The sequence below is a fragment of the Pristiophorus japonicus genome, chromosome 1 (genome assembly GCF_044704955.1).
Source record: "Pristiophorus japonicus isolate sPriJap1 chromosome 1, sPriJap1.hap1, whole genome shotgun sequence".
NCBI lineage: Eukaryota > Metazoa > Chordata > Chondrichthyes > Pristiophoridae > Pristiophorus > Pristiophorus japonicus.
Window position 1 is genome coordinate 545,993,164 of NC_091977.1, and position 142,191 is coordinate 546,135,354.

A 142,191-nucleotide genomic window follows, 5' to 3' on the forward strand; every position below is an offset into this window, starting at 1 on the left:
AGTCTTGCAACCCTGAGTCCCTCACATGGGGCAAACCGGATGGCCCCGTGCTGGCGCTGTGGAGAAAACCACAGGGCCCACCAGTGCCGACACTATACCTGCAAAGGCTGCAAAGAGAAAGGGCACCTTCAGAGAATGTGCAGAAAAGGCTGTACTCACCGTGTCTCTGATGAGTTGGCTGATCACCGGGGCTCCGACACAGATGAAGATGAAGCTGCTCTAACCCTGGGAGAAAAGTATGGAATCTTTACCTGCTCCACCGGAAGTTCTCCGTGGATGATGGAAGTGGACATCGACGGGGTCCCAGTCTCCATGGAGATTGACACAGGGGCGAGCCAGTCTGTGATGAGCCAAAAGACCTTTGAAAAAATTTGGAAGAATCCTGCCACTCGACCAAAACTGTCTCCTGTCCAGGCAAAGCTGCTCACCTTTACCAAAGGTAAAATCCAAATCGTTGGCAGCGTCGAAGTCCAGGTCTCCCAGGGCGGCCTCTCCCTTTGGATTGTAGCCGGCGATGGTCTCACGCTGCTGGGCAGGAATTGGATGAACCGGGTCCACATCAGGCGAAGTGGTGCTGTGGAAGAAAGGAGCACCACAGCCTGCCTGTAGCAAGACCACAAAATGGCTGCAGCACCACAAGCATGTGGAAGAAAGGAGCACCACAAAATGGCTGCTGCTTGGTGAGCAGCAAACCTGCATTCAAAATGCGAGTCAACATGGAGGAGCATCATGTGACATCAAGCGGCCAATCGGATTTGAAAGCTCCCTTAAAGGAGACCGGTAACCAAAAAAATTTAAAGCGGAAGTTCCAACTATTTGAGTACGTGGACTTTAAAGCTAAAGATGCAATTAAAGGGTGCAAGTATGAAAATGTATGCAATGTAACCATGAATTGTGATGCTGGTTTAACTAATGTGACTAATGAGATGAATGCAGGTGTCAGTAAGGTTAAGAACAAGTTTATTATGCTTAACATAATGATTAAGATAGTGAAATGCCTAATGTAACCATGTCTGTTGAAACCAGGACACCCAAAAGTGATGCAAATGCGAGAATGTATAATGCAGGCTCGACTATGTGTGATCAGAGCCAAGGTGCCATGTATACCGGTAGGACACTGCCAAAGGACATTGGGTCCTACAGGGACCATGCTGATGCCAATGGAATCCCCCTGTGGGAGATCCCCAGGTCCAGCAGGCTACCTGACCATGTAGCCTGGACCTTTGGAACGAATGTGATGCCCCTTGCAGGACACACACACAGGCAGTGGGAGCAGACCCACTACAGGGACAGTGGTCAATGGGCAGCCCAGCCACCACCAATGGCAACTGGCACCAGACCAGCCCTACAGCCCCTGGCCACCAGGGCCAACACCAGGAGCATGAGGCCAATACCCTCCAGCTTCCCTGGCAAATCCTGGGATGACCTGACCCTCATCCCCATTTTCTATGTTTCTATGTTTCTATGTATACACTGTGATGTGGGTAGTTGTAGGGTGGTGGGCAGGGAAGTGGAGCTGAGTCCGTGATCAGATCAGCCATGATCGTATTAAATGGCGGAGCAGGCTCGAGGGGCCATATGGCCAACTCCTGCTCCTATTTCTTATGTTCCTATGTAAGAGCCAGAAGTCGTGGTCCATGTTGGAACCAACTACATAGGGAGGGAGGGTTGAGATCCTGCAGTCAGAGTTTGAGGAGTGAGGGAGGAAGTTAAAAAGCAGGACCTCAAAGACAGCAATATGGATTACTCCCAGGGCCACGCGCTGGTGCGACTGGAGATAGGAGGATATGGCAGGTTGATGCATGGCTAGAGACATGGTGCAGGAGGGAGGGCTTCAGATTCCTGGGACATTGAGACCAGTTCTGGGACAGGAGGGACCTATTCAAGATGGACAGGTACAGAGCTGGGATCAATATCCTCGCGGGCAGGTTAATGAGTGCTGTGGGGGAGGCTTTAAACTAATTCGGCCGGGGGTGATCACCAGGATGTAGTATTAAAAAGCAGGATTGGGAGAGACGGTTAGAGTTAGAAATAATACAGAATTAGGTGGGTTATAGGAAATACAAAGCGGTCTAAGTTAGGTTCGGAGTGTGCGTGTGTAAATGCACATGAGCTGCAGATGCAAATAGCCAACTGGGAATCTGATGTGTTGGCGATAATGGAGACCTGGCTCAAAAAAGAGGATTGGATGCTAAATATTCCTGGGTACAAGTTATTCGGGAAAGATAGGGAAGGGAACGTAGGAGGAGGGGTAGCAGTTTTGATTAAGGAAAATACGACAGAGCTAGAGAGAGAGAATGTCCTTGAGGGATCAAAGATGGAGTGTATTTGTTTGGATTTGAGAAATGATGAAGGAATTATTACATTACTTGGTGTGTTTTATAGGCCATCACATTGATGGAGGGAGATAGAGCAGCAAATTTGTAAAGAAATTACTGAGAGATGCAAGAACAATAAAGTAGTGATAATGGGAGACTTTAACTACCCCAATATTGACTGGGGCAGTGATTGTGTTACAGGCAGAGAGGGGGAGGAATTTCTGAAGTATGTTCAGGAGTATTTTCTCCATCAGTATGTTTCCGGCCCAATGAGGGAGGAGGCATTGCTGAATCTGGGTCTGGGGAATGAGGTGGGTCATAGGAGCAAGGCTCAGTAGGGGAATATTTAGGGAACAGTGATCATAGTATCACAAGGTTTAGCCTAGCTATGGAAAAGGACAGGGAGCAATCCCGAGTAAAAATACTCAATTGGAGGAAGACAAATTTCAGTGGGATGAGAACGGATTGGGACCGGGTAAATTGGAATCAAAGATTGGCAGCAAAACTGTGGTGGAACAATGGGCTGCCTTTAGAGGGGATAGCTCAGGTCCAGTCTGGGTATATACCCACTGGGGGGAAAGGTAGGGCAGCTAAAGTCAGGGCTCCCTGGATGATGAAAGAGATAGAGAGTAAGATGAAGCAGTAAAAGAGCACGTATGACGGATGTCAGGTTGGGAATACAAGTGAGAATCGGCGGAATATAGAAAGTTCAGAGGGGAGGTGAAACAGGAAATAAGAGGGGCAAAGAGAGAGTGTGAGAATAGACTGGCAGCCAACATAAAAGGGAATCTAAAAGTCTTCTCTAGGCAAATAAATAGTAAATGGGCAGTAAGGGGGGAGGGGGGGGCTGATTAGGGACCAAAATGGAGACCTACACATGGAGGCAGGGGCCATGGCTGAGGTACTAAATGAATACTTTGCACCAGTGTTTACCGAAGAAGAAGAGTGTTCCAAAACTATGGTAAATGAGGAGGTTGCTGGGTTGTTGACTGAGATAAAGTAGATAAAGAGGAGGTACTCGACAGCCCAGTTAATTAACGAGGATAAGTCCCCAGGACCAGATGGGATGCTTTCGAGGATTCTGAGGGAAGTAAGGGTAGAAATTGCAGAGGCACTGGCCATAATCTTCCAATCCTCCTTGGATTCGGGGCTGGTGCCAGAGGACTGGAGAATTGCAAATGTTACATCATTGTTCAAAAAAAGAGTGCAAGGATAAACCCAGCAACTACAGGCCGGTCAATTTAACCTCGGTTGTGGAGAGCTTTTAGAAATAGTGATCAGGGACATAATTAACGGTCACTTGGACAAGTGTGGATTAATTAAAGAAAGCCAGCACGGATTGTTAAAGGCAAATCGTGTTCAACCAACTTGATTGAGTTTTTTGATGAGGTAAACACGATTTGCCATTCCTGACCACCACTGGATGAAATTATCGCTCCCCATGTGGCTGGCCGAGGTCACCGGCCGAGGTCACCGGCCGCCTCCTGCTACCTCTGTTGACGCCTGGCGATGTTGCAGGGGGCGGGAGCGAATATTGCATCCGGGGTGGTAATGGGGCGCTGTGCACCGGACCACGTCACAGTCTAGAGGCCTTGCCTTCCGTGGCTTCACTCCTTCTCTTGAGTTGGACGTGAGAAACTGCCTTCCTCCTCTCCACCGAACGCCGACTATCACCGAAGGCCGACCATCACCGAAGGCCGACTATCACCGAAGGCCGACCATCACCGAAGGCCGACCATCACCGAAGGCCGACCATCACCGAAGGCCGACCATCACCGAACGCCGACTATCACCGAAGGCCGACCATCACCGAAGGCCGACCATCACCGAACGCTGACCATCACCGAAGGCCGACCATCACCGAAGGCCGACTATCACCGAACGCTGACCATCACCGAAGGCCGACCATCACCGAAGGCCGACTATCACCGAACGCCGACCATCACCGAAGGCCGACTATCACCGAACGCCGACTATCACCGAAGGCCGACCATCACCGAAGGCCGACCATCACCGAACGCTGACCATCACCGAAGGCCGACTATCACCGAACGCCGACCATCACCGAAGGCCGACCATCACCGAACGCCGACCATCACCGAACGCCGACCATCACCGAAGGCCAACCATCACCGAAGGCCGACCATCACCGAACGCCGACCATCACCGAACGCCGACCATCACCGAAGGCCGACCATCACCGAACGCCGACCATCACCGAATACCTACACTCCTTCAGCGATCCACGCCCATTGCCACTTACCCAGCGCTGTCTCCATCTCTGTGCACAACAGACCCGTCCAGATTACCCTCGGCACCCACATATTCCAGGGGGAGTGCCAGGGGCACCATAAACATCTCCGACTGCACCCAAACATATCGAACCCCCGACATTACCGACCCCCGACATTACCGACCCCCAACATTAACCAAACCCCCACATTAACCGAACCCCCACATTAACCGAACCCCCACATTAACCGAACCCCCACATTAACCGAACCCTGTACGATTCACTGCATTCAGCAAGCGCTGGGGTGAAGCCTTCCCATGCGGAGCGGCGAGCGGGATGGAGCATCAGTGAATGGGCCTCCGGACTCTGACATTATCCAGAGAAATGGGGCAGGAGGAGAGGAGAGCCCAGGGGAGGGGTAGCGGGGATCGGGACGGAGACCCCCAGGAGAGGGGCCGGAGGGTAGGGAGACCCTCAGGAGAGGGGCCGGAGGATGGAGAGACCCCCAGGAGAGCAGATGGAGGGGGAGACCCCCATAGAGGGGGCGGAGGGAGACCCCCAGGAGAGGGGGCCGAGGGGGACCCCCAGGAGAGGGGGCGGAGGGGGACCCCCAGAGAGTCAGCGGGGGTTGGGGGAGAGCCCTAGGAGAGGGGGCAGAGACCCCCAGGAGAGGGGGCACACTGAGAGGCCCCGCAGGAGAGGTGCCGGAGGGGGCAGACCTGCAGGGGAGGGGGCATTGTAGGTCTGTCAGGGTAATTATGGGATGCTGCGGGAAGTTGCCATGGTGACCCCAGCGGTTGGGGACTCTCAGTCCTGTCAGACGTTTATCAACTCTCCATCCTTCTTATCCTGACCACCTCATTCCCGCCTCATCCTTCCCAGTGCATGTTATCAGCCCGAGCCTGAATGTCGTCCAGGTCTTGCTGCATGTGGTCACGGACTGCTCCATTATCTGAGGAACTGAACATTGTGCAGTGATCAGCGACCATCCCCACTTCTGACCTTATGACAGAACGAAGCTGGTGGATGATCGAGTGGATAGGAAGGACCCATTTCCCTTAGCAGAGGGGTCAACAACCAGGGGGCAGAGATTTGAAGTAAGTGTTAGGAGATTTAGAGGGGATTTGAGGGGAAATGTCTTCACCCAGAGGATGGTGGGGGTCTGGAACTCACGGCCTGAAAGGGTGGTAGAGGCAGAAACCCTCACCACATTTAAACAGTACCTGGATGTACACCTGAAGTGCCGGAACCTGCAGGGCTACGGACCGAGAGCTGGAAAGTGGGATTAGGCTGGGTAGCTCTTGGTCGGCCTGCATGGACACGATGGGCCGAATGGCCTCCTTCCGTGCTGTAAATTTCTGAGATTCTATTCTATGAAGCAGCTGAAGATGGTTGGGCCAAGGACACTGCCCTGAGGAACTCCTGCAGCGATGTCCTGGGGCTGTGAGGATTGACCTCCAACCACCACAACCATCTTCCTTTGTGCTGGGTATGACTCCAGCCAGTGGGGAGTTTCCCCCTGATTCCCATTGACCAGTTTTATTAGGGCTCCTTGATGCCTCACTCCTTGATGTGAAGGGCAGTCACTCTCACCTCACCTCTGGAATCCAGCTCTGTAGTCTACACCCTCTCCAGTGCCTCTATATCCTTTTTATAAGATGGTGATTAGAATTGTGCGCAGTTCTCCAAGTGTGGTCCAACCAAGGTTCGATACAGGCTTAGCATAACTTCCTTACTTTTCAATTCTATATCTCTAGAAATAAACCCGAGAGCTTGGTTTGCTTTTTTATGGTCTTGCTAACCTGTGTTTGGACCAAGGCTGTAATGGGGTCTGGAGCGAATAGTCCTGGCAGAACCCAAACTGGGCATCGGTGAGCAGGTTATCGGCCCCCATTAATGAGAGTCAGTGTGTGAATCCCATTAACCCTGTGATTGCTGAGGCCCTGGTTACTGAGTGCGATGGATGAGCAGCTCTGAAGTTTACTGATCTTTTTTTTTTTGAAATTCGTAGCCAATTGTTCCAATTCTTTGTCAAATCACAAACGCCAGAGGTCACCCCGCACACGCCAAGGATCACTCTGCGCCAATGCTCCCAGCCAAAAGGCCCAGAGCCACCGCACCGCTCCTGGAAGTACCGCAACACCAGGTTCGTGCCATGGAGGTGGATGGGTCAGGTCCCCCACACACCTCCGTGGAGGTGGATGGGTCAACCCTCCCCACCCACCTCCTGTTTCCAAAAATGCAAGCATATACCTTCCTGACCAGGGAGAAACCACCCGGAGGTCATGGTGGCTGGTCAGAAACGGTACTACACTTGATCTTAGCCAAAAGGCCGAGAAGCGATTGCTTCTTGTGCCAGTGTCTAACACTCCCACAGCAATGGTTCCTTATTTCAAGGGTTATAAACCGGTTCATTCTCAACCAACAACCACACAGAATGAGCGGCCCCATTAACAGGGGCGAAGGGAGCGGCCCCATTAACAGGAGCGAGGGGGATTGTCCCTTTAACAGGAAGGGGGGATTGCCCCATTAACAAGAGTGAGGGGAGCTGGCCCTTTAACAGGGGCAAGGGGAGCTGGCCCTTTAACAGGTAGGGGGGAGCGGCCCCATTAACAGAAGCGAGGGGAGAGGTCCCATTAATAGGAGCGAGGGAGTGGCCCCATTAACAGAAGCGAGGGGAGAGGCCCCATTAATAGGGGCGAGGGGGCAGCCTCTGTATCTGCCCGCTGATTCCTTGATCCACAGAGAGGATGTCAGGAGTGCGATTGTTGGTCTTCGGTGAGGGAATGAAACTCAGGCAATGATACAATGGGGGAGTTGGGGCAGCTCTCTGAACCCCTGGGCTGGGGGGTGGGGACGGGGGGCTCCTCATCACTAACCAGAGGGAGGGGAAGAGTTCATTGAGGATGTCAAGGCCTTGGAGAGGTTAACACCGGATTACACGGGATATACGGCCCAGAAACAGGCCATTCGGCCCAACCAGTCCAGGCCGGTGTTTATGCTCCACTCGAGCCTCCTCCCGTCTTTCCTCATCTAAATCTATCAGCATAACCCTCTATTCCCTTCTCCCCCATATACTTGTCCAGCCTCCCCTTAAATACATCGATACTGTCATGTATTCAACTGTCATTGTAACCCATGTATAAACTGACTAGTTGTACATTGTGAGAACACTGACCACTAGGTGGTGAACTTGTGGGAGACACTCCTAACCTGGTCTCTCAGGTATAAAAGGGGAAGCTCCACCCACCTTCTCCACTTCAGTGCAGGAATAAAGGTTACTGGTCACAGACTGACCTCTCTCCTATGGGCCTCGTGTGCATTTATACTGTATAGTAAGGACATATCATTGGCGACGAGAAACTGGGATTTAAACAATGTGAGCATGGCCACTAGCAGCACAGAAGAGAGGTACTGTGTTGGTGATGATTGGGACGACTTTATTGAGAGACAACAGCATCCATGTGGACTACGCAGGTCCTTTCATGGGGAAAATGTTTTTGGTTGTAGTGGATGCCTACTCCAAATGGATCGAGTGTGACATTTTAAATTCAAGCACATCCTCTGCCACGGTAGAAAGTCTACGGGCAATGTTCGCCGCCCATGGTCTACCGGACATCTTGGTCAGCGACAACGGCCCGTGCTTCACAAGCACTGAATTCCAGGACTTCATGGCAGGTAATGGAATTAACGATGTCAGAACGGCACCGTTCAAGCCGGCCTCAAACGGCCAGGCAGAACGAGCAGTGCAGATAATCAAACAGGGGATGCTCAGATTCCAAGGGGGTTCCCTACAAACCCGCTTATCACGCCTCCTGTTGGCCTATAGATCCCGACCACACTCGCTCACAGGGGTTCCACCCGCAGAGCTACGAATGACAAGGATGCTCAAAACCAGGTTATCCCTTATACACCTCACCATGAAAGAAATTGTTGAGAGCAGGCGCCAGTCACAATGTGACTTTCATGACAGGAATGCGAGGGCGCGATGTATTATTGTAAATGATCCTGTTTTTGTCCTCAACTACGCTGCAGGGCCCAAATGGCTCGCAGGCACTGTGGTTGACAAAGAGGGGAATAGGATTCTGGTCGTTAAACTTACCAATGGACAAATCTGCCGCAAACATGTGGATCAAACAAAAAGGAGGTTCAGCAACCCCATAGAAGAAGCAGAGGAAGAACACGATATAGAGTTCACTCCACCACAGGTGACCGAACACCGGAACCAAAGGGAGGAGAGCCCAGTCACTGTGGGCAGTCCGGACAGGCCTGAGGCACTGCAAACAGCAGACACTCAGGCCAGCGCCCAACAACCGGAGCCCCAACTCATGCGCTCTACAAGGGAGTGCAAACCACCAGAGAGACTCAACCTGTGATCCCAATAAGACTTTGGGGGGGGGAGGTGATGTCATGTATTCAACCAGTATTGTAACCCATGTATAAACTGATCTAAGTTGTACACCGTGAGAACACTGACCACTAGGTGGGAGACACTCCTAACCTGGACCTTCAGGTATAAAAGGGGAAGCTCCACCCACCTTCATCACTTCAGTGCTGGAATAAAGGTCACTGGTCACAGAGTGACCTTCTCTCTTGTATGGGCCTCATGTGCATTTGTACTGTATAGTAAAGACATATTAGATACTATTCACTTCAACCCCTCCCTGTGGCAGCGAGTTCCACATTCTCACCACTCTCTGGGTAAAGAAGTTTCTCCTGAATTCCCCACTGGATTTCTGGGTGACTATCTTATATTGATGGCCTCTAGTTCTGCTCTTCCCACAAGGGGGAACATTCTCTCTGTATCCACTCTACCAAAACCTTCCATCATTTTAAAGACCTCTATTAGCTCACCCCTCAGCCTTTTTTAAGAGAAAGTGACCTCCCTATTCTTCCTACCAAAATGTAATACCTCACATTTATCTGTGTTAATTATATACCCATTCTGCAAGTTTATTCCTGTAATGTGTCGCAGTCCTCCTCAGTATTGACTCACCCCAATTTGGTGTCATCCACAAATTGTGTTTTTGATTCCAAAGTCTAAATCGTTAATGTAAATTGTGTAGTCCCAGCACTGAACCTGGTGGAACTTCTGCCCCTGTGAATAGCTGCCCTTTACCCCAACTCTCTGCTTTCTGTCCTGAAGCCAGCTAGCGATCCATTCTGCTACTTGTCCCTGACTCTGCATTCTCTGACCTTATTCGTAAGAACATAAGAACATAAGAAATAGGAGCAGGAGTAGGCCACCTGGCCCCTTGAGCCTGCTCCACAATTGAATAAAATCATGGCTGATCTGATCATGGACTCAGCTCCACTTCCCCGCCCGCTCCCCATAATCCCTTATCCTCTTATCGTTTAAGAAACTGTCTATTTCTGTCTTAAATTTATTCAATGACCCAGTTTCCACAGCTCTCTGGGGCAGAGAATTCCACAGATTTACAACCCTCTGAGAGAAGAAATTCATCATCTCAGTTTTAAATGGGTGGCTCCTTATTCTAAGACCATGCCCCCTAGTTCTACTCTCCCCCATCAGTGGAAACATCCTCTCTGCATCCACCTTGTCAAGCCCCCTCATAATCTTATACGTTTCGATAAGATCACCTCTCATTCTTCTGAATTCCAATGAGTAGAGGCCCAACCTCCTCAACCTTTCCTCATAAGTCAACCCCTCATCTCTGGAATCAGCTGAGTGAACCTTCTCTGAACTGTGTCCAAAGCAAGTATATCCTTTCGTAAATATGGAAACCAAAACTGCACGCAGTATTCCAGGTGTGACCTCACCAATACCCTGTATAACTGTAGCAAGACTTCCCTGCTTTTATATTCCATCCCCTTTGCAATAAAGGCCAAGATTCCATTGGCCTTCCTGATCACTTGCTGTACCTGCATACTATCCTTTTGTGTGCTCTATTATGGGGTACTTATCGAAGGTCTTTTGAAAATCTAGATAAATTACATCTACTGTATTACCCTTGTCTACTCTCTCTGTTCACTCTTGAGAAATTCAATGAGGTTGGTCAAGCAAGACTTTCCCTTTCAAATCCACGTTGACTATTCATTATTAAATTTGTGGTTTCTAGATGTTCACCTATTCTCTCCTTTAGTAGTGATTCCATTATTTTTCCGACCACCGATGTTAAACTGACTGATCTATAATTCCCTGGACATGTTCTATGAATAGAAACATAGGAGTAGGCCATTCGGCCCTTCGAGCCTGCACCACCATTCAATATGATCATGGCTGATCATTCCCTCAGTACCCCTTTCCTGCTTTCTCTCCATACCCCTTGATCCCTTTAGCCGTAAGGGCTAAATATCGGTATTATGTTAACTCTCCGCCAGTCCTCTGGCAGTACACCTTTTTCTAGTGAATTATTAAATATGTGTAGTACAGCCTCTGCTATCTCTTCCCTAGATTCTTGTAAAATGCGTGGATGCAATCCAACCGGACCAGGGGTTTTATCCTCTTTGAGTTTGATTAGTTTATTTATTATATCCCCTCTTTTTATTTTAAATGCCGTTATCTCATTACTCATCTCATCATCCAATGTCCTGTCTAGGGTGCAGAGAGATTTACGAGAATAGTTCCAGGGATGAGAACTTCAGTGACGGGGATAGACTGGAGAAGCTGGGGTTGTTCTCCTTGGAGCAGAGAAGGTTGAGAGGAGATTTGATCGAGGTGTTCACAATCATGAGGGGTCTGGACAGAGTAGATCAGGAGAGACTGTATCCAGCGGCAGGAGCAGTGGTAACCAGAGGCAATCGGCAAAGGACCCAGAGGGAGATGAGATTTTTTGTATGCAGCGAGTTGTTGTGATCGGGAACGCGCTGCCTGAAAGGGCGATGGGAGCAGATTCAATAGTGACCGGGAATTGGATCAATACCTGAAGGGAAACATGTGCCGGGCTGTGGGGGAAGGGCAGGAAGTGGGACTGAGGGGATCACTCTGTCACAGAGCGGGGAGTGGGACTGAGGGGATCACTCTGTCACAGAGCGGGGAGTGGGATTGAGGGGATCACTCTGTCACAGAGCGGGGATTGGGACTGAGGGGATCACTCTGTCACAGAGCGGGGAGTGGGACTGAGGGGATCACTCTGTCACAGAGCGGGGAGTGGGACTGAGGGGATCACTCTGTCACAGAGCGGGGAGTGGGACTGAGGGGATCACTCTGTCACAGAGCGGGGAGTGGGACTGAGGGATCACTCTGTCACAGAGCGGGGAGTGGGACTGAGGGGATCACTCTGTCACAGAGCGGGGAGTGGGACTGAGGGGATCACTCTGTCACAGAGCGGGGAGTGGGACTGAGGGGATCACTCTGTCACAGAGCGGGGAGTGGGACTGAGGGGATCACTCTGTCACAGAGCGGGGAGTGGGACTGAGGGGATCACTCTGTCACAGAGCCGGCACAGGCTCGATGGGCCCAATGGCCTCCTCCTGTACTGTATCATTCTCTGATTGTATAATTTCCTATCTCTCCGAGTCTGGGGCTGAGAATATTCCCTCTCGCATGGACTGGAGCAGTCAGCGGTTCTATACCCGGTGTGGTGACTGGTGTTGACTCGTTCTATACCGGGTGTGGTGACTGGTGTTGACTAGTTCTATACCGGGTGTGGGTCACCAGTGTTGACTCGTTCTATACCGGGTGTGGTGACTGGTGTTGACTAGTTCTATACCGGGTCTGGGTGACCAGTGTTGGCTAGCTCTATACCAGGTGTGGTGACTGGTGTTGACCAGTTCTATACCGGGTGTGGTGACTGGTGTTGATTAGTTCTATATTGGGTGTGGATGACCAGTGTTGACTAGATTTTTACCCGGTGTGGTGACTGGTGTTGACTAATTCTATACCTGGTGTGGGTGACTGGTGTTGACTAGTTCCATACGCGGTGTGGTGACTGGTGTTGACTAGTTCGATACCAGGTGTGGGTGACCAGTGTTGACTAGCTCTATACCAAGTGTGGTGACTGGTGTTGACTAGTTCTATACCGGGTGTGGTGACTAGTGTTGACTCGTCTATACCGGGTGTGGTGACTGGTGTTGACTAGTTATCTACCGGGTGTGGGTGACCAGTGTTGACTAGCTCTATACCAGGTGTGGTGACTGGTGTTGACCAGTTCTATACCGGGTGTCGTGACTGGTGTTGATTAGTTCTATACCGGGTGTGGGTGACCAGAGTTGATTAGTTCTATACCGGGTGTGGGTGACCAGAGTTGATTAGTTCTATACCGAGTGTCGGTGACCAGTGTTGACCAGTTCTATACCGGGTGTGGGTGACCAGAGTTGACCAGTTCTATACCGGGTGTGGGTGAACAGAGTTGATTAGTTCTATAACGGGTGTGGGTGACCAGAGTTGACCAGTTCTATACCGGGTGTGGGTGACCAAAGTTGATTAGTTCTATACCGGGTGTGGGTGACAAGTGTTGACCAGTTCTATACCGGGTGTGGGTGACCAGAGTTGATTAGTTCTATACCGAGTGTCGGTGACAAGTGTTGACCAGTTCTATACCGGGAGTGGGTGACCAGAGTTGATTAGTTCTATACCGGGTGTGGGTGACCAGAGTTGACCAGTTCTATACCGGGTGTGGGTGACAAGTGTTGACCATTTTTATACCGGGTGTCGGTGACCAGAGTTGACTAGTTCTATACCGGGTGTCGGTGACAAGTGTTGACCAGTTCTATACCGGGTGTGGGTGACCAGAGTTTATTAGTTCTATACCGGGTGTGGGTGACCAGAGTTGATTAGTTCTATACCGGGTGTCGGTGACCAGAGTTGACCAGTTCTATACCGGGTGTGGGTGACCAGAGTTGACCAGTTCTATACCAGGTGTCGGTGACCAGAGTTGATTAGTTCTATACCGGGTGTGGGTGACCAGAGTTGACCAGTTCTATACCGGGTGTGGGTGACCAGAGTTGATTAGTTCTATACCGGGTGTGGGTGACCAGTGTTGACCAGTTCTATACCGGGTGTGGGTGACCAGAGTTGATTAGTTCTATACCGGGTGTGGGTGACCAGTTCTATACCAGGTGTGGGTGACCAGTGTTGACCAGTTCTATACCAGGTGTGGGTGACCAGTGTTGACCAGTTCTATACCGGGTGTGGGTGACCAGAGTTGACCAGTTCTATACCGGGTGTGGGTGACCAGAGTTGACCAGTTCTATACCGGGTGTGGGTGACCAGTGTTACCAGGCTCTGTGCACACACACTGAGGTCTCAGTCAGATAAATAGGTGCCATTATAAGTGAACGATGTGTTGGACACGCAGTGTCCAGGGGCGGATGGAGTCCATCTCTGGATCTTCACTCTGGAGAAGGATTCATCCTCTGGACGGACGATCACCACACCCCTCGAGGCAACCGAGGGATCTTCCGGGAAAAAGTTGAATGGGCGCAGGAAGAATCCGACGGCGTTGCCGGGAGTGCTTGTGTTTGGCACATCTTCTGAATGTGGAATGTGCAAGAAGCCAACCGTTACCCAAGCAACCAGATCCTGAAATAAACAGAAACACAAACCCAATCATTGACTGAATCTCCGAGTGAGGGCAGCAAACGCCCAATAACTCTACCTGGGACCAGCAGCCTTTAGCAGGGCTGTGGCTCGGTGTTTGGGACCCCCAAACAGACCGATACTGGGGGTCTGGTGTGTGTATCCCATTACTGGGGGTCCGGTGTGTGGGTCCCATTACTGGGGGTCCGGTGTGTGTGGGCCCCATTACTGGGGGTCCAGTGTGTGGGCCCCATTACTGGGGGTCCAGTGTGTGGGCCCCATTACTGGGGGTCTGGTGTGTGTGGGCCCCATTACTGGGGGTCCGGTGTGTGTGGGCCCCATTACTGGGGGTCCAGTGTGTGGGTCCCATTACTGGGGATCCGGTGTGTGTGGGCCCCATTACTGGGGGTCCGGTGTGTGTGGGTCCCATTACTGGGGGTCCGGTGTGTGTGTGGGTCCCATTACTGGGGATCCGGTGTGTGTGGGCCCCATTACTGGGGATCCGGTGTGTGTGGGCCCCATTACTGGGGGTCCGGTGTGTGTGGGCCCCATTACTGGGGGTCAAGTGTGTGTGTCCCATTACTGGGGGTCTGGTGTGTGTGGGCCCCATTACTGGGGGTCCGGTGTGTGTGGGCCCCATTACTGGGGGTCCAGTGTGTGGGTCCCATTACTGGGGATCCGGTGTGTGTGGGCCCCATTACTGGGGGTCCGGTGTGTGTGGGTCCCATTACTGGGGGTCCGGTGTGTGTGTGGGTCCCATTACTGGGGATCCGGTGTGTGTGGGCCCCATTACTGGGGATCCGGTGTGTGTGGGCCCCATTACTGGGGGTCCGGTGTGTGTGGGCCCCATTACTGGGGGTCAAGTGTGTGTGTCCCATTACTGGGGGTCTGGTGTGTGTGGGCCCCATTACTGGGGGTCCGGTGTGTGTGTGCCCCATTACTGGGGGTCCAGTGTGTGTATCCCATTACTGGGGGTCCGGTGTGTGGGTCCCATTACTGGGGGTCCGGTGTGTGTGTCCCATTACTGGGGGTCCAGTGTGTGTGGGTCCCATTACTGGGGGTCCGCTGTGTGTGGGTCCCATTACTGGGGGTGCAGTGTGTGGTCCCATTACTGAGGGTCCAGTGTGTGGGTCCCATTACTGGGGGTCCGGTGTGTGTGTGGGTCCCATTACTGGGGGTCCGGTGTGTGTGGACCCCATTACTGGGGGTCCGGTGTGTGTGGGCCCCATTACTGGGAGTCCAGTGTGTGGGTCCCATTACTGGGGGTCCGGTGTGTGTGGGCCCCATTACTGGGGATCCGGTGTGTGTGGACCCCATTACTGGGGGTCAAGTGTGTGGTGGGCCCCATTACTGGGGGTCCGGTGTGTGTGTGTCCCATTACTGGGGGTCCAGTGTGTGTATCCCATTACTGGGGGTCCGGTGTGTGGGTCCCATTACTGGGGGTCTGGTGTGTGTGGGCCCCATTACTGGGGGTCCAGTGTGTGTATCCCATTACTGGGGGTCCGGTATGTGTATCCCATTACTGGGGGTCCGGTGTGTGTGTCCCATTACTGGGGGTCCTGTGTGTGGGTCCCATTACTGGGGGTCCAGTGTGTGAGGGAGACCCTCGTACCTGATTGCTGATGTTCTCGTTGTTGCGGATAAAGTTCTCGAAGCTGACGGTTGGGTCCCACGGATCGTTCTGAAGATACAGACTGCTGCTGCTCTCCTCCTTCTCCCGGAAACGGGTCACGGCCAACTGGTACCTGACAGTATACACAGAATGGTCAGAGGGAGCGAGGGATGGCCAGAGGGACAGAGTGACAAACAGATAGACAGAGTGAGAGAGACAGAGGGAGGCAAAGAAAGGGGGAGAGAGACCAAGAGAGACTGAGGGAGGTAGGCAGAGAGAGTCGACCATTTAAAACTGAGATGAGGAGGAATTTCTTCTCTCAGAGGGTTGTAAATCTGTGGAATTCTCTGCCCCAGAGAGCTGTGGAGGCTGGGTCATTGAATATATTTAAGGTGGAGATAGACAGATTTTTGAATGATAAGGGAGTCAAGGGTTATGGGGAGCGGGCGGGGAAGTGGAGCTGAGTCCATGATCAGATCAGCCATGATCTTATTGAATGGCGGAGCAGGCTCGAGGGGCCGAATGGCCGACTCCTGTTCCTATTTCTTATGTTCCTATGTTCACACCTGGGACTGAATGGCCTGCGAAGTTGGGAAAGGATTGATTGAACCCTGCCAAAGCTGGTTGATTGGCGATTGGTTGGTGGGGGAATTGGCTTGTTCGGATTGGCTGTCAATTGAGGATTGGTTGGTGAGGGATTGACAGCTGGGATTGTCTGGCGGGGAATTGTCTGGCGGGGGATTGGCTGGCGGGGGATTGGCTGGCGGGGGATTGGCTGGCGGGGGATTGGCTGGCGGGGAATTGTCTGGCGGGGGATTGTCTGGCAGGGGATTGGCTGGCGGGGGATTGGCTGGCGGGGGATTGTCTGGCGGGGGATTGTCTGGCGGGGGATTGGCTGGCGGGGGATTGGCTGGCGGGGGATTGTCTGGCGGGGGATTGTCTGGCGGGGGATTGGCTGGCGGGGGATTGGCTGGCGGGGGATTGGCTGGCAGGGGATTGGCTGGCGGGGGATTGGCTGGCGGGGGATTGAGTGTGGATTGGACAGTGACCCTACCTGCCCCAGGTGATTGCCTTCTCCTCCTTCCAATTCCGTGGCAGCACGCGGTCAGCGTGTGAGTTGATCTGGATGCGATAGGCCCGTTGGTTTTGCCACTTGTTCTGTTGGTTGGGGTTATAAAAGACCAAGTATCTGGGCAGTGTTTTCCTGAAGGGGAAGGCCGCAGAACGCTCAGTATTTCTGTGCACCCTCTCCAGCCTCGGCTGTACAATGTGATCTCCCGGGCTCCAGGGGTTACTGATGTTTTCAAACTTCAGTCCAACTGTTTCAAAACTGTTCTCCCTTCCTACATCAAAATATTAAATTCAACAACTGAAAGTTGGTTCCCAATAAAACAGCTCCTGCTTTAGCCCTCTCAGCCCATGCTTGGGATAATTATTCACCCAACACACCCAGGGCCGTCCTTCACAAGACATTAAAAGCTCCAGCTCATGGAGAAAGCCATAAAAGTGTTAAAAAAACGCTGGATTTTATGGTCAGAGATATTAAACACTGAGATGCAATGGGGAAACAATGAAAGTATAACTCTCTTTTAGACTGACTTTCAGATTGGTTTAATTGGCAGCGAACTACTAAGTAGCTGTTTGGTGTTTAAGTAAATTTTAGTAAGTAAATTAATTTAAGGGTTAAGTCATGGCAGGAGAGCTCGGACCCGTGTCATGCTCCTCCTGTGCTGTGTGGGAAATCACGGACACTTCCAGTGTCCCTGACTACTATGTGTGCGGGAAGTGTGTCCAGCTGCAGCTCCTGACAGATCGCATGACGGCACTGGAGCTGCGGATGGACTCACTCTGGAGCTTGCGCGATGCTGAGAATGTTGTGGATAGCACATTTAGTGAGTTGGTCACACCGCAGGTAAGGGTTAGGACAGATAGTGAATGGGTGACCAAGAGACAAGAGCAGGAAGGTAATGCAGGAGTCCCCTGCGGTCATCTCCCTCCAAAACAGATATACCGTTTTGGATACTGTTGGAGAGATGATTTACCAGGGGAAGGCACCAGCAGCCAGGTTCATAGCACCGTGGGTGGCTCTGCTGCACAGAAGGGCGGGAAAAAGAGTGTGAGAGCTATAGTGATAGGGGACTCTATTATAAGGGGAATAGATAGGAGTTTCTGCGGCCGCAACCGAGACTCCAGGATGGTATGTTGCCTCCCTGGTGCAAGGGTCAAGGATGTCTCGGAGCGGTTGCAGAGCATTCTGGAGAGGGAGGGTGAACAGCCAGTTGTCGTGGTACATGTAGGTACCAACGATATAGGTAAGAAGCGGGAAGAGGTCCTACAAGCTGAATTTAGGGAGCTAGGAGTTAAATTAAAAAGTATGACCTCAAAGGTAGTAATCTCTGGATTGCTACCAGTGCCACTTGCTAATCAGAGTAGAGGGAGCAGGATAGTTAGAATAAATACGTGGCTTGAGCAGTGGTGCAAGAGGGAGGGATTCAAATTCCTGGGACATTGGAACCAGTTCTGGGGATAGTGGGACCTGTACAAAAGGGACGGTCTGCACTTGGGCAGGACTGGAACTGATGTCCTGGGGGTTACATTTGCTAATGCAGTTCGGGAGTGTTTAAACTAATATGGCAGGGGGATGGGAACCTATGCAATGAGACAGGGAGAAGTAAGATGGAGTCAGAAACAGATGGTAGAAAGGTAAAAAGCAATAGTGGAAGGCCGAGTAAACAAAGGCAAGAAACAAAAAGGGCCACACTACATCATAATTCGAAAAGCTTCTGAAAGCTTTGTGTCTTAATGCAAGGAGTATCCGTAATAAGGTGGATTAATTAACTGTGCAAATAGATGTTAACAGATATGATGTGATTGGGTGACAGAGACATGGCTCCAGGATGATCAGGGCTGGGAACTCAACATCCAGGGGTATTCAACATTCAGGAAGGATAGAATAAAAGGAAAAGGAGGTGGGGTAGCATTGCTGGTTAAAGAGGAGATTAATGCAATAGTTAGGAAGGACATTAGCTTGGATGATGTGCAATCTATATGGGTAGAGCTGCAGAACACCAAAGGGCAAAAAACATTAGTGGGAGTTGTGTACAGACCTCCAAACAGTAGTAGTGATGTTGGGGAGGGCATCAAACAGGAAATTAGGGGTGCATGCAATAAAGGTGCAACAGTTATCATGGGTGACTTTAATATGCAGAGAGATTGGGCTAACCAAACTGGAAGCAATACGGTGGAGGAGAATTTCCTGGAGTGCATAAGGGATGGTTTTCTAGACCAATATGTCGAGGAACCAACTAGGGGGGAGGCCATCCTAGACTGGGTGTTGTGTAATGAGAGAGGATGAATTAGCAACCTCGTTGTATGAGGCCCCTTGGGGAAGAGTGACCATAATATGGTGGAATTCTGCATTAGGATGGAGAATGAAACAGTTAATTCAGAGACCATGGTCCAGAACTTAAAGAAGGGTAACTTTGAAGGTATGAGGCGTGAATTGGCTAGGATAGATTGGCGAATGGTACTCAAGGGGTGACTGTGGATGGGCAATGGCAGACATTTAGAGACCGCATGGATGAACTACAACAATTGTACATCCCTGTCTGGTGTAAAAATAAAAAAGGGAAGGTGGCTTAACCATGACTATCAAGGGAAATCAGGGATAGTATTAAAGCCAAGGAAGTGGCATACAAATTGGCCAGAAATAGCAGCGAACCCGGGGACTGGGAGAAATTTAGAACTCAGCAGAGGAAGACAAAGGGTTTGATTAGGGCAGGGAAAATAGAGTACGAGAGGAAGCTTACAGGGAACATTAAGACGGATTGCAAACGTTTCTATAGATATGTAAAGAGAAAAAGGTTAGTAAAGACAAATGCAGGTCCCCTGCAGTCAGAATCAGGGGAAGTCATAACGGGGAACAAAGAAATGGCAGACCAATTGAACAAGTACTTTGGTTCGGTATTTACTAAGGAGGACACAAACAACCTTCCGGATATAAAAGGGGTCAGAGGGTTCAGTAAGAAGGAGGAACTGAGGAAATCCTTATTAGTCGGGAAATTGTGTTGGGGAAATTGATGGGATTGAAGGCCAATAAATCCCCAGGGCCTGATGGACTGCATCCCAAAGTTCTTAAGGAGGTGGCCTTGGAAATAGCAGATGCATTGACAGTCATTTTCCAACATTCCATTGACTCTGGATCAGTTCCTATGGAGTGGAGGGTAGCCAATGTAACCCCACTTTTTAAAAAAGGAGGGAGAGAGAAAACAGCGAATTATCGACTGGTCAGCCTGACCTCAGTAGTGGGTAAAATGATGGAATCAATTATTAAGGATGTCATAGCAGCGCATTTGGAAAGAGGTGACATGATAGGTCCAAGTCAGCATGGATTTGTGAAAGGGAAATCATGCTTGACAAATCTTCTGGAATTTTTTGAGGATGTTCCCAGTAGAGTGGACAAGGGAAAACCAGTTGATGTGGTGTATTTGGACTTTCAGAAGGCTTTCGACAAGGTCCCACACAAGAGATTAATGTGCAAAGTTAAAGCACATGGGATTGGGGGTAGTGTGCTGACATGGATTGAGAACTGGTTGTCAGACAGGAAGCAAAGAGTAGGAGTAAATGGGTACTTTTCAGAATGGCAGGCAGTGACTAGTGGGGTACCGCAAGGTTCTGTGCTGGGGCCCCAGCTGTTTACATTGTACATTAATGATTTAGACGAGGGGATTAAAGGTAGTATCTCTAAATTTGCAGATGCCACTAAGTTGGGTGGCAGTGTGAGCTGTGAGGAGGATGCTGTGAGGCTGCAGAGTGACTTGGATAGGTTAGGTGAGTGGGCAAATGCATGGCAGACGAAGTATAATGTGGATAAATGTGAGGTTATCCACTTTGGTGGTAAAAACAGAGAGACAGACTATTATCTGAATGGTGACAGATTAGGAAAAGGGGAGGTGCAATGAGATCTGGGTGTCATGGTATGTCAGCCATTGAAGGTTAGCATGCAGGTACAGCAGGCAGTTAAGAAAGCAAATGGCATGTTGGCCTTCATAGCGAGGGGATTTGAGTACAGGGGCAGGGAGGTGTTACTACAGTTGTGCAGGGCCTTGGTGAGGCCACACGTGGAGTATTGTGTACAGTTTTGGTCTCCTAACTTGAGGAAGGACATTCTTCCTATTGAGGGAGTGCAGCGAATGTTCACCAGACTGATTCCCGGGATGGCGGGACTGACCTATCAAGAAAAACTGGATCAACTGGGCTTGTATTCACTGGAGTTCAGAAGAATGAGAGGGGACCTCATAGAAACGTTTAAAATTCTGACGGGTTGAGACAGGGTAGATGCAGGAGGAATGTTCCCAATGTTGGGGAAGTCCAGAACCAGGGGTCACAGTCTAAGGATAAGGGGTAAGCCATTTAGGACCGAGATGAGGAGAAACTTCTTCACCCAGAGAGTGGTGAACCTGTGGAATTCTCTCCCACAGAAAGTTGTTGAGGCCAATTCACTAAATATATTCAAAAAGAGTTAGATGTGGTCCTTACGACTAGGGGGATCAAGGGTTATGACGAGAAAGAAGGAAGGGGGTACTGAAGTTGCATGTTCAGCCATGAACTCATTGAATGGCGGTTAGGCTCGAAGGGCCGAATGGCCTACTCCTGCACCTATTTTCTATGTTTCTATAACCTCAGGAAGACTGTGTGCCGTTGGAGTGAGATACGTCAGTTTGACACAATACACAGCACTGGCTCCTCTGAGTCTGAAAGTCTTGGGTTAAAATCCCACTCCAGAGAATGCACTGTCGGAGGAGCAGTACTGAGGGAGTGCCGCACTGTCAGAGGAGCAGTACTGAGGGAGTGCCGCACTGTCAGAGGAGCAATAATGAGGGAGTGCCGCACTGTCGGAGAGGCAGTATTGAGGGAGTGCCGCACTGTCGGAGGGGCAGTACTGAGGGAGCGCTGCACTGTCGGAGGGGCAGTACTGAGGGAGTGCTGCACTGTCGGAGGGGCAGTATTGAGGGAGTGCCGCACTGTCGGAGGGGCAGTACTGAGGGAGCGCTGCACTGTCGGAGGACAGTACTGAGGGAGCGCTGCACTGTCGGAGGGGCAGTAATGAGGGAGCGCTGCACTGTCGGAGGGGCAGTACTGAGGGAGCACCGCACTGTCGGAGGGGCAGTATTGAGGGAGTGCCGCACTGTCGGAGGGGCAGTACTGAGGGAGCGCCGCACTGTCGGAGGGACAGTACTGAGGGTGTGCTGCACTGTGGGAGGGTCAGTACTGAGGGAGAGCCGCACTGTCGGAGGAGCAGTATTGAGGGAGTGCCGCACTGTCGGAGGGGCAGTACTCTGGGAGTGCCGCACTGTCGGAGGGGCAGTACTGAGGGAGCGCTGCACTGTCGGCGGGGCAGTACTGAGGGAGTGCCGCACTGTCGGAGGGGCAGTACTGTGGGAGTGCCGCACTGTCGGAGGGGCAGTACTGAGGGAGCGCTGCACTGTCGGAGGGGCAGTACTGAGGGAACGCCGCACTGTCGGAGGGGCAGTACTGAGGGTGTGCTGCACTGTGGGAGGGTCAGTACTGAGGGAGAGCCGCACTGTCGGAGGGGCAGTACTGAGGGAGGGCTGCAGTGTTGGAGGGGCAGTACTAAGGGAGCACCGCACTGTCGGAGGGGCAGGACTGAGGGAGCACTTCACTGTCGGAGGGGCAGTACTGAGGGAGGGCTGCACTGTTGGAGGGGCAGTATTGAGGGAGTGCTGCAATGTCGGAGGGGCAGTACTGAGCGAGTGCCACACTGTCGGAGGGGCAGTACTGAGGGAGTGCAACACTGTCGGAGGGGCAGTACTGAGGGAGTGCCGCACTGTCGGAGGGGCAGTACTGATGGAGTGCCGCACTGTCGGAGGGGCAGTACTGATGGAGTGCCGCACTGTCGGAGGGGCAGTACTGAGGGAGTGCCGCACTGTCGGAGGGGCAGTACTGAGGGAGTGCCGCACTGTCGGAGGGGCAGTACTGAGGGAGCGCTGCACTGTCGTTGGGACCGTCTTTCTGATCAGACTTTAGACTGAGGCCCCGTCTGCCCCCTCAAATGTATGTAAAAGCAGCAAGGGCACTATTGCGAAGGGCAGGGAACTTCTCCCAGGTGTCCTGGGACAATCTTCATCCCTCAACCAATATCACTGAAACATTCTCTGGTCATTATCACGTTGATATTTGCGGGAGCTTGCTGTGCACCAATTGGCTGTGCACGTTTCCCACATTACAACAGTGAACTGCACTGTAATTGGCTGTGAAGCATTTTGGGACGTCCTGAGATCATGACTGATGCTATAAAAATGCAAGTTTTACTTTGTTTTAATGTAATGGGGAATCTGCATAAAACTTCAGTCTGACCGAGAGGGGAGTTGGTGAGATGGAGAGGGAGATGGGAGCAAGAGGGGAGGGTAGGAGAGAGGGAGGGAGGGAAGAGGTAGATGAATGGTGAAGGAGGGAGAAGGGCAATGGGAGGGTGAGGGAGAGGGAGAGAGGGAGGAGAGAGTAGGAAGGGGAGGGAGAGGGAGAGGGGAGGGGAGGGAGAGGAAAGGAGTGTAATATATAGCTCCACCTAATGGACTACTGTGGCAATGCAGCCATTGCTGTTTACAACAATAAAGAGGGAACAAGTCAGGGGACTGGGTTCCTAAAGTTATCAGCCTGTGTGTTTGTGATGTCGTACTGAAAATATAACATTTGGCGATGAGAATGGGATAATCGGATAAAAAAGCTGAAATATTTTTTGGTGGATAATTCAGCCAACCGACAGAGAGACTTTGAGAGCTTCTCTGTTTTGATTAACAGTTACAAATCCAAGGTAAATTACAAGCACACTTGGCTGAACTGCCAGAGTCCAGGTGGCCACGCCTATGGGAATAATAGGGCGCTTGGGGGAGTTTCAATGCGACCATGAAAGTTTTGGGGCATATGTGGAGCAGTTATAAATGTTTTTCACCGCAAATAATATCATCGATGTCCCCAATGATGAAAACTATAACTGGGTGGTGTTGGAAAAATAACGGGCTATTTTCTTAACTGAAGCAGGGACCGAGGTGTATGAAACCCTGAAAAATGTGCTTGTGCCTGTCAAGCCAAAGGACACATCACTTAAGCAGAACTTAGAACAGCACTACAGCCCTGAGACCATGGAAATTGCTGAAAGTTATCGTTTCGGAATACGAGATCAGTTAACCGATGAAAGTATTAGTGAGTACATTGTAGCATTAAAAAAACTAACTTTCAGGGTCGAGCATTACGTGACCACTTTGTTTGTGGGATGAAAAATGATGTGATCAGAAGAAAGTTATTGACAATGCCTAACTTGACTTGATGTAGCTTGTCAGACAGCTATGTTCATGGACATGGCTGACCAATATTCCTGAGAATTTCATACCATTTCCAGTCGTCAGATAACCGAGGTGAATCACTTGCAGGTTAAAAGTAAAAGGCAGTTGGGCCGCAAGGTCTCAGCGAGTGGCCAAGGTAACAGAGCATCGAAGTCCTGCTATCGGTGCCTGGGACAACACATTGCTCAAAGTTGTTCATATGTGAAGGCAGAGTGTTTCATCTGCAGGAAAACTGGGCATCCTGCGAAGGCATGCCGACTAAAGAGTAAACCAACTTTCAAAGCTATGAGTAGAAATCCCCAGAGACTACATAGCATGGAAGAACAACAACAGGACGAGGAGGTTTTCGAGCTACACATCATCAGGAGCACGAGGGTATCTAACAGTGATTCGAAAAATATCATCATCCAGGTAGATGTTGCAGGAACCAAGATACCCGTGGAAATCGACACTGGTGCATCCGTGAGTGTAGTACCGGAGTCACTGTGTCTCGACAAATTGCATGATTTCCCATTGGAGAAATCCAGGATAGCGCTGCGAGGCTACTCGGGAGAGAAAATTCCTGTGGTAGGTCGTATCACCGTACTGGTGAAATACAAGGATCACTTTCAGAACTTGCCTCTATTAGTAGTGGCAGGAGACAAGCCTGCCTTACTAGGAAAAAATTGGTTGAGATCACTGAAGCTGGATTGGAGTGAGATTTTTCGTGTTGAATCAAGATTTGCATCAACGGATGAGGTTATCAAGAGTTATCCGAAGGTGTTCTGCGAAACGGGCAGTCCGAAGTCCGATCCAAGGCTTCAAGGCCAGTGTCAGGGTACAGAAGGACGCTAGATCGGTTTACTACAAGCCACGTTCCGTACCATATGCACTCAAGGAGAAAGTTGAGCAAGAACTCAAAAGACTAGAGACTGAGAACATTATCTCTAATATAGATCGATGTAATTGGGCTACACCCATTGTTATTGTACCAAAGTCCGATGGTAAGGTAAGGCTGTGTGATGATTATAAAGTAACCGTAAACCAGGTTCTAGAGGGTAATGTCCCCAATACGTTGCCGAATATAGATTTGTTCACAACACTGACAGGGGGTCAAATCTTCTCAAAGTTGGATCTTACAAATGCCTACTTACAGCTTGAACTAGATGAGGAGTCCTCGTCATGTTTGACTATAAATACTCATCCAGGCCTATATCAATTTAATAGGCTACCGTTTGGAGTGTCTTCCGCCCCTGCCATATTCCAAGGGGTGATGACCCAGATTTTGCAAGGTATTGAAGGGGTAGTATGTTATTTGGATGACATACTAATTTCAGCACCAAATAGACAAATTCACAATAACATATTGAATGAAGTCCTCAAACGGCTAGAGAAGCACAGAGTACGAGTGTCTGCTCGTAAGTGTGAGTTATTTCAAAACTCAGTGGAGTACTTAGGGTACAGAGTTGACAAAGATGGTTTACATCCAATCAAGGGAAAGCTGGATTTAATCAGAAATGCACCCACTCCCAAGAATGTCACTGATCTTCAATCATTCTTGGGCTTTTGAACTATTATGGGAAGTTCCTACCAAATTTGGCTACAGTATTACATCCACTGAATGAACTTATGAAAAAACAGGTCCATTGGAAGTGGTCAGAAGAATGTGACACAGTATTCAAGGAGTGTAAACGCCAGTTAGTAGAGAACACCATGTGAGTTCACGATGACATGTCTAAGGAGATCAAGCTAGCATGTGATGCCTCTCCGTATGGAGTTGGGGCAGTGAGCTCTCATGTATCACGTAGTGGGGAGGAGAGACCAATTGCTTTTGCTTCACGCACTCTCAGTGCCAGTGAGCGGAATTATGCTTAGATCGAAAGGGAAGCTTTGGCATTGATTTTGGGGGTCAAGAAGTTTCACAAATACTTGTAAATTTACCATCGTTACTGACCATAAGCCGCTAACAGCAATCCTCCATCCAAAGTCCCCAGTTCCAACATTAGCTGCAGCCCGAATGCTGAGATGGGCTTTGATTTTGTCAGCATATACATATGATATTGAATACAGATGATCAGCTGATCACAGCAATGCTGATGCAATGTCTAGATTGCCTGCCCCATCACAAGTTACACCCGATAGGGAAGAAGTGTTTTATTTTTCATACATTGATGAACTGCCAGTCACGTCAAAGGTGTATGAGTATATTGCAATTGGATGGCCAAACCAGGTAACAGACAAAGATACACATCCATTCTTCATTTGTAGGAATGAACTATCAGTCGATAAAGATTGTATCATGTGGGGTGCAAGAGTGGTTATACCAAATAAATTCAGGTCCAAATTATTAGGAGACCTCCATGACCAGCACCTGGGAATGTGCTTGACCAAGAGTTTTGCACGCAGTTATTTATGGTGGCCAGGTCAAGATAAAGATATAGAGTACATCGTGAGTCAGTGTACGACATGTCAATCGGTGAGCATGCAACCTCCACCAGTACCATTACAGCCATGGAAATGGCCTCCCAGGGTATGGCAAAGACTACATGTAGATTTTGCTGAGCTAGAAGGACAGCAATAGCCATTCGAAGTGGGTCGAGGTGTTTCCAATGCTGAAAATAACAAATAAAACATTAGAAACTTTGCAAAGATTATTTTTTTCATTTGGCCTCCCAGAAGAAATTGTTTCTGATAATGGACCACAATTTTGTTCAGAAGAATTTTCACAGTTCACGAGCATAAATGGTGTGAAACATATGAAGGTTCCAATGTACCAGTTGAAATGGTGCAGCAGAGCGCACTGTACAAATTATAAAACGTGGCATCATGAAACAAATGTTGGATCCAAATCCAAAGAAACGACACGTTGTCATTGGACCACAAATTGGCTAATTTTCTAATTACAGCCATGAACCAGATTCTCGTTGATAAAACCAAACTTGGCACAGTCCGTAGAAGAGAAATAATGAAGACAGAAAGAGATAAGAGGTCGAGTAAAAGAGAGAAGTGTAAAATGTTAGAGTAAAGAACCATCACCATAGCTAGTTAAAGTGGTTACCAGGAAGAGTGGTGAAGATATGTGGTCCTCGCACATATTTGGTAAAGATGTTTGATAATGGACAAGTTAGGTTTGTTCATAATGATCATATGTTACCTACTGATGTGGAAGGAGTTGAAGGTGGGAATGATTCAATTATTTCTGACTCATCAGATAGTTTTGATACAAGTAGAAGACCAGTAGCAAATCCTGCATCCAATGTACTGGAAACAAGTCCAAGAGAAAGTCAGAATTTAAGTCTGAGTCCGAGTCAGGCAGACAAACGGTCCGAAGTTGTAGAGAGTTCAAATGTAAATCAAGGGATCCCTTGGAGGAAAACTTTCCTCAGGATCAGCCTAGAATGAGTCTAAATTCGACACCATGTTTGGAAAAATAGAAACATAGAAAATAGGTGCAGTAGTAGGCCATCCGTCCCTTCGAGCCTGCACCACCATTCAATGCGATCATGGCTGATCATTCCTTCATGTAAGGGGAATAGATAGGTGTTTCTGTGGCCGCAACCGAGACTCCAGGATGGTATGTTGCCTCCCTGGTGCAAGAGTCAAGGATGTCTCGGAGCGGGTGCAGGACATTCTGAAAAGGGAGGGTGAATAGCCAGTTGTCGTGGTGCACATTAGTACCAACGATATAGGTAAAAAAAGGGATGAGGTCCTACGAGACGAATTTAAGGAGCTAGGAGCTAAATTAAAAAGTAGGATCTCAAAAGTAGTAATCTCAGGATTGCTACCAGTGGCACGTGCTAGTCAGAGTAGAAATCGCAGGATAGCTCAGATGAATACGTGGCTTGAGCAGTGATGCAGCAAGGAGGGATTCAAATTCCTGGGGCATTGGAACCGGTTCTGGGGGAGGTGGGACCAGTACAAACCGGACAGTCTGCACCTGGGCAGGACTGGAACCAATGTCCGAGGGGGAGTGTTTGCTAGTGCTGTTGGGGAGGGGTTAAACTAATATGGCAGGGGGATGGGAACCAATGCAGGGAGACAGAGGGAAACAAAATGGAGACAGAAGCAAAAGACAGAAAGGAGATGAGTAAAAGTGGAGGGCAGAGAAACCCAAGGCAAAAAACAAAAAGGGCCACTGTACAGCAAAATTCTAAAGGGTCAAAGTGTAATAAAAGGGCAAGCATGAAAGCTCGGTGCCTCAAGACGAGGAGTATTCGGAACACAGGAGAGGGCACACATCTAGTTAGAGTGGGTGAGAGCTCAGATGAAAAGGACCCCAAGAAAGAATGCAAAAGGCAGGAGGCAACAGAGCAGAGTAGCACTGGGGTAAGTGTAAACCACAAGGTGACAGGAAGGGACAAGATGTATAAATATAAAGGGGCTGCAGGAGGGGTCAAATCTAAAAAATCATGGTTTAAAAACTAGTATTAAAACACTCTACCTAAACGCACGCAGCATTCGAAATAAAGTAAATGAGTTGACGGCACAAATCATTACAAATGGGTATGATTTGGTGGCCATTACAGAAACGTGCTTGCAGGGTGGCCAAAACTGAGAATTAAACATACAGGGGTATCTGACAATTTGGAAGGATAGACAAGAAGGGAAAGGAGGTGGGGTAGCTCTGTTAATAAAGGATGATATCAGGGCAGTTGTGAGAGATGATATTGGCTCTAATGAACAAAATGTTAAATCATTGTGGGTGGAGATTAGAGATAGTAAGGGGAAAAAGTCACTGGTGGGCGTAGTTTATAGGTTCCCAAATAATAACTTCATGGTGAGGCGGGCAATAATCAAGGAAATAATGGAGGCATGTGAAAAAGGAACGGCAGTAATCATGGGGGATTTTAACCTACATATTGATTGGTCAAATCAAATCACACGGGGTAGCCTGGAGGAGGAATTCATAGAATGCATATGGGATTAGTTCTTAGAACAGTATGTTACAGAACCTACAAGGGAGCAAGCCATCTGAGATCTGGTCCTGTGTAATGAGACAGGAATAATAAACGATCTCCTCGTAAAAGATCCTCTCGGAATGAGTGATCACAGTATGGTTGAATTTGTAATACAGATTGAGGGTGAGGAAGTCGTGTCTCAAACGAGCGTACTATGCTTAAACAAAGGGGACTACAGTGGGATGAGGGCAGAGTTGGCTAAAGTAGACTGGAAACACAGACTAAACGGTGGCACAATTGAGGAACAGTGGGGGACTTTTAAGGAGCTCTTTCATAGTGCTCAACAAAAATATATTCCAGTGAAAAAGGGCGGTAAGAGAAGGGATAACCAGCCGTGGATAACCAAGGAAATAAAGGAGAGTATCAAATTAAGACCAATGCGTATAAGGTGGCCAAGGTTAGTGGGAAACTAGAAGATTGGGAAAATTTTAAACGACAGCAAAGAATGACGAAGAAAGCAATAAAGAAAGGAAAGATAGATTACGAAGGTAAACTTACGCAAAACATAAAAACAGATAGTAAAAGCTTTTACCGATATATAAAACGGAAAAGAGTGACTAAAGTAAATGTTGGTCCCTTAGAAGATGAGAAGGGGGATTTAATAATGAGAAATGTGGAAATGGCTGAGACCTTAAACAATTATTTTGCTTCGGTCTTCACAGTGGAAGACACAAAAACCATGCCAAAAATTGCTGGTCACAGGAATGTGGGAAGGGAGGACCTTGAGACAATCACTATCACTAGGCGGGTAGTGCTGGACAGGCTAATGGGACTCAAGGTAGACAAGTCCCCTGGTCCTGATGAAATGCATCCCAGGGTATTAAAAGAGATGGCAGAAGTTATAGCAGATGCATTCGTTATAATCTACCAAAATTCTCTGGACTCTGGGGAGGTACCAGCGGATTGGAAAGCAGCTAATGTAACGCCTCTGTTTAAAAAAGGGGGCAGACAAAAGGCAGGTAACTATAGGCCGGTTAGTTTAACATCTGTAGTGGGGAAAATGCTTGAAGCTATCATTAAGGAAAAAATAGCGGGACATCTGGATAGGAATAGTGCAATCAAGCAGACGCAACATGGATTCATGAAGGGGAAATCATGTTTAACTAATTTACTGGAATTCTTTGAGGATATAACGAGCATGGTGGATAGAGGTGTCCCGGTGGATGTGGTGTATTTAGATTTCCAAAAGGCATTCGATAAGGTGCCACACAAAAGGTTACTGCAGAAGATAGAGGTACGCGGAGTCAGTGGAAATGTATTAGCATGGATAGAAAATTGGCTGGCTAACAGAAAGCAGAGTCAGGATAAATGGGTCCTTTTCGGGTTGGAAATCGGTGGTTAGTGGTGTGCCACAGGGATCGGTGCTGGGACCACAACTGTTTACAATATACAGAGATGACCTGGAAGAGGGGACAGAGTGTAATGTTACAAAATTTGCAGATGACACAAAGATTAGTGGGAAAGCGGGTTGTGTAAAGGACACAGAGAAGCTGCAAAGTGATTTAGATAGGTTAAGCGAATGGGCTAAGGTTTGGCAGATGGAATACAATGTCGGAAAATGTGAGGTCATCCACCTTGGGAAAAAAAACAGTAAAAGGGAATATTATTTGAATGGGGAGAAATTACAACATGCTGAGGTGCAGAGGAACCTGGGGGTCCTTGTGCATGAATCCCAAAAAGTTAGTTTGCAGTTGCAGCAGGTAATCAGGAAGGCGAATGGAATGTTGGCCTTCATTGCGAGAGGGATGGAGTACAAAAGCAGAGAGGTCCTTCTGCAACTGTATAGGGTATTGGTGAGGCTGCACCTGGAATACTGCGTGCAGTTTTGGTCACCTTACTTAAGGAAGGATATACTAGCTTTGGAGCGGATACAGAGACGATTCACTAGGCTGATTCCGGAGATGAGGGAGTTACCTTATGATGATAGATTGAGCAGACTGTGTCTTTACTCGTTGGAGTTCAGAAGGATGAGGGGTGATCTTATTGAAACATTTAAAATATGAAAGGGATAGACAAGATAGAGGCAGGGAGGTTGTTTCCACTGGTCGGGGAGACTAGAACTAGGGGGCACAGCCTCAAAATACGGGGGAGCCAATTTAAAACCGAATTGAGAAGGAATTGTTTCTCCCAGAGGGTTGTGAATCTGTGGAATTCTCTGCCCAAGGAAGCAGTTGAGGCTAGCTCAATGAATGTATTCAAATCACAGACAGATAGAATTTTAACCAATAAGGGAATTAAGGGTTACGGGGAGCGGACGGGTAAGTGGAGCCGAGTCCACGGCCAGATCAGCCATGATCTTGTTGAATGGCGGAGCAGGCTCGAGGGGCTCGATGGCCTTCTCCTGTTCCTAATTCTTATGTTATGTTCTTATGTTCTTCAGTACCCCATTCCTGCTTTCTCTCCAGACCCCTTGATGCCTTTAGCCATAAGGGCCATATCTAACTCCCTCTTGAATATATCCAATGAACTGGCCTCAACAACTCTCTGTGGTAGGGAATTCCACAGGTTAACAACTCTCTGTGAAGAAGTTTCTCCTCATCTCAGTTCTAAATGGCTTACCCCTTATCCTAAGACTATGTCCCCTGGGTCTGGACTTCCCCAACATCGGTAACAGTCTTCCTGCATCTAACCTGTCCAGTCCCGTCAGCATTTTATATGTTTCTAGGAGATCCCCTCTCATCCTTCTAAACTCCAGTGAATAAAGGCCCAGTCGATCCAGTCTCTCCTCATATGTCAGTCCTGCCATCCCAGGAATCAGTCTGGTGAACCTTCGCTGCACTCCCTCAATAGCAAAAACATCCTTCCTCAGATTAGGAGAACAAAACTGAACACAATATTCCAGGTGGGGCCTCACCAAGTCCCTGTACAACTGCAGTAAGACCTCCCTGCTCCTATACTCAAATCCCCTAGCTATGAAGGCCAACATACCATTTGCCTTCTTCACCTCCTGCTGTACCTGCATGCCAACTTTCAATGACTGATGAATCATGACATCCAGGTCTCGTTGCACCTCCCCTTTTCCTAATCTTCCGCCATTCAGATAATATTCTGCCTTCGTGTTTTTGCCACCAAAGTGGATAACCTCACATTTATCCACATTATACTGCATCTGCCATGCATTTGCCCACTCACCTAACCTGTCCAATTTATCTTGCAGCCTCTTAGCAACCTCCTCACAGCTCACACCACCACCCAGTTTAGTGTCATCTGCAAACTTGGAGATATTACACTCAGTTCCTTCATCCAAATCATTAATGTATATTGTAAATAGCTGGGGTCCCAGCACTGAGCCCTGCGACACTCCATTCGTCACTGCCTGCCATTCTGAAAAGGACCCGTTTATCCCGACTCTCTGCTTCCTGTCTGCCAACCAGTTCTCTATCCACGTCAGTACATTACCCCCAATACCATGTGCTTTAATTTTGCACACCAATCTCTTGTGTGGGACCTTGTCAAAAGCTTTTTGAATGTCCAAATACACCACATCCACTGGTTCTCCCTTGTCCACTCTACTAGTTACATCCTCAAAAAATTCCAGAAGATTTGTCAAGCATGATTTCCCCTTCATAAATCCATGCTGACTTGGACCAATCCTATCACTGCTTTCCAATGTGCTGCTATTTCATCCTTAATGATTGATTCCAACATTTTCCCCACGACTGATGTCAGGCTAACCGATCTATAATACCCATTTTCTCTCCTTCCTTTTTTAAAAAGTGGTGTTACATTAGCTACCCTCCAGTCCATTGGAACTGATCCAGAGTTGACAGACTGTTGGAAACTGATCACCAATGCATCCACTATTTCTAGGGCCAGTTCCTTAAGTATTCTGGCATGTAGGCTATCAGGCCCTGGGGATTTATCGGCCTTCAATTCCGTCAATTCCCCGAACACAATTTCCCGCCTGATAAGGATATCCTTCAGTTCCTCCTTCTCACTTGACCTTCGGACTTCGAGTACATCGGGAAGGTTATTTGTGTCTTCCTTCGTGAAGACAGAACCAAAGTATTTGTTCAATTGGTCTGCCATTTCTTTGTTCCCCATTATAAATTCACCCGAATCCGACTGCAAGGGACCTACGCTTGTCTTCACTCATCTTTTTCTCTTCACATATCTTTCGAAGCTTTTTCAGTCATTTTTTATGTTCCCGGCAAGCTTCCTCTCATAATCTATTTTCCCCCTCTTAATTAAACCCTTTGTCCTCCTCTGCAGAATTCTAAATTTCTCCCAGTTCTCCGGTTTGCTACTTTATCGATGCCTCTTCCTTGGATTTAACACTATCCTTAATTTCCCTCGTTAGCCACGGTTGAGCCACCTTCCCCGTTTTATTTTTACTCCAGACAGGGATGCACAATTGTTGAAGTTCGTCCATGTGATCTGTAAAGGTTTGCCATTGCCTATCCACCGTTAACTCTTTAAGTTTCATTTGCCAGTCTATTCTAGCCAATTCACGCCTCATACCATCAAAGTTATCTTTCCTTAAGTTCAGGATCCTAGTTTCTGAATTAACTTTGACACTCTCCATCATAATAAGAAATTCTACCATATTATGGTCACTCTTCCCCAAGGGGCCTCGCACAACAAGATTGCTAATTAGTCCCTTCTCATTACACATCACCCAGTCTAGGATGGCCAGCTCTCTAGTTGGTTCTTCGACATATTGGTCTCGAAAACCATCCCTAATACACTCCAGGAAATCATCCTCCATCGTATTACTACCAGTTTGGTTAGCCCAATCTATATGTAGATTAAAGTCGCCCATGATAACTGCTGTACCCTTATTTCTTGTTTGATGCTGTCCCCAACCTCACTACTACTGTTTGGTGGTCTGTACACAACTCCCACTAGCGTTTTCTGCCCTTTGGTCTTCCGTAGCTCCACCCATACCGATTCCACATCCAAGCTAATGTCCTTTCTTACTATTGCATTAATTTCCTCTTTAACCACCAACGCCACCCTGCCTCCTTTTCCTTTCTGTCTATCCTTCCTAAATGTTGAATACCCCTGGATGTTGAGTTCCCAGCCTTGGTCACGCTGGAGCCATGTCTCTGTGATGCCAATCACATCGTATCCGTTAACTGCTATCTGCGCAGTTAATTCGTCCACCTTATTCCGAATACTCCTCGCATTGAGGCACAGAGCCTTCAGGCTTGTCTTTTTAACACACTTTGACCCTTTAGAATTCTGCTGTAAAGTGGCCATTTTTGTTTTTTGCCTTGGGTTTCTCTGCCCTCCACTTTTACTATTCTCCTTTCTATCTTTTGCTTCTGTCTCTATTTTATTCCTCTCTGTCTCCCTGCATTGGTTCCCATCCCACTGCCATATTATTTTAACTCCTCCCCAACAGCACAAGAAAACACTCCCCCTACGACATTGGTTCCGGTCCTGCCCAGGTGCAGACCGTCCGGTTTGTACTGGTCCCACCTCCCCCAGAACCGGTTCCAATGTCCCAGGAATTTGAATCCCTCCCTTCTGCACCACTCCTCAAGCCACGTATTCATCTGAGCTATCCTGTGATTCCTACTCTGACTAGCACGTGCCACTGGTAGCAATCCTGAGATTACTACTTTTGAGGTCCTACTTTTTAATTTAATTCCTAGCTCCCTAAATTTGTCTCGTAGGACCTCATCCTGTTTTTATCTATATCGTTGGTACCAATGTGCACCACGACAACTGGCTGTTCACCCTCCCTTTTCAGAATGTCCTGCACCCGCTCCGAGACATCCTTGACCCTTGCACCAGGGAGGCAACATACCATCCTGGAGTCTCGGTTGCGGCCGCAGAAATACTATCTATTCCCCTTACAATCGAATCCCCTATCACTATCGCTCTCCCACTCTTTTTTCTGCCCTCCTGTGCAGCAGGTTCTGTTCGAGAGCGAAGGCATCCTCTTCAAAACAGAAAACAAGTAGTTAAGCTTGATTTGTAAATATGGCAAAATAAGTCCATATCTTTTGTTATGTATAAACATGCAAGTTATATATGATTGTTTTTTATAATTACTTCTTCATTAAGGAGGGAGAAATGTAATATTTATAGCTCCACCCAGTGGACTAATGTGGCACTGCAGCCATTGCTGTTTGCAACAATAAAGAGGGAACAAGTCAGGTGACTGGCTTCCTAAAGTTATCATCCATCTTAGCGACTGTGTGTCTGTGATGTCGTACTGAAAATATAACAAGGAGAGGGGATGGAGGGAGAGCGGAGGGAGAGGGAAGGAAGAGGGAAGGAAAGGAGGAGAGGGGAGGGAGTCGGGTGGAGGCTGGAGGAAGAGGAGGGATGTGTGGAAATTTGAAGGCTAGTGGAATGAGCTGAAGGACTGAAGTGTGGAGGGAGGGGTCTGAGGGAAGGGGTGGGGTTCAGGAGGAAGGGGAGGGGGAAGGGAAGGGGTTCAGGAGGAAGGGGAAGGGTCTGAGGGAAGGAATGGGATTCAGGAGGAAGGAGAGGGAGGGAGGGAGAGAAGGGAAGGGGTTCAGGAGAAAGGAGAGGAGGAAGGGAGGGGGTGGGGTACAAGCAGGAAAGGGAAAGTGGGGGAGGGAGGGAGGGTGAGGGTGTGAGTTGAGGGGTGCGGAGACAATTAATTAAGGGCAAAGAAGCTAAAACAGAGTAATGTTGGGAAGGAGTGTGGCCATCGCCCCCTGTGCCCAGGGCTCAGTCCTGTCGCACCTCCCTGTATGGACATCCCTGTCTCTGTGGGACCAGCTCGGGATGACTCACCTGCCACATCCAGATCCACTTTATAATGTACGAGGTGTGTGTGGAGATTGCCCAGGACATGGCCATACACCTTGTTGCCATAGTTCGCACCCTCAGGGGTGAAGAAGGTTGCGTGTATGTAGCCTGTGGCATGGACTTTAACCTCCATCACCCCATTCTGGTAGAAGATGAAGTCCCAGATATAGTCATAGTTATAGACAGTGGACGTGGTCCTGATCACAAGCACGTGATTCTCGAAACCCCCGTAGAAGTTGTAACCTCCTTTGAAGTTGCTGTTGAAATGCCTCCTGAGGGGGAGAGCCTTGGAGTATTCGAAGATGCACAAAGCATTCTTGTAGCGGACGGGCAGGTCAGTGTCCATGAAATGGTACACATCTCTGTATGTGGCCATCTCTGGGCAGTCAATCCCTTTGGCTAGCTCGTAGTTCATCACTCCCATGCCCCAAGCGGTGTCGATGTACTTGGTCTGCATTGCTGCCGGGCTATGCCCAGCGTAGAACGCAATGGCTTCCTGAAGGCTGACCTCGTACGCGATTGGCTCGTCGTTGAACCTGATGTCGAAAAGTTGGATCCCAGCGGACGAGCGCATTCTGAAGGCCAAGCTCCAACCGGTGTAGACGACCGAATTCCCAGTCACTGTGTACCTCTTTCCCTGAGGCTGCCAGGGCTTGGGCCCAGTCGTGTCGGTCGGCGTTTTGAAGTGGCCTCTGGGTATGTAGGTGGAGTACAGGTCATCACTGCTGAATTCAGGCAGCTTGATCTTAGGCACCAGTCCCCTGTTGTACTTGTCCACCAGCTCCCCCACACTATCGAAGAATTGCCCGTTGTACCAAACCTTCTCCACCGCCCAGTGCCTGGGGTCCAGGGCCTTGTGGTTCAGCAGCAACTCAAAGCCGATTGGATGAATGAAAGAGCCTTCCACAGCACGCTGCAGTATGAACCACGACTTCCTGTCCCCTGACCTCTGACCCCTGGGTGCGATGTCGGCAAAGGTCAGGCAGCGGTTGGTGCAGTTGTGGTACCAGAATCCACTGGACTCTCTCAGTAGTGGGGTCGCGACCTGCGTGACCTCAGCCAGCTTCTGGTGAATGAGCATGTACTCCACAGAGGTCGTAGGTCGGGAGGTGAACTTTATGAGCCGGTTGCCGTGCAGTATTATGGGATGGTAATACTTGGGCATGGGCAAGGGCCCCACGATGTATTCAGTGACATTGGGCATCGGTTCGGCGCCGAAAAAGATCACCACCTTGGCATTGCGCTTGGGGGTGCAGGCGAGCCCGTTGAGGAAGTTCTGCACGTGCTGTTTCTTGGGGATTTGGAGCTCGATGAGGAAGATGTAGTTTTTGTCGAGTGTCTGTGTTTTGGCAGCCGACAGGTTGAGGATCTTCTGGGACATGAGGAAGGCCCTCACTTCCCGCATCTCCGTGGGGCTGAGGTCAGCAAACACGGAAGCCTTGAACCGGTACCGTTCGGTGCTTTGGGGGTGTGCAGAACTGGCTGCACAACACATCATCGTCGCCCAAACACCGGCCCACCAGATCCTCCCCACGCCTTTCATACCTCCACCTGCAAGGGAAGGGAGTATGGATACTATAACATCATCGGGGCTCAGAAATCACAGCGACTCAGAGAAAGAGCTCGGTGCTGTTGAAAGAACATCATAATGGAATATCACTGTAGAATCATTACCTCACTCATGCCCAAAGCACCACAGGCAACACATCAGAACATAGAAACATAGAAACATAGAAAATAGGTGCAGGAGTAGGCCATTCGGTCCTTCGAGCCTGCACCGCCATTCAATATGATCATTCAATATCTCCCTCTTAAATATATTCAGTGACTCGGCCTCCACAGCCTTCTGTGGTAGAGAATTCCACAGATTCACCTCTCTCTGAGTGAAAACATTTCTCCTCATCTCGGTCCTAAATTCCCTGCCCCGTATCCTGAGACTGTGACCCCTTGTTCTAGACTTCCCAGCCCGGGGAAACATCCTCCCCGCATCCAGTCTGTCCAACCCAGTCAGAATTTTATACCTTTCAATGAGATCCCCTCTCATTCTTCTAAACTCCAGTGAATACAGGCCCAGTCGACCCAATCTCTCCTCATACCGACAGTCCTGCCATCCCAGGAATCAGTCTGGTGAACCTTCGCTGCACTCCCTCTGTGACAAGTATATCCTTCCTTAGGTAAGGAGACCGACACTGCACACAATACTCCAGGTGTGGTCTCACCAAGGCCCTGTGTAACTGGAGTAAGACATCCTTGCTCCTGTACTCAAACCCTCTTGCAATGAAGGCCAACATACCATTTGCCCCTAACTGCTTGCTGCACCATGTTTACTTTGAATGACTGGTGTACAAGGACACCCAGGTCCCTCTGTACATCCACACTTCCCAAGCCATCACCATTTAAATAATACTTTGTCCTTATGTTTTTCCTACCAAAGTGGATAACTTCACATTTATCCACGTTATACTGCATCTGCCATGTGTTTGCCCACTCACTCAACCGATCTAAATCACCTTGCAGTGTCTTTGCATCCTCCTCACAACTCAATCCCACCTAGCTTTCTGTCGTCAGCAAACTTGAAAATATTACATTTGGTTCCCTCATCCAAATCATTTATATATATTGTGAATAGCTGGGGCCCCAGCACTGATCCCTGTGGTACCCCACTAGTCACTGCCCGCCACCCCAAAAAAGACCTGTTTATTCCTACTCTCTGTTTCCTGTCAGTTAAGCAATTTTCAAACCATGCCAATTATCCCCAATCCTATGTGCTTTAATTTTGCACACTAACCTCTTGTGAGACTTTATCAAAGGCCTTCTGAAAATCCAAATACACTATATCTACTGGTTCTCCCTTATCTATTCTATCAGTTACATCCTCAAAAAACTCCAGTAGGTTTGTCAAACATGATTTTCCTTTCATAAATCCATGTTGACCTTGTTTAATCACATTGATATTATCCAAGTGTGCCATTATCATTTTAACGTTAAGATTGTGTCCAACCTTTGCCCGTCATCCAGTGCATGTTGTTCAGTTACATAGGAACATAAGAACATAAGAAATAGGAACAGGAGTAGGCCATACGGCCCCTCGAGCCTGCTCCGCCATTCAATAAGATCATGGCTGATCCGATCATGGACTCAGCTCCACTTCCCCGCCCGCTCTCCATAACCCCTTATTCCCTTATCGTTTAAGAAACTGTCTATTTCTGTCTTAAATTTATTCAATGTCCCAGCTTCCACAGCTCTCTGAGGCAGTGAATTCCACAGATTTACAATCCTCTGAGAGAAGAAATTCCTCCTCATCTCAGTTTTAAATGGGCAGCCCCTTATTCTAAGACCATGCCCCCTAGTTCTAGTCTCCCCCATCAGTGGAAACATCCTCTCTGCATCCACCTTGTCAAGCCCCCTCATAATCTTATATGTTTCGATAAGATCACCTCTTATTCTTCTGAATTCCAATGAGTAGAGGCCCAACCTACTCAACCTTTCCTCATATTTCAACCCCCTCATCCCCGGAATCAACCGAGTGAACCTTCTCTGAACTGCCTCCAAAGCAAGTATATCCTTTCGTAAATATGGAAACCAAAACTACACGCAGTACTCCAGGTGTGGCCTCACCAATACCCTGTATAACTGCAGCAAGACTTCCCTGCTTTTATACTCCATCCCCTTTGCAATAAAGGCCAAGATACCACTGGCCTTCCTGATCACTTGCTGTACCTGCATACTATCCTTTTGTGTTTCATGCACCAGTCCCCCCAGGTCCCGCTGTACTGCAGCATTTTGTAATTCATTGGACTCGGGCCATATCCTGGAGAACAGGAGAATAGCAACTGAAACTCCCACCTTCAAAATAGTGGCGAGGGATGAACCAACGAATTACAGACCTGTTAGCCTTCATTCCACTGTGGAGAAAGTGTTTGAAAGTATTCTGAGGGATAATATACTGAGACAGCTAGCATGGTTTTAGCAGTGCGAGGTCATGCTTGGCGAATTTATTGAGTTTCTACGAGGAGATGATTGGTCCCGTGGATAGAAGAGAGACGGGGTGGGGGGTGTTAGCTATATGGATTTCCGAGGATATTTCCCGCACAATAGGCTCCTGTGTAAGGTTGAAGCCCGGTGGAAGGATGGGAATGTACTAAAGTGGATTGGTAACTGTGTGGGTGAGAGACACAATGGGGAGTGGTACATGGGCAGCTATCTGGTGAGGAGCCAGTTACACGTGGATACTGCAAGTTTCAGTGTTGGGGGTGCTGTTGTTTAGAATGTTTATAAATGATTTAGAGAAAGGAATTGTGTCCAAATTTGCATGAGATAGCAAACTGGGAGTGGTGGCAAAGGGTGTATATCGATGGGCATCAAATCAAGCTCGGCCCGTGGGCAGAGAAATGGCAGATACTGTTTAATACAGAGAAATGTACGGTCTTGCAGAGGGAGCTTGATACGGATGATGTACTAAGTGGGAAAGTACTTGAGAGATTGGAGTGGGAGAGAGATCTTGGGGCTATAGTGGGCAGGTCACTAAATCCATCAGCACAATTTTCCCAGGCTGTTAAGAAAACAGAATGTTGGGATTCATGGCAAAGGACAAAAGATATAAATCCAGAGAAGTCATTTTAAATTAGCATCTGGCTCTGGGAAGACCACATTTATTTCAAAAAGGATATTCAGCTATTGGAGAGGTACAGAGAATGATTTTCAGTTATTGGGGTACAGAGAAGGGTATTAAGTTCCCCTCCCAGTCACACACCATCCTGACTTGTAAATATATCGGCCGTTCCTTCATCGTCGCTGGGTCACAATCCTGGAACTCCCTCCCTAACAGCACTGTGGGAGCACCTTCACCACACGGACTGCAGCGGTTCAAGAAGGTGGCTCTCTCTCACCTTCTCAAGGGGCAATTAGGGATGGGCAATAAATGCCGGCCTTGCCAGCGACGCCCACATCCCAGGAGCTAATTTTAAAAAAATTAACCCCTTAATGAACCTCCGGGGGCCGTTTATAGTGCATGCTTCAATAGCTTCACCGGGGTAAAACACGGGCTAAACACGGGATAAATGCACGATAAACGTGGGCTGAACACGGGCTAAACCCGGGCTAAACATGAGCTAAACACGGGCTAAACATCGGCTAAATGCAGGCTAACCACGGGCTAAATGCGGCTGAACGACCGATCTTGGCCACCACAAAGGCTCTTTAGTGCGTAAGGTATTTGGTGAAAGTCCTATCTCGAGGGCCATATTAAGGTCAGGAAGAGGAAATGTAAGAGGATCATTGGATCAGCCAGACAGTGTGGGAGTGTGACTGGAGTCACATGTAGCACAGACCGGGTCAGGTTCCCGTCCTCGAAGACTGTCACTGACCAAGTTGGGTTTTACGACATTCCGGTCTTAATGGTCACTTTTGCCGGTGTCACAGGTGAGCAGATTTATTGAATTCACTGTCACAGCTTGTGCTGGTGAGATTTGAGCTCATGGCCTGGAGATGGCATCTCCAGAACCCGGATATAATGGGTCTGTCGGCTAGCTGGACAACGGGCTTACTGCTGTCACACCTCAGAGGCATGGTATCCAATGGGGTCACATCACAACTCAGCTTCCAGGCAGTGAGACACAGAAAGTCCTACTACTGGTGGCTGAACCGGTACTGTCTGTACACCCCGCCCTCAGTCTCACTGACCCACAGAACCAGCACTGTCTGTACACCCCTCCCTCAGTCTCACTGACCCACAGAACCAGTACTGTCTGTACACCCCTCCCTCAGTCTCACTGACCCACAGAACCAGCACTGCCTGTACACCCCTCCCTCAGTCTCACTGACCCACAGAACCAGCACTGTCTGTACACCCCTCCCTCAGTCTCACTGACCCACAGAACCAGCACTGTCTGTACACCCCTCCCTCAGTCTCACTGACCCACAGAACCAGTACTGTCTGTACACCCCTCCCTCAGTCTCACTGACCCACAGAACCAGCACTGTCTGTACACCCCTCCCTCAGTCTCACTGACCCACAGAACCAGCACTGTCTGTACACCCCTCCCTCAGTCTCACTGACCCACAGAACCAGCACTGTCTGTACACCCCTCCCTCAGTCTCACTGACCCACAGAACCAGCAATGTCTGTACACCCCTCCCTCAGTCTCACTGACCCACAGAACCAGCACTGTCTGTACACCCCGCCCTCAGTCTCACTGACCCACAGAACCAGCACTGTCTGTACACCCCTCCCTCAGTCTCACTGACCCACAGAACCAGCACTGCCTGTACACCCCTCCCTCAGTCTCACTGACCCACAGAACCAGCACTGTCTGTACACCCCTTCCCAGTCTCACTGACCCACAGAACCAGCACTGTCTGTACACCCCTCCCTCAGTCTCACTGACCCACAGAACCAGCACTGTCTGTACACCCCTTCCCAGTCTCACTGACCCACAGAACCAGCACTGTCTGTACACCCCTCCCTCAGTCTCACTGACCCACAGAACCAGCACTGTCTGTACACCCCTCCCTCAGTCTCACTGACCCACAGAACCAGTACTGCCTGTACACCCCTCCCTCAGTCTCACTGACCCACAGAACCAGCACTGTCTGTACACCCCTTCCCAGTCTCACTGACCCACAGAACCAGCACTGTCTGTACACCCCTCCCTCAGTCTCACTGACCCACAGAACCAGCACTGTCTGTACACCCCTTCCCAGTCTCACTGACCCACAGAACCAGCACTGTCTGTACACCCCTCCCTCAGTCTCACTGACCCACAGAACCAGCACTGTCTGTACACCCCTCCCTCAGTCTCACTGACCCACAGAACCAGCACTGTCTGTACACCCCTCCCTCAGTCTCACTGACCCACAGAACCAGCACTGTCTGTACACCCCTCCCTCAGTCTCACTGACCCACAGAACCGGCACTGTCTGTACACCCCTCCCTCAGTCTCACTGACCCACAGAACCAGCACTGTCTGTACACCCCTTCCTCAGTCTCACTGACCCACAGAACCAGCACTGCCTGTACACCCCTCCCTCAGTCTCACTGACCCACAGAACCAGCACTGCCTGTACACCCCTCCCTCAGTCTCACTGACCCACAGAACCAGCACTGTCTGTACACCCCTCCCTCAGTCTCACTGACCCACAGAACCAGCACTGTCTGTACACCCCTCCCTCAGTCTCACTGACCCACAGAACCGGCACTGTCTGTACACCCCTCCCTCAGTCTCACTGACCCACAGAACCAGCACTGTCTGTACACCCCTCCCTCAGTCTCACTGACCCACAGAACCAGCACTGTCTGTACACCCCTCCCTCAGTCCCAATGACCCACAGAACCAGCACTGCCTGTACACCCCTCCCTCAGTCTCACTGACCCACAGAACCAGCACTGTCTGTACACCCCTCCCTCAGTCTCACTGACCCACAGAACCAGCACTGTCTGTACACCCCTCCTCAGTCTCACTGACCCACAGAACCAGCACTGTCTGTACACCCCTCCCTCAGTCTCACTGACCCACAGAACCAGCACTGTCTGTACACCCCTCCCTCAGTCTCACTGACCCACAGAACCAGCACTGTCTGTACACCCCTCCCTCAGTCTCACTGACCCACAGAACCAGCACTGTCTGTACACCCCTCCCTCAGTCTCACTGACCCACAGAACCAGCACTGTCTGTACACCCCTCCTCAGTCTCACTGACCCACAGAACCAGCACTGTCTGTACACCCCTCCTCAGTCTCACTGACCCATGGCTCCACCTTCTCAACCCGTTTAGTTATCGGCGAATCGAATCTCACAGCACAAATGCTTCCCACTGAATATGCTCACCCTCATTCCCAGAACCAGTCCCAGCACAACTTCCATCCTCGTTGGCCTGGAAACACAGACACGTTCCCTTCAACACGTTGAGAAATTCCTCTCCCTGTCTGCCCTTTACACGGTGACTGTCCAGGCTGTATTTGGGGAATTGAAGTTCCCCCTTGGCACGACTCGAAACTTTCGGCCTCTCTGCAATCTCAATGCAAACTTCTTCCCCTTTTCTACACTCAGCCTTGCTTCCCTCACCTCGGGGTCAGAAGCTCGTGGGATCAAGAACCACTCCAGAGACTTGAGCACAAAAATCCAGGCTGACACACCCGGTGCAGTACTGAGGGAGAGCCGCACTGTCGGAGGGGCAGTACTGAGGGAGCCCCGCACTGTCAGAGGGGCAGCACTGAGGGAGTGCCGCACTGTCGGAGGGGCAGTACTGAGGGAGCGCCGCACTGTCGGAGGGGCAGGACTGAGGGAGTGCCGCACTGTCGGAGGGGCAGTACTGAGGGAGCCCCGCACTGTCAGAGGGGCAGCACTGAGGGAGTGCCGCACTGTCGGAGGGGCAGTACTGAGGGAGCGCCGCACTGTCGGAGGGGCAGTACTGAGGGAGCGCTGCACTGTCGGAGGAGAAGTACTGAGGGAGTGCTGCACTGTTGGAGGGGCAGTGCTGAGGGAGCGCCACCCCAGTGAGCGTCAGTGTGTGTGGGACCCGTACCCCAGTGAGAGTCAGTGTGTGAGGGACCCGTACCCCAGATAGTCAGTGTGTGTGGAACCCGTACCCCAGTGAGAGTCAGTGCGTGGGGGACTGTACCCCAGTGAGAGTCAGTGTGTGTGACCCATACCCCAGTGAGAGTCAGTGTGTGTGGGACCCGTTCCCCAGTTAGAGTCAGTGTGTGTGGGACTGTACCCCAGTGAGAGTCAGTGTGTGGGACTGTACCCCAGTGAGAGTCAGTGTGTTTGGGACCCGTACCCCAGTGAGAGTCAGTGTGTGTGGGACCCGTACCCCAGTGAGAGTCAGTGTGTGTGTGACCCATAGCCCAGTGAGAGTCAGTGTGTGTGGGACCCGTACCCCTGTGAGAGTCAGTGTGTGTGGGACCCGTACCCCAGTGAGAGTCAGTGTGTGTGGGACCCGTACCCCAGTGAGAGTCAATGTGTGTGGGACTGCACCCCAGTGAGAGTCAGTGTGTGTGGGACCCGTACCCCAGTGAGAGTCAGTGTGTGTGACCCATACCCCAGTGAGAGTCAGTATGTGTGGGACCTGTACCCCAGTTAGAGTCAGTGTGTGTGGGACTGTACCCCAGTGAGAGTCAGTGTGTGTGGGACCCATATCCCAGTGAGAGTCAGTTTGTGTGGGACCCGTACCCTAGTGAGAGTCAGTGTGTGTGGGACCCGTACCCCAGTGAGAGTCAGTGTGTGTGGGACCCGTACCCCAGTGAGAGTCAGTGTGTGTGGGACCCGTACCCCAGTGAGAGTCAGTGTGTGTGGGACCCGTACCCCAGTGAGAGTCAATGTGTGTGGGACTGTACCCCAGTGAGAGTCAGTGTGTGTGGGACTGTACCCCAGTGAGAGTCAGTGTGTGTGGGACCCGTACCCCAGTGAGAGTCAGTGTGTGGGACTGTACCCCAGTGAGAGTCAGTGTGTTTGGGACCCGTACCCAAGTGAGAGTCTGTGTATGTGGGACTGTACCCCAGTGAGAGACAGTGTGTGTGGGACCCGTACCCCAGTGAGAGTCAGTGTGTGTGGGACCCATACCCCAGTGAGAGTCAGTGTGTGTGGGACCCGTACCCCTGTGAGAGTCAGTGTGTGTGGGACCCGTACCCCAGTGAGAGTCAGTGTGTGTGGGACCCGTACCCCAGTGAGAGTCAATGTGTGTGGGACTGTACCCCAGTGAGAGTCAGTGTGTGTGGGACCCATACCCCAGTGAGAGTCAGTGTGTGGGCGACTGTACCCCAGTGAGAGTCAGTGTGTGTGGGACCCGTACCCCAGTGAGAGTCAGTGTGTGTGGGACCTGTACCCCAGTGAGAGTCAGTGTGTGTGAGACCCGTACCCCAGTGAGAGTCAGTGTGTGTGGGACCCGTACCCCAATGAGAGTCAGTGTGTGTGGGACCCGTACCCCAGTGAGAGTCAGTGTGTGTGGGACTGTACCCCAGTGAGAGTCAGTGTGTGTGGGACCCGTACCCCAGTGAGAGTCAGTGTGTGGGACTGTACCCCAGTGAGAGTCAGTGTGTGTGGGACCCGTACCCAAGTGAGAGTCAGTGTATGTGGGACTGTACCCCAGTGAGAGTCAGTGTGTGTGGGACCCGTACCCCAATGAGAGTCAGTGTGTGTGGGACCCGTAACCCAGTGAGAGTCAGTGTGTGTGGGACCCGTACCCCAGTGAGAGTCAGTGTGTGTGGGACCCGTACCCCAGTGAGAGTCAGTGTGTGTGGGACCCGTACCCCAGTGAGAGTCAGTGTGTGTGGGACCCGTACCCCAGTGAGAGCCAGCATGTGTGGGACTCATACCCCAGTGAGAGTCAGTTTGTGTGGGACCCGTACCCTAGATAGTCAGTGTGTGTGGAACCCGTACCCCAGTGAGAGTCAGTGTGTGGGGGACTGTACCCCAGTGAGAGGCAGTGTGTGTGACCCATACCCCAGTGAGAGTCAGTGTGTGTGGGACCCATACCCCAGTGAGAGTCAGTGTGTGTGGGACCCTACCCCTGTGAGAGTCAGTGTGTGTGGGACCCGTACCCCAGTGAGAGTCAGTGTGTGTGGGACCCGTACCCCAGTGAGAGTCAATGTGTGTGGGACTGTACCCCAGTGAGAGTCAGTGTGTGTGGGACCCGTACCCCAGTGAGAGTCAGTGTGTGGGCGACTGTACCCCAGTGAGAGTCAGTGTGTGTGGGACCCGTACCCCAGTGAGAGTCAGTGTGTGTGACCCATACCCCAGTGAGAGTCAGTGTGTGTGGGACCCGTACCCCAGTTAGAGTCAGTGTGTGTGGGACTGTACCCCAGTGAGAGTCAGTGTGTGGGACTGTACCCCAGTGAGAGTCAGTGTGTGGGACTGTACCCCAGTGAGAGTCAGTGTGTGTGGGACCCATATCCCAGTGAGAGTCAGTTTGTGTGGGACCCGTACCCCAGTGAGAGTCAGTGTGTGTGGGACCCGTACCCCAGTGAGAGTCAGTGTGTGTGGGACCCGTACCCCAGTGAGAGTCAGTGTGTGTGGGACCCGTACCCGAGTGAGAGTCAGTGTGTGTGGGACCCGTACCCCAGTGAGAGTCAATGTGTGTGGGACTGCACCCCAGTGAGAGTCAGTGTGTGTGGGACTGTACCCCAGTGAGAGTCAGTGTGTGTGGGACCCGTACCCCAGTGAGAGTCAGTGTGTGTGGGACCCGTACCCCAGTGAGAGTCAGTGTGTGGGACTGTACCCCAGTGAGAGTCAGTGTGTTTGGGACCCGTACCCAAGTGAGAGTCTGTATATGTGGGACTGTACCCCAGTGAGAGTCAGTGTGTGTGGGACCCGTACCCCAGTGAGAGTCAGTGTGTGTGGGACCCATACCCCAGTGAGAGTCAGTGTGTGTGGGACCCGTACCCCTGTGAGAGTCAGTGTGTGTGGGACCCGTACCCCAGTGAGAGTCAGTGTGTGTGGGACCCGTACCCCAGTGAGAGTCAATGTGTGTGGGACTGTACCCCAGTGAGAGTCAGTGTGTGTGGGACCCGTACCCCAGTGAGAGTCAGTGTGTGGGCGACTGTTCCCCAGTGAGAGTCAGTGTGTGTGGGACCCGTACCCCAGTGAGAGTCAGTGTGTGGGACCTGTACCCCAGTGAGAGTCAGTGTGTGTGAGACCCGTACCCCAGTGAGAGTCAGTGTGTGTGGGACCCGTACCCCAATGAGAGTCAGTGTGTGTGGGACCCGTACCCCAGTGAGAGTCAGTGTGTGTGGGACTGTACCCCAGTGAGAGTCAGTGTGTGTGGGACCCGTACCCCAGTGAGAGTCAGTGTGTGTGGGACCCGTATCCCAGTGAGAGTCAGTGTGTGTGGGACCCGTAACCCAGTGAGAGTCAGTGTGTGTTGGACCCGTACCCCAGTGAGAGTCAGTGTGTGTGGGACCCGTACCCCAGTGAGAGTCAGTGTGTGTGGGACCCGTACCCCAGTGAGAGCCAGCATGTGTGGGACTCATACCCCAGTGAGAGTCAGTTTGTGTGGGACCCGTACCCCAGATAGTCAGTGTGTGTGGAACCCGTACCCCAGTGAGAGTCAGTGTGTGGGGGACTGTACCCCAGTGAGAGTCAGTGTGTGTGACCCATACCCCAGTGAGAGTCAGTGTGTGTGGGACCCATACCCCAGTGAGAGTCAATGTGTGTGGGACCCGTACCCCTGTGAGAGTCAGTGTGTGTGGGACCCGTACCCCAGTGAGAGTCAGTGTGTGTGGGACCCGTACCCCAGTGAGAGTCAATGTGTGTGGGACTGTACCCCAGTGAGAGTCAGTGTGTGTGGGACCCGTACCCCAGTGAGAGTCAGTGTGTGGGCGACTGTACCCCAGTGAGAGTCAGTGTGTGTGGGACCCGTACCCCAGTGAGAGTCAGTGTGTGTGACCCATACCCCAGTGAGAGTCAGTGTGTGTGGGACCCGTACCCCAGTTAGAGTCAGTGTGTGTGGGACTGTACCCCAGTGAGAGTCAGTGTGTGGGACTGTACCCCAGTGTGAGTCAGTGTGTGGGACTGTACCCCAGTGAGAGTCAGTGTGTGTGGGACCCATATCCCAGTGGGAGTCAGTTTGTGTGGGACCCGTACCCCAGTGAGAGTCAGTGTGTGTGGGACCCGTACCCCAGTGAGAGTCAGTGTGTGTGGGACCCGTACCCCAGTGAGAGTCAGTGTGTGTGGGACCCGTACCCCAGTGAGAGTCAGTGTGTGTGGGACCCGTACCCCAGTGAGAGTCAGTGTGTGTGCGACCCGTACCCCAGTGAGAGTCAATGTGTGTGGGACTGTACCCCAGTGAGAGTCAGTGTGTGTGGGACTGTACCCCAGTGAGAGTCAGTGTGTGTGGGACCCGTACCCCAGTGAGAGTCAGTGTGTGTGGGACCCGTACCCCAGTGAGAGTCAGTGTGTGGGACTGTACCCCAGTGAGAGTCAGTGTGTTTGGGACCAGTACCCAAGTGAGAGTCTGTGTATGTGGGACTGTACCCCAGTGAGAGTCAGTGTGTGTGGGACCCGTACCCCAGTGAGAGTCAGTGTGTGTGGGACCCATACCCCAGTGAGAGTCAGTGTGTGTGGGACCCGTACCCCTGTGAGAGTCAGTGTGTGTGGGACCCGTACCCCAGTGAGAGTCAGTGTGTGTGGGACCCGTACCCCAGTGAGAGTCAATGTGTGTGGGACTGTACCCCAGTGAGAGTCATTGTGTGTGGGACCCGTACCCCAGTGAGAGTCAGTGTGTGGGCGACTGTACCCCAGTGAGAGTCAGTGTGTGTGGGACCCGTACCCCAGTGAGAGTCAGTGTGTGTGGGACCTGTACCCCAGTGAGAGTCAGTGTGTGTGAGACCCGTACCCCAGTGAGAGTCAGTGTGTGTGGGACCCGTACCCCAGTGAGAGTCAGTGTGTGTGGGACCCGTACCCCAGTGAGAGTCAGTGTGTGTGGGACCCGTACCCCAGTGAGAGTCAGTGTGTGTGGGACTGTACCCCAGTGAGAGTCAGTGTGTGTGGGACCCGTACCCCAGTGAGAGTCAGTGTGTGGGACTGTACCCCAGTGAGAGTCAATGTGTGTGGGACCCGTACCCAAGTGAGAGTCAGTGTATGTGGGACTGTACGCCAGTGAGAGTCAGTGTGTGTGGGACCCGTACCCCAGTGAGAGTCAGTGTGTGTGGGACCCGTAACCCAGTGAGAGTCAGTGTGTGTGGGACCGGTACCCCAGTGAGAGTCAGTGTGTGTGGGACCCGTACCCCAGTGAGAGTCAGTGTGTGTGGGACCCGTACCCCAGTGAGAGCCAGCATGTGTGGGACTCATACCCCAGTGAGAGTCAGTTTGTGTGGGACCCGTACCCCATATAGTCAGTGTGTGTGGAACCCGTACCCCAGTGAGAGTCAGTGTGTGGGGGACTGTACCCCAGTGAGAGTCAGTGTGTGTGACCCATACCCCAGTGAGAGTCAGTGTGTGTGGGACCCATACCCCAGTGAGAGTCAGTGTGTGGGGGACCCGTACCCCAGTGAGAGTCAATGTGTGTGGGACTGTACACCAGTGAGAGTCAGTGTGTGTGGGACCCGTACCCCAGTGAGAGTCAGTGTGTGGGCGACTGTACCCCAGTGAGAGTCAGTGTGTGTGGGACCCGTACCCCAGTGAGAGTCAGTGTGTGTGACCCATACCCCAGTGAGAGTCAGTGTGTGTGGGACTCGTACCCCAGTTAGAGTCAGTGTGTGTGGGACTGTACCCCAGTGAGAGTCAGTGTGTGGGACTGTACCCCAGTGAGAGTCAGTGTGTGTGGGACCCATATCCCAGTGAGAGTCAGTTTGTGTGGGACCCGTACCCCAGTGAGAGTCAGTGTGTGTGGGACCCGTACCCCAGTGAGAGTCAGTGTGTGTGGGACCCGTACCCCAGTGAGAGTCAGTGTGTGTGGGACCCGTACCCCAGTGAGAGTCAGTGTGTGTGGGACCCGTACCCCAGTGAGAGTCAATGTGTGTGGGACTGTACCCCAGTGAGAGTCAGTGTGTGTGGGACTGTACCCCAGTGAGAGTCAGTGTGTGTGGGACCCGTACCCCAGTGAGAGTCAGTGTGTGTGGGACCCGTACCCCAGTGAGAGTCAGTGTGTGGGACTGTACCCCAGTGAGAGTCAGTGTGTTTGGGACCCGTACCCAAGTGAGAGTCTGTGTATGTGGGACTGTACCCCAGTGAGAGTCAGTGTGTGTGGGACCCGTACCCCAGTGAGAGTCAGTGTGTGTGGGACCCGTACCCCAGTGAGAGTCAGTGTGTGTGGGACCCGTACCCCTGTGAGAGTCAGTGTGTGTGGGACCCGTACCCCAGTGAGAGTCAGTGTGTGTGGGACCCGTACCCCAGTGAGAGTCAATGTGTGTGGGACTGTACCCCAGTGAGAGTCAGTGTGTGTGGGACCCGTACCCCAGTGAGAGTCAGTGTGTGTGACCCATACCCCAGTGAGAGTCAGTGTGTGTGGGACCCGTACCCCAGTTAGAGTCAGTGTGTGTGGGACTGTACCCCAGTGAGAGTCAGTGTGTGGGACTGTACCCCAGTGAGAGTCAGTGTGTGGGACTGTACCCCAGTGAGAGTCAGTGTGTGTGGGACCCATATCCCAGTGAGAGTCAGTTTGTGTGGGACCCGTACCCCAGTGAGAGTCAGTGTGTGTGGGACCCGTACCCCAGTGAGAGTCAGTGTGTGTGGGACCCGTACCCCAGTGAGAGTCAGTGTGTGTGGGACCCGTACCCCAGTGAGAGTCAGTGTGTGTGGGAGCCGTACCCCAGTGAGAGTCAATGTGTGTGGGACTGTACCCCAGTGAGAGTCAGTGTGTGTGGGACTGTACCCCAGTGAGAGTCAGTGTGTGTGGGACCCGTACCCCAGTGAGAGTCAGTGTGTATGGGACCCGTACCCCAGTGAGAGTCAGTGTGTGGGACTGTACCCCAGTGAGAGTCAGTGTGTTTGGGACCCGTACCCAAGTGAGAGTCTGTGTATGTGGGACTGTACCCCAGTGAGAGTCAGTGTGTGTGGGACCCGTAGCCCAGTGAGGGTCAGTGTGTGTGGGACCCATACCCCAGTGAGAGTCAGTGTGTGTGGGACCCGTACCCCTGTGAGAGTCAGTGTGTGTGGGACCCGTACCCCAGTGAGAGTCAGTGTGTGTGGGACCCGTACCCCAGTGAGAGTCAATGTGTGTGGGACTGTACCCCAGTGAGAGTCAGTGTGTGTGGGACCCGTACCCCAGTGAGAGTCAGTGTGTGGGCGACTGTACCCCAGTGAGAGTCAGTGTGTGTGGGACCCGTACCCCAGTGAGAGTCAGTGTGTGTGGGACCTGTACCCCAGTGAGAGTCAGTGTGTGTGGGACCCGTACCCCAATGAGAGTCAGTGTGTGTGGGACCCGTACCCCAGTGAGAGTCAGTGTGTGTGGGACTGTACCCCAGTGAGAGTCAGTGTGTGTGGGACCCGTACCCCAGTGAGAGTCAGTGTGTGGGACTGTACCCCAGTGAGAGTCAGTGTGTGTGGGACCCGTACCCAAGTGTGAGTCAGTGCATGTGGGACTGTACCCCAGTGAGAGTCAGTGTGTGTGGGACCCGTACCCCAGTGAGAGTCAGTGTGTGTGGGACCCGTACCCCAGTGAGAGTCAGTGTGTGTGGGACCCGTACCCCAGTGAGAGCCAGCATGTGTGGGACTCATACCCCAGTGAGAGTCAGTTTATGTGGGACGCGTACCCCAGATAGTCAGTGTGTGTGGAACCCGTACCCCAGTGAGAGTCAGTGTGTGGGGGACTGTACCCCAGTGAGAGTCTGTGTGTGGGACCCATACCCAGTGAGAGTCAGTGCGTGTGGGACCCATATCCAGTGAGAGTCAGTGTGTGTGGGAATGTACCCCAGTGAGAGTCAGTGTGTGTGGGACCCGTACCCCAGTGAGAGTCAGTGTGTGGGCGACTGTACCCCAGTGAGAGTCAGTGTGTGTGGGACCCGTACCCCAGTGAGAGTCAGTGTCTGTGGGACCCGTACCCCAGTGAGAGTCAGTGTGTGGGACTGTACCCCAGTGAGAGTCAGTGTGTGCGGGACCCATATTCCAGTGAGAGTCAGTGTGTGCGGGACCCGTACCCCAGTGACAGTCAGTGTGTGTGTGACCCGTACCCCAGTGAGAGTCAGTGTGTGTCGGACCCGTACCCCAGTGAGAGTCAGTGTGTGTGGGACCCGTACCCCAGTGAGAGTCAGTGTGTGTGGGACCCGGACCCAAGTGAGTGTCAGTGTTTGTGGGACCTGTACCCCCGTGAGAGTCAGTGTGTGTGGGACCCGTACCCCAGTGAGAGTCAGTGTGTGTGGGAACCGTACCCCAGTGAGAGTCAATGTGTGTGGGACTGTACCCCAGTGAGAGTCAGTGTGTGTGGGACCCGTACCCCAGTGAGAGTCAGTATGTGTGGGACCCGTACCCCAGTGAGAGCCAGCATGTGTGGGACTCATACCCCAGTGAGAGTCAGTTTGTGTGGGACCCGTACCCCAGATAGTCAGTGTGTGTGGAACCCGTACCCCAGTGAGAGTCAGTGTGTGGGGGACTGTACCCCAGTGAGAGTCAGTGTGTGTGGGACCCGTACCCCAGTGAGAGTCAGTGTGTGTGGGACCCGTACCCCAGTGTGAGTCAGTGTGTGTGGGACCCGTACCCCAGTGAGAGTCAGTGTGTGTGGGTCCCATACCCCAGTGAGAGTCAGTGTGTGTGGGACCCGTACCCCAGTGAGAGTCAGTGTGTGTGGGACCCGTACCCCAGTGAGAGTCAGTGTGTGTGGGACCCGTACCCCAGTGAGAGTCAATGTGTGTGGGAATGTACCCCAGTGAGAGTCAGTGTGTGTGGGACCCGTACCCCAGTGAGAGTCAATGTGTGTGGGAGCCGTACTCCAGTGAGAGTCAGTGTGTGTGGGACTCGTACCCGAGTGAGAGTCAGTGTCTGTGGGACCCGTACCCCAGTGAGAGTCAGTGTGTGGGACTGTACCCCAGTGAGAGTCAGTGTGTGTGGGACCCGTACCCCAGTGAGAGTCAGTGTGTGTGGGACCCGTACCCCAGTGAGAGCCAGCATGTGTGGGACTCATACCCCAGTGAGAGTCAGTTTGTGTGGGACCCGTACCCCAGATAGTCAGTGTGTGTGGAACCCGTACCCCAGTGAGAGTCAGTGTGTGGGGGAATGTACCCCAGTGAGAGTCTGTGTGTGGGACCCATACCCAGTGAGAGTCAGTGCGTGTGGGACCCATATCCAGTGAGAGTCAGTGTGTGTGGGAATGTACCCCAGTGAGAGTCAGTGTGTGTGGGACCCGTACCCCAGTGAGAGTCAGTGTGTGGGCGACTGTACCACAGTGAGAGTCAGTGTGTGTGGGACCCGTACCCCAGTGAGAGTCAGTGTCTGTGGGACCCGTACCCCAGTGAGAGTCAGTGTGTGGGACTGTACCCCAGTGAGAGTCAGTGTGTGCGGGACCCATATTCCAGTGAGAGTCAGTGTGTGTGGGACCCGTACCCCAGTGACAGTCAGTGTGTGTGTGACCCGTACCCCAGTGAGAGTCAGTGTGTGTCGGACCCGTACCCCAGTGAGAGTCAGTGTGTGTGGGACCGGTACCCCAGTGAGAGTCAGTGTGTGTGGGACCCGGACCCAAAGTGAGTGTCAGTGTTTGTGGGACTATACCCCAGTGAGAGTCAGTGTGTGTGGGACCCGTACCCCAGTGAGAGTCAGTGTGTGTGGGACCTGTACCCCCGTGAGAGTCAGTGTGTGTGGGACCCGTACCCCAGTGAGAGTCAGTGTGTGTGGGAACCGTACCCCAGTGAGAGTCAATGTGTGCGGGACTGTACCCCAGTGAGAGTCAGTGTGTGTGGGACCCGTACCCCAGTGAGAGTCAGTATGTGTGGGACCCGTACCCCAGTGAGAGCCAGCATGTGTGGGACTCACACCCCAGTGAGAGTCAGTTTGTGTGGGACCCGTACCCCAGATAGTCAGTGTGTGTGGAACCCGTACCCCAGTGAGAGTCAGTGTGTGGGGGACTGTACCCCAGTGAGAGTCAGTGTGTGTGGGACCCGTACCCCAGTGAGAGTCAGTGTGTGTGGGACCCATACCCCAGTGTGAGTCAGTGTGTGTGGGACCCGTACCCCAGTGAGAGTCAGTGTGTGTGGGACCCATACCCCAGTGAGAGTCAGTGTGTGTGGGACCCGGACCCCAGTGAGAGTCAGTGTGTGTGGGACCCGTACCCCAGTGAGAGTCAGTGTGTGTGGGACCCATACCCCAGTGAGAGTCAATGTGTGTGGGAATGTACCCCAGTGAGAGTCAGTGTGTGTGGGACCCGTACCCAAGTGAGAGTCAATGTGTGTGGGAGCCGTACTCCAGTGAGAGTCAGTGTGTGTGGGACTCGTACCCGAGTGAGAGTCAGTGTCTGTGGGACCCGTACCCCAGTGAGAGTCAGTGTGTGGGACTGTACCCCAGTGAGAGTCAGTGTGTGTCGGACCCGTACCCCAGTGAGAGTCAGTGTGTGTGGGACCCGTACCCCAGTGAGAGTCAGTGTGTGTGGGACTGTACCCCAGTGAGAGTCAGTGTGTGTGGGACCCGTACCCCAGTGAGAGTCAGTGTGTGGGACTGTACCCCAGTGAGAGTCAGTGTGTGTGGGACCCGTACCCAAGTGAGAGTCAGTGTGTGTGGGACCTGTACCCCAGTGAGAGTCAGTGTGTGTGAGACCCGTACCCCAGTGAGAGTCAGTGTGTGTGGGACCCGTACCCCAATGAGAGTCAGTGTGTGTGGGACCCATACCCCAATGAGAGTCAGTGTGTGTGGGACCCGTACCCCAGTGAGAGTCAGTGTGTGTGGGACTGTACCCCAGTGAGAGTCAGTGTGTGTGGGACCCGTACCCCAGTGAGAGTCAGTGTCTGTGGGACCCGTACCCCAGTGAGAGTCAGTGTGTGGGACTGTACCCCAGTGAGAGTCAGTGTGTGCGGGACCCATATTCCAGTGAGAGTCAGTGTGTGTGGGACCCGTACCCCAGTGACAGTCAGTGTGTGTGTGACCCGTACCCCAGTGAGAGTCAGTGTGTGTCGGACCCGTACCCCAGTGAGAGTCAGTGTGTGTGGGACCCGTACCCCAGTGAGAGTCAGTGTGTGTGGGACCCGGACCCAAGTGAGTGTCAGTGTTTGTGGGACTATACCCCAGTGAGAGTCAGTGTGTGTGGGACCCGTACCCCAGTGAGAGTCAGTGTGTGTGGGACCTGTGCCCCCGTGAGAGTCAGTGTGTGTGGGACCCGTACCCCTGTGAGAGTCAGTGTGTGTGGGACCCGTACCCCAGTGAGAGTCAGTGTGTGTGGGACCCGTACCCCAGTGAGAGTCAATGTGTGTGGGACTGTACCCCAGTGAGAGTCAGTGTGTGTGGGACCCGTACCCCAGTGAGAGTCAGTGTGTGGGCGACTGTACCCCAGTGAGAGTCAGTGTGTGTGGGACCCGTACCCCAGTGAGAGTCAGTGTGTGTGGGACCTGTACCCCAGTGAGAGTCAGTGTGTGTGGGACCCGTACCCCAATGAGAGTCAGTGTGTGTGGGACCCGTACCCCAGTGAGAGTCAGTGTGTGTGGGACTGTACCCCAGTGAGAGTCAGTGTGTGTGGGACCCGTACCCCAGTGAGAGTCAGTGTGTGGGACTGTACCCCAGTGAGAGTCAGTGTGTGTGGGACCCGTACCCAAGTGAGAGTCAGTGCATGTGGGACTGTACCCCAGTGAGAGTCAGTGTGTGTGGGACCCGTACCCCAGTGAGAGTCAGTGTGTGTGGGACCCGTACCCCAGTGAGAGTCAGTGTGTGTGGGACCCGTACCCCAGTGAGAGCCAGCATGTGTGGGACTCATACCCCAGTGAGAGTCAGTTTATGTGGGACGCGTACCCCAGATAGTCAGTGTGTGTGGAACCCGTACCCCAGTGAGAGTCAGTGTGTGGGGGACTGTACCCCAGTGAGAGTCTGTGTGTGGGACCCATACCCAGTGAGAGTCAGTGCGTGTGGGACCCATATCCAGTGAGAGTCAGTGTGTGTGGGAATGTACCCCAGTGAGAGTCAGTGTGTGTGGGACCCGTACCCCAGTGAGAGTCAGTGTGTGGGCGACTGTACCCCAGTGAGAGTCAGTGTGTGTGGGACCCGTACCCCAGTGAGAGTCAGTGTCTGTGGGACCCGTACCCCAGTGAGAGTCAGTGTGTGGGACTGTACCCCAGTGAGAGTCAGTGTGTGCGGGACCCATATTCCAGTGAGAGTCAGTGTGTGCGGGACCCGTACCCCAGTGACAGTCAGTGTGTGTGTGACCCGTACCCCAGTGAGAGTCAGTGTGTGTCGGACCCGTACCCCAGTGAGAGTCAGTGTGTGTGGGACCCGTACCCCAGTGAGAGTCAGTGTGTGTGGGACCCGGACCCAAGTGAGTGTCAGTGTTTGTGGGACCTGTACCCCCGTGAGAGTCAGTGTGTGTGGGACCCGTACCCCAGTGAGAGTCAGTGTGTGTGGGAACCGTACCCCAGTGAGAGTCAATGTGTGTGGGACTGTACCCCAGTGAGAGTCAGTGTGTGTGGGACCCGTACCCCAGTGAGAGTCAGTATGTGTGGGACCCGTACCCCAGTGAGAGCCAGCATGTGTGGAACTCATACCCCAGTGAGAGTCAGTTTGTGTGGGACCCGTACCCCAGATAGTCAGTGTGTGTGGAACCCGTACCCCAGTGAGAGTCAGTGTGTGGGGGACTGTACCCCAGTGAGAGTCAGTGTGTGTGGGACCCGTACCCCAGTGAGAGTCAGTGTGTGTGGGACCCGTACCCCAGTGTGAGTCAGTGTGTGTGGGACCCGTACCCCAGTGAGAGTCAGTGTGTGTGGGTCCCATACCCCAGTGAGAGTCAGTGTGTGTGGGACCCGTACCCCAGTGAGAGTCAGTGTGTGTGGGACCCGTACCCCAGTGAGAGTCAGTGTGTGTGGGACCCGTACCCCAGTGAGAGTCAATGTGTGTGGGAATGTACCCCAGTGAGAGTCAGTGTGTGTGGGACCCGTACCCCAGTGAGAGTCAATGTGTGTGGGAGCCGTACTCCAGAGAGAGTCAGTGTGTGTGGGACTCGTACCCGAGTGAGAGTCAGTGTCTGTGGGACCCGTACCCCAGTGAGAGTCAGTGTGTGGGACTGTACCCCAGTGAGAGTCAGTGTGTGTGGGACCCGTACCCCAGTGAGAGTCAGTGTGTGTGGGACCCGTACCCCAGTGAGAGCCAGCATGTGTGGGACTCATACCCCAGTGAGAGTCAGTTTGTGTGGGACCCGTACCCCAGATAGTCAGTGTGTGTGGAACCCGTACCCCAGTGAGAGTCAGTGTGTGGGGGAATGTACCCCAGTGAGAGTCTGTGTGTGGGACCCATACCCAGTGAGAGTCAGTGCGTGTGGGACCCATATCCAGTGAGAGTCAGTGTGTGTGGGAATGTACCCCAGTGAGAGTCAGTGTGTGTGGGACCCGTACCCCAGTGAGAGTCAGTGTGTGGGCGACTGTACCACAGTGAGAGTCAGTGTGTGTGGGACCCGTACCCCAGTGAGAGTCAGTGTCTGTGGGACCCGTACCCCAGTGAGAGTCAGTGTGTGGGACTGTACCCCAGTGAGAGTCAGTGTGTGCGGGACCCATATTCCAGTGAGAGTCAGTGTGTGTGGGACCCGTACCCCAGTGACAGTCAGTGTGTGTGTGACCCGTACCCCAGTGAGAGTCAGTGTGTGTCGGACCCGTACCCCAGTGAGAGTCAGTGTGTGTGGGACCCATACCCCAGTGAGAGTCAGTGTGTGTGGGACCCGGACCCAAAGTGAGTGTCAGTGTTTGTGGGACTATACCCCAGTGAGAGTCAGTGTGTGTGGGACCCGTACCCCAGTGAGAGTCAGTGTGTGTGGGACCTGTACCCCCGTGAGAGTCAGTGTGTGTGGGACCCGTACCCCAGTGAGAGTCAGTGTGTGTGGGAACCGTACCCCAGTGAGAGTCAATGTGTGCGGGACTGTACCCCAGTGAGAGTCAGTGTGTGTGGGACCCGTACCCCAGTGAGAGTCAGTATGTGTGGGACCCGTACCCCAGTGAGAGCCAGCATGTGTGGGACTCACACCCCAGTGAGAGTCAGTTTGTGTGGGACCCGTACCCCAGATAGTCAGTGTGTGTGGAACCCGTACCCCAGTGAGAGTCAGTGTGTGGGGGACTGTACCCCAGTGAGAGTCAGTGTGTGTGGGACCCGTACCCCAGTGAGAGTCAGTGTGTGTGGGACCCATACCCCAGTGTGAGTCAGTGTGTGTGGGACCCGTACCCCAGTGAGAGTCAGTGTGTGTGGGACCCATACCCCAGTGAGAGTCAGTGTGTGTGGGACCCGGACCCCAGTGAGAGTCAGTGTGTGTGGGACCCGTACCCCAGTGAGAGTCAGTGTGTGTGGGACCCATACCCCAGTGAGAGTCAATGTGTGTGGGAATGTACCCCAGTGAGAGTCAGTGTGTGTGGGACCCGTACCCAAGTGAGAGTCAATGTGTGTGGGAGCCGTACTCCAGTGAGAGTCAGTGTGTGTGGGACTCGTACCCGAGTGAGAGTCAGTGTCTGTGGGACCCGTACCCCAGTGAGAGTCAGTGTGTGGGACTGTACCCCAGTGAGAGTCAGTGTGTGTCGGACCCGTACCCCAGTGAGAGTCAGTGTGTGTGGGACCCGTACCCCAGTGAGAGTCAGTGTGTGTGGGACTGTACCCCAGTGAGAGTCAGTGTGTGTGGGACCCGTACCCCAGTGAGAGTCAGTGTGTGGGACTGTACCCCAGTGAGAGTCAGTGTGTGTGGGACCCGTACCCAAGTGAGAGTCAGTGTGTGTGGGACCTGTACCCCAGTGAGAGTCAGTGTGTGTGAGACCCGTACCCCAGTGAGAGTCAGTGTGTGTGGGACCCGTACCCCAATGAGAGTCAGTGTGTGTGGGACCCGTACCCCAATGAGAGTCAGTGTGTGTGGGACCCGTACCCCAGTGAGAGTCAGTGTGTGTGGGACTGTACCCCAGTGAGAGTCAGTGTGTGTGGGACCCGTACCCCAGTGAGAGTCAGTGTCTGTGGGACCCGTACCCCAGTGAGAGTCAGTGTGTGGGACTGTACCCCAGTGAGAGTCAGTGCGTGCGGGACCCATATTCCAGTGAGAGTCAGTGTGTGTGGGACCCGTACCCCAGTGACAGTCAGCGTGTGTGTGACCCGTACCCCAGTGAGAGTCAGTGTGTGTCGGACCCGTACCCCAGTGAGAGTCAGTGTGTGTGGGACCCGTACCCCAGTGAGAGTCAGTGTGTGTGGGACCCGGACCCAAGTGAGTGTCAGTGTTTGTGGGACTATACCCCAGTGAGAGTCAGTGTGTGTGGGACCCGTACCCCAGTGAGAGTCAGTGTGTGTGGGACCTGTGCCCCCGTGAGAGTCAGTGTGTGTGGGACCCGTACCCCAATGAGAGTCAATGTGTGGGACCCGTACTGCAGTGAGAGTCAGTGTGTGTGGGACCCGTACTCCAGTGAGAGTCAGTGTGTGTGTGACCCGTACCCCAGTGAGAGTCAGTGTGTGTGGGACTCGTACCCCAGTGAGAGTCAGTGTGTGTGGGACCCGTACCCCAGTGAGAGTCAGTGTGTGTGGGACCCATACCCAGTGAGAGTCAGTGTGTGTGGGAATGTACCCCAGTGAGAGTCAGTGTGTGTGGGACCCGTACCCCAGTGAGAGTCAGTTTGTGTGGGACCCGTACCCCAGATAGTCAGTGTGTGTGGAACCCGTACCCCAGTGAGAGTCAGTGTGTGGGGGACTGTACCCCAGTGAGAGTCAGTGTGTGTGGGACCCGTACCCCAGTGAGAGTCAGTGTGTGTGGGACCCGTACCCCAGTGTGAGTCAGTGTGTGTGGGACCCGTACCCCAGTGAGAGTCAGTGTGTGTGGGACCCATACCTCAGTGAGAGTCAGTGTGTGTGGGACCCGTACCCCAGTGAGAGTCAGTGTGTGTGGGACCCGTACCCCAGTGAGAGTCAGTGTGTGTGGGACCCGTACCCCAGTGAGAGTCAATGTGTGTGGGAATGTACCCCAGTGAGAGTCAGTGTGTGTGGGACCCGTACCCCAGTGAGAGTCAATGTGTGTGGGAGCCGTACTCCAGTGAGAGTCAGTGTGTGTGGGACTCGTACCCGAGTGAGAGTCAGTGTCTGTGGAACCGTACCCCAGTGAGAGTCAGTGTGTGGGACTGTACCCCAGTGAGAGTCAGTGTGTGTGGGACCCATATCCCAGTGAGAGTCAGTGTGTGTGGGACTCGTATACCAGTGAGAGTCAGTGTGTGTGGGACCCGTACCCCAGTGAGAGGCAGTGTGTGTGGGACCCATACCCAGTGAGAGTCAGTGTGTGTGGGGCCCATACCCCAGTGAGAGTCAGCGTGTGTGGGACCCGTACCCCAGTGAGAGTCAGTGTGTGTGGGACCCGTACCCCAGTGAGAGTCAGTGTGTGTGGGACTGTACCCCAGTGAGAGTCAGTGTGTGTGGGACCCGTACCCCAGTTAGAGTCAGTGTGTGTGGGACCCGTACCCCAGTGAGAGTCAGTGTGTGTGGGACCCGCACCACAGTGAGAGTCAATGTGTGTGGGACTGTACCCCAGTGAGAGTCAGTGTGTGTGGGACCCGTACCCCAGTGAGAGTCAATGTGTGTGCGACCCGTACTCCAGTGAGAGTCAGTGTGTGTGGGACCCGTACCCCAGTGAGAGTCAGTGTCTGTGGGACCCGTACCCCAGTGAGAGTCAGTGTGTGGGACTGTACCCCAGTGAGAGTCAGTGTGTGCGGGACCCATATTCCAGTGAGAGTCAGTGTGTGTGGGACCCGTACCCCAGTGACAGTCAGTGTGTGTGTGACCCGTACCTCAGTGAGAGTCAGTGTGTGTCGGACCCGTACCCCAGTGAGAGTCAGTGTGTGTGAGACCCGTACCACAGTGAGAGTCAGTGTGTATGGGACTGTACCCCAGTGAGAGTCAGTGTGTGTGGGACTGTACCCTAGTGAGAGTCAGTGTGTGTGGGACCCGTACCCCAGTGAGAGTCAGTGTGTGGGACTGTACCCCAGTGAGAGTCAGTGTGTGTGGGACCCGTACCCAAGTGAGAGTCAGTGTATGTGGGACTGTACCCCAGTGAGAGTCAGTGTGTGTGGGACCCGTACCCCAGTGAGAGTCAGTGTGTGTGGGACCCGTACCCCAGTGAGAGTCAGCGTGTGTGGGACCCGTACCCCAGTGAGAGTCAGTACGTGTGGGACCCGTAACCCAGTCAGATTCAGTGTGTGTGGGACCCGTACCCCAGTGAGAGTCAGTGTGTGGGGGACTGTACCCCAGTGAGAGTCTGTGTGTGGGACCCATAGCCAGTGAGAGTCAGTGCGTGTGGGACCCATATCCAGTGAGAGTCAGTGTGTGTGGGAATGTACCCCAGTGAGAGTCAGTGTGTGTGGGACCCATACCCCTGTGAGAGTCAGTGTGTGTGGGACCTGTACCCCAGTAAGAGTCAGTGTGTGTGGGACTCGTACCCCAGTGAGAGTCAGTGTGTTTGGGACCCGTACCCAAGTGAGAGTCAGTGTATGTGGGACTGTACCCCAGTGAGAGTCAGTGTGTGTGGGACCCGTAACCCAGTGAGAGTCAGTGTGTGTGGGACCCTTACCCCAGTGAGAGTCAGTGTGTGTGGGACCCGTACCCCAGTGAGAGTCAATGTGTGTGGGACCTGTACCCCAGTGAGAGTCAGTGTCTGTGGGACCCGTACCCCAGTGTGAGTCAGTGTGTGGGACTGCACCCCAGTGAGTGTCAGTGTGTGCGGGACCCATATTCCAGTGAGAGTCAGTGTGTGTGGGACCCGTACCCCAGTGACAGTCAGTGTGTGTGGGACCCGTACCCCAGTGAGAGTCAGTGTGTGTCGGACCCGTACCCCAGTGAGAGTCAGTGTGTGTGGGACCCGTACCCCAGTGAGAGTCAGTGTGTATGGGACTGTACCCCAGTGAGAGTCAGTGTGTGTGGGTTCGTACCCAAGTGAGAGTCAGTGTATGTGGGACTGTACCCCAGTGAGAGTCAGTGTGTGTGGGACCCGTACCCCAGTGAGAGTCAGTGTGTGTGGGACCCGTACCCCAGTGAGAGTCAGTGTGCGTGGGACAGTACCCCAGTGAGAGTCAGTGTGTGTGGGACCCGTACCCCAGTGAGAGTCAGTGTGTGTCTGACGCGTACCCCCGTGAGAGTCAGTGTGTGTGGGACCCGTACCCCAGTGAGAGTCAGTGTGTGTGGGACCCGTACCCCAGTGAGAGTCAATGTGTGTGGGACTGTACCCCAGTGAGAGTCAGTGTGTATGTGACCCGTACCCCAGTGAGAGTCAATGTGTGTGGGACCCGTACTCCAGTGAGAGTCAGTGTGTGTGGGACCCGTACCCCAGTGAGAGTCAGTGTGTGGGACTGTACCCCAGTGAGAGTCAGTGTGTGTGGGACCCATATCCAGTGAGAGTCAGTGTGTGTGGGAATGTACCCCAGTGAGAGTCAGTGTGTGTGGGACCCATACTCCAGTGAGAGTCAGTGTGGATGGGACCTGTACCCCAGTGAGAGTCAGTGTGTGTGGGACTGTTCCCAGTGAGAGTCAGTGTGTGTCGGACCCGTACCCCAGTGAGAGTCAGTGTGTGTGGGACCTGTACCCCAGTGAGAGTCAGTGTGTGTGAGACCCGTACCCCAGTGAGAGTCAGTGTGTGTGGGACCCGTACCCCAGTGAGAGTCAGTGTGTGTGGGACCCGTACCCCAGTGAGAGTCAGTGTGTGTGGGACCCGTACCCCAGTGAGAGTCAGTGTGTGTGGGACCCGTACCCCAGTGAGAGTCAGTGTGTGTGGGACTGTACCCCAGTGAGAGTCAGTGTGTGTGGGACCCGTACCCCAGTGAGAGTCAGTGTGTGTGGGACCCGTACCCCAGTGAGAGCCAGCATGTGTGGGACTCATACCCCAGTGAGAGCCAGAATGTGTGGGAATCATACCCCAGTGAGAGTCAGTGTGTGGGGGACTGTACCCCAGTGAGAGTCAGTGTGTGTGGGACTGTTCCCAGTGAGAGACAGTGTGTGTGGGACCCGTACCCCAGTGAGAGTCAGTGTGTGTGGGACCCGTACCCCAGTGAGAGTCAATGTGTGTGGGACCCGTACTCCAGTGAGAGTCAGTGTGTGTGGGACCCGTACCCCAGTGAGAGTCAGTGTGTGTGTGACCCGTACCCCAATGAGAGCCAGCATGTGTGGGACTCATACCCCAGTGAGAGTCTGTGTGTGGGACCCATACCCAGTGAGAGTCAGTGCATGTGGGACCCATATCCAGTGAGAGTCAGTGTATGTGGGAATGTACCCCAGTAAGAGTCAGTGTGTGTGGGACTCGTACCCCAGTGAGAGTCAGTGTGTGTGGGACCCGTACCCAAGTGAGAGTCAGTGTATGTGGGACTGTACCCCAGTGAGAGTCAGTGTGTGTGGGACCCGTACCCCAGTGAGAGTCAGTGTGTGGGCGACTGTACCCCAGTGAGAGTCAGTGTGTGTGGGACCCGCACCCCAGTGAGAGTCAGTGTGTGTGGGACCTGTACCCCAGTGAGAGTCAGTGTGTGTGAGACCCGTACCCCAGTGAGAGTCAGTGTGTGTGGGACCCGTACCCCAATGAGAGTCAGTGTGTGTGGGACCCGTACCCCAGTGAGAGTCAGTGTGTGTGGGACTGTACCCCAGTGAGAGTCAGTGTGTGTGGGACCCGTACCCCAGTGAGATCAGTGTGTGGGACTGTACCCCAGTGAGAGTCAGTGTGTGTGGGACCCGTACCCCAATGAGAGTCAGTGTGTGTGGGACCCGTACCCCAGTGAGAGTCAGTGTGTGTGGGACTGTACCCCAGTGAGAGTCAGTGTGTGTGGGACCCGTACCCCAGTGAGAGTCAGTGTGTGGGACTGTACCCTAGTGAGAGTCAATGTGTGTGGGACTGTACCCCAGTGAGAGTCAGTGTGTGTGGGACCCGTACCCCAGTGAGAGTCAATGTGTGTGCGACCCGTACTCCAGTGAGAGTCAGTGTGTGTGGGACCTGTACCCCAGTGAGAGTCAGTGTCTGTGGGACCCGTACCCCAGTGAGAGTCAGTGTGTGGGACTGTACCCCGGGGAGAGTCAGTGTGTGCGGGACCCATATTCCAGTGAGAGTCAGTGTGTGTGGGACCCGTACCCCAGTGACAGTCAGTGTGTGTGCGACCCGTACCCCAGTGAGAGTCAGTGTGTGTCGGACCCGTACCCCAGTGAGAGTCAGTGTGTGTGGGACCCGTACCCCAGTGAGAGTCAGTGTGTGTGGGACCCGTACCCAAGTGAGAGTCAGTGTATGTGGGACAATACCCCAGTGAGATTCAGTGTGTGTGGGACCCGTACCCCAGTGAGAGTCAGTGTGTGTGGGACCTGTACCCCCGTGAGAGTCAGTGTGTGTGGGACCCGTACCCCAGTGAGAGTCAGTGTGTGTGGGACTGTACCCGAGTGAGAGTCAGTGTGTGTGGGACCCGTACCCCAGTGAGAGTCAGTGTGTGTGGGACCCGTACCCCAGTGAGGGCCAGCATGTGTGGGACTCATACCCCAGTGAGAGTCAGTTTGTGTGGGACCCGTACCCCAGATAGTCAGTGTGTGTGGAACCCGTACCCCAGTGAGAGTCAGTGTGTGGGGGACTGTACCCCAGTGAGAGTCAGTGTGTGTGGGACCCGTACCCCAGTGAGAGTCAGTGTGTGTGGGACCCGTACCCCAGTGAGAGTCAGTGTGTGTGGGACCCATACCCCAGTGAGAGTCAGTGTGTGTGGGACCCGTACCCCAGTGAGAGTCAGTGTGTGTGGGACCCGTACCCCAGTGAGAGTCAGTGTGTGTGGGACCCGTACCCCAGTGAGAGTCAATGTGTGTGGGAATGTACCCCAGTGAGAGTCAGTGTGTGTGGGACCCGTACCCCAGTGAGAGTCAATGTGTGTGGGAGCCATATCCCAGTGAGAGTCAGTGTGTGTGGGACTCGTACACCAGTGAGAGTCAGTGTGTGTGGGACCCGTACCCCAGTGAGAGTCAGTGTGTGTGGGACCCATACCCAGTGAGAGTCAGTGTGTGTGGGACCCATACCCCAGTGAGAGTCAGCGTGTGTGGGACCCGTACCCCAGTGAGAGTCAGTGTGTGTGGGACCCGTACCCCAGTGAGAGTCAGTGTGTGTGGGACTGTACCCCAGTGAGAGTCAGTGTGTGTTGGACCCGTACCCCAGTGAGAGTCAGTGTGTGTGTGACCCGTACCCCAGTGAGAGTCAGTGTGTGTGTGACCCGTACCCCAGTGAGAGCCAGCATGTGTGGGACTCATACCCCAGTGAGAGTCAGTGTGTGTGGAACCCGTACCCCAGTGAGAGTCAGTGTGTGTGGGACCCGCACCCCAGTGAGAGTCAGTGTGTGTGGGACTCATACCCCAGTGAGAGTCAGTGTGTGTGGGACCCGTACCCCAGTGAGAGTCAGTGTGTGTGGGACCCGTACTCCAGTGAGAGTCAGTGTGTGTGGGACCCGCACCCCAGTGAGAGTCAGTGTGTGTGGGACCTGTACCCCCGTGAGAGTCAGTGTGTGTGGGACCCGTACCCCAGTGAGAGTCAGTGTGTGTGGGACCCATATCCATTGAGAGTCAGTGTGTGTGGGAATGTACCCCAGTGAGAGTCAGTGTGTGTGGGATCCATACCCCAGTGAGAGTCAGTGTGTGTGGGACCCGTACCCCAGTTAGAGACAGTGTGTGTGGGACCCGTAACCCAGTGAGAGTCAATGTGTGTGGGACTGTACCCCAGTGAGAGTCAGTGTGTGTGGGACTGTACCCCAGTGAGAGTCAGTGTGTGTGGGACCCGCACCCCAGTGAGAGTCAATGTGTGTGGGACTGTACACAAGTGAGAGTCAGTGTGTGTGGGACCCGTACCCCAGTGAGAGTCAATGTGTGTGCGACCCGTACTCCAGTGAGAGTCAGTGTGTGTGGGACCCGTACCCCAGTGAGAGTCAGTGTCTGTGGGACCCGTACCCCAGTCAGAGTCAGTGAGTGGGACTGTACCCCAGTGAGAGTCAGTGTGTGCGGGACCCATATTCCAGTGAGAGTCAGTGTGTGTCGGACCCGTACCCCAGTGAGAGTCAGTGTGTGTGGGACCCGTACCCCAGTGATAGTCAGTGTGTATGGGACTGTACCCCAGTGAGAGTCAGTGTGTGTGGGACTGTACCCCAGTGAGAGTCAGTGTGTGTGCGACCCATACCCCAGTGAGAATCAGAGTGTGGGACTGTACCCCAGTGAGAGTCAGTGTGTGTGGGACCCGTACCCAAGTGAGAGTCAGTGTATGTGGGACTGTACCCCAGTGAGAGTCAGTGTGTGTGGGACCCGTACCCCAGTGAGAGTCAGTGTGCGTGGGACCCGTACCCCAGTGAGAGTCAGCGTGTGTGGGACCCGTACCCCAGTGAGAGTCAGTGCGTGTGGGACCCGTACCCCAGTCAGAGTCAGTGTGTGTGGGACCCGTACCCCAGTGAGAGTCAGTGTGTGGGGGACTGTACCCCAGTGAGAGTCTGTGTGTGGGACCCATACCCAGTGAGAGTCAGTGCGTGTGGGACCCATATCCAGTGAGAGTCAGTGTGTGTGGGAATGTACCCCAGTGAGAGACAGTGTGTGTGGGACCCATACCCCAGTGAGAGTCAGTGTGTGTGGGACCTGTACCCCAGTAAGAGTCAGTGTGTGTGGGACCCGTACCCCAGTGAGAGTCAGTGTGTTTGGGACCCGTACCCAAGTCAGAGTCAGTGTTTGTGGGACTGTACCCCAGTGAGAGTCAGTGTGTGTGGGACCCGTACCCCAGTGAGAGTCAGTGTGTGTGGGACCCGTACCCCAGTGAGAGTCAATGTGTGTGCGACCCGTACTCCAGTGAGAGTCAGTGTGTGTGGGACCTGTACCCCAGTGAGAGTCAGTGTCTGTGGGACCCGTACCCCAGTGTGAGTCAGTGTGTGGGACTGTACCCCAGTGAGTGTCAGTGTGTGCGGGACCCATATTCCAGTGAGAGTCAGTGTGTGTGTGACCCGTACCCCAGTGAGAGTCAGTGTGTGTCGGACCCATACCCCAGTGAGAGTCAGTGTGTGTGGGACCCGTACCCCAGTGAGAGTCAGTGTGTATGGGACTGTACCCCAGTGAGAGTCAGTGTGTGTGGGACTGTACCCCAGTGAGAGTCAGTGTGTGTGGGACCCATACCCCAGTGAGAGTCAGTGTGTGGGACCCGTACCCCTGTGAGAGTCAGTGTGTGTGGGACCCGTACCCCAGTGAGAGTCAGTGTGCGTGGGACAGTACCCCAGTGAGAGTCAGTGTGTGTGGGACCCGTACCCCATTGAGAGTCAGTGTGTGTCTGACGCGTACCCCCGTGAGAGTCAGTGTGTGTGGGACCCGTACCCCAGTGAGAGTCAGTGTGTGTGGGACCCGTACCCCAGTGAGAGTCAATGTGTGTGGGACTGTACCCCAGTGAGAGTCAGTGTGTGTGGGACCCGTACCCCAGTGAGAGTCAATGTGTGTGGGACCCGTACTCCAGTGAGAGTCAGTGTGTGTGGGACCCGTACCCCAGTGAGAGTCAGTGTGTGGGACTGTACCCCAGTGAGAGTCAGTGTGTGTGGGACCCATATCCCAGTGAGAGTCAGTGTGTGTGTGACCCGTACCCCAGTGAGAGTCAGTGTGTGTGGGACTCGTACCCCAGTGAGAGTCAGTGTGTGTGGGACCCATATCCAGTGAGAGTCAGTGTGTGTGGGAATGTACCCCAGTGAGAGTCAGTGTGTGTGGGACCCATACCCCAGTGAGAGTCAGTGTGTATGGGACCTGTACCCCAGTGAGAGTCAGTGTGTGTGGGACTGTTCCCAGTGAGAGTCAGTGTGTGTCGGACCCGTACCCCAGTGAGAGTCAGTGTGTGTGGGACCTGTACCCCAGTGAGAGTCAGTGTGTGTGAGACCCGTACCCCAGTGAGAGTCAGTGTGTGTGGGACCCGTACCCCAGTGAGAGTCAGTGTGTGTGGGACCCGTACCCCAGTGAGAGTCAGTGTGTGTGGGACCCGTACCCCAGTGAGAGTCAGTGTGTGTGGGACCCGTACCCTAGTGAGAGCCAGCATGTGTGGGACTCATACCCCAGTAAGAGTCAGTTTGTGTGGGACCCGTACCCCAGATAGTCTGTGTGTGTGGGACCCGCACCCCAGTGAGAGTCAGTGTGTGGGGGACTGTACCCCAGTGAGAGTCAGTGTGTGTGGGACCTGTACCCCAGTGAGAGTCAGTGTGTGTGTGACCCGTACCCCAGTGAGAGCCAGCATGTGTGGGAATCATACCCCAGTGAGAGTCAGTGTGTGGGGGACTGTACCCCAGTGAGAGTCAGTGTGTGTGGGACTGTACCCCAGTGAGAGTCAGTGTGTGTGGGACACTTACCCCAGTGAGAGTCAGTGTGTATGGGACTGTACCCCAGTGAGAGTCAGTGTGTGTGGGACTGTACCCCAGTGAGAGTCAGTGTGAGTGGGACCCGTACCCCAGTAAGAGTCAGTGTGTGTGGGACCCGTACCCAAGTGAGAGTCAGAGTATGTGGGACTGTACCCCAGTGAGAGTCAGTGTGTGGGACCCGTACCCCAGTGAGAGTCAGTGTGCGTGGGACAGTACCCCAGTGAGAGTCAGTGTGTGTGGGACCCGTACCCCAGTGAGAGTCAGTGTGTGTCTGACGCGTACCCCCGTGAGAGTCAGTGTGTGTGGGACCCGTACCCCAGTGAGAGTCAGTGTGTGTGGGACCCGTACCCCAGTGAGAGTCAATGTGTGTGGGACTGTACCCCAGTGAGAGTCAGTGTGTGTGGGACCCGTACCCCAGTGAGAGTCAATGTGTGTGGGACCCGTACTCCAGTGAGAGTCAGTGTGTGTGGGACCCGTACCCCAGTGAGAGTCAGTGTGTGGGACTGTACCCCAGTGAGAGTCAGTGTGTGTGGGACCCATATCCCAGTGAGAGTCAGTGTGTGTGTGACCCGTACCCCAGTGAGAGTCAGTGTGTGTGGGACTCGTACCCCAGTGAGAATCAGTGTGTGTGGGACCCATATCCAGTGAGAGTCAGTGTGTGTGGGAATGTACCCCAGTGAGAGTCAGTGTGTGTGGGACCCATACCCCAGTGAGAGTCAGTGTGTATGGGACCTGTACCCCAGTGAGAGTCAGTGTGTGTGGGACTGTTCCCAGTGAGAGTCAGTGTGTGTCGGACCCGTACCCCAGTGAGAGTCAGTGTGTGTGGGACCTGTACCCCAGTGAGAGTCAGTGTGTGTGAGACCCGTACCCCAGTGAGAGTCAGTGTGTGTGGGACCCGTACCCCAGTGAGAGTCAGTGTGTGTGGGACCCGTACCCCAGTGAGAGTCAGTGTGTGTGGGACCCGTACCCCAGTGAGAGTCAGTGTGTGTGGGACTGTACCCCAGTGAGAGTCAGTGTGTGTGGGACCCGTACCCCAGTGAGAGTCAGAGTGTGGGACTGTACCCCAGTGAGAGTCAGTGTGTGTGGGACCCGTACCCAAGTGAGAGTCAGTGTATGTGGGACCCGTACCCCAGTGAGAGTCAGTGTGTGTGGGACTGTACCCCAGTGAGAGTCAGTGTATGTGGGACTGTACCCCAGTGAGAGTCAGTGTGTGTGGGACCCGTACCCCAGTGAGAGTCAGTGTGCGTGGGACCCGTACCCCAGTGAGAGTCAGCGTGTGTGGGACGCGTACCCCAGTGAGAGTCAGTGCGTGTGGGACCCGTACCCCAGTCAGAGTCAGTGTGTGTGGGACCCGTACCCCAGTGAGAGTCAGTGTGTGGGGGACTGTACCCCAGTGAGAGTCTGTGTGTGGGACCCATACCCAGTGAGAGTCAGTGCGTGTGGGACCCATATCCAGTGAGAGTCAGTGTGTGTGGGAATGTACCCCAGTGAGAGTCAGTGTGTGTGGGACCCATACCCCAGTGAGAGTCAGTGTGTGTGGGACCTGTACCCCATTAAGAGTCAGTGTGTGTGGGACTCGTACCCCAGTGAGAGTCAGTGTGTTTGGGACACGTACCCAAGTCAGAGTCAGTGTATGTGGGACTGTACCCCAGTGAGAGTCAGTGTGTGTGGGACCCGTACCCCAGTGAGAGTCAGTGTGTGTGGGACCCGTACCCCAGTGAGAGTCAATGTGTGTGCGACCCGTACTCCAGTGAGAGTCAGTGTGTGTGGGACCTGTACCCCAGTGAGAGTCAGTGTCTGTGGGACCCGTACCCCAGTGTGAGTCAGTGTGTGGGACTGTACCCCAGTGAGTGTCAGTGTGTGCGGGACCCATATTCCAGTGAGAGTCAGTGTGTTTGGGACCCGTACCCCAGTGACAGTCAGTGTGTGTGTGACCCGTACCCCAGTGAGAGTCAGTGTGTGTCGGACCCGTACCCCAGTGAGAGTCAGTGTGTGTGGGACCCGTACCCCAGTGAGAGTCAGTGTGTATGGGACTGTACCCCAGTGAGAGTCAGTGTGTGTGGGACTGTACCCCAGTGAGAGTCAGTGTGTGTGGGACCCGTACCCCAGTGAGAGTCAGTGAGTGGGACCCGTACCCCAGTGAGAGTCAGTGTGTGTGGGACCCGTACCCCAGTGAGAGTCAGTGTGCGTGGGACAGTACCCCAGTGAGAGTCAGTGTGTGTGGGACCCGTACCCCATTGAGAGTCAGTGTGTGTCTGACGCGTACCCCCGTGAGAGTCAGTGTGTGTGGGACCCGTACCCCAGTGAGAGTCAGTGTGTGTGGGACCCGTACCCCAGTGAGAGTCAATGTGTGTGGGACTGTACCCCAGTGAGAGTCAGTGTGTGTGGGACCCGTACCCCAGTGAGAGTCAATGTGTGTGGGACCCGTACCCCAGTGAGAGTCAGTGTGTGTGGGACCCATATCCCAGTGAGAGTCAGTGTGTGTGTGATCCGTACCCCAGTGAGAGTCAGTGTGTGTGGGACTCGTACCCCAGTGAGAGTCAGTGTGTGTGGGACCCATATCCAGTGAGAGTCAGTGTGTGTGGGAATGTACCCCAGTGAGAGTCAGTGTGTGTGGGACCCATACCCCAGTGAGAGCCAATGTGTATGGGACCTGTACCCCAGTGAGAGTCAGTGTGTGTGGGACTGTTCCCAGTGAGAGTCAGTGTGTGTCGGACCCGTACCCCAGTGAGAGTCAGTGTGTGTGGGACCTGTACCCCAGTGAGAGTCAGTGTGTGTGAGACCCGTACCCCAGTGAGAGTCAGTGTGTGTGGGACCCGTACCCCAGTGAGAGTCAGTGTGTGTGGGACCCGTACCCCAGTGAGAGTCAGTGTGTGTGGGACCCGTACCCCAGTGAGAGTCAGTGTGTGTGGGACCCGTACCCCAGTGAGAGCCAGCATGTGTGGGACTCATACCCCAGTGAGAGTCAGTTTGTGTGGGACCCGTACCCCAGATAGTCAGTGTGTGTGGGACCCGTACCCCAGTGAGAGTCAGTGTGTGGGGGACTGTACCCCAGTGAGAGTCAGTGTGTGTGGGACCTGTACCCCAGTGAGAGTCAGTGTGTGTGGGACTGTACCCCAGTGAGAGTCAGTGTGTGTGGGACCCGTACCCCAGTGAGAGTCAGTGTGTGTGGGACCCGTACCCAAGTGAGAGTCAGAGTATGTGGGACTGTACCCCAGTGAGAGTCAGTGTGTGTGGGACCCGTACCCCAGTGAGAGTCAGTGTGTGTGGGACCCGTACCCCAGTGAGAGTCAGTGTGCGTGGGACAGTACCCCAGTGAGAGTCAGTGTGTGTGGGACCCGTACCCCAGTGAGAGTCAGTGTGTGTCTGACGCGTACCGCCGTGAGAGTCAGTGTGTGTGGGACCCGTACCCCAGTGAGAGTCAGTGTGTGTGGGACCCGTACCCCAGTGAGAGTCAATGTGTGTGGGACTGTACCCCAGTGAGAGTCAGTGTGTGTGGGACCCGTACCCCAGTGAGAGTCAATGTGTGTGGGACCCGTACTCCAGTGAGAGTCAGTGTGTGTGGGACCCGTACCCCAGTGAGAGTCAGTGTGTGGGACTGTACCCCAGTGAGAGTCAGTGTGTGTGGGACCCATATCCCAGTGAGAGTCAGTGTGTGTGTGACCCGTACCCCAGTGAGAGTCAGTGTGTGTGGGACCCATATCCAGTGAGAGTCAGTGTGTGTGGGAATGTACCCCAGTGAGAGTCAGTGTGTGTGGGACCCATACCCCAGTGAGAGTCAGTGTGTATGGGACCTGTACCCCAGTGAGAGTCAGTGTGTGTGGGACTGTTCCCAGTGAGAGTCAGTGTGTGTCGGACCCGTACCCCAGTGAGAGTCAGTGTGTGTGGGACCTGTACCCCAGTGAGAGTCAGTGTGTGTGAGACCCGTACCCCAGTGAGAGTCAGTGTGTGTGGGACCCGTACCCCAGTGAGAGTCAGTGTGTGTGGGACCCGTACCCCAGTGAGAGTCAGTGTGTGTGGGACCCGTACCCCAGTGAGAGTCAGTGTGTGTGGGACCCGTACCCCAGTGAGAGTCAGTGTGTGTGGGACCCGTACCCCAGTGAGAGCCAGCATGTGTGGGACTCATACCCCAGTGAGAGTCAGTTTGTGTGGGACCCGTACCCCAGATAGTCAGTGTTTGTGGGAACCGTACCCCAGTGAGAGTCAGTGTGTGGGGGACTGCACCCCAGTGAGAGTCAGTGTGTGTGGGACCTGTACCCCAGTGAGAGTCAGTGTGTGTGTGACCCGTACCCCAGTGAGAGCCAGCATGTGTGGGAATCATACCCCAGTGAGAGTCAGTGTGTGGGGGACTGTACCCCAGTGAGAGTCAGTGTGTGTGGGACTGTTCCCAGTGAGAGTCAGTGTGTGTGGGACCCTTACCCCAGTGAGAGTCAGTGTGTGTGCGACCTGTACCCCAGTGAGAGTCAATGTGTGTGGGACCCGTACTCCAGTGAGAGTCAGTGTGTGTGGGACCCGTACCCCAGTGAGAGTCAGTGTGTGTGGGACTGTACCCCAGTGAGAGTCAGTGTGTGTGGGACCCGTACCCCAGTGAGAGTCAGTGTGTGTGTGACCCGTACCCCAATGAGAGCCAGCATGTGTGGGAATCATACCCCAGTGAGAGTCAGTTTATGTGGGACACGTACCCCAGATAGTCAGTGTGTGTGGAACCCGTACCCCAGTGAGAGTCAGTGTGTGGGGGACTGTACCCCAGTGAGAGTCAGTGTGTGTGGGACCCGTACCCCAGTGAGAGTCAGTGTGTGTGGGACCCGTACCCCAGTGAGAGTCAGTGTGTATGGGACTGTACCCCAGTGAGAGTCAGTGTGTGTGGGACTGTACCCCAGTGAGAGTCAGTGTGTATGGGACCCTTACCCCAGTGAGAGTCAGTGTGTATGGGACTGTACCCCAGTGAGAGTCAGTGTGTGTGGGACTGTACCCCAGTGAGAGTCAGAGTGAGTGGGACCCGTACCCCAGTGAGAGTCAGTGTGTGTGGGACCCGTACCCCAGTCAGAGTCAGTGTGTGTGGGACCCATACCCCAGTGAGAGTCAGTGTGTATGGGACTGTACCCCAGTAAGAGTCAGTGTGTATGGGACTGTACCCCAGTGAGAGTCAGTGTGTGTGGGACCCATACCCCAGTGAGAGTCAGTGTGTGTGGGACCCGTACCCCAGTGAGAGTCAGTGTGTATGGGACTGTACGCCAGTGAGAGTCAGTGTGTGTGGGACTGTACCCCAGTGAGAGTCAGTGTGTGTGGGACGTGTACCCCAGTGAGAGTCAGTGTGTGGGACTGTTCCCCAGTGAGAGTCAGTGTGTGTGGGACCCGTACCCAAGTGAGAATCAGTGTATGTGGGACTGTACCCGAGTGAGAGTCAGTGTGTGTGGGACCCGTACCCCAGTGAGAGTTAGTGTGTGTGGGATCCGTACCCCAGTGAGAGTCAGTGTGTGTCTGAACCGTACCCCAAGTGAGAGTCAGTGTGTGTGGGAATGTACCCCAGTGAGAGTCAGTGTGTGTGGGACCCGTACACCAGTGAGAGTCAGTGTGTGTGGGACCCGTACCCGAGTGAGAGTCAGTGTGTATGGGACTGCACCCCAGTGAGAGTCAGTGTGTGTGGGACTGTACCCCAGTGAGAGTCAGTGTGTGGGAGACCCGTACCCCAGTGAGAGTCAGTGTGTATGGGACTGTACCCCAGTGAGAGTCAGTGTGTGTGGGACTGTACCCCAGTGAGAGTCAGTGTGTGTGGGACCCGTACCCCAGTGAGAGTCAGTGTGTGGGACTGTACCCCAGTGAGAGTCAGTGTGTGTGGGACTGTACCCCAGTGAGAGTCAGTGTGTGTGGGACCCGTACCCCAGTGAGAGTCAGTGTGTGGGACTGTACCCCAGTGAGAGTCAGTGTGTGTGGGACCCGTACCCAAGTGAGTAAGTGTATGTGGGACTGTACCCCAGTGAGAGTCAGTGTGTGTGGGACCCGTACCCCAGTGAGAGTCAGTGTGTGTGGGACCCGTACCCCAGTGAGAGTCAGTGTGTGTGGTACCCGTACCCCAGTGAGAGTCAGTGTGTGTGGGACCCGTACCCCAGTGAGAGTCAGTGTGTGTGGGACCCGTACCCCAGTGAGAGTCAATGTGTGTGGGACTGTACCGCAGTGAGAGTCAGTGTGTGTGGGACCCGTATCCCAGTGAGAGTCAATGTGTGTGGGACCCGTACTCCAGTGAGAGTCAGTGTATGTGGGACCCGCACCCCAGTGAGAGTCAGTGTCTGTGGGACCCGTACCCCAGTGAGAGTCAGTGTGTGGGACTGTACCCCAGTGAGAGTCAGTGTGTGTGGGACCCATATCCCAGTGAGAGTCAGTGTGTGTGTGACCCGTACCCCAGTGAGAGTCAGTGTGTGTGGGACTCGTATCCCAGTGAGAGTCAGTGTGTGTGGGACCCATACCCCAGTGAGAGTCAGTGTGTGTGGGACCTGTACCCCAGTGAGAGTCAGTGGGTGTGGGACTGTACCCCAGTGAGAGTCAGTGTGTGTGGGAGCCGTACCCCAGTGAGAGTCAGTGTGTGTGGGACCCGTACCCCAGTGAGAGCCAGCATGTGTGGGACTCATACCCCAGTGAGAGTCAGTTTGTGTGGGACCCGTACCCCAGATAGTCAGTGTGTGTGGAACCCGTACCCCAGTGAGAGTCAGTGTGTGGGGGACTGTACCCCAGTGAGAGTCAGTGTGTGTGGGACCTGTACCCCAGTGAGAGTCAGTGTGTGTGTGACCCGTACCCCAGTGAGAGCCAGCATGTGTGGGAATCATACCCCAGTGAGAGTCAGTGTGTCGGGGACTGTACCCCAGTGAGAGTCAGTGTGTGTGGGACTGTTCCCAGTGAGAGTCAGTGTGTGTGGGACCCGTACCCCAGTGAGAGTCAGTGTGTGTGGGACCCGTACCCCAGTGAGAGTCAATGTGTGTGGGACCCGTACTCCAGTGAGAGTCAGTGTGTGTGGGACCCGTACCCCAGTGAGAGTCAGTGTGTGTGGGACTGTACCCCAGTGAGAGTCAATGTGTGTGGGACCCATACCCCAGTGAGAGTCAGTGTGTGTGTGACCCATACCCCAATGAGAGCCAGCATGTGTGGGACTCATACCCCAGTGAGAGTCAGTTTATGTGGGACACGTACCCCAGATAGTCAGTGTGTGTGGAACCCGTAACCCAGTCAGAGTCAGTGTGTGTGGGACCCATACCCCAGTGAGAGTCAGTGTGTGTGGGACTGTACCCCAGTGAGAGTCAGTGTGTGTGGGACCCGTACCCCAGTGAGAGTCAGTGTGTGTGGGACCCGTACCCCAGTGAGAGCCAGCATGTGTGGGACTCATACCCCAGTGAGAGTCAGTTTGTGTGGGACCCGTACCCCAGATAGTCAGTGTGTGTGGAACCCGTACCCCAGTGAGAGTCAGTGTGTGGGGGACTGTACCCCAGTGAGAGTCAGTGTGTGTGGGACCTGTACCCCAGTGAGAGTCAGTGTGTGTGTGACCCGTACCCCAGTGAGAGCCAGCATGTGTGGGAATCATACCCCAGTGAGAGTCAGTGTGTGGGGGACTGTACCCCAGTGAGAGTCAGTGTGTGTGGGACTGTTCCCAGTGAGAGTCAGTGTGTGTGGGACCCGTACCCCAGTGAGAGTCAGTGTGTGTGGGACCCGTACCCCAGTGAGAGTCAATGTGTGTGGGACCCGTACTCCAGTGAGAGTCAGTGTGTGTGGGACCCGTACCCCAGTGAGAGTCAGTGTGTGTGGGACTGTACCCCAGTGAGAGTCAGTGTGTGTGGGACCCGTACCCCAGTGAGAGTCAGTGTGTGTGTGACCCGTACCCCAATGAGAGCCAGCATGTGTGGGACTCATACCCCAGTGAGAGTCAGTTTATGTGGGACACGTACCCCAGATAGTCAGTGTGTGTGGGACCCGTACCTCAGTCAGAGTCAGTGTGTGTGGGACCCATACCCCAGTGAGAGTCAGTGTGTGTGGGACTGTACCCCAGTAAGAGTCAGTGTGTATGGGACTGTACCCCAGTGAGAGTCAGTGTGTGTGGGACCCATACCCCAGTGAGAGTCAGTGTGTGTGGGACCCGTACCCCAGTGAGAGTCAGTGTGTATGGGACTGTACCCCAGTGAGAGTCAGTGTGTGTGGGACTGTACCCCAGTGAGAGTCAGTGTGTGTGGGACCTGTACCCCAGTGAGAGTCAGTGTGTGGGACTGTTCCCCAGTGAGAGTCAGTGTGTGTGGGACCCGTACCCAAGTGAGAATCAGTGTATGTGGGAATGTACCCCAGTGAGAGTCAGTGTGTGTGGGACACGTACACCAGTGAGAGTCAGTGTGTGTGGGACCCGTACCCGAGTGAGAGTCAGTGTGTATGGGACTGCACCCCAGTGAGAGTCAGTGTGTGTGGGACTGTCCCCCAGTGAGAGTCAGTGTGTGTGGGACCCGTACCCCAGTGAGAGTCAGTGTGTATGGGACTGTACCCCAGTGAGAGTCAGTGTGTGTGGGACTGTACCCCAGTGAGAGTCTGTGTGTATGGGACCCGTACCCCAGTGAGAGTCAGTGTGTGTGGGACTGTACCCCAGTGAGAGTCAGTGTGTGTGGGACCCGTACCCCAGTGAGTCAGTGTGTGGGACTGTACCCCAGTGAGAGTCAGTGTGTGTGGGACCCGTACCCCAGTGAGAGTCAGTGTGTGTGGGACCCGTACCCCAGTGAGAGTCAGTGTGTGTGGGACCCGTACCCCAGTGAGAGTCAGTGTGTGTGGGACCCGTACCCCAGTGAGAGTCAGTGTGTGTGGGACCCGTACCCCAGTGAGAGTCAATGTGTGTGGGACTGTACCCCAGTGAGAGTCAGTGTGTGTGGGACCCGTACCCCAGTGAGAGTCAATGTGTGTGGTACCCGTACTCAAGTGAGAGTCAGTGTGTGTGGGACCCATATCCCAGTGAGAGTCAGTGTGTGTGTGACCCGTACCCCAGTGAGAGTCAGTGAGTGTGGGACTCGTACCCCAGTGAGAGTCAGTGTGTGTGGGACCCGTACCCCAGTGAGAGTCAGTGTGAGTGGGACCCATACCCAGTGAGAGTCAGTGTGTGTGGGACCCATATCCAGTGAGAGTCAGTGTGTGTGGGAATGTCCCCCAGTGAGAGTCAGTGTGTGTGGGACCCATACCCCAGTGAGAGTCAGTGTGTGTGGGACCTGTACCCCAGTGAGAGTCAGTGGGTGTGGGACTGTACCCCAGTGAGAGTCAGTGTGTGTGGGACCCGTACCCCAGTGAGAGTCAGTGTGTGTGGGACCCGTACCCCAGTGAGAATCAGTGTGTGTGGGACCCGTACCCCAGTGAGAGTCAGTGTGTGTGGGACCCGTACCCCAGTGAGAGTCAGTGTGTGTGGGACTGTACCCCACTGAGAGTCAGTGTGTGTCGGACCCGTACCCCAGTGAGAGTCAGTGTGTGTGGGTCCCGTACCCCAGTGAGAGCCAGCATGTGTGGGAATCAGACCCCAGTGAGAGTCAGTGTGTGGGGGACTGTACCCCAGTGAGAGTCAGTGTGTGTGGGACTGTTCCCAGTGAGAGTCAGTGTGTGTGGGACCCGTACCCCAGTGAGAGTCAGTGTGTGTGGGACCCGTACCCCAGTGAGAGTCAATGTGTGTGGGACCCGTACTCCAGTGAGAGTCAGTGTGTGTGGGACCCGTACCCCAGTGAGAGTCAGTGTGTGTGGGACTGTACCCCAGTGAGAGTCAGTGTGTGTGGGACCCGTACCCCAGTGAGAGTCAGTGTGTGTGTGACCCGTACCCCAATGAGAGCCAGCATGTGTGGGACTCATACCCCAGTGAGAGTCAGTTTATGTGGGACACGTACCCCAGATAGTCAGTGTGTGTGGGACCCGTACCTCAGTCAGAGTCAGTGTGTGTGGGACCCATACCCCAGTGAGAGTCAGTGTGTGTGGGACTGTACCCCAGTAAGAGTCAGTGTGTATGGGACTGTACCCCAGTGAGAGTCAGTGTGTGTGGGACCCATACCCCAGTGAGAGTCAGTGTGTGTGGGACCCGTACCCCAATGAGAGCCAGCATGTGTGGGACTCATACCCCAGTGAGAGTCAGTTTATGTGGGACACGTACCCCAGATAGTCAGTGTGTGTGGGACCCGTAACCCAGTCAGAGTCAGTGTGTGTGGGACCCATACCCCAGTGAGAGTCAGTGTGTGTGGGACTGTACCCCAGTGAGAGTCAGTGTGTGTGGGACCCGTACCCCAGTGAGAGTCAGTGTGTGTGGGACCCGTACCCCAGTGAGAGCCAGCATGTGTGGGACTCATACCCCAGTGAGAGTCAGTTTGTGTGGGACCCGTACCCCAGATAGTCAGTGTGTGTGGAACCCGTACCCCAGTGAGAGTCAGTGTGTGGGGGACTGTACCCCAGTGAGAGTCAGTGTGTGTGGGACCTGTACCCCAGTGAGAGTCAGTGTGTGTGTGACCCGTACCCCAGTGAGAGCCAGCATGTGTGGGAATCATACCCCAGTGAGAGTCAGTGTGTGGGGGACTGTACCCCAGTGAGAGTCAGTGTGTGTGGGACTGTTCCCCAGTGAGAGTCAGTGTGTGTGGGACCCGTACCCCAGTGAGAGTCAGTGTGTGTGGGACCCGTACCCCAGTGAGAGTCAGTGTGTGTGGGACCCGTACCCCAGTGAGAGTCAATGTGTGTGGGACCCGTACTCCAGTGAGAGTCAGTGTGTGTGGGACCCGTACCCCAGTGAGAGTCAGTGTGTGTGGGACTGTACCCCAGTGAGAGTCAGTGTGTGTGGGACCCGTACCCCAGTGAGAGTCAGTGTGTGTGTGACCCGTACCCCAATGAGAGCCAGCATGTGTGGGACTCATACCCCAGTGAGAGTCAGTTTATGTGGGACACGTACCCCAGATAGTCAGTGTGTGTGGGACCCGTACCTCAGTCAGAGTCAGTGTGTGTGGGACCCATACCCCAGTGAGAGTCAGTGTGTGTGGGACTGTACCCCAGTAAGAGTCAGTGTGTATGGGACTGTACCCCAGTGAGAGTCAGTGTGTGTGGGACCCATACCCCAGTGAGAGTCAGTGTGTGTGGGACCCGTACCCCAGTGAGAGTCAGTGTGTATGGGACTGTACCCCAGTGAGAGTCAGTGTGTGTGGGACTGTACCCCAGTGAGAGTCAGTGTGTGTGGGACCTGTACCCCAGTGAGAGTCAGTGTGTGGGACTGTTCCCCAGTGAGAGTCAGTGTGTGTGGGACCCGTACCCAAGTGAGAATCAGTGTATGTGGGAATGTATTCCAGTGAGAGTCAGTGTGTGTGGGACACGTACACCAGTGAGAGTCAGTGTGTGTGGGACCCGTACCCGAGTGAGAGTCAGTGTGTATGGGACTGCACCCCAGTGAGAGTCAGTGTGTGTGGGACTGTCCCCCAGTGAGAGTCAGTGTGTGTGGGACCCGTACCCCAGTGAGAGTCAGTGTGTATGGGACTGTACCCCAGTGAGAGTCAGTGTGTGTGGGACTGTACCCCAGTGAGAGTCTGTGTGTATGGGACCCGTACCCCAGTGAGAGTCAGTGTGTGTGGGACTGTACCCCAGTGAGAGTCAGTGTGTGTGGGACCCGTACCCCAGTGAGTCAGTGTGTGGGACTGTACCCCAGTGAGAGTCAGTGTGTGTGGGACCCGTACCCCAGTGAGAGTCAGTGTGTGTGGGACCCGTACCCCAGTGAGAGTCAGTGTGTGTGGGACCCGTACCCCAGTGAGAGTCAGTGTGTGTGGGACCCGTACCCCAGTGAGAGTCAGTGTGTGTGGGACCCGTACCCCAGTGAGAGTCAATGTGTGTGGGACTGTACCCCAGTGAGAGTCAGTGTGTGTGGGACCCGTACCCCAGTGAGAGTCAATGTGTGTGGTACCCGTACTCAAGTGAGAGTCAGTGTGTGTGGGACCCATATCCCAGTGAGAGTCAGTGTGTGTGTGACCCGTACCCCAGTGAGAGTCAGTGAGTGTGGGACTCGTACCCCAGTGAGAGTCAGTGTGTGTGGGACCCGTACCCCAGTGAGAGTCAGTGTGAGTGGGACCCATACCCAGTGAGAGTCAGTGTGTGTGGGACCCATATCCAGTGAGAGTCAGTGTGTGTGGGAATGTCCCCCAGTGAGAGTCAGTGTGTGTGGGACCCATACCCCAGTGAGAGTCAGTGTGTGTGGGACCTGTACCCCAGTGAGAGTCAGTGGGTGTGGGACTGTACCCCAGTGAGAGTCAGTGTGTGTGGGACCCGTACCCCAGTGAGAGTCAGTGTGTGTGGGACCCGTACCCCAGTGAGAATCAGTGTGTGTGGGACCCGTACCCCAGTGAGAGTCAGTGTGTGTGGGACCCGTACCCCAGTGAGAGTCAGTGTGTGTGGGACTGTACCCCACTGAGAGTCAGTGTGTGTCGGACCCGTACCCCAGTGAGAGTCAGTGTGTGTGGGTCCCGTACCCCAGTGAGAGTCAGTGTGTATGGGACTGTACCCCAGTAAGATTCAGTGTGTATGGGACTGTACCCCAGTGAGAGTCAGTGTGTGTGGGACCCATACCCCAGTGAGAGTCAGTGTGTGTGGGACTGTACCCCAGTAAGAGTCAGTGTTTGTGGGACTCGTACCCCAGTGAGAGTCAGTGTGTGTCGGACCTGTACCCCAGTGAGAGTCAGTGTGTGTGGGACCCGTACCCCAGTGAGAGTCAGTGCGTTTGGGACCCGTACCCCAGTGAGAGTCAGTGTGTGTGGGACCTGTACCCCAGTGAGAGTCAGTGTGTGTGGGACTGTACCCCAGTGAGAGTCAGTGTGTGTGGGACCCGTACCCCAGTGAGAGTCAGTGTGTGGGACTGTACCCCAGTGAGAGTCAGTGTGTGTGGGACCCTTACCCCAGTGAGAGTCAGTGTGTATGGGACTGTACCCCAGTGAGAGTCAGTGTGTGTGGGACTGTACCCCAGTGAGAGTCAGTGTGAGTGGGACCCGTACCCCAGTGAGAGTCAGTGTGTGTGGGACCCGTACCCCAGTCAGAGTCAGTGTGTGTGGGACCCATACCCCAGTGAGAGTCAGTGTGAATGGGACTGTACCCCAGTAAGAGTCAGTGTGTATAGGACTTTACCCCAGTGAGAGTCAGTGTGTGTGGGACACATACCCCAGTGAGAGTCAGTGTGTGTGGGACCCGTACCGCAGTGAGAGTCAGTGTGTATGGGACTGTACCCCAGTGAGAGTCAGTGTGTGTGGGACTGTACCTCAGTGAGAGTCAGTGTGTGTGGGACCTGTACCCCAGTGAGAGTCAGTGTGTGGGACTGTTCCCCAGTGAGAGTCAGTGTGTGTGGGACCCGTACCCAAGTGAGAATCAGTGTATGTGGGACTGTACCCGAGTGAGAGTCAGTGTGTGTGGGACCCGTACCCCAGTGAGAGTCAGTGTGTGTGGGATCCGTACCCCAGTGAGAGTCAGTGTGTGTCTGAACCGTACCCCAGTGAGAGTCAGTGTGTGTGGGAATGTACCCCAGTGAGAGTCAGTGTGTGTGGGACCCGTACACCAGTGAGAGTCAGTGTGTGTGGGACCCGTACACCAGTGAGAGTCAGTGTGTATGGGACTGCACCCCAGTGAGAGTCAGTGTGTGTGGGACTGTACCCCAGTGAGAGTCAGTGTGTGTGGGACCCGTACCCCAGTGAGAGTCAGTGTGTATGGGACTGTACCCCAGTGAGAGTCAGTGTGTGTGGGACTGTACCCCAGTGAGAGTCAGTGTGTGTGGGACCCGTACCCCAGTGAGAGTCAGTGTGTGGCACTGTACCCCAGTGAGAGTCAGTGTGTGTGGGACTGTACCCCAGTGAGAGTCAGTGTGTGTGGGACCCGTACCCCAGTGAGAGTCAGTGTGTGGGACTGTACCCCAGTGAGAGTCAGTGTGTGTGGGACCCGTACCCAAGTGAGTCAGTGTATATGGGACTGTACCCCAGTGAGAGTCAGTGTGTGTGGGACCCGTACCCCAGTGAGAGTCAGTGTGTGTGGGACCCGTACCCCAGTGAGAGTCAGTGTGAGTGGGACCCATACCCAGTGAGAGTCAGTGTGTGTGGGACCCATATCCAGTGAGAGTCAGTGTGTGTGTGAATGTACCCCAGTGAGAGTCAGTGTGTGGGACCCATACCCCAGTGAGAGTCAGTGTGTGTGGGACCTGTACCCCAGTGAGAGTCAGTGGGTGTGGGACTGTACCCCAGTGAGAGTCAGTGTGTGTGGGACCCGTACCCCAGTGAGAGTCAGTGTGTGTGGGACCCGTACCCCAGTGAGAATCAGTGTGTGTGGGACCCGTACCCCAGTGAGAGTCAGTGTGTGTGGGACCCGTACCCAAGTGAGAGTCAGTGTGTGTGGGACCCGTACCCCAGTGAGAGTCAGTGTGTGTGGGACCCGTACCCCAGTGAGAGTCAGTGTGTGTGGGACTGTACCCCAGTGAGAATCAGTGTGTGTGGGACCCGTACCCCAGTGAGAGTCAGTGTGTGTGGGACCCGTACCCCAGTGAGAGCCAGCATGTGTGGGACTCATACCCCAGTGAGAGTCAGTTTGTGTGGGACCCGTACCCCAGATAGTCAGTGTGTGTGGAACCCGTACCCCAGTGAGAGTCAGTGTGTGGGGGACTGTACCCCAGTGAGAGTCAGTGTGTGTGGGACCTGTACCCCAGTGAGAGTCAGTGTGTGTGTGACCCGTACCCCAGTGAGAGCCAGCATGTGTGGGAATCATACCCCAGTGAGAGTCAGTGTGTGGGGGACTGTACCCCAGTGAGAGTCAGTGTGTGTGGGACTGTTCCCAGTGAGAGTCAGTGTGTGTGGGACCCGTACCCCAGTGAGAGTCAGTGTGTGTGGGACCCGTACCCCAGTGAGAGTCAATGTGTGTGGGACCCGTACTCCAGTGAGAGTCAGTGTGTGTGGGACCCGTACCCCAGTGAGAGTCAGTGTGTGTGGGACTGTACCCCAGTGAGAGTCAGTGTGTGTGGGACCCGTACCCCAGTGAGAGTCAGTGTGTGTGTGACCCGTACCCCAATGAGAGCCAGCATGTGTGGGACTCATACCCCAGTGAGAGTCAGTTTATGTGGGACACGTACCCCAGATAGTCAGTGTGTGTGGGACCCGTACCTCAGTCAGAGTCAGTGTGTGTGGGACCCATACCCCAGTGAGAGTCAGTGTGTGTGGGACTGTACCCCAGTAAGAGTCAGTGTGTATGGGACTGTACCCCAGTGAGAGTCAGTGTGTGTGGGACCCATACCCCAGTGAGAGTCAGTGTGTGTGGGACCCGTACCCCAGTGAGAGTCAGTGTGTATGGGACTGTACCCCAGTGAGAGTCAGTGTGTGTGGGACTGTACCCCAGTGAGAGTCAGTTTATGTGGGACACGTACCCCAGATAGTCAGTGTGTGTGGAACCCGTACCCCAGTGAGAGTCAGTCTGTGGGGGACTGTACCCCAGTGAGAGTCAGTGTGTATGGGACTGTACCCCAGTGAGAGTCAGTGTGTGTGGGACTGTACCCCAGTGAGAGTCAGTGTGTGTGGGACCCTTACCCCAGTGAGAGTCAGTGTGTATGGGACTATACCCCAGTGAGAGTCAGTGTGTGTGGGACCCGTACCCCAGTCAGAGTCAGTGTGTGTGGGACCCATACCCCAGTGAGAGTCAGTGTGTATGGGACTGTACCCCAGTAAGAGTCAGTGTGTATGGGACTGTACCCCAGTGAGAGTCAGTGTGTGTGGGACCCGTACCCCAGTGAGAGTCAGTGTGTATGGGACTGTACCCCAGTGAGAGTCAGTGTGTGTGGGACTGTACCCCAGTGAGAGTCAGTGTGTGTGGGACCTGTACCCCAGTGAGAGTCAGTGTGTGGGACTGTTCCCCAGTGAGAGTCAGTGTGTGTGGGACCCGTACCCAAGTGAGAATCAGTGTATGTGGGAATGTACCCGCGTGAGAGTCAGTGTGTGTGGGACCCGTACCCCAGTGAGAGTCAGTGTGTGTGGGATCCGTACCCCAGTGAGAGTCAGTGTGTGTCTGAACCGTACCCCAGTGAGAGTCAGTGTGTGTGGGAATGTACCCCAGTGAGAGTCAGTGTGTGTGGGACCCGTACACCAGTGAGAGTCAGTGTGTGTGGGACCCGTACCCGAGTGAGAGTCAGTGTGTATGGGACTGCACCCCAGTGAGAGTCAGTGTGTGTGGGACTGTACCCCAGTGAGAGTCAGTGTGTGTGGGACCCGTACCCCAGTGAGAGTCAGTGTGTATGGGACTGTACCCCAGTGAGAGTCAGTGTGTATGGGACTGTACCCCAGTGAGAGTCAGTGTGTGTGGGACCCGTACCCCAGTGAGAGTCAGTGTGTGGGACTGTACCCCAGTGAGAGTCAGTGTGTGTGGGACCCGTACCCAAGTGAGTCAGTGTATGTGGGACTGTACCCCAGTGAGAGTCAGTGTGTGTGGGACCCGTACCCCAGTGAGAGTCAGTGCGTGTGGGACCCGTACCCCAGTGAGAGTCAGTGTGTGTGGGTCCCGTATCCCAGTGAGAGTCAGTGTGTGTGGGACCCGTACCCCAGTGAGAGTCAGTGTGTGTGGGACCCGTACCCCAGTCAGAGTCAATGTGTGTGGGACTGTGCCCCAGTGAGAGTCAGTGTGTGTGGGACCCGTACCCCAGTGAGAGTCAGTGAGTGGGACCCATACCCAGTGAGAGTCAGTGTGTGTGGGACCCATATCCAGTGAGAGTCAGTGTGTGTGGGAATGTACCCCAGTGAGAGTCAGTGTGTGTGGGACCCATACCCCAGTGAGAGTCAGTGTGTGTGGGACCTGTACCCCAGTGAGAGTCAGTGGGTGTGGGACTGTACCTCAGTGAGAGTCAGTGTGTGTGGGACCCGTACCCCAGTGAGAGTCAGTGTGTGTGGGACCCGTACCCCAGTGAGAATCAGTGTGTGTGGGACCCGTACCCCAGTGAGAGTCAGTGTGTGTGGGACCCGTACCCAAGTGAGAGTCAGTGTGTGTGGGACTGTACCCCAGTGAGAGTCAGTGTGTGTGGGACCCGTACCCCAGTGAGAGTCAGTGTGTGTGTGACCCGTACCCCAGTGAGAGTCAGTGTGTGTGGGACCCGTACCCAAGTGAGAGTCAATGTGTGTGGGACCCGTACTCCAGTGATAGTCAGTGTGTGTGGGACCCGTACCCCAGTGAGAGTCAATGTCTGTGGGACCCGTACCCCAGTGACAGTCAGTGAGTGGGACTGTACCCCAGTGAGAGTCAGTGTGTGCGGGACCCATATCCCAGTGAGAGTCAGTGTGTGTGGGACCCGTACCCCAGTGACAGTCAGTGTGTGTGGGACCCGTACCCCACTGAGAGTCAGTGTGTGTCGGAACCGTACCCCAGTGAGAGTCAGTGTGTGTGGGACCCGTACCCCAGTGAGAGTCAGTGTGTGTGGGACCCGTACCCCAGTGAGAGTCAGTGTGTGAGACTGTACCCAAGTGAGAGTCAGTGTGTTTGGGACCCGTACCCAAGTGAGAGTCAGTGTATGTGGGACTGTACCCCAGTGAGAGTCAGTGTGTGTGGGACCCGTACCCCAGTGAGAGTCAGTGTGTGTGGGACCCGTACCCCAGTGAGAGTCAGTGCGTTTGGGACTCGTACCCCAGTGATAGTCAGTGTGTGTGGTACCCGTACCCAAGTGAGAGTCAGTGTATGTGGGACTGTACCCCAGTGAGAGTCAGTGTGTGTGGGACTCGTACCCCAGTGAGAGTCAGTGTGTGTGGGACCCGTACCCCAGTGAGATCCAGTGTGTGTGGGACCCGTACCCCAGTGAGAGTCAGTGTGTGTGAGACCCGTACCCCAGTGAGAGTCAGTGTGTGTGGGACCCGTACCCCAGTGAGGGTCAATGTATGTGGGACTGTACCCCAGTGAGAGTCAGTGTGTGTGGGACCCGTACCCAAGTGAGAGTCAGTGTATGTGGGACTGTACCCCAGTGAGAGTCAGTGTGTGTGGGACCCGTACCCCAGTGAGAGTCAGTGTGTGTGGGACCCGTACTCCAGTGGGAGTCAGTGTGTGTGGGACCCGTACCCCAGTGAGAGTCAGTGTGTGTGGGACCCGTACCCCAGTGAGAGTCAGTGTGTGTGGGACCCATACCCCAGTGAGAGTCAGTGTGTGTGGGACTGTACCCCAGTGAGAGTCAGTGTCTGTGGGACCCGTACCCCAGTGAGAGTCAGTGTGTGTGGGACTGTACCCCAGTGAGAGTCAATGTGTGTGGGACCCGTACCCCAGTGAGAGTCAGTGGGTGTGGGACCCGTACCCCAGTGAGAGTCAATGTGTGTGGGACCCGTACTCCAGTGAGAGTCAGTGTGTGTGGGACCCGTACCCCAGTGAGAGTCAGTGTCTGTGGGACCCGTACCCCAGTGAGAGTCAGTGTGTGTGGGACCCGTACCCCAGTGAGAGCCAGTGTGTGTGGGACTGTACCCCAGTGAGAGTCAGTGTGTGTGGGACTGTACAAGTGAGAGTCAATGTGTGTGGGACCCGTACTCCAGTGAGAGTCAGTGTGTGTGGGACCCGTACCCCAGTGAGAGTCAATGTGTGTGGGACCCGTACCCCAGTGAGAGTCAGTGTGTGTGGGACCCGTACCCCAGTGAGAGTCAGTGTGTGTGTGACCCGTACCCCAGTGAGAGCCAGCATGTGTGGAAATCATACCCCAGTGAGAGTCAGTTTGTGTGGGACCGGTACCCCAGATAGTCAGTGTGTGTGGAACCCGTACCCCAGTGAGAGTCAGTGTGTGGCGGACTGTACCCCAGTGAGAGTCAGAGTGTGTGGGACCTGTACCCCAGTGAGAGTCAGTGTGTGTGGGACTCGTACCCCAGTGAGAGTCAGTGTGTGTGGGACCCGTACCCAAGTGAGAGTCAGTGTATGTGGGACTGTACCCCAGTGAGAGTCAGTGTGTGTGGGACCCGTACCCCAGTTAGAGTCAGTGTGTGCGGGACTGCACCCCAGTGAGAGTCAGTGTGTGTGGGACTGTACCCCAGTGAGAGTCAGTGTGTGTGGGACCCGTACCCCAGTGAGAGTCAGTGTGTATGGGACTGTACCCCAGTGAGAGTCAGTGTGTGTGGGACTTTCCCCCAGTGAGAGTCAGTGTGTGTGGGACCCGTACCCCAGTGAGAGTCAGTGTGTGGGACTGTACCCCAGTGAGAGTCAGTGTGTGTGGGACCCGTACCCAAGTGAGTCAGTGTATGTGGGAGTGTACCCCAGTGAGAGTCAGTGTGTGTGGGACCCGTACCCCAGTGAGAGTCAGTGTGTGTGGGACCCGTACCCCAGTGAGAGTCAGTGTGTGTGGGACCCGTACCCCAGTGAGAGTCAGTGTGTGTGGGACCCGTACCCCAGTGAGAGTCAGTGTGTGTGGGACCCGTACCCCAGTGAGAGTCAATGTGTGTGGGACTGTACCCCAGTGAGAGTCAGTGTGTGTGGGACCCGTACCCCAGTGAGAGTCAATGTGTGTGGGACCCGTACTCCAGTGAGAGTCAGTGTGTGTGGGTCCCGCACCCCAGTGAGAGTCAGTGTCTGTGGGACCCGTACCCCAGTGAGAGTCAGTGTGTGGGACTGTACCCCAGTGAGAGTCAGTATGTGTGGGACCCATATCCCAGTGAGAGTCAGTGTGTGTGTGACCCGTACCCCAGTGAGAGTCAGTGAGTGTGGGACTCGTACCCCAGTGAGAGTCAGTGTGTGTGGGACCCGTACCCCAGTGAGAGTCAGTGTGAGTGGGACCCATACCCAGTGAGAGTCAGTGTGTGTGGGACCCATATCCAGTGAGAGTCAGTGTGTGTGGGACCCGTACCCAAGTGAGAGTCAGTGTGTGTGGGACTGTACCCCAGTGAGAGTCAGTGTGTGTGGGACCCGTACCCCAGTGAGAGTCAGTGTGTGTGGGACCCGTACCCCAGTGAGAGTCAGTGTGTGTGGGACCCGTACCCAAGTGAGAGTCAATGTGTGTGGGACTGTACCCCAGTGAGAGTCAGTGTGTGTGGGACCCATACCCCAGTGAGAGTCAGTTTGTGTGGGACCCGTACCCCAGTGAGAGTCAGTGTGTGTGGGACTGTACCCCAGTAAGAGTCAGTGTGTGTGGGACTCGTACCCCAGTGAGAGTCAGTGTGTGTCGGACCTGTACCCCAGTGAGAGTCAGTGTGTGTGGGACCCGTACCCCAGTGAGAGTCAGTGCGTTTGGGACCCGTACCCCAGTGAGAGTCAGTGTGTGTGGGACCTGTACCCCAGTGAGAGTCAGTGTGTGCGGGACTGTACCCCAGTGAGCGTCAGTGTGTGTGGGACCCGTACCCCAGTGAGAGTCAGTGTGTGTGGGACCCGTACCCCAGTGAGAGTCAGTGTGTGTGGGACCTGTACCCCAGTGAGAGTCAGTGTGTGTGAGACCCGTACCCCAGTGAGAGTCAGTGTGTGTGGGACAGTACCCCAGTGAGAGTCAGTGTGTGTGGGACCCGTACCCCAGTGAGAGTCAGTGTGTGTGGGACCCATACACCAGTGAGAGTCAATGTGTGTGGGACTGTACCCCAGTGAGAGTCAGTGTGTGTGGGACCCGTACCCCAGTGAGAGTCAATGTGTGTGGGAGCCGTACTCCAGTGAGAGTCAGTGTGTGTGGGACCCGTACCCGAGTGAGAGTCAGTGTCTGCGGGACCCGTACCCCAGTGAGAGTCAGTGTGTGTGGGACCCGTACCCCAGTGAGAGTCAGTGTGTGTGGGACTGTACCCCAGTGAGAGTCAGTGTGTGTGGGACCCGTACCCCAGTGAGAGTCAGTGTGTGTGTGACCCGTACCCCAGTGAGAGCCAGCATGTGTGGAACTCATACCCCAGTGAGAGTCAGTTTGTGTGGGACCGGTACCCCAGATAGTCAGTGTGTGTGGAACCCGTACCCCAGTGAGAGTCAGTGTGTGGCGGACTGTACCCCAGTGAGAGTCTGTGTGTGGGACCCATACCCAGTGAGAGTCAGTGCGTGTGGGACCCATATCCAGTGAGAGTCAGTGTGTGTGGGAATGTACCCCAGTGAGAGTCAGTGTGTGTGGGACCCATACCCCAGTGAGAGTCAGTGTGTGTGGGACCCGTACCCCAGTGAGAGTCAGCGTGTGTGGGACTCGTACCCCAGTGAGAGTCAATGTGTGTGGGACTGTACCCTAGTGAGAGTAACTGTGTGTGGGACCTGTACCCCAGTAAGAGTCAGTGTGTGTGGGACTCGTACCCCAGTGAGAGTCAGTGTGTATGGGACCCGTACCCAAGTGAGAGTCAGTGTATGTGGGACTGTACCCCAGTGAGAGTCAGTGTGTGTGGGACCCGTACCCCAGTTAGAGTCAATGTGTGTGGGACCCGTACCCCAGTGAGAGTCAGTGTGTGTGGGACCCGTACCCCAGTGAGAGTCAGTGTGTGTGGGACCCGTACCCCAGTGAGAGTCAATGTGTGTGGGACTGTACCCCATTGAGAGTCAGTGTGTGTGGGACCCGAATCCCAGTGAGAGTCAGTGTGTGTGGGACCCGTACCCCAGTGAGAGTCAATGTGTGTGGGACTGTACCCCAGTGAGAGTCAGAGTGTGTGGGACCTGTACCCCAGTAAGAGTCAGTGTGTGTGGGACTCGTACCCCAGTGAGAGTCAGTGTGTGTGGGACCCGTACCCAAGTGAGAGTCAGTGTATGTGGCACTGTACCCCAGTGAGAGTCAGTGTGTGTGGGACCCGTACCCCAGTTAGAGTCAGTGTTTGTGGGACCCGTACCCCAGTGAGAGTCAGTGTGTGTGGGACCCGTACCCCAGTGAGAGTCAGTGTGTGTGGGACCCGTACCCCAGTGAGAGTCAGTGTGTGTGGGACCCGTACCCCAGTGAGAGTCAATGTGTGTGGGACTGTACCCCAGTGAGAGTCAGTGTGTGTGGGACCCGTACCCCAGTGAGAGTCAATGTGTGTGCGACCCGTACTCCAGTGAGAGTCAGTGTGTGTGGGACCCGTACCCCAGTGAGAGTCAGTGTCTGTGGGACCCGTACCCCAGTGAGAGTCAGTGTGTGGGACTGTACCCCAGTGAGAGTCAGTGTGTGTGGGACCCATACCCCAGTGAGAGTCAATGTGTGTGGGACCCGTACTCCAGTGAGAGTCAGTGTGTGTGTGACCCGTACCCCAGTGAGAGCCAGCATGTGTGGGACTCATACCCCAGTGAGAGTCAGTGTGTGTGGGACCCATATCCCAGTGAGAGTCAGTGTGTGTGGGACCCGTACCCCAGTGAGAGTCAATGTGTGTGGGACTGTACCCCAGTGAGAGTCAGAGTGTGTGGGACCTGTACCCCAGTGAGAGTCAGTGTGTGGCGGACTGTACCCCAGTGAGAATCTGTGTGTGGAACCCATACCCAGTGAGAGTCAGTGCGTGTGGGACCCATATCCAGTGAGAGTCAGTGTGTGTGGGAATGTACCCCAGTGAGAGTCAGTGTGTGTGGGACCCATACCCCAGTGAGAGTCAGTGTGTGTGGGACCCGTACCACAGTGAGAGTCAGTGTGTGGCGGACTGTACCCCAGTGAGAGTCTGTGTGTGGAACCCATACCCAGTGAGAGTCAGTGCGTGTGGGACCCATATCCAGTGAGAGTCAGTGTGTGTGGGAATGTACCCCAGTGAGAGTCAGTGTGTGTGGGACCCATACCCCAGTGAGAGTCAATGTGTGTGGGACTGTACCCCAGTGAGAGTCAGTGTGTGTGGGACCGGTACCCCAGTAAGAGTCAGTGTGTGTGGGACTCGTACCCCAGTGAGAGTCAGTGTGTATGGGACCCGTACCCAAGTGAGAGTCAGTGCATGTGGGACTGCACCCCAGTGAGAGTCAGTGTGTGTGGGACCCGTACCCCAGTTAGAGTCAGTGTGGGTGGGACCCGTACCCCAGTGAGAGTCAGTGTGTGTGGGACCCGTACCCCAGTGAGAGTCAGTGTATGTGGGACCCGTACCCCAGTGAGAGTCAATGTGTGTGGGACTGTACCCCAGTGAGAGTCAGTGTGTGTGGGACCCGTACCCCAGTGAGAGTCAATGTGTGTGGGACTGTACCCCAGTGAGAGTCAGAGTGTGTGGGACCTGTACCCCAGTAAGAGTCAGTGTATGTGGGACCCGTACCCCAGTGAGAGTCAATGTGTGTGGGACTGTACCCCAGTGAGAGTCAGTGTGTGTGGGACCCGAACCCCAGTGAGAGTCAATGTGTGTGGGACTGTACCCCAGTGAGAGTCAGAGTGTGTGGGACCTGTACCCCAGTAAGAGTCAGTTTGTGTGGGACTCGTACCCCAGTGAGAGTCAGTGTGTGTGGGACCCGTACCCAAGTGAGAGTCAGTGTATGTGGGACTGTACCCCAGTGAGAGTCAGTGTGTGTGGGACCCGTACCCCAGTTAGAGTCAGTGTGTGTGGGACTGCACCCCAGTGAGAGTCAGTGTGTGTGGGACTGTACCCCAGTGAGAGTCAGTGTGTGTGGGACCCATACCCCAGTGAGAGTCAGTGTGTATGGGACTGTACCCCAGTGAGAGTCAGTATGTGTGGGACTGTACCCCAGTGAGAGTCAGTGTGTGTGGGACCCGTACCCCAGTGAGAGTCAGTGTGTGGGACTGTACCCCAGTGAGAGTCAGTGTGTGTGGGACCCGTACCCAAGTGAGTCAGTGTATGTGGGACTGTACCCCAGTGAGAGTCAGTGTGTGTGGGACCCGTACCCCAGTGAGAGTCAGTGTGTGTGGGACCCGTACCCCAGTGAGAGTCAGTGTGTGTGGGACCCGTACCCCAGTGAGAGTCAGTGTGTGTGGGACCCGTACCCCAGTGAGAGTCAGTGTGTGTGGGACCCGTACCCCAGTGAGAGTCAATGTGTGTGGGACTGTACCCCAGTGAGAGTCAGTGTGTGTGGGACCCGTACCCCAGTGAGAGTCAATGTGTGTGGGACCCGTACTCCAGTGAGAGTCAGTGTGTGTGGGACCCGCACCCCAGTGAGAGTCAGTGTCTGTGGGACCCGTACCCCAGTGAGAGTCAGTGTGTGGGACTGTACCCCAGTGAGAGTCAGTGTGTGTGGGACCCGTACCCCAGTGAGAGTCAGTGTGAGTGGGACCCATACCCAGTGAGAGTCAGTGTGTGTGGGACCCATATCCAGTGAGAGTCAGTGTGTGTGGGAATGTACCCCAGTGAGAGTCAGTGTGTGTGGGACCCATACCCCAGTGAGAGTCAATGTGTGTGGGACCTGTACCCCAGTGAGAGTCAGTGGGTGTGGGACTGTACCCCAGTGAGAGTCAGTGTGTGTGGGACCCGTACCCCAGTGAGAGTCAGTGTGTGTGGGACCCGTACCCCAGTGAGAATCAGTGTGTGTGGGACCCGTACCCCAGTGAGAGTCAGTGTGTGTGGGACCCGTACCCAAGTGAGAGTCAGTGTGTGTGGGACTGTACCCCAGTGAGAGTCAGTGTGTGTGGGACCCGTACCCCAGTGAGAGTCAGTGTGTGTGGGACCCGTACCCCAGTGAGAGTCAGTGTGTGTGGGACCCGTACCCAAGTGAGAGTCAATGTGTGTGGGACTGTACCCCAGTGAGAGTCAGTGTGTGTGGGACCCATACCCCAGTGAGAGTCAGTTTGTGTGGGACCCGTACCCCAGTGAGAGTCAGTGTGTGTGGGACTCGTACCCCAGTGAGAGTCAGTGTGTGTCGGACCTGTACCCCAGTGAGAGTCAGTGTGTGTGGGACCCGTACCCCAGTGAGAGTCAGTGCGTTTGGGACCCGTACCCCAGTGAGAGTCAGTGTGTGTGGGACCTGTACCCCAGTGAGAGTCAGTGTGTGTGGGACTGTACCCCAGTGAGCGTCAGTGTGTGTGGGACCCGTACCCCAGTGAGAGTCAGTGTGTGTGGGACCCGTACCCCAGTGAGAGTCAGCGTGTGTGGGACCTGTACCCCAGTGAGAGTCAGTGTGTGTGAGACCCGTACCCCAGTGAGAGTCAGTGTGTGTGAGACCCGTACCCCAGTGAGAGTCAGTGTGTGTGGGACTGTACCCCAGTGAGAGTCAGTGTGTGTGGGACCCGTACCCCAGTGAGAGTCAGTGTGTGTGGGACCCATACCCCAGTGAGAGTCAATGTGTGTGGGACTGTACCCCAGTGAGAGTCAGTGTGTGTGGGACCCGTACCCCAGTGAGAGTCAATGTGTGTGGGAGCCGTACTCCAGTGAGAGTCAGTGTGTGTGGGACCCGTACCCGAGTGAGAGTCAGTGTCTGCGGGACCCGTACCCCAGTGAGAGTCAGTGTGTGGGACTGTACCCCAGTGAGAGTCAGTATGTGTGGGACCCATATCCCAGTGAGAGTCAGTGTGTGTGGGACCCGTACCCCAGTGAGAGTCAGTGTGTGTGGGACCCGTACCCCAGTGAGAGTCAGTGTGTGGGACCCGTACCCCAGTGAGAGTCAGTGTGTGTGGGACCCATACCCCAGTGAGAGTCAGTGTGTGTGGGACCTGTACCCCAGTGAGAGTCAGTGTGTGGGCGACTGTACCCCAGTGAGAGTCAGTGTGTGTGGGACCCGTACCCCAGTGAGAGTCAGTGTGTGTGGGACCTGTACCCCAGTGAGAGTCAGTGTGTGTGAGACCCGTACCCCAGTGAGAGTCAGTGTGTGTGGGACCCGTACCCCAGTGAGAGTCAGTGTGTGTGGGACCCGTACCCCAGTGAGAGTCAGTGTGTGTGGGACTGTACCCCAGTGAGAGTCAGTGTGTGTGGGACCCGTACCCCAGTGAGAGTCAGTGTGTGTGTGACCCGTACCCCAGTGAGAGCCAGCATGTGTGGAACTCATACCCCAGTGAGAGTCAGTTTGTGTGGGACCGGTACCCCAGATAGTCAGTGTGTGTGGAACCCGTACCCCAGTGAGAGTCAGTGTGTGGCGGACTGTACCCCAGTGAGAGTCTGTGTGTGGGACCCATACCCAGTGAGAGTCAGTGTGTGTGGGACCCATACCCCAGTGAGAGTCAATGTGTGTGGGACCCGTACTCCAGTGAGAGTCAGTGTGTGTGTGACCCGTACCCCAGTGAGAGCCAGCATGTGTGGGACTCATACCCCAGTGAGAGTCAGTGTGTGTGGGACCCATATCCCAGTGAGAGTCAGTGTGTGTGGGACCCGTACCCCAGTGAGAGTCAGTGCGTGTGGGACCCGTACCCAGTGAGAGTCAGTGTGTGTGGGACCCGTACCCCAGTGAGTCAGTGTGTGTGGGACCCATACCCAGTGAGAGTCAGTGTGTGTGGGACCCATATCCAGTGAGAGTCAGTGTGTGTGGGAATGTACCCCAGTGAGAGTCAGTGTGTGTGGGACCCATAGCCCAGTGAGTCAGTGTGTGTGGGACCTGCACCCCAGTAAGAGTCAGTGTGTGTGGGACTCGTACCCCAGTGAGAGTCAGTGTGTGTGGTACCCGTACCCAAGTGAGAGTCAGTGTATGTGGGACTGTACCCCAGTGAGAGTCAGTGTGTGTGGGACTCGTACCCCAGTGAGAGTCAGTGTGTGTGGGACCCGTACCCCAGTGAGAGTCAGTGTGTGTGGGACCCGTACCCCAGTGAGAGTCAGTGTGTGTGAGACCCGTACCCCAGTGAGAGTCAGTGTGTGTGGGACCTGTACCCCAGTGAGGGTCAATGTAAGTGGGACTGTACCCCAGTGAGAGTCAGTGTGTGTGGGACCCGTACCCCAGTGAGAGTCAGTGTCTGTGGGACCCGTACCCCAGTGAGAGTCAGTGTGTGGGACTGTACCCCGGTAAGAGTCAGTGTGTGTGGGACTCGTACCCCAGTGAGAGTCAGTGTGTGTGGGACCCGTACCCAAGTGAGAGTCAGTGTATGTGGGACTGTACCCCACTGAGAGTCAGTGTGTGTGGGACCCGTACCCCAGTGAGAGTCAGTGTGTGTGGGACCCGTACCCCAGTGGGAGTCAGTGTGTGTGGGACCCGTACCCCAGTGAGAGTCAGTGTGTGTGGGACCCGTACCCCAGTGAGAGTCAGTGTGTGTGGGACCCGTACCCCAGTGAGAGTCAGTGTGTGTGGGACTGTACCCCAGTGAGAGTCAGTGTCTGTGGGACCCGTACCCCAGTGAGAGTCAGTGTGTGTGGGACTGTACCCCAGTGAGAGTCAATGTGTGTGGGACCCGTACCCCAGTGAGAGTCAGTGTGTGTGGGACCCGTACCCCAGTGAGAGTCAATGTGTGTGGGACCCGTACTCCAGTGAGAGTCAGTGTGTGTGGGACCCGTACCCCAGTGAGAGTCAGTGTCTGTGGGACCCGTACCCCAGTGAGAGTCAGTGTGTGTGGGACCCGTACCCCAGTGAGAGCCAGTGTGTGTGGGACTGTACCCCAGTGAGAGTCAGTGTGTGTGGGACTGTACCCGTGAGAGTCAATGTGTGTAGGACCCGTACTCCAGTGAGAGTCAGTGTGTGTGGGACCCGTACCCCAGTGAGAGTCAATGTGTGTGGGACCCGTACTCCAGTGAGAGTCAGTGTGTGTGGGACCCATACCCCAGTGAGAGTCAGTGTCTGTGGGACCCGTACCCCAGTGAGAGTCAGTGTGTGGGACTGTACCCCAGTAAGAGTTAGTGTGTGTGGGACTCGTACCCCAGTGAGAGTCAGTGTTTGTGGGACCCGTACCCAAGTGAGAGTCAGTGCATGTAGGACTGTACCCCAGTGAGAGTCAGTGTGTGTGGGACCCATACCCCAGTGAGAATCAGTGTGTGTGGGACCCGTACCCCAGTGAGAGTCAGTGTGTGTGGGACCCGTACCCCAGTGAGAGTCAGTGTGTGTGGGACCCGTACCCCAGTGAGAGTCAGTGTGTGTGGGACCCGTACCCCAGTGAGAGTCAATGTGTGTGGGACCCGTACTCCAGTGAGAGTCAGTGTGTGTGGGACCCGTACCCCAGTGAGAGTCAGTGTGTGTGGGACTGTACCCCAGTGAGAGTCAATGTGTGTGGGACCCGTACCCCAGTGAGAGTCAGTGTGTGTGGGACTGTACCCCAGTGAGAGTCAGTGTGTGTGGGACTGTACCCCAGTGAGAGTCAGTGTGTGTGGGACTGTACCCCAGTGAGAGTCAGTGTGTGTGGGACCCGTACCCCAGTGAGAGCCAGTGTGTGTGGGACTGTACCCCAGTGAGAGTCAGCACGTTCAGGAAAGTTAAAGTTGTTGTAGAATCATAGAAATTTACAGCACGGAAAGAGGCCATTCGGCCCATCATGTCCACGCCGGCCGGCAAAGAGCTATCCCGCCTAATCCCACTTTCCAGCTCACGGTCCGTAGCCCTGAAGGTTACGGCACTTCAAGTGTACAACCAGGTACTTTCTAAATGTGATGGGGGTTTCTGCCTCTACCACCCTTTCAGGCAGAGAGTTCCAGACCCCCACCACCATCTGGGTGAATTAATTTCCCCTCCAATCCCCTCTAAACCTCCCCCCAATTACTTTAAATCTATGCTCCCTGGTTGTTGACCCCTCTGCTTAGGGAAATAGGTCTTTCCTATCCATTCTATCCGGGCCCCTCATGACCTTGTACACCTCAATCAGGTCTCCCCTTAGCCTCCTCTGTTCCAAAGAAAACAACCCCAGCCTATCCAATCTTTCCTTATAGCTAAAATTCTACAATCCTGGCAACATCCTCGTAAATCTCCTCTGTACCATCTCCAGTGCAATCACATCTTTCCTGTAATGTGGTGACCAGAACTGCACGCAGTACTCCAGCTGTGGCCTAACCAGTGTTTTTACAGTTCAAGCATAACCTCCCTGCTCTTGTATTCTATGCCTCAGCTAATAAGGCAAGTATTCCGTATGCCTTCTCAACCACCTTATCTACCCGGCCTGCTACCTTCAGGGATCTGTGGACTTGCACTCCCAGGTCCCTCTGTTCCTCTACACTTCTCAGTGTCCTACCATTTAATTTGTATTCCCTTGCCTTGTTAGACATTCCCAAATGCATTACCTCACACTTCTCCGGATTGAATTCCATTTGCCACTGTTCTGCCTGTTATAGAAACATAGAAACATAGAAAATAGGTGTAGGAGTAGGCCATTAGGCCCTTCGAGTCTGCACCACCATTCAATAAGATCATGGCTGATCATTCCTTCAGTAACCCTTTCCTGCTTTGTTTCCATACTCCTTGATCCCTTTAGCCGTAAGGGCCGTATCTAACTCCCTCTTGAATATATCCAATGAACTGGCATCAACAACTCTCTGCGGCAGGGAATTCCACAGGTTAACAACTCTCTGAGTGAAGAAGTTTCTCCTTATCTCAGTTTTAAATGGCCTACCCCTTATCCTAAGACTGTGTCCCCTGGTTCTGTACTTCCCCAACATCGGGAACATTCTTCCCGCATCTAACCTGTCCAGTCCCATCAGAATCTTATATGTTTCTATGAGATCCCCTCTCATCCTTCTAAACTCCAGTGTATAAAGGCCCAGTTGATCCAGTCTCTCCTCATATGTCAGCCAAGCCATCCCTGGAATCAGTCTGGTGAACCTTCGCTGCACTCCCTCAATAGCAAGAACGTCCTTCCTCAGATTAAGAGACCAAAACTGAACACAATATTCCAGGTGAGGCCTCACCAAGGCCCTGTACAACTGCAGTAACACCTCCCTGCTCCTATACTCAAATCCTCTCGCTATGAAGGCCAACATACCATTTGCCTTCTTCACCGCCTGCTGTACCTGCATGCCAACTTTCAATGACTGATGAACCATGACACCCAGGTCTCGTTGCACCTCCCCTTTTCCTAATCTGCCGCCATTTAGATAACATTCTGCCTTCGTGTTTTTGCCCCCAAAGTGGATAACCTCACATTTATCCACATTATACTGCATCTGCCATGCATTTTCCCACTCACCTAACCTGTCCAAGTCACCCTGCAGCCTCTTAGCGTCCACCTCACAGCTCACACCGCCACCCAGTTTAGTGTCATCTGCAAACTTGGAGATATTACACTCAATTCCTTCATCCAAATCATGAATGTATATTGTAAAGAGCTGGGGTCCCAGCACTGAGCCCTGCGGCACTCCACTCGTCACTGCCTCCCATTCCGAAAAGGACCCGTTTATCCCGACTCTCTGCTTCCTGCCTGCTAACCAATTCTCTATCCACATCAGTACATTACCCCCAATACCATGTGCTTTGATTTTGCAAACCAATCTCTTGTGTGGGATCTTGTCAAAGGCCTTTTGAATGTCCAAATACACCACATCCACTGGTTCTCCCTTGTCCACTCTACTGTTACATCCTCAAAAAATTAGAGAAGATTTGTCAAGCATGATTTCCCTTTCATAAATTGATGCTGACTTGGACCGATCCTGTCACTTTCCAAATGCGCTGCTATTTCATCCTTAATAATTGATTCCAACATTTTCCCCACTACCGATGTCAGGCTAACCGGTCTACAATTACCCGTTTTCTCTCTCCCTCCTTTTTTAAAAAGTGGTGTTACATTAGCTACCCTCCAGTCCATAGGAACTGACCCAGAGTCGATAGACTGTTGGAAAATGATCACCAATGCATCCACTATTTCTAGGGCCACTTCCTTAAGTACTCTGGGATACAGACGATCAGGCCCAGGGATTTATCGGCCTTCAATCCCATCAATTTCCCTAACACAATTTCCCGCCTAATTAGGATATCCTTCAATTCCTCCTTCTCACTAGACCCTCGGTCCCCTAGTACATCTGGGAGGTTATTTGTGTCTTCCTTCGTGAAGACAGAACCAAAGTATTTGTTCAATTGGTCTGCCATTTCTTTGTTCCCCAATATATACTCACCCGGGTCCGACTTCAAGGAACCTACGTTTGTCTTCACTAATCTTTTTCTCTTCATATATTTATAGAAGCTTTTGCAGTCAGTTTTTATGCTCCCGGCAAGCTTCCTCTCGTACTCTATTTTCCCCCTCCTAATTGAACCCTTTGTCCTCTTCTGCTGAATTCTAAATTTCTCCCAGTCCTCTGGTTTGCTGCTTTTTCTGGCCAATTTATATGCCTCTTCCTTGGATCTAACACTATCTTTAATTTTCCTTGTTCGCCACGGTTGAGCCACCTTCCCTGGTTTATTTTTACTCCAGACAAGGATGTACAATTGTTGATGTTCATCCATGAGATCTATAAATGTTTGCCATTGCCTATCCACCGTCAACCCTTTAAGTATCACTCGCCAGTCTATTCTAGCCAATTCATGCCTCATGCTGTCGAAGTTACCTTTCCTTAAGTTCAGGACCCTAGTTTCTGATTTAACTCTGTCACTTTCCAGCTTAATAAAGAATTCTACCATATTATGGTCACTCTTCCCCAAAGGGCCTCGTATAACAAGATTGCTAATTAGTCCCTTCTCATTACGCATCACCTAGTCTAGGATGGCCAGCTCTCTAGTTGGTTCCTCGACATATTGGTCAAGAAAACCATCCCTCATACACTCCAGGAAATCCTCCTCCACCGTATTGCTGCCAGTTTGGTTAGCCCAATCTATATGTAAATTAAAGTCACAGGTTAACCCCTTCTAATGTGTATCACACTACCACCAGGGAGCATATCTGTTGGATTCCCAAGGGATCCCAGCATCCCTTGGGAGCACGGTATATAAGCTGGCCTCCCACGCAGTGCCTGCACTCTGGAGTCACATTAAAGGAGCTGAGGTCACACTTGCTCATTGTACAGTTTCAGCTGTCGTTATGTGCAGATCTCTGCCCACCTGACCAGTCCATTGATATCTTCCTGCAGTCTCCAGCTTTCTTCTTCATTATCAACCACACGGACAATTTTAGTATCATCTGCAAACTTCTTAATCATACCCCCTACCTTCAAGTCTAAATCATTGATATATGTTTATTTGTCTAGTATTTCACACTCCTCCTCCTCGATAGCAATGTCTGTATCGTCCCTCTCTTTTGTGAAAACAGACGCAAAGTATTCATTAAAAACCATGTTCCCGCCTCCACACACACATTATCTTTATGGTCTCTAATAGGCTCTCATTTTTCTCTATTTATTCTCTTGCTCTTAATGTATTTAGAAAACATCTTTGGGTTTTCCGTGATTTTACTTGCCAATATTTTTTCATGCTCTCTCTTTGTTTCCTAATTTGCATTTGAATTTCACCGCTGCACGTTCTATAGTCGCTGAGGGTTACTGCACCCTCGGTATCTGTCACAAACCTCCCGATTGCCTTTATCCTATCCTGTCTGTCCCTTGATATCCAGGTGACTCTAGATTTGTTGGTTCCCAACTTTTCCTTTCAGGGAACATACTTGCTCTGAACCCTCACGATCTCCTCCTTAAATGCCCCCCACTGCCCACACTGGTTTACCTGAAGTAGCTGTTTCCAGTCCCCGGTGGCAAATCCCGTCTCAGTTTCGCAAATTTAGCTTTTGCCCAAAAGCTTGCCGTGCTTCCAGTGCAGCCGTCTCTGCTCTGAGTCCGGGACATCGGAAGGTGCAAAGTCTGTTTGCATTCTAGATTTGTGATTAGATGCAATGTCTGCTGTATTCCTAAAGTATGGGGTGGAAATCATGTGACTGTTCAGGTGACGGACCCAGTACGAGATAATAAACCTGGAATGCAATCCGCAAACACACACTCACATGCACTGAGCTCCCGGGCCGCCTGACATCCAATCGCCTGCAGGTACATTCCCGGAAATAAAGTTCACCAACGTCAGGAACAAACTGTGAGTGAGGCTGGCCACAAGTTCCCCTTTCCCCAATCCCCCTCCTCAATCCCCCTTCCCCTCCCCCCTCCCCCTCCCCCAATCCCCCTCCACTAACCCCCCAATCGCCCTCCCCAACTCCCCCTCCCACCAAGCCCCCCTCACCCCTCCCCCAATCCCCCTCCCCCAATCCCCCTCTGCAACCCACCCCTCCCCTTCCCCCAATCCCGCCTCACCCCTCCCCCAAACCCCCACCCCCTCCCCCAATCCCCCCCTCACCCCTCCCCAATCGGCCTCCCAACCGCCCTTCACCTCCCCCGAATCCCCCCTCACCCAATCCCCCTCCCCACTGTCCCTCCCCTCACCCCAATCCCCCCTCACCCCTCCCCCAATTCCCCTCCCCCAATCCCCCCAATCACCCTCCACTAATCCCCCTCCCCCTCCCCCCAATCCCCCTCCCCTAACCCCCCTCCCCCTCCCCCAAATCCCCCTCCCCCTCCCCCCAATCCCTCTCCCCTTCCCTCTCCCCCTCCCCCAACCACACAGCCAATTTTAGTGTCGTCTGCAAACGTCTTAATCATACTCCCTATATTCAAATCTAAATCATCAATGTATATCACAAAAAGTAAGGGACCCAGTACCGAGCCCTGCGGAACCCCACTGGAAACATCCTTCCAGTCGCAAAAACATCCATCGGCCATTACCCTTTGCTTCCTACCTCTGAGCCAATTTTGGATCCAACTTGCCACTTTACCCTGGATCCCATGGGCTTTTACGTAGAAACATAGAAAATAGGTGCAGGAGTAGGCCATTCGGCCCTTCGAGCCTACACCACCATTCAATAAGATCATGGCTGATCATTCCCTCAGTACCCCTTTCCTGCTTTCTCTCCATACCCTTTGATCCCTTTAGCCGTAAGGGCCATATCTAACTCCCTCTTGAATATATCCAGTGAACTGGCATCAAAACTCTCTGCAGTAGAGAATTCCACAGGTTAACAACTCTCTGAGTGAAGAAGTTTCTTCTCATCTCAGTCCTAAATAGCCTACCCCTTATCCTAAGACTATGTCCCCTGAATCTGGACTTCCCCAACATCGGGAACATTCTTCCTGCATCTAACCTGTCCAGTCCCGTCAGAATCTTATACATTTCTATGAGATTCCCTTGCATCCTTCTAAACTCCAATAAAGGCCCAGTTGATCCAGTCTCTCCTCATACGTCAGCCCTGCCATCCCGGGAATCAGTCTGGTGAACCTTCACTGCACTCCCTCAATAGCAAGAACGTCCTTCCTCAGATTAGGAGAACAAAACTGAACACAATATTCCAGGTGAGGCCTCACCAATCCCTGTACAACTGCAGTAAGACCTCCCTGCTCCTATACTCAAATCCCCAAGCTATGAAGGCCAACATGCCATTTGCCTTCTTCACCGCCTGCTGTACCTGCATGCCAACCTTCAATGACTGATGAACCATGATACCCAGGTCTCGTTGCACCTCCCCTTTTCCTAATCTGCCGCCATTCAGATAATATTCTGCCTTCGTGTTTTTGCCCCCAAAGTGGATAACCTCACATTTATCCACATTATACTACATCTGCCATGCATTTGCCCACTCACCTAACCTGTCCAAGTCACTCTGCAGCCTCTTAGCATCCTCCTCGCAGCTCACACCGTCACCCAGTTGAGTGTCATCTGCAAACTTGGAGATATTACACTCAATTCCTTCATCTAAATCATTGATGTATATTGTAAATAGCTGGGGTCCCAGCACTGAGCCCTGCGGCACCCCACTAGTCACTGCCTGCCATTCTGAAAAGGACCCGTTTATCCTGACTCTCTGCTTCCTGTCTGCCAACCAGTTCTCTATCCATGTCAATATATTACCCCCAATACCATGTGCTTTGATTTTGCACACCAATCTCTTGTGTGGGACCTTGCCAAAAGCCTTTTGAAAGTCCAAATACACCACATCCACTGGTTCTCCCTTGTCCACTCTGCTAGTTACATCCTCAAAAAATTCCAGAAGATTCGTCAAGCATGATTTCCCCTTCATAAATCCATGCTGACTTGGACCAATCCTGTCACTGCTTTCCAAATGCGCTGCTATTTCATCCTTAATGATTGATTCCAACATTATCCCCACTACTGATGTCAGGCTAACCGGTCTATAATTACCCGCTTTCTCTCTCCCTCCTTTTTTAAAAAGTGGAGTTACATTAGCTACCCTCCAGTCCATAGGAACTGATCCAGAGTCGATAGACTGTTGGAAAATGATCACCAATGCATCCACTATTTCTAGGGCCACTTCCTTAAGTACTCTGGGATGCAAATTATCACGCCCCAGGGATTTATCGACCTTCAATCCCATCAATTTCCCTAACACAATATCCCGCCTAATAAGGATATCCATCAGTTCCTCTCTCTCAATCGACCCTCGGTCCCCGAGTACATCTGGAAGGTTAGTTGTGCCTTCCTTCGTGAAGACAGAACCAAAGTATTTGTTCAATTGGTCTGCCATTTCTTTGTTCCCCATTATAAATTCACCTGAATCCGACTGCAAGGGACCTACATTTGTCTTCACTAATCTTTTTGTCTTCACACATCTATCGACGCTTTTGCAGTCAGTTTTTATGTTCCCGGCAAGCTTCTTCTCATACTCTATTTTCCCCCTCTTAATTAAGCCCTTAGTCCTCCTCTGCTGAATTCTAAATTTCTCCCAGTCCTCAGGTTTGCTGCTTTTTCTGACCAATTTATATGCCTTCATAACCAGTTTGCCATGTGGGACCTTATCAAGAGCTTTGCTAAAATCCATATACACTGCATCGTATGCACTACCCACATCGACCCTCTTGGTTACCTCCTCGGAAAATTCAATCAGATTAGTCAAACACGATCTTCCCTTAACAAATCCATGCTGACTGTCCCTAATTAAACCTTGCCTTTCTAAATGTAGATTTATCCTGTCCTTCAGGAATTTTTCCAATAATTTCCCCACCACTGAAGTTAGTCTGACAGGCCTGTAATTACTCGGCCTATCCCTTTCTCCCTTCTTAAACAAGGGTACTACATTAGCATACTCCGGCACCATGCCCAGATCCAAAGAGGACTGGAAAATGATGGTCAAGGCCTCTGCTATTTCCTCTTTTACTTCGCTCAACAGCCTGGGATGCATTTCATCCGGGCCTGGGGACTTATCCACTTTCAAAGCTGCCAAACCCCTCAATACTTTGAAACATAGAAACAGAGAAAATAGGTGCAGACATAGGCCATTTGGCCTTTCGATAAGATCATGGCTGATCATTCCCTCAGTACCCCTTTCCTGCTTTCTCTCCATACCCCTTGATCCCGTTAGCTGTAAGGGCCATATCTAACTCCCTCTTGAACATATCCAATGAACTTGCATCAACAAGTCTCTGTGGCAGGGAATTCCACAGGTTAACAACTCTCTGAGTGAAGAAGTTTCTCCTCATCTCAGTCCTTATCCTAAGACTGTGTCCCCTGGTTCTAGACTTCCCCAACATCGGGAACATTCTTCCCGCATCTAACCTATCCAGTCCCGTCAGAACCTTATATGTTTCTATGAGATCCCCTCTCATCCTTATAAACTCCAGTGAATAAAGGCCCAGTTGATCCAGTCTCTCCTCATATGTCAGTCAAACCATCCCGGGAATCAGTCTGGTGAACCTTCGCTGCACTCCCTCAATAGCAAGAACGTCCTTCCTCAGAGTGTGAGAGCAAAATTGAACACAATGGACCCACGTTTCGGGCCGCGCCTCGAACGGCGCAGCCGCGACCTGGACGTCTGTTTTTCGCGCCACAAAGTGAGCCGAAAAAAAACTTACCTATTCTCCGGCTCCCTGCTGGTCGTCTGGAGCTGGGCGCGGTGCAGCACGAGCTGCAGGGGGCGGAACCAGGTCCCGGCGCTGAAAACAGTGCCGGGACCTCTGCACATGCGCACTGCAGTGGGCGCGCATGTGCAGTAGCTCCAGGCGCCCAAAACTGTGGGAGGGGCCCGAAGCACACAGCCCCTAGCCCTGGCCGAATGGTCTCACTGGGGCTGCCGACCTGACCTCCCTCTACCTCCCTCCCTCCCCCCCGACCCGAACCGACCTCCCTCCCCCCGACCCGCGCTCCCTACCCCCCCCCCCCCGACCTGACCTCCCTCTCCCTCCCTCCCTCCGACCCCCCGACCCGACTCACGCTCCCGACCCCGGACCCGACCCGATCCAACCCAACGCTATCTACCTGTAAATCTGCCGCTGGGGCCGGTCCCGGCCCGTTCAGCCTCCCCCCCCTCTCCTTTCCCCCCCACTCTCCTTTCCCCCCCACTCTCCTTTCCCCCCACTCTCCTTTCTCCTCCTCTCCTTTCTCCCCCCTCTCCTTTCTCCCCCTCTCCTTTCTCCCCCCTCTCCTTTCTCCCCCCTCTCCTTTTCCTCTTCTCCTCTCCCTCCTTTCCCCTTCTCCTCCTCCCCCCACTTCCCTTTCTCCTCCTCACACCCCCTTCCCCTTCTCCTCCTCCCCCCTCTCCTCCCCACCTTCTCTCCCCCCTCCCCCCTTCTCTCCCTTCCTTCCACCTTCTCCCCCTTCCTTCCCCCTTCCCTCTCTCCCCCTTCCCTCCCTCTGCTCCCCCCCTCTCTCCCTCTACCCCCCTCCTCCCCCCACCCCTCGCTGTCAGAAACACAGACACTGACAGACAGAGAATGAGAGACACACTGACAGACAGAGAGATAGAGACACTGACAGAGACACACTGGGGGGGGGGGGCATCCCAGCACGCTGTTGGAGGGCTCCCGGTGCTGCAGTCGGTAAGTAGAAAATGTTTTATTTATTGATTTAAAAAAAACATTATTTCTTATTAATTTTTTTTGATTGATTTATTGGTTGATTTATTGATGTATTTATCATTTATTATTGATGATGGCTCTTTATTTGTAAAACTGAAGTGTTTAATGTTTGTAAACTTCCCTTTAACCACCCCCCCACATTCCCTACGCCTGATTTGTAACCTACGCCTGATTTTCTAAAGTGTAGACAAGGTTTTTTCCAGCGTACAAAAATCTTCACTTACTCCATTCTAAGTTAGTTTGGAGTAAGTTTTCACTGCCTAAACTTTGAAAACAGGCGTAAGTGGCCGGACACGCCCCCTTTTGAAAAAAAAATTCTGTTCCAAAGTGAAACTGTTCTAACTGACTAGAACTGGAGCAAACTAAATGCCGAGAATTTGAATTTCTAAGATACTCCGTTCTACACCAGTTGCTCCAAAAAATCAGGAGCAATTGAGGCCGAAACTTGGGCCCAATATTCCAGGTGTGGCCTCACCAAGGCCCTGTAGATAGAAACATAGAAACATAGAAAATAGGTGCAGGAGTAGGCCATTCGGCCCTTCGAGCCTGCACCACCATTCAATGAGTTCATGGCTGAACATGCAACTTCAGTACCCCATTCCTGCTTTCTCGCCATACCGCTTGATCCCCCGAGTAGTAAGGACTACATCTAACTCCTTTTTGAATATATTTAGTGAATTGGCCTCAACAACGTTCTGTGGTAGAGAATTCCACAGGTTCACCACTCTCTGGGTGAAGAAGTTTCTCCTCATCTCGGTCCTAAATGGCTTACCCCTTATCCTTAGACTGTGACCCCTGGTTCTGGACTTCCCCAACATTGGGAACATTCTTCCTGCATCTAACCTGTCTAAACCCATCAGAATTTTAAACGTTTCTATGAGGTCCCCTCTCATTCTTCTGAACTCCAGTGAATACAAGCCCAGTTGATCCAGTCTTTCTTGATAGGTCAGTCCCGCCATCCCGGGAATCAGTCTGGTGAACCTTCGCTGCACTCCCTCAATAGCAAGAATGTCCTTCCTCAAGTTAGGAGACCAAAACTGTACACAATACTCCAGGTGTGGCCTCACCAAGGCCCTGTACAACTGCAGTAAGACCTCCCTGCTCCTATACTCAAATCCTCTAGCTATGAAGGCCAACATACCATTTGCCTTCTTCACCGCCTGCTGTACCTGCATGCCAACTTTCAATGACTGATGAACCATGACACCCAGGTCTCGTTGCACCTCCCCTTTTCAAATCTGTCACCATTCAGATAATATTCTGCCTTCGTGTTTTTGCCCCCAAAGTGGATAACCTCACATTTATCCACATTATACTGCATCTGCCATGCATTTGCCCACTCACCTAACCTGTCCAAGTCACCCTGCAGCCTCTTAGCGTCCTCCTCGCAGGTCACACAACCACCCAGTTTAGTGTCATCTGCAAACTTGGAGATATTACATTCAATTCCTTCATCCAAATCATTAATGTATATTGTAAAGAGCTGGGGTCCCAGCACTGAGCCCTGCGGCACTCCACTAGTCACTGCTTGCCATTCTGAAATGGACCCGTTTATCCCTGCTCTCTGCTTCCTGTCTACCAACCAGTTCTCTATCCACGTCAGTACATTACCCCCAGTACCATGTGCTTTGATTTTGCACACCAATCTCTTGTGTGGGACCTTGCCAAAAGCCTTTTGAAAGTTCAAATACACCACATCCACTGGTTCTCCCTTGTCCACTCTACTAGATACATCCTCAAAAAATTCCAGAAGATTTGTCAAGCATGATTTCCCTTTCATAAATTAATGTTGACTTGGACTGATCCTGTCACTGCTTTCCAAATGCGCTGCTATTTCATCCTTAATGATTGATTCCAACATTTTTACCACTGCTGATGTCAGGCTAACCGATCTATAATTACCCGTTTTCTCTCTCCCTCCTTTTTTAAAAAGTGGTGTTACATTAGCTACCCTCCAGTCCATAGAAACTGATCCAGAGTCGATAGACTGTTGGAAAATGATCACCAATGCATCCACTATTTCTAGGGCCATTTTCTTAAATACTCTGGGATGCAGACTATCATGCTCCGGGGATTTATCGGCCTTCCTTCGTGAAGACAGAACCAAAATATTTGTTCAATTGATCTGCCATTTCTTTGTTCCGCAATATAAAATGCACCTGAATCCGACTGCAAGGGACCAAGTTTGTTTTCACTAATCTTTTTCTCTTCACATATTTATAGAAGCTTTTGCAGACAGTTTTTATGTTCCCTGGAAGCTTCTTCTCGTACTCTATTTTCCCCCTCTTAATTAAACCCTTAGTCCTCCTCTGTTGCATTCTAAATTTCTCCCAGTCCTCAGGTTTGTTGCTTTGTCTGGCCAATTTATATGCCTCTTCCTTGGTTTTAACACTATCCTTAATTTCCCTTGTTAGCCACGGTTGAGCCACCTTTCCCGTTTTATTTTTACTCCAGACAGGGATGTACAATTGCTGAAGTTGATCCATGTGATCTTTAAATGCTTATCCACTGTCAACTCTTTAAATGTCCTTTGCCAGTCTATTCTAGCCAATTCACGCCTCATACTGTCGAAGTTACCTTTCCTTAAGTTCAGGACCCTAGTTTCAGAATTAACTGTGTCACTCTCCATCTTAATGAAGAATTCTACCATATTATGGTCACTCTTCCCCAAGGGGCCTCGGAACAACAAGATTGCTAATTAGTCCCTTCTCATTACACAACACCCAGTCTAGGATGGCCAGCTCTCTAGTTGAATCCTCGACATATTGGTCTAGAAAACCATCCCTAATACACTCCAGGAAATCCTCCTCCACCGTATTGCTACCAGTATGGTTAGCCCAATCAATATGTAGAGTAAAGCCGCCCATGATAACTGCTGTACCTTTATTGCACACATCCCTTATTTCTTGTTTGATGCTGTCCCCAACCTCACTACTACTGTTTGGTGGTCTGTACACAACTCCCACTAGCGTTTTCTGCCCTTTGGTATTCCGTAGCTCCACCCATACTGATTCCACATCATCCAAGCTAATGTCCTTACTTACAATTGCATTAATTTCCTCTTTAACCAGCAACGCCACCCCACCTCCTTTTCCTTTCTGTCTATTCTTCCTAAATGTTGAATCCCCCAGATGTTGAGTTCCCAGCCTTGATCACCCTGGAGCCATGTCTCCGTGATGCCAATTACATCATATCCGTTAACTGCTATCTGCGCAGTTAATTCGTTCACCTTATTCCGAATACTCCTCGCATTGAGGCACAGAGCCTTCAGGCTTGTCTTTTTAACACACTTTGCTCCTTTAGAATTTTGCTGTCATGTGGTCCTTTTTGTTTTTTGCCTTGGATTTCTCTGCCCTCCACTTTTACTATTCTCCTTTCTATCTTTTGCTTCTGCCTCCATTTTGTTTCCCTCTGTCTCCCTGCATAGGTTCCCATCCCCCTGCCATATTAGTTTAACTCCTCCCCAACAGCACTAGCAAACACTCCCCCTAGGACATTGGTTCCGGTCCTGCCCAGATGCAGACCGTCCGGTTTGTACTGGTCCCACCTCCCCCAGAACCGGTTCCAATGCCCCAGGAATTTGAATCCCTCCCTGCAGCACCACTGCTCAAGCCACGTATTCATCTGAGCTATCCTGTGATTCCTACTCTGACTAGCACGTGGCACTGGTAGCAATCCCGAGATTACTACCTTTGAGGTCTTACTTTTTAGTTTAGCTCCTATCTCCCTAAATTCATCTCGTAGGACCTCATCCTGTTTTTTACCTATATCGTTGGTACCAATGTGCACCACGACAACTGACTGTTCAACCTCCCTTTTCAGAATGTCCTGCACCCGCTCCGAGACATCCTTGACCCTTGCACCAGGGAGGCAACATGCCATCCTGGAGTCTCGGTTGCGGCCGCAGAAACGCCTATCTATTCCCCTTACAATTGAATCCCCGATCACTATCGCTCTCCCACTCTTTTTCCTGCCCTCCTGTGCAACAGAGCCAGCCACGGTGCCATGAACTTGGCTGCTGCTGCCCTCCCCTGATGAGTCATCCCCCTCAACAGTACCCAAAGCGGTGTATCTGTTTTGCAGGGGGATGACCAGATGGGACCCCTGCACTACCTTCCTTACACTGCTCTTCCTGTTGGTCACCCATTCCCTATCTGGCTGTGTACACTTCACCTGCGGTAAGACCAGCTCGCTACACGTGCTACTCACGTCATTCTCAGCATCGTGGATGCTCCAGAGTGAATCCACCTGCAGCTCCAGTGCCGCAATGCGGTCCGACAGGAGCTGGAGGTGGATATTCTTCCCGCACACGTAGTCATCAGGGACACCGGAAGCGTCCCTGATTTCCCACATCGTACAGGAGGAGCATAACACGTGTCCGAGCTCTCCTGCCATGACTTAACCCTTAGATTGGCAACAACAATGCTAAAGGTTACTTACTGATATAGAAAATAAAAAGAAAAGCTACTCACCAATCACTTACCCCTTTGGTTGTGATGGCACCTTTCAATTTCTTTCTACTTTTTTGCCTCCTCACCCTGCTGCAGCTACACCGGCTGGGCCTCTCCTCGACCACCAACTCCCCTCTTCCCTCACTATGTTTATTTCATCCAGAATAGCACACTCCTCCTCGATGGCAGTATCTGCATTGCCCCTTTCCTTTGTGAAACTGATGCAAAGTATTCGTTAAGAACCCTCCCAACATCTTCTGCCTCCACACAAAGATAACTTCATGGTCTCTAATAGGCCCTACCCTTTCTTTAGTTACCCTTCTTACACGTAATATATTTATCGAACATCTTTGGGTTTTCCTTGATTTTACTTGCCCCAACCCTAACCCTAACTCAATCCCCAACCCCACATTCCCCAATCCCCGATCCCCCATTCCCCAATCCCCTGACCCCCCATTCCCCAATCCCCTGACCCCCCATTCCCCAATCCCCCGACCCCCCATTCCCCAATCCCTGATCCCCCATTCCCCAATCCCCGAACACCCATTCCCCAATCCCCCTCCCCCCATCCCCCGACCCCCGATTCCCCAATCCCCCAACCCCCCCATTCCCCAATCCCCGACCCCTCATTCCCCAATCCCCGACCTCCCATTCCCCAATCCCTGACCCGCCCATTCCCCAATCCCCGAACCCCCATTCCCCAATCCCCTGACCCCCCTTTCCCCAGTCCCCGACCCCCCATTCCCCAATCCCCGACCCCCCATTCCCCATTCCCTGACCCGCCCATTCCCCAATGCCCCCATTCCCCAATTCCCAACCCCCCATTCCACAATCCCCGGACCCCCCATTCCCCAATCCCCAGATCCTCCCATTCCCCAATCCCCCGACGCCCCCATTCCCCAATCCATGACCCCCCATTCTCCAATCCCCCGACCCCCCATTCCACAATCCCTGACCCTCCAATTCCCCAATCCCTGACCCTCCCATTCCCCAATCCCCGGATTCACCCACCCCAATTCCCGACCCTCCCAATCACCAATCCCTGACCCCCCCATTCCCCAATCCCTGACCCTCCCATTCCCCAATCCCTGACCCTCCCATTCCCCAAACCCTGACCCTCCCATTTCCCAATCCCTGACCCCCCCATTCCCCAATCCCTGACCCTCCTATTCCCAATCCCTGACCCCCCCATTTCCCAATCTCTGACGCCCCCATTCCCCAATCCTCGACCCTCCCATTCCCCAATCCCCGACCCTCCCATTCCCCAATCTCAGACCCCCCCATTCCCCAATCCCTGACCCCCCCATTCCCCAATCCCCAGATCCTCCCATTCCCCAATCCCCGACCCTCCCATTCCCCAATCTCAGACCCCCCCATTCCCCAATCCCTGACCCTCCCATTCCCCAATCCCTGACCCCCCCATTCCCCAATCCCCAGATCCTCCCATTCCCCAATCCCCGACCCCCATTCCCCAATCCCCAGATCCTCCCATTCCCCAGTCCCCAGATCCTCCCATTCCCCAAGCCCCGACCCCCTCATTCCCCAATTCCCGGATTCCCCCCCCCAATCCCTGGACCCTCCATTCCCCAATCCGTGACCCCTCCATTTCCCCAACCCCCCATTCCCCCGGGCAGTTTACCCCAGCAGGTTGGGAAAAGGCTGGCGTCAGTAAGTGGCTGCTGTGGGTCTCAGGGAACAGCTCCTCAGCTGAATGAAGTGAAGAAAGCAGCTGTGGGAATATTGTGGAACAAAGTCATCGACTTCCAGTGAGCCCGACCTCGGCCTGCTGTATCAGCGATCCTCCCTGCAGCCGTACTTTGGCCTCCTGTGTTGACACTGAAATAAAACATGAATTAGCGTCTTTTACACACAGCCAGTGAGCAGGGCACGCAGCTTGAGTTACAGGACTGGAGACAAAGGAGGGATACACAAACCGGAGCGGTACTGCAAGGCACAACAAGCCCTCACTCACTGAAAGAGAGAGCGAGAGGGGCGAGGGAGGCAGAGAGAGAGGGGCGAGGGAGAGAGAGAGAGGGGGAGAGGGAGAGAGGGCGAGAGGGGCGAGGGAGAGAGAGAGAGAGAGGGGAAAGGGAGAGAAAGAGAGGGGGAGGGAGAGAGAGGGGGGGAGGGAGAGAAAGAGAGGGGGAGGGAGAGAGAGAACGGGGAGGGAGAGAGAGAGGGGGAGGGAGAGAAAGAGAGGGGAGGGAGAGAGAGAGGTGGGAGGGAGAGAGAGAGGGGGGAGGGAGAGAGAGGGGGAGGGAGAGAGAGAGGTGGGATGGAGAGAGGTGGGAGGGAGAGAGGGGAAGAGAGAGAGGGGGAGAGAGAGAGGGGGAGAAGAGAGAGAGAGAGAGAGGGGGTGGGGGAGGGAGAGAGAGTGGGGGAGAGAGAGAGGGGGGGGAGGGGGAGGGAGAGAGGGGGAGGGAGGGAGAGAGAGGGGGAGGGAGAGAGAGGGGGAGGGAGAGAGCGAGGTGGGAGGGAGAGAGAGAGGGGAGAGAGAGAGAGGGGGAGGGGGGAGAGAGAGAGGGGGAGAGAGGCGGAGGGAAAGAGAGAGGGGGAGGGAGAGGGGAGGGAGAGAGAGAGGGAGATGTGTGATGTATTCATAGAACACAGCACACACAGCTTCTAACATGGTAGGCAGCTCTCGTAAGTCTCCGGAACCTCCTGCTTCTGTTTAATTATTAACTCAGTAGTTGCAGTACACAATACGTCCACATCCACAGTGTGGAGCTACAACATTACAAGCTAACAGACATTACACTTTTCCCTCCTTAATGAAGAAGTAATTATAAAAAACATCATATATAACTTGCATGTTTATACATGACAAAAGATATGGAGTTATTTTGCCATATTTACAAATAAAGCTTAACTACTAGTTTTCTGTTTCGAAGAGGATACCTTCGCTCTCGAACAGAACCTTCCAAACATGGTGTCGAATCTAAACTCACTCGAGGCTCATCCTGAGGAATGTTTTCCTCCACGGAATTTCCTTGATTTTCATTTGAACTCACTCTAACTTCAGGCTCTTTGTTTTCCTGACTCGGACTCAGATTTTCATTCTGATTCTCTCCTGGATTTGTTTCCAGTACATTGGATTTAGGATTTGCTACTGGTGTATCAAAACTATCTGATGAGTCAGAAATAATTGAATCATTCCCACCTTCAACTCCTTCATGTCTGTAGGTAAAATATGATCAATATGAACAAACCTAACCTGTCCATTATCAAACATCTTTACCAAATATGTGCGAGGACCACATATCTTCACCACTCTTCCTGGTAACCACTTTACCCATTTAGAAACATGGAAACATTGAAAATAGGTGCAGGAGTAGGCCATTCGGCCCTTCGAGCCTGCACCACCATTCAATAAGATCATGGCTGATCATGACCTCAGTACCCCTTTCCTGCTTTCTCTCTATATCCCTTGATCCCCATAGCCATAAGGATCATATCTAACTCCCCCTTGAACATGTGCTTTAATTTTGCACACCAATCTCTTGTGTGGGACCTTGTTAAAAGCCTTTTGAAAGTCCAAATACACCACATTCACTGGTTCTCCCTTGCCCACTCTACTAGTTACATCCTCAAAAAATTCCATAAGATTCATCAAGCATAATTTCCCTTTCATAAATCCATGCTGACTTGGACCGATCCTGTCACTGCTTTCCAAATGCGCTGCTATTTCATCCTTAATGATTGATTGCAACATTTATGGCGATGGTTCTTCACTCTCACCTTCTGGTTTAATTTTACACTTCTCTCTTTTACTCTACCTCTATCATGATTCTCTTTCTGTCTTCATTATTTCTTTTCTACGGACTGTGCCAAGTTTGGATTTAACAACGAGAATCTGGTTCGTGGCTGTCGTTTGAGAAACAATTCTGCTGGTGTTCTACCAGTAGTTGTATGAGGAGAATTACGATATGTAATTAGAAAATTAGCCAATTTGTGATCCAATGACAACTGTCGTTTCCTTGGATTTGGATCTAACATTTGTTTTATGAGGGCACGTTTTACAATTTGTACATTGGGCTCTGCTGCACCATTCGAAGCAGGATGGCATGGTGGAACCTTGGTATGTTTCACTCTATTTTTGCTCGTGAATTGTGCAAATTCTTCTGAACGAAATTGTGGTCCATTATCCGAAACAATTTCTTCAGGGAGGCCAAATGAAGAAAATAAACTTCACAAAATGTCCAATGTTTTACTTGTTGTTATTTTCCACATTGGAAACACCTCAACCCACTTCGAATGGCTATCAATCACAATGAACAATTGTTGTCCTTCTAACTCAGCAAAATCAATATGTAGCCTTTGCCATACCCTGGGAGGCCATTTCCCTGGCTGTACTGGTACTGGTGGTGGTTGCTTGCTTACTGATTGACATGTCATACACTGACTCACAATGTACTCTATATCTTTATCAAGACCTGGCCACCATAAGTAACTGCGTGCAAAACTCTTGGTCAAGCACATTCCCAGGTGCTGGTCATGGAGGTCTCCTAATAATTTGGACCTGAATTTATTTGGTATAACCACTCTTGCACCCCACATGATACAATCTTTATCGACTGATAATTCATTCCTACAAATGAAGAATGGATGTGTATCTTTGTCTGTTACCTGGTTTGGCGATCCAATTGTAATATACTCATACACCTTTGATATCACTGGGTCACGTTTGGTTGCTGTACCAATCTCTTCAGCTGTGACTGGCAGTTTATCAATGTATGAAAAATAAAAACACTTCTTCCCTATCGGGTGTAACTTGTGATGGGGCAGGCAATCTAGACATTGCTTCAGCATTACTGTGATCAGCTGATCGTCTGTATTCAATATCATATGTATATGCTGACAAAATCAAAGCCCATCTCTGCATTCGGGCTGCAGCTAATGTTGGAACTGGGGACTTTGGATGGAGGATAGCTGTTAGTGGCTTATGGTCCATAACGATGGTAAACTTACAAGTATTTGTGAAACTTCTTGACCCCAAAAATTAATGCCAAAGCTTCCCTTTCAATTTGCACATAATTACTCTCACTGGCACTGAGAATGCGTGAAGCAAAAGCAATTGGTCTCTCCTCCTCACTACTTAATACATGAGAGATCACTGCCCCAACTCCATACGGAGAGGCATCACATGCTAGCTTAATCTCCTTAGATATGTCATAGTGAACTAACATGGTGCTCTCTACCAATTTGTTTTTACACTCCTTGAATGCTGTATCGCATTCTTCTGACCACTTCCACTGGGTCTGTTTTTTCAACAGTTCATTCAGTGGATGTAATACTGTAGCCAAATTTGGTAGGAACTTCCCATAATAGTTCAAAAGCCCCAAGAATGAACGAAGTTCAGTGACATTCTTGGGAGTGGGTGCATTTCTAATTGCATCCAGCTTTCCCTTGGTTGGATGTAAACCATCTTTGTCTACTCTGTACCCTAAGTACTCCACTGAGTTTTGAAATAACTCACACTTACGAGCTGACACTCGTACTCTGTGCTTCTCTAGCCGTTGGAGGACTTCATTCAATATGTTATTATGAATTTGCCTATTTGGTGCTGAAATTAGTATGTCATCCAAATAACATACTACCCCTTCAATACCTTGCAAAATCTGGGTCATCACCCCTTGGAATATGGCAGGGGCGGAAGACACTCCAAACGGTAGCCTATTAAACTGATATAGGTCTCGATGAGTGTTTATAGTCAAGCATTACTTGGACTCCTCATCTAGTTCAAGTTGTAAGAGGCATTCGTAAGATCCAGTTTTGAGAAGATCTGACTACCTATCACTGTTGTGAAGAAATCTTCTACATTCGGCAATGTATTGGGGACATTACCCTCTAGAACCTGGTTTACGGTTACTTTATAATCACCACACAATCTTAGCTTACCATCGGACTATCGGACTTAGGTACAACAACAATGGGTGCAGCCCAATTACATTGATCTATCTTAGAGATAATGTTCTCCGCCTCTAGTCTTTTGAGTTCTTGCTCAACTTTCTCCTTGAGTGCAAATGGTGCATATGGCAGTCAGCGAGAGGCGGGAGCAGCGTGACTGAGGCCTAGAAAGGCCCAGCGGGTGTTCCTGAGATGGAGGCAGTCAGCGAGAGGCAGGAGCAGTGATACTGAGGCCTATAAAGGCCCAGCGGTAGTTCCTGAGATGGAGGCAGTCGGCGAGAGGTGGGAGCAGCGTGACTGAGGCCTATAAAGGCCCAGCGGTAGTTCCTGAGATGGAGGCAGTCAGCGGGAGCCGGGAGCAGCGATACTGAGGCCTATAAAAGCCCAGCCGGTGCAGCTGCAGCTGGGAGAGAAGGCAAAAAAGAAGTAGAAATAAATCAAAAAGTGACGTCACAGCTAAGGGGGTAAGTGATTGGCTGGTGATTGGTACGAAGGTTTTCTTTTTCTTTTCTATTTCAGTAAGTAACCTTTAGCATTGTTGTCACCAAATTAAGTTAAGCTAGGGGTTAAATCATGGCAGGAGAGCTCGGTCATGTGATATGCTCCTCCTGTACCATGTGGGAACTCAGGGACGCTTCCGGTGTCCCCGACGACTACGTGTGCGGGAAGTGTATCCGCCTCCAGCTCCTGACAGACCGCGTTGCGGAATTGGAGCTGAAGGTAGAATCACTCTGGAGCATCCACGATGCTGAGAATGATGTGAATAGCATGTGTAGTGAGTTGGTCTTACCGCAGGAGAAGGGTCCACAGCCAGCTAGGGAATGGAAGACCAACAGGAAGAGCAGTGCAAGGAAGGTAGTGCAGGGGTCCCCTGCGGTCATTCTCCTGCAAAACAGATACACCGCTTTGGGTACTGCTGAGGGGGATGACTCATCAGGGGAGGGCAGCAGCAGCCAAGTTCATGGCACCGTAGCTGGCTCTGCTGCAGAGGAGGGCAGGAAAAAGAGTGGGAGAGTGATAGTGATAGGGGATTCAATTGTAAGGGGAATAGATAGACATTTTGCGGCCGCAACCGAGACTCCAGGATGGTATGTTGCCTCCCTGGTGCAAGGGTCAAGGATGTCTCGGAGCGGGTGCAGGACATTCTGAAAAGGGAGGGTGAACAGCCAGTTGTCATGGTGCACATTGGTACCAACGATATAGGTAAAAAAACGGGATGACATCCTACGAGACGAATTTAGGGAGCTAGGAGCTAAATTAAAAAGTAGGACCTCAAAAGTAGTAATCTCAGGATTGCTACCAGTGCCACGTGCTAGCCAGATTAGGAATCGCAGGATAGCTTAGATGAATATGTGGCTTGAGCAGTGGTGCAGAAGGGAGGGATTCAAATTCCTGGGGCATTGGAACCGGTTCTGGGGGAGGTGGGACCAGTACAAACCGGACGGTCTGCACCTGGGCAGGACCGGAATCAATATCCTAGGGGGAGTGTTTGCTAGTGCTGTTGGGGAGGAGTTAAACTAATATGGCAGGGGGATGGGAACCAATGCAGGGAGACAGTGGGAAACAAAAAGGAGACAAAAGCAAAAGACAGAAAGGAGATGAGTAAAAGTGGAGGGCAGAGAAACCCAAGGCAAAAATCAAAAAGGGCCACTGAATATAACGGGGCTGCAGGAGGGGTCAAAACTAGAAATCATGGTTTAAAAACTAGGATTAAAACACTCTACCTAAACGCACGCAGCATTCAAAATAAAGTAAATGGGTATGATTTGGTGGCCATTACAGAAACATGGTTGCAGGGTGGCCAAGACTGGGAATTAAACATACAGGGGTATCTGACGATTCGAAAAGATAGACAAGAAGGGAAAGGAGATGGGGTAGCTCTGTTGATAAAGGATGATATCAAGGCAGTTGTGAGAGACGATACTGGCTCTAATGAACAAAATGTTGAATCATTGTGGGTGGAGATTGGAGATAGTAAGGGGAAAAAGTCACTGGTGGGCATAGTTTATAGGCCCCCAAATAATAACTTCACGGTGAGGCAGGCAATAATCAAGGGAATAATGGAGGCATGTGAAAAAGGAACGGCAGTAATCATGGGGGATTTTAACCTAAATATCGATTGGTCAAATCAAATCGCACGGGGTAGCCTGGAGGAGGAATTCATAGAATGCATACGGGATTGTTTCTTAGAACAGTATGTTACAGAACCTACAAGGGAACAAGCTATCTTAGATCTGATCCTGTGTCATGAAACAGGAATAATAAACGATCTCCTAGTAAAAGATCCTCTCGGAATGAGTGATCACAGTATGGTTGAATTTGTAATACAGATTGAGGGTGAGGAAGTAGTGTCTCAAACGAGCATACTGTGCTTAAACAAAGGGGACTACAGTGGGATGAGGGCAGAGTTGGCTAAAGTAGACTGGAAACATAGGCTAAACGGTGGCACAATTGAGGAACAGTGGAGGACTTTTAAGGAGCTCTTTCACAGTGCTCAACAAAAATATATTCCAGTGAAAAAGAAGGGCGGTAAGAGAAGGGACAACCAGCCGTGGATAAGCATGGAAATAAAGGAGAGTATCAAATTAAAAACCAATGCGTATAAGGTGGCCAAGGTTAATGGGAAAATAGAAGATTGGGAAAATTTTAAACGACAGCAAAGAATGACTAAAAAAGCAATAAAGAAAGGAAAGATAGATTCCGAAGGTAAACTTGCGCAAAACATTAAAACGGATAGTAAAAGCTTTTACAGATATATAAAATGGAAAAGAGTGACTAAAGTAAATGTTGGTCCCTTAGAAGATGAGAAGGGGGATTTAATAATGGGAAATGTGGAAATGGCTGAGACCTTAAACAATTATTTTGCTTCGGTCTTCACAGTGGAAGACACAAAAACCATGCCAAAAATTGCTGGTCACAGGAATGTGGGAAGGGAGGACCTTGAGACAATCACTATCACTAGGGGGTTAGTGCTGGACAGGCTAATGGGACTCAAGGTAGACAAGTCCCCTGGTCCTGATGAAATGCATCCCAGGGTATTAAAAGAGATGGCGGAAGTTATAGCAGATGCATTCGTTATAATCTACCAAAATTCTCTGGACTCTGGGGAGGTACCAACGGATTGGAAAACAGCTAATGTAACGCCTCTGTTTAAAAAAGGGGTCAGACAAAAGGCAGGTAACTATAGGCAGGTTAGTTTAACATCTGTAGTGGGGAAAATGCTTGAAACTATCATTAAGGAAGAAATAGCGGGACATCTAGATAGGAATAGTGCAATCAAGCAGACGCAGCATGGATTCATGAAGGGGAAATCATGTTTAACTAATTTACTGGAATTCTTTGAGGATATAATGAGCATGGTGGATAGAGGTGTACACCGATGGATGTGGTGTATTTAGATTTTCAAAAGGCATTCGATAAGGTGCCACACAAAAGGTTACTGCAGAAGATAAGGGTACACGGAGTCAGAGGAAATGTATTAGCATGGATCGAGAATTGGCTGGCTAACAGAAAGCAGAGAGTCGGGATAAATGGATCCTTTTTGGGTTGGAAATCGGTGGTTAGTGGTGTGCCACAGGGATCGGTGCTGGGACCACAACTGTTTACAATATACATAGATGACCTGGAAGAGGGGACAGAGTGTAGTGTAACAAAATTTGCAGATGACACAAAGATTAGTGGGAAAGCGGGTTGTGAAGAGGACACAGAGAGGCTTCAAAGAGATTTAGATAGGTTAAGCGAAAGGGCTAAGGTTTGGCAGATGGATTACTATGTCGGAAAATGTGAGGTCATCCGCCTTGGGAAAAAAAACAGCAAAAGGGAATATTATTTGAATGGGGAGAAATTACAACATGCTGAGGTGCAGAGGGACCCGGGGGTCCTTGTGCATGAATCCCAAAAAGTTAGTTTGCAGGTGCAACAGGTAATCAGGAAGGTGAATGGGATGTTGGCCTTCATTGCGAGAGGGATGGTATACAAAAGCAGAGAGGTCCTTCTGCAACTGTACAGGGTATTGGTGAGGCCACACCTGGAGTACTGCGTGCAGTTTTGGTCACCTTACTTAAGGAAGGATATACTAGCTTTGGAGGGGGTACAGAGACGATTCACTCGGCTGATTCCGGAGATGAGGGGGTTACCTTCTGATGATAGATTGAGTAGACTGGGTCTTTACTCGGAGTTCAGAAGGATGAGGGGTGATCTTATAGAAACATTTAAAATAATGAAATGGATAGACAAAGATAGAGGCAGAGAGGTTGTTTCCACTGGTCGGGGAGACTAGAACTAGGGGGCACAGCCTCAAAATACGGGGGAGCCAATTTAAAACCGAGTTGAGAAGGAATTTCTTCTCCCAGAGGGTTGTGAATCTGTGGAATTCTCTGCCCAAGGAAATAGTTGAGGCTAGCTCATTGAAAGTATTCAAATCACAGATAGATAGATTTTTAACCAATAAGGGAATTAAGGGTTACGGGGAGCGGGCGGGTAAGTGGAGCTGAGTCCACGGCCAGATCAGCCATGATCTTGTTAAATGGTGGATCAGGCTCGAGGGGCTAGATGGCCTACTCCTGTTCCTAATTCTTATGTTCTTATTATGTTCTTATGTCACCTCCTCCTCGACACTGCCCGAACCCCTGCACTCACGGCCTTTATATGCCTCCGACCCCGAACTGTCACCTCCTCCTCGAGGCTGCTCGAACTCCTGCACTCGCGGCCTTTTTATAGGCCTCCGACCACGAACTGTCACCTCCTCCTCGAGGCTGCTCGAACTCCTGCACTCGCGGCCTTTATAGGCCTCCGACCCCGAACTATCACCTCCTCCTCGAGGCTGCTCGAACTCCTGCACTCGCGGCCTTTTTATAGGCCTCCGACCTGTTGAAATCTTGACTTAGAATATACGACTCAGACACCTTCAGCCCGGCAGATGTCCCTTTAATTTTACTTGCAGCAAAGGAAAGGTCTCAGTCAGTCAATGGCTAAATGAACACCTTCGAAATGGTACAATTTCACAAGATATTTATACAGTAAAAACCCAAGTTATGGCCTCTCCCTGTGTATTGGCTCTGTCTCGTAGTCAGTGAATACAGATAAAGAGTTAATTACTACATCCTTGTCCTGACATGGTTTCCAAATATTTCCTTTTGTCATGGTTATTAGTTGGCCAGTCAGCCATTACTTGATGAGAGTGTGGTAATGAGCTATTACCGGCCTTGCATTGTGTCAGGATTGTCCAGTTTCCTGGTCAGTTATCTTTTTGCATGAAATGGATGAGGTCTGTACAAGAGATAATGGCTGGTGGTTTGAGTATCTCAAAAAGGGTGGGGCGGAGTGGAACTGGTGTTGTATAGACAATAGGAGAGCACCATGGGGGGTACCTGTCTTAGCAGGACTTGTCTCCGAGCTGTCTGGTGGCATTGATTAGTTATCAGCCGTTTCAAGCCAGATTTAGCTGTTTATGCAAACAGACTGTCTGTTGCAGAAATTTATATTAAAAAGGCACAAAAATACCGTGTGGTACAGCTTAGATAAAAATACATTTCCACATTCCCCCTTTTGTCCTTCACAAGGACAACTTAATCCATTCTGACCTTGTACAGTCTCTCTATTTCCATTTCCACACAAGAGCCTTCAGTAGTTGTTGCTACCATAACTCTAGCCGTGGTCTCGGTAGGTAACACGGTTTTTCCCAGCCTGGCACAGCAACACTTAACCAAGGCTAATAATAGATACAGGGCGAAGACTATCAGCAGGAATATGATCAAACCCTGTACCACAGATCTCCCTAGGGATCCCAATCATCCCGATGCCCAATCCCACAAGGTGATACTGTCCTGGCCAACTGTCTGTTTATACTCTATTACCTTGTTCCTAATGTATTCAGCTGGACTGCCGATTTCTTCTGATTTATCTGGGGTATACGTACAGCATCCTCCACCTATTTAGCCAGGTCAAATCTCATTTAAATCTGTGACTTCCATAGGCATCCCTTAGAGTCTTTATTGATCTGATAAAGGGTACCACATATCCTAAGTAACAGGACCCTGTCCAGTTGGCTGGTAACCATGGGTAGGCTTTATGGCCACAAATAAAGTCGGTGCAATTATAGGACGTCAGCTCCTGGTCCTTTCGCACTATCCCTACTCGAGTGGTCTCACCTTCCCACCCTTCACCTGGGCCTTTGTTATGGACCATTGTCCAGCCAACGGTTGCTATCTTTCTCCCATCAGTGGGATTAGTTGTGGCTTGTCATTTAGTTATTTGGGAACACTTGCTGCGTCCCATTTCTGGTCCTTTAGTCTCATCACTCACTAGGCATATTATACCTTCAGGATTTCCTATTCTGGGAGTAATACTTAGGAAGGGAGGCTGACGGTTATTATTATAATTGGGCTGGTACCATCCCTGGAAGGCTGTAAGTTTATACCCTGCTGACCTCCATTCTGTTAGATCCTTCGTTTCTGACACCTTAGTTAGGTTTGTCCTATTTTGCACTGTCAACCATTCTACCATTTCTGATTCGTTAAAGGGGACAGATCTCAGGGGAATACCCCCTTCGGAGTGGACAGGTACATGGGAACATATCCAACAACTCGACAAGTTTCTTTCTTGAGCATACCTATGACTCAGTGCCATAAATACGTTTACTTGCAGTTCCCTTCGGTGGCGGGTCTGTACCCCTGGTGTAATCAATAATGCAAAGTAAAACCCTGTCAAGCACAGCACCATCAGTCCCCATAGTCCGTACAGTTCCTTATTCAGTCTTCCTTTTTCTGTTCCTCTGGTTCCTTCTTCCCTTCCTTCTGGTCGGGTGCCCGTTTGCAATGGGATGCGTGGATCCATGTTGGTCTTTCCTTTACCTTGATTGCAGTATTGGTCGCCAGCAAGACCTGGTATGGTCCTTCGAATCTTGGCTGTAGACTGCTTTTTCTTTTAAAGATTTTGATGTAAACGAATTCCCCTGGCTCCAGGTTATGACACTTCCCTTCCGCTGGCTTGACTTGGGCTTCCTTTACCTGTGAATGAAAGCTGGAAATACATTTGGTTAGTGCAATACAATAGTTCAACATATTTTTCTCCATTTTGTGGATGTCCATTTGTTTTACAGTAAATGGTGCTGTAAAAGGTAGTCGTTGGGGACGTCCCATAACTATCTCATGCGGTGACAGGCCTGTTGTTCTGTTGGTTGTAGATCGCATTACCATCAAAGCTAAGGGCAGCAGTTCTGTCCATTTCAGTCCAGTGTCATTGCATAGTTTTGCCAGCTTAAGCATTCCATTATATCTTTCAACAAGTCCAGCTGATTGTGGATGATAACTGCAATGAAAACGTTGATTAATCTGTAAAGCTTTACACATTTCCCTTATAACAATTCCCGTGAAATGTGACCCGTTATCACTAGAAAGCTTAGCAGGGATTCCGAAGCGCGGTACGATTTCCTTTAACAAACATTTAGCAACAGTAGTGGCATCGGCCTTTTTACATGGAAAGGCTTCAATCCATCTAGAGAACACATTTACAATAACTAATACATACTTGAATCCCATACACATAGGTAATTCAATAAAATCCATTTGTAAATGTACAAAAGGCCCGACTGGATTTGGGTGGGAGGCAGATTCTACTTTTTCCGTCTTACCCGGATTCATTGTCTGACAGGTAACACAATTTTCACAGATTTGTTTTGCAATTGCCGAAATACCTGGTGCATACCAAGTTGCCAAAATATAATCTGCCATCCCCCTTTGTCCATGTGTGAATGTATGAACACATCGGGCAATCCATGGAAGTAAGGATCTGGGGGCCACCACGCGGCCGTCGTGGTGAACCCATATTCATCCTGGATTTTTATAACATTGATCCTTCGTCCAGGTCACCACCTCCTCCGTACTGGCCTGTGTCTGAAAGGCCAGCACGTCATTAATAGTGGGTGGTGGGTCTGTCTCCTCCTCCGTACTGGCCTGTGTCTGAAAGGTCAGCACATCATTAATAGTGGGTGGTGGGTCTGAGCAATTATTGTTCCTTAGTGGGAACAATGACACCTGCATCCCCCCTTTTGACAGAGCTGCTGACTTAGCTGCATTATCAGCTCTGGCATTCCCAAGTGTCACCTCATTTGACTGGCCTGTATGTGCTTGGCATTAGATAATGGCAAGTTTCAAGGGGCACTGAATGGCTCGCAGAAGATTTTCTACTTGTTCTGCATTTTTGATAGTGGTTCCTGAAGAAGTCAGGTACCCGCGAATTTTCCAAATTTGTCCATAGTCATGTGATACCCCAAAAGCATACCTGGAGTCGGTATAGGTATTAACTGTGTGTCCTTCAGCCAGAATACAGGCTCGAGTTAACGCAAACAATTCGGCTTGTTGGGCTGAAAAGGAGTCTGGAAGAGAGGCTGTTTCGACAACATTAAACTGGGTTACAATTGCATAAGCCGCTCTAGGTTGGCCCCTATCATTTCGTAAGGCTGATTCATCAACATAGTACACTAGATCAGGGTTACACATTGGTACATCTGTTAAATTAATACGTGGTTTAGTCACTAATTCGGTTACCATTTCACATGAATGGGGTTTGCCGTCTTCTTCCGTGGGGAGTAGAGTGGCTGGATTTAAGGTAGTACATCTTTTAATGATAAGGTTTGGATTTAATAACAGTTCAACTTCATATTTAGTGGTTCTTGCAGAAGTTAGGTGTTGGGTGGCACATTTAGTAAGTAAAATCTCAACAGAGTGTGGGATATATAAAACGGTCTGATGATTTAGAGTTATTGTCTGAGCCTGTTGTACAGTGTAATAAGCTGCTGCCAATGAAGGAAGACATCCTGGTAGTCCGGTGCCACTGGGTCTAGTTGGACACTGAAATACGCTACCGGTCGCTGCCTGTCCCCATGTAACTGAGTCAAAACAGGTTGTGCAAAACCCGACTTGTGATGAACAAATACATTGAATGTCTTAGTGTAATCTGGTAATCCCAAGGCTGGTGCTGAAGTGAGGGACTGCTTAAGATTCTGGAAAGCATTCCGGGATACTTCATTCCAAATCCTTCTTTAAGCATTGTGAGAATATAGTAGATTCATTCACAGCTCGTAGGTCTTGGACAAACCTCCATTTGTCACTATTGGGCTTCTGAACCGGAAGAATCGGTGTGTTACACGGACTTCTCATTTATGCTTATAGTGATTCACAGATCACAGAATGCAAAGTACTTGTTTTATAATTTTATTAAAAGGCTTCCAAACCCAAGGTTTTTCCAATACACCCAAAATGTTTATCAAGGAGAATCACCTGAAATATCTCAGAACCCCAATTCAAATATTGTACTGCCAACCTTTATTTAAAAAAAATCCTCTTACTGAGCTCGAAGCTTTCGCGTCAAGTTTTACACCAAGGACAATGGGAGCGTACTCCCCCAGCCTGCAGCCTCGGGAGACCCACAAAGGCTTTTTTAAAAAGGCATACAAACTTCCCTTCCCCGTTCTTTATCTCACTCCTAGACTAAATTTATGTCTTTCAACCCAATGTAATCAATGATTGCGTGTCTTCTTTCGACAAGTAAGTGAACGTGTCAAATAAATTCTCTTTTTTTTAATCACCGGGACCGTGTCTCAACAAACCGATCCTTTGTGCATTTCCTAGCTCTGTAACTTCTCATCCGAATAAATCCACACCTGCGCTTCTAACTTAAAATGTCTTAAACTTCCCACATACAGGACAACACTACGAAGGGTTAAAAAACCTTCACTCTGTTTGAAAAAGTGGGTGGAGCTAAAACAAACAGGCAGTTCCACCACCTTTCCAAACAGGCTTTCAGACACATGAGAAAAAACACAAAGCACTCTCATTCAAAGTCAGACATTCACAAAAGTCTCTCTTCATTCAATAAAGCTTTTTGTTGGCCAGCTTTATTTTTTTGAATCCATACGTCACTATCGGGTTCTTTTTTTCCCTTACATATTGATTTACTTCCTCTGTTAATTTTACGTGGGCTCGAAGAATCGGAACCCAGGCCTTTTCTATTACTTTCCTTTTTTTCCTTTACCTCTTCTACCTGGGTCTCTGTTTATAAGACACTTCTCTAGACATGTTGTTCTCTCCAAATTAAATGAACCATCGCGTGGGAATGGCCTGTTTTCACCCTTAGTCCACTTTACCCTTTTTTTTCTTTGGTCAATTGAAGACTGACCACAATTCTGGAGCATGACATAGGGTGGTGTGCCCTTTATGGTGTTTCACTTGCTCCTGCACCCATTCTGGATGATTAAGATTTTCCACAGTTTCTGATCTCACAATCCTTTCGGCCAACGAGTTCTCTACGCCCACTTCTCCTGGCCATTACATGGCCTGAAAAGGCTCTTAATTCGGGCTCAGTCTGGGTGTGTGAGATATGTTGGCACGAACCAACCGTAATTGATCAATCAGTTACTGTCTCTTTTCTTAATCAATCCTTGTTTTCCGGAATCACAATTTTCCCGAGTGACTCTTCCCGTTTCTCTAATTGCAATGTTGCACAAAGGTATTGCACACAACAGTATAACAAGGACAACTAGGACAAACAACATTCACGCGAGTACACAAATCATAACCTTACACCCTATCTCAACAAATAATCAATTCTCAACCTGCGTTGTACGTCACTACAGACCGAGTCCTTAACTTATGCTAATAAACTTATAAAACTTATGGTCCCATTCCCTTAACTCTTATCACATAAGAACCTTCGATCGACTCGCGCTCTTTTTACCTTTTCCGACTGAAACCTTCCCCGGCTGTTTCAAGATATTTCCAGAACCAGATCTCTTCTGCCTGCGAGCTGAGAAAGAAATGATCCCAAAATATAACTAGCTTTTAAATGTCGAGTCTCGTAGATTGCAGTACCTCCCCTGTGGACAACAGATTACATTTGCGATACAACAGTGAAGAAACCTCTTGTGAGCAAAAGGCTCACCTTGTTTTGGCCACTGATGCCTTTCACTGGAGAGGCACGATGCCTGTCTGCGTTTTACTCACAGGGCAGAGGGTGCGCGATCTCGCTGGGACCTCCAAAAAGTAACTGTCAAAATCTCAACTCACAATATACGACTCAGACACCTTCAGCCCGGCAGGTGTTCCTTTAATTTTGCTTGCAGCAAGGGAAAAGTCTCACTCAGTCAATGGCTAAGTGAACACCTTCGAAATGGTACAATTTCACAAGATATTTACACAGTAAAAACCCAAGTTATGGCCTCTCCCTGTGTATTAGCTCTGTCTCGCAGTCAGTGAATACAGATAAAGAGTTAATTACTACATCCTTGTCCTGACATAGTTTCCAAATATTTCCTTTTGTCAGGGTTATCAGTTGGCTAGTCGGCCATTACTCGATGAGAGAGTGGCAATGAGCTATTACTAGCATTGCATTGTGTCAGGATTGTCCAGTTTCCAGGTCAGTGTTGGTGAGGCCTATAAAGGCCCAGCAGGTGTTCCTGAGGCGGCGGCAGTCGGTGAGAGGCGGGGGCAGCGTGAGCTGGAGAGGCGGGGCAGTGAGTTGGAGAGGCGGAGCAGTGAGTTGGAGAGGCGGGGCAGTGAGTTGAAGAGGCGGAGCAGTGAGTTGGAGAGGCGGGGCAGTGAGTTGGAGAGGCGGGGCAGTGAGTTGGAGAGGCGGGGCAGTGAGTTGGAGGCGGAGCAGTGAGTTGAAGAGGCGGGGCAGTGAGTTGAAGAGGAGGGGCAGTGAGTTGGAGGCGGAGCAGTGAGTTAGAGAGGCGGGAGCAGTGAGTTAGAGAGGCGGGGCAGTGAGTTGGAGGCGGAGCAGTGAGTTGGAGAGGCGGGGCAGTGAGTTGGAGGCGGAGCAGTGAGTTGGAGAGGCGGGGCAGTGAGTTGGAGGCGGAGCAGCGAGTTAGAGAGGCGGGGCAGTGAGTTAGAGAGGCGGGGCAGTGAGTTGGAGGCGGGAGCAGTGAGTTGAAGAGGCGGGGCAGTGAGTTGGAGAGGCGGGGCAGTGAGTTGGAGGCGGGAGCAGTGAGTTAGAGAGGCGGGAGCAGTGAGTTAGAGAGGCGGGAGCAGTGAGTTGGAGGCGGGAGCAGTGAGTTAGAGAGGCGGGAGCAGTGAGTTAGAGAGGCGGGGCAGTGAGTTGGAGAGGCGGGGCAGTGAGTTGGAGGCGGGGCAGTGAGTTAGAGAGGCGGGAGCAGTGAGTTAGAGAGGCGGGGCAGTGAGTTGGAGGCGGGGCAGTGAGTTGGAGGCGGGAGCAGCGAGTTAGAGAGGCGGGGCAGTGAGTTAGAGAGGCGGGGCAGTGAGTTGGAGGCGGGAGCAGTGAGTTGGAGAGGCGGGGCAGTGAGTTGGAGAGGCGGGGCAGTGAGTTGGAGGCGGAGCAGTGAGTTGGAGAGGCGGAGCAGTGAGTTGGAGAGGCGGGGCAGTGAGTTGGAGGCGGGAGCAGCGAGTTAGAGAGGCGGGGCAGTGAGTTGGAGGCGGGAGCAGTGAGTTAGAGAGGCGGGAGCAGCGAGTTAGAGAGGCGGGGCAGTGAGTTGGGGGCGGGAGCAGTGAGTTAGAGAGGCGGAGCAGTGAGTTGGAGAGGCGGGGCAGTGAGTTGGAGAGGCGGGGCAGTGAGTTGGAGAGGCGGGGCAGTGAGTTGGAGGCGGAGCAGTGAGTTGAAGAGGCGGGGCAGTGAGTTGAAGAGGAGGGGCAGTGAGTTGGAGGCGGAGCAGTGAGTTAGAGAGGCGGGAGCAGTGAGTTAGAGAGGCGGGGCAGTGAGTTGGAGGCGGAGCAGTGAGTTGGAGAGGCGGGGCAGTGAGTTGGAGGCGGAGCAGTGAGTTGGAGAGGCGGGGCAGTGAGCTGGAGGCGGAGCAGTGAGTTGGAGAGGCGGGGCAGTGAGTTGGAGGCGGAGCAGTGAGTTGGAGAGGCGGGGCAGTGAGTTGGAGGCGGAGCAGTGAGTTGGAGAGGCGGGGCAGTGAGTTGGAGGCGGAGCAGCGAGTTAGAGAGGCGGGGCAGTGAGTTAGAGAGGCGGGGCAGTGAGTTGGAGGCGGGAGCAGTGAGTTGAAGAGGCGGGGCAGTGAGTTAGAGAGGCGGGGCAGTGAGTTGGTGAGGCGGGGCAGTGAGTTAGAGAGGCGGGGCAGTGAGTTGGAGGCGGGAGCAGTGAGTTAGAGAGGCGGGAGCAGTGAGTTAGAGAGGCGGGGCAGTGAGTTGGAGAGGCGGGGCAGTGAGTTGGAGGCGGGGCAGTGAGTTAGAGAGGCGGGAGCAGTGAGTTAGAGAGGCGGGGCAGTGAGTTGGAGGCGGGGCAGTGAGTTGGAGGCGGGAGCAGCGAGTTAGAGAGGCGGGGCAGTGAGTTAGAGAGGCGGGGCAGTGAGTTGGAGGCGGGGCAGTGAGTTGGAGGCGGGAGCAGCGAGTTAGAGAGGCGGGGCAGTGAGTTAGAGAGGCGGGGCAGTGAGTTGGAGAGGCGGAGCAGTGAGTTAGAGAGGCGGGGCAGTGAGTTGGAGGCAGGAGCAGTGAGTTAGAGAGGCGGGAGCAGCGAGTTAGAGAGGCGGGGCAGTGAGTTGGGGGCGGGAGCAGTGAGTTAGAGAGGCGGAGCAGTGAGTTGGAGAGGCGGGGCAGTGAGTTGGAGAGGCGGGGCAGTGAGTTGGAGAGGCGGGGCAGTGAGTTGGAGGCGGAGCAGTGAGTTGAAGAGGCGGGGCAGTGAGTTGAAGAGGAGGGGCAGTGAGTTGGAGGCGGAGCAGTGAGTTAGAGAGGCGGGAGCAGTGAGTTGGAGAGGCGGGGCAGTGAGTTGGAGGCGGAGCAGTGAGTTGGAGAGGCGGGGCAGTGAGTTGGAGGCGGGGCAGTGAGTTGGAGAGGCGGGGCAGTGAGTTGGAGGCGGAGCAGTGAGTTGGAGAGGCGGGGCAGTGAGTTGGAGGCGGAGCAGCGAGTTAGAGAGGCGGGGCAGTGAGTTAGAGAGGCGGGGCAGTGAGTTGGAGGCGGGAGCAGTGAGTTGAAGAGGCGGGAGCAGTGAGTTGAAGAGGCGGGGCAGTGAGTTAGAGAGGCGGGGCAGTGAGTTGGAGAGGCGGGGCAGTGAGTTGGAGGCGGAGCAGCGAGTTGGAGAGGCGGGGCAGTGAGTTAGAGAGGCGGGGCAGTGAGTTGGCGGCGGGAGCAGTGAGTTGAAGAGGCGGGAGCAGTGAGTTGAAGAGGCGGGGCAGTGAGTTAGAGAGGCGGGAGCAGTGAGTTAGAGAGGCGGGGCAGTGAGTTGGAGAGGCAGGGCAGTGAGTTGGAGGCGGGAGCAGTGAGCTAGAGAGGCGGGAGCAGTGAGTTAGAGAAGCGGGGCAGTGAGTTGGAGGCGGGGCAGTGAGTTGGAGGCGGGAGCAGCGAGTTAGAGAGGCGGGGCAGTGAGTTAGAGAGGCGGGGCAGTGAGTTGGAGGCGGGAGCAGTGAGTTGGAGAGGCGGGGCAGTGAGTTGGAGAGGCGGGGCAGTGAGTTGGAGGCGGAGCAGTGAGTTGGAGAGGCGGAGCAGTGAGTTGGAGAGGCGGGGCAGTGAGTTGGAGAGGCGGGGCAGTGAGTTGGAGGCGGGAGCAGTGAGTTGGAGGCGGGAGCAGTGAGTTAGAGAGGCGGGAGCAGCGAGTTAGAGAGGCGGGGCAGTGAGTTGGAGGCGGGAGCAGTGAGTTGGAGAGGCGGGGCAGTGAGTTGGAGGCGGGAGCAGTGAGTTGGAGGCGGGGCAGTGAGTTGGAGAGGCGGGGCAGTGAGTTAGAGAGGCGGGGCAGTGAGTTGGAGGCGGGAGCAGTGAGTTGGAGGCGGGGCAGTGAGTTGGAGGCGGGGCAGTGAGTTAGAGAGGCGGGGCAGTGAGTTGGAGGCGGGGCAGTGAGTTGGAGGCGGGGCAGTGAGTTGGAGGCGGGGCAGTGAGTTGGAGAGGCGGGGCAGTGAGTTAGAGGCGGGGCAGTGAGTTGGAGAGGCGGGGCAGTGAGTTAGAGAGGGGGGGCAGTGAGTTGGAGGCGGGGCAGTGAGTTGGAGAGGCGGGGCAGTGAGTTGGAGAGGCGGGGCAGTGAGTTGGAGGCGGGAGCAGTGAGTTGGAGGCGGGAGCAGTGAGTTGGAGGCGGGGCAGTGAGTTGGAGGCGGGAGCAGTGAGTTGGAGGCGGGGCAGTGAGTTGGAGAGGCGGGGCAGTGAGTTGGAGAGGCGGGGCAGTGAGTTAGAGAGGCGGGGCGGTGAGTTGGAGGCGGGAGCAGTGAGTTAGAGAGGCGGGAGCAGTGAGTTAGAGAGGCGGGAGCAGTGAGTTGGAGGCGGGAGCAGTGAGTTAGAGAGGCGGGAGCAGTGAGTTAGAGAGGCGGGGCAGTGAGTTGGAGAGGCGGGGCAGTGAGTTGGAGGCGGGGCAGTGAGTTAGAGAGGCGGGAGCAGTGAGTTAGAGAGGCGGGGCAGTGAGTTGGAGGCGGGGCAGTGAGTTGGAGGCGGGAGCAGCGAGTTAGAGAGGCGGGGCAGTGAGTTAGAGAGGCGGGGCAGTGAGTTGGAGGCGGGAGCAGTGAGTTGGAGAGGCGGGGCAGTGAGTTGGAGAGGCGGGGCAGTGAGTTGGAGGCGGAGCAGTGAGTTGGAGAGGCGGAGCAGTGAGTTGGAGAGGCGGGGCAGTGAGTTGGAGGCGGGAGCAGCGAGTTAGAGAGGCGGGGCAGTGAGTTGGAGGCGGGAGCAGTGAGTTAGAGAGGCGGGAGCAGCGAGTTAGAGAGGCGGGGCAGTGAGTTGGGGGCGGGAGCAGTGAGTTAGAGAGGCGGAGCAGTGAGTTGGAGAGGCGGGGCAGTGAGTTGGAGAGGCGGGGCAGTGAGTTGGAGAGGCAGGGCAGTGAGTTGGAGGCGGAGCAGTGAGTTGAAGAGGCGGGGCAGTGAGTTGAAGAGGAGGGGCAGTGAGTTGGAGGCGGAGCAGTGAGTTAGAGAGGCGGGAGCAGTGAGTTAGAGAGGCGGGGCAGTGAGTTGGAGGCGGAGCAGTGAGTTGGAGAGGCGGGGCAGTGAGTTGGAGGCGGAGCAGTGAGTTGGAGAGGCGGGGCAGTGAGCTGGAGGCGGAGCAGTGAGTTGGAGAGGCGGGGCAGTGAGTTGGAGGCGGAGCAGTGAGTTGGAGAGGCGGGGCAGTGAGTTGGAGGCGGAGCAGTGAGTTGGAGAGGCGGGGCAGTGAGTTGGAGGCGGAGCAGCGAGTTAGAGAGGCGGGGCAGTGAGTTAGAGAGGCGGGGCAGTGAGTTGGAGGCGGGAGCAGTGAGTTGAAGAGGCGGGGCAGTGAGTTAGAGAGGCGGGGCAGTGAGTTGGTGAGGCGGGGCAGTGAGTTAGAGAGGCGGGGCAGTGAGTTGGAGGCGGGAGCAGTGAGTTAGAGAGGCGGGAGCAGTGAGTTAGAGAGGCGGGGCAGTGAGTTGGAGAGGCGGGGCAGTGAGTTGGAGGCGGGGCAGTGAGTTAGAGAGGCGGGAGCAGTGAGTTAGAGAGGCGGGGCAGTGAGTTGGAGGCGGGGCAGTGAGTTGGAGGCGGGAGCAGCGAGTTAGAGAGGCGGGGCAGTGAGTTAGAGAGGCGGGGCAGTGAGTTGGAGGCGGGGCAGTGAGTTGGAGGCGGGAGCAGCGAGTTAGAGAGGCGGGGCAGTGAGTTAGAGAGGCGGGGCAGTGAGTTGGAGAGGCGGAGCAGTGAGTTAGAGAGGCGGGGCAGTGAGTTGGAGGCAGGAGCAGTGAGTTAGAGAGGCGGGAGCAGCGAGTTAGAGAGGCGGGGCGGTGAGTTGGGGGCGGGAGCAGTGAGTTAGAGAGGCGGAGCAGTGAGTTGGAGAGGCGGGGCAGTGAGTTGGAGAGGCGGGGCAGTGAGTTGGAGAGGCGGGGCAGTGAGTTGGAGGCGGAGCAGTGAGTTGAAGAGGCGGGGCAGTGAGTTGAAGAGGAGGGGCAGTGAGTTGGAGGCGGAGCAGTGAGTTAGAGAGGCGGGAGCAGTGAGTTGGAGAGGCGGGGCAGTGAGTTGGAGGCGGAGCAGTGAGTTGGAGAGGCGGGGCAGTGAGTTGGAGGCGGAGCAGTGAGTTGGAGAGGCGGGGCAGTGAGTTGGAGGCGGAGCAGTGAGTTGGAGAGGCGGGGCAGTGAGTTGGAGGCGGAGCAGCGAGTTAGAGAGGCGGGGCAGTGAGTTAGAGAGGCGGGGCAGTGAGTTGGAGGCGGGAGCAGTGAGTTGAAGAGGCGGGAGCAGTGAGTTGAAGAGGCGGGGCAGTGAGTTAGAGAGGCGGGGCAGTGAGTTGGAGAGGCGGGGCAGTGAGTTGGAGGCGGAGCAGCGAGTTAGAGAGGCGGGGCAGTGAGTTAGAGAGGCGGGGCAGTGAGTTGGCGGCGGGAGCAGTGAGTTGAAGAGGCGGGAGCAGTGAGTTGAAGAGGCGGGGCAGTGAGTTAGAGAGGCGGGAGCAGTGAGTTAGAGAGGCGGGGCAGTGAGTTGGAGAGGCAGGGCAGTGAGTTGGAGGCGGGAGCAGTGAGCTAGAGAGGCGGGAGCAGTGAGTTAGAGAGGCGGGGCAGTGAGTTGGAGGCGGGGCAGTGAGTTGGAGGCGGGAGCAGCGAGTTAGAGAGGCGGGGCAGTGAGATAGAGAGGCGGGGCAGTGAGTTGGAGGCGGGAGCAGTGAGTTGGAGAGGCGGGGCAGTGAGTTGGAGAGGCGGGGCAGTGAGTTGGAGGCGGAGCAGTGAGTTGGAGAGGCGGAGCAGTGAGTTGGAGAGGCGGGGCAGTGAGTTGGAGAGGCGGGGCAGTGAGTTGGAGGCGGGAGCAGTGAGTTGGAGGCGGGAGCAGTGAGTTAGAGAGGCGGGAGCAGCGAGTTAGAGAGGCGGGGCAGTGAGTTGGAGGCGGGAGCAGTGAGTTGGAGAGGCGGGGCAGTGAGTTGGAGGCGGGAGCAGTGAGTTGGAGGCGGGGCAGTGAGTTGGAGAGGCGGGGCAGTGAGTTAGAGAGGCGGGGCAGTGAGTTGGAGGCGGGAGCAGTGAGTTGGAGGCGGGGCAGTGAGTTGGAGGCGGGGCAGTGAGTTAGAGAGGCGGGGCAGTGAGTTGGAGGCGGGGCAGTGAGTTGGAGGCGGGGCAGTGAGTTGGAGAGGCGGGGCAGTGAATTAGAGGCGGGGCAGTGAGTTGGAGAGGCGGGGCAGTGAGTTAGAGAGGGGGGGCAGTGAGTTGGAGGCGGGGCAGTGAGTTGGAGAGGCTGGGCAGTGAGTTGGAGAGGCGGGGCAGTGAGTTGGAGGCGGGAGCAGTGAGTTGGAGGCGGGAGCAGTGAGTTGGAGGCGGGGCAGTGAGTTGGAGGCGGGAGCAGTGAGTTGGAGGCGGGGCAGTGAGTTGGAGAGGCGGGGCAGTGAGTTGGAGAGGCGGGGCAGTGAGTTAGAGAGGCGGGGCGGTGAGTTGGAGGCGGGAGCAGTGAGTTGGAGGCGGGGCAGTGAGTTGGAGGCGGGAGCAGTGAGTTGGAGAGGCGGGGCAGTGAGTTGGAGAGGCGGGGCAGTGAGTTAGAGAGGCGGGGCAGTGAGTTGGAGGCGGGAGCAGTGAGTTGGAGGCGGGGCAGTGAGTTGGAGGCGGGAGCAGTGAGTTGGAGAGGCGGGGCAGTGAGTTAGAGGCGGGAGCAGTGAGTTGGAGAGGCGGGGCAGTGAGTTGGAGGCGGGAGCAGTGAGTTAGAGAGGCGGGGCAGTGAGTTGGAGGCGGGAGCAGTGAGTTGGAGAGGCGGGGCAGTGAGTTGGAGGCGGGAGCAGTGAGTTGGAGAGGCGGGGCAGTGAGTTGGAGGCGGGAGCAGTGAGTTGGAGAGGCGGGGCAGTGAGTTGGGGGCGGGGCAGTGAGTTGGAGGCGGGAGCAGTGAGTTGAGGGCGGGGCAGTGAGTTGGGGGCGGGGCTTTTGCAGCTTCAGCGGGGAGAGAAAGCAAAAAAGAAGTAGAAAGAAATCAAAAGGTGACATCACAGCCAATGGGGTAAGTGATTGGTTGGTGATTGGTGAGTAGCTTTTCTTTTTCTTTTTATATCAGTAAATAACTTGTTAACATTGTTGTCGCCAAATTAAGTGTATCTAAGGGTTAAGTCATGGCAGGAGAGCTCGGACACGTGATATGCTCCTCCTGTACCATGTGGGAAGTCAGGGACGCTTCCGCTGTCCCTGACGACTACGTGTGCGGGAAGTGTATCCGCCTCCAGCTCCTGACAGACCGCGTTGCGGAATTGGAGCTGAGGTTAGAATCACTCTGGAGCATCCACGATGCTGAGAATGACGTGAGTAGTATGTGTAGCGAGTTGGTCTTACCGCAGGTGAAGGGTCCACAGCCAGATAGGGAATGGAAGACCAGCAGGAAGAGCAGTTCAAGGAAGGTCGTGCAGGGGTCCCCTGCGGTCATCCCCCTGCAAAACAGATACACCGCTTTGAGTACTATTGGGGGGGATGACTCATCAGGGAAGGGCAGCAGCAGCCAAGTTCATGGCATCGTGGCTGGCTCTGTTGCACAGGAGGACAGGAAAAAGAGTGGGAGAGTGATAGTGATAGGGGATTCAATTGTAAGGGGAATAGATAGGCGTTTCCGCGGCCGCAACCGAGACTCCAGGATAGTATGTTGCCTCCCTGGTGCAAGGGTCAAGGATGTCTCGGAGCGGGTGCAGGACATTCTGAAAAGGGAGGGTGAACAGCCTGTTGTCGTGGTGCACATTGGTACTAACGATATAGGTAAAAAAGGGATGAGGTCCTACGAGACGAATTTAAGGAGTGAGGAGCTAAATTAAAAAGTAGGACCTCAAAAGTAGTAATCTCAGGATTTCTACCAGTGCCACGTGCTAGTCAGAGTAGGAATCGCAGGATAGCTCAGATGAATACATGGCTTGAGCAGTGGTGCAGCAGGGAGGGATTCAAATTCCTGGGGCATTGGAACCGGTTCTGGGGGAGGTGGGACCAGTACAAACCGGACGGTCTGCACCTGGGCAGGACTGGAACCAATGTCCGAGGGGGAGTGTTTGCTATTGCTGTTGGGGAGGGGTTAAACTAATATGGCAGGGGATGGGAACCTGTGCAGGGAGACAGAGGGAAACAAAATGGAGACAGAAGCAAAAGACAGAAAGGAGATGAGTAAAAATGGAGGGCAGAGAAACCCAAGGCAAAAAATAAAAAGGGCCACTTTGCAGCACAATTCTAAAGGGTCAAAGTGTGTTAAAAAGACAAGCCTGAAGGCTCTGTGCCTCAATGCGAGGAGTATTCGGAATAAGGTGGACAAATTAACTGTGCAGACAGCAGTTAACGGATACGATGTAATTGGCATCATGGAGACATGGCTCCAGGGTGACCAAGGCTGGGAACTCAACATCCAGGGGTATTCAACATTGAGGAAGGATAGACAGAAAGGAAAAGGAGGTGGGGTGGCATTGCTGGTTAAAGAGGAGATTAATGCAATAGTAAGGAAGGACATTAGCTTGGATGATGTGGAATCTATATGGGTGGAGCTACGGAATACCAAAGGGCAGAAAACTCTAGTAGGAGTTGTGCACAGACCTCCAAACAGTAGTAGTGATGTTGGGGAGGGCATCAAACAGGAAATTAGGGGTGCATGCAATAAAGGTGCAGCAGTTATAATGGGTGACTTTAATCTGCGGATAGATTGGGCTAACCAAACTAGAAGCAATGCGGTGGAGGAGGATTTCCTGGAGTGCATAAGGGATGATTTTCTAGACCAATATGTTGAGGAACCAACTAGGGGGGAGGCCATCATAGACTGGGTGTTGTGTAATGAGAGAGGATTAATTAGCAATCTCGTTGTGCGAGGCCCCTTGGGGAAGAGTGACCATAATATAGTGGAATTCTACATTAGGATGGAGAATGAAACAGTTAATTCAGAGACCATGGTCCAGAACTTAAAGAAGGGTAACTTTGAAGGTATGAGGCGTGAATTGGCTAGGATAGATTGGCGAATGATACTTAAGGGGTTGACTGTGGATGGGCAATGGCAGACATTTAGAGACCGCATGGATGAATTACAACAATTGTACATTCCTGTCTGGCGTAAAAATAAAAAAGGGAAGGTGGCTCAACCGTGGCTATCAAGGGAAATCAGGGATAGTATTAAAGCCAAGGAAGTGGAGGTACGTTGGTGAGGCCTATAAAAGGCCCAGCAGGGAGTCCGGGTTCCAGTGTCGGCGGCAGTCGGGAGCAGTGTCGAGGAGGTGAGGACTATAAAAGGCACAGCAGGGAGTCCGGGGCCCAATGTCGGAGGCAGTCGGGAGCAGTGTCGAGGAGGTGAGGACTATAAAAGGCGGAGCTTGTGCAGCTACAGGGAGAAGGCAAAAAAGAAGTCGAAAGAAACAGAAAGGTGACATCACAGCCAAGGGGGGTTCGTGATTGGCTGTATTGGTGAGTAGTTTTTCTTTTTTCTCATCTATCACAGTAAGTAACTTGTTAACATTGTTGTTGCCAATTTAAGTGTATCTAAGGGTTAATTCATGACAGGAGAGCTCGGTCACGTGATATGCTCCTCCTGCACTATGTAGGAACTCAGGGACACTTCCGGTGTCCCTGACGACTACGTGTGCAGTAAGTGTATCCACCTCCAGCTCCTGACAGACCGCATTGCGGAATTGGAGCTGAGGGTGGATTCACTCTGGAGCATCCACGATGCTGAGAATGACGTGAGTAGCACATTTAGTGAGTTGGTCTTACCGCAGGTGAAGGGTCCACAGCCAGATAGGGAATGGAAGACCAGCAGGAAGAGCAGTGCAAGGAAGATAGTGCAGGGGTCCCCTGCGGTCATCCCCCTGCAAAACAGATACACCGCTCTGAGTACTGTTGAGGGGGATGACTCATCAGGGGAGGGCAGCAGCAGCCAAGTTCATGGCACCGTGGCTGGCTCTGTTGCACAGGAGGGCAGGAAAAAGAGTGGGAGAGCGATAGTGATCGGGGATTCAATTGTAAGGGGAATAGATAAGCGTTTCTGCGGCCGCAACCGAGACTTCAGGATGGTATGTTGTCTCCCTGGTGCAAGGGTCAAGGATGTCTCGGAGCGGGTGCAGGACATTCTGAAAAGGGAGGGTGAACAGCCAGTTGTCGTGGTGCACATAGGTACAAACGACATAAGTTAAAAAAAGGGATGAGGTCCTACGAGACGAATTTAAGGAGCTAGGAGCTAAATTAAAAAGTAGGACCTCAAAAGTAGTAATTTCAGGATTGCTACCAGTGCCACGTGCTAGTCAGAGTAGGAATCGCAGGATAGCTCAGATGAATACGTGGCTTGAGCATTGGTGCAGCAGGGAGGGATTCAAATTCTTGATAGGAATAGTGCAATCAAGCAGACGCAGCATGGATTCATGAAGGGGAAATCTAACTAATTTACTGGAATTCTTTGAGGATATAACGAGCATGGTGGATAGAGGTGTACCGATGGATGTGGTGTATTTAGATTTCCAAAAGGCATTCGATAAGGTGCCATACAAAAGGTTACTGCAGAAGATAAAGATACGCGGAGTCAGAGGAAATGTATTAGCATGGATAGAGAATTGACTGGCTAACAGAAAGCAGAGAGTCGGGATAAATGGGTCCTTTTCGGGTTGGAAATCGGTGGTTAGTGGTGTGCCACAGGGACGGTGCTGGGACCACAACTGTTTACAATATACATAGATGATCTGGAAGAGGGAACAGAGTGTAGTGTAACAAAATTTGCAGATGACACAAAGATTAGTGGGAAAGCAGGTTGTGTAGAGGACACAGAGAGGCTGCAAAGAGATTTAGATAGGTTAAGCGAATGGGCTAAAGTTTGGCAGATGGAATACAATGTCGGAAAGTGTGAGGTCATCCACCTTGGGAAAAAAAAACAGGAAAAGGGAATATTATTTGAATGGGGAGAAATTACAACATGCTGAGGTGCAGAGGGACCTGGGGGTCCTTGTGCATGAAACCCAAAAAGTTAGTTTGCAGGTGCAGCAGGTAATCAGGAAGGCGAATGGAATGTTGGCCTTCATTGCGAGAGGGATGGAGTACAAAAGCAGGGAGGTCCTGCTGCAACTGTATAGGGTATTGGTGAGGCCGCACCTGGAGTACTGCGTGCAGTTTTGGTCACCTTACTTAAGGAAGGATATACTAGCTTTGGAGGGGGTACAGAGACGATTCACTCGGCTGATTCCGGAGATGAGGGGGTTACCTTATGATGATAGATTGAGTAGACTGGGTCTTTACTCATTGGAGTTCAGAAGGATGAGGGGTGATCTTATAGAAACATTTAAAATAATGAAAGGGATAGACAAGATAGAGGCAGAGAGGTTGTTTCTACTGGTCGGGGAGACTAGAACTAGGGTCACAGCCTCAAAATATGGGGGAGCCAATTTAAAACCAGTTGAGAAGGAATTTCTTCTCCCAGAGGGTTGTGAATCTGTGGAATTCTCTGCCCAGGGAAGCAGTTGAGGCTAGCTCATTGAATGTATTCAAATCACAGATAGATAGATTTTTAACCAATAAGGGAATTAAAGATTATGGGGAGTGGGCGGGTAAGTGGAGCTGAGTCCACGGCCAGATCAGCCATGATCTTGTTGAATGGCGGAGCAGGCTCGAGGGGCTAGATGGCCTACTCCTGTTCCTAATTCTTATGTTCTTATGTTCTTATGGGGCCAGGACCTGGCGGATCATGTCACCGACCTGATGCTCCTCGCGGGACCTTGCGATTTTGGAGCTGCGTTGGGGCAAATGCTGCGGGAGTTTCTCGTGCTGGCCATCAGCCACGAGGTCATTCTTTGAAAGCTGCTGGCTGCTGAACCCGAGACCTGAGCATGGCCATCGCGATCGCCCAGGCATGCATGGCCACGGACAGTAACACAAACAGATATCTTCTCAACATCGAAGCTCACCGGCAAGTGCTGTGTATAACATGATGTCGCTAGCAGGCCAAAGTGTCTCTGGCAGAGCCTTTATATCTGCGGCTGCAAGACCTGTGATGACTCAGAGTCCGGTATCGGGGGTGACTATCAATCCATTAGCACTGTGTTGGTGCTGCGGGGGTAATCATCGGTCCCATCAATCTCTCTACCCCGACTCTCCCCGCGACTCCCCCCCAACTCCCCCCAACTCACTCTCTCTTCACCCCCCTCGACTCCCCCAACTCTGTCTCTCCCGAACTCTCTCTTCACCCCCCTCGACTCCCACCAACTCTGTCTCTCCCGAACTCTCTCTTCACCCCCCTCGACTCCCACCAACTCTGTCTCTCCCGAACTCTCTCTTCACCCCCCTCGACTCCCCCAACTCTCTCTCCCGCTGACTCCCCCCACACTCTCCCCCAGACTCTCCCCCAGACTCTCCCCTCCGACTCTCTCTCCCCCTCGACTCTCCCCACCGACTCCCCCCTGACTCCCCTCTCAACTCTCCCCCCAACTCCCCCTGACTCTCCCTCCGACTCCCCCCAACTCTCTCTCTCCCCGACTACCCCTGACTCTCTCTCCCCCCGACTCTCTCCCCTGACTACCCCACCCCACTCACCCCGACCCTCTCTTCACGCCCCCGACTCCCCCCGACTCTCTCTCCCCCGACTCTCCCCCGACTCTCCCCCACCGACTCACCTCCCCGACTCCCCGCAACTCTCTCTCTCCCCAACTTACTCTTCACCCCCTTGACTACCCCCGACTCTCTCTCCCTCCGACTAGCCCAACTCCCTCTCCCCCCAACTCCCCCCCGACTCTCACTTCACTCCCCCGACTCACCCCCCACTGACTCCCCCCGCGATTCCCCTCTCTCCCCGCCCCGACTCTCCCCCAACTCTCCCCCCTCCAACTCTCCCCCCCCAGACATCCCCGACTCTCCCCCGCGACTCTCCCTCTCGACTCTGTTTCCGCCTCCAACTCTCTCCCCCCCGACTCACCCCCTGACTCTCCTCCCCGACTCTCCCGCCACACTCCCCCCGACTCTCTCTCCTCCCGACTCTCCCTCCCTGACTCTCCCTCCCCGACTCTCCCGCCACACTCCCCCCGACTCTCTCTCCTCCCGACTCTCCCTCCCCGACTCTCCCTCCCAGACCCCCCCGACTCTCCCCGCTGACTCCCCCCCGATTCTATCCCCCCCCGACTCTCCCCCACGACTCTCCCCCCCGACTCTCTCCCCCCGACACCTCCCCCAACTCCCCCCCGACTCTCCCTTCACTCCCCCGACTCACTGCCCACCGACACTCCCCCCGATGCCCCCCGATTCCCCCCAATCCTCTCCTCGACTCCCCCCGAATCTCCCCTCCCCAACTCTCCCCCCCGACTCTCTCCCCCCGACTCCTCCCCCGACTCTCCCCCCGACTCCCCCCCGACTCTCCCCTCCCCAACTCTCCCCCACAACTCTCTCTCCCCCGACTCTCCTCCACGACTCTCTCCCCCTGACCCCTCCCCCGACTCTCCCCCCGACTCCCCCCCGACTCTCCCCTCCCCAACCCTCCAGCCCCGACTCCCCCCCGACTCTCTCCCCCCGACTCCTCCCCCAACCCTCTCCTCGACTCCCCCCCCGAATCTCCCCTCCCCAACTCTCCAGCCCCCAACTCGTCCCCCCGACTCCTCCCCCTACTCTTCCCCTGAGATCCCCCCAACTCTCCCGCCCAGACTCCCCCACAATTCTCTCTTCACCACCCCCGACTCTCCCGCCGGACGATCTCCCCCCAGACACTCCCCCCGACACTCCCCCTCCCCGTCTCCTCCCCCGACTCTCCCTCCCGACTCTCCCCCCGACACTCCCCCTCCCCGACTCCTCGCCCCCGACACTCCCCCCCGACACTCCCCCCGACACTCCCCCTCCCCGACTCCTCCCCCCCGACTCCTCCCCCCGACACTCCCCACCCGACTCTCCCCCCAGACACTCCCCCCGACACTCCCCCCCCGACTCTCCCCCCAGACACTCCTCCCGACACTCCCCCCCCCGACTTTCCCCCCAGACTCTTCCCCCAGACACTCCCCCCGACACTCCCCCCCCGACTC

General features: G+C 52.9%; 1 protein-coding gene and 1 non-coding gene across 2 annotated transcripts; both read right to left on the minus strand.

The window, feature by feature from the left end:
• Positions 1-6,701: 6,701 nt before the first annotated feature.
• On the minus strand, positions 6,702-6,895 carry LOC139278893 (U2 spliceosomal RNA). The gene has a single exon (XR_011596364.1). It is a non-coding gene; the product is annotated as a U2 spliceosomal RNA (small nuclear RNA).
• A 6,378-nt stretch (positions 6,896-13,273) lies between these two features.
• Positions 13,274-100,860, minus strand: aoc1 (amine oxidase copper containing 1). Its single transcript, XM_070877053.1, has 5 exons — positions 100,852-100,860; positions 35,662-37,227; positions 16,699-16,987; positions 15,645-15,777; positions 13,274-14,035 (listed from the first exon to the last, which is right to left on the minus strand). The coding sequence occupies exons 2-5, from the start codon at positions 37,217-37,219 to the stop codon at positions 13,760-13,762; spliced, it is 2,256 nt and encodes a 751-aa protein (XP_070733154.1). The 5' UTR covers positions 37,220-37,227; positions 100,852-100,860; the 3' UTR covers positions 13,274-13,759.
• Between the last annotated feature and the right edge of the window lie 41,331 nt (positions 100,861-142,191).

Coding starts and splice junctions, on each gene's coding strand:
- aoc1 (XM_070877053.1), bottom strand. CDS start 37,219: ATGAAAGGCGTGGGGAGGATCTGGTGGGCCGGTGTTTGGGCGACGATG. Junction 15,778..16,698: donor AAGGCAATCACCTGGGGCAG/GTAGGGTCACTG, acceptor GTATACTGTCAG/GTACCAGTTGGCCGTGACCC. Junction 14,036..15,644: donor ACGAGAACATCAGCAATCAG/GTACGAGGGTCT, acceptor TGTTTATTTCAG/GATCTGGTTGCTTGGGTAAC.